The sequence below is a fragment of the Spermophilus citellus genome, assembly GCF_964194105.1.
Source record: "Spermophilus citellus genome assembly, chromosome: 15".
In the NCBI taxonomy this organism is placed as follows: Eukaryota; Metazoa; Chordata; class Mammalia; order Rodentia; family Sciuridae; genus Spermophilus; species Spermophilus citellus.
This window is the reverse complement of record NC_138195.1, coordinates 50,977,138-51,118,829: the sequence shown is the minus strand read 5'-3', so window position 1 is coordinate 51,118,829 and position 141,692 is coordinate 50,977,138. Positions and strand designations below refer to the sequence as shown.

The following is a 141,692-nucleotide window of genomic DNA, read 5'->3' as shown; positions in this document are numbered from 1 at the left end:
TACGCAGACAACGGATCCAATATCCTAAGAGAGAGTTTGGCACTGTGGTGGGGTGCTTGCCTGGTGTGCGTGCTCAAGGCCCTGGGTTCTCTCACCAGCATTGCCCCCCACCACCACCACAAAAAAGGGAAAGTTTAGTGGTTTTCAAAGGGAAGGAAAGAGGACTTATAGGTAAGAGTAACAGGCACTTCTAGAAACAGGCAAGCAGACAGTGACCACGAGACTGTTGCCGAAAGCCCAGTCCTTGTCCCCAGTGTCAATCCAATAATGAGGACATGGTTTTGAGAAAAAGGAAAAAGAAGATTTATTGCTTTGGTAGCAAGGGAGAAACACGGAGGACTCCTTTCCCAAAGGCTGTGATTCTGCCCTTCAGCAAGAACAGGGGACTTGTAGAGAGGTGATTCAAAGGCCAAATTCCACGTGTTCTGTTGGAGCCATAATTCACTTGTTAATTTGGGAGATAGTTATTTCTGAGATCGCCTAATACCCTCCCCAAAGTCTGGATTGCTTTGTTCCTATGGTGGGTGTGTACTCAAGGACAGATAAATCTGCCTAGGATGGGGAAGAAAGGTAATCCTGTTTCCCCTGAGATTAGGGAGAGGGAGAGATAAGGGAGGAGCAGGGAGAGAGGAAGAGAAAGAAACGTCTGTTTTAAAAATAAGTTGTAGCCAGGGGCACATCCCATCGGTTCAGAAGGCTGAGGCAGGAAGATCGCAAGTTCAAAGCCAGCCTCAGCAATTTAGCAAGGCACTAAGCAACTCAGACCCTACCTCTGAGTCTACAAAATAGGGCTGGGGATGTGGCTCAGGGGTCGAGTGCCCCTGAATTCAATCCCCAGTACAGTAAATAAGTAAATAAATGAGCTGCAGAAGCAGAGCTTCAAGGGTTATATTCAAAGCATAAAGTGGCCCACTGTATGAGATCTCCTTATACTGATCCAGGAAACCATCTGTCTGATAACAAATTACCTGAGACTGGGTAATTCATATAGAAGAGAAGTTTATTGGGGCTGGGGATGTGGCTCAAGTGGTAGCACGCTCGCCTGGCATGTGTGCGGCCTGGGTTCGAACCTCAGCACCACATACAAACAAAGATGTTGTGTCCACCGAAAACTAAAAAATAAATATTAAAAAATTCTCTCTCTCTCTCTCCCTCTCCTCTCTCTCTTAAAAAACAAACAAACATTCTTTAAAAAAAAAAAAAAAAGAAGTTTATTTGCCCCACAGTTCTGGAGGCTGGGTAGTCTAAGAGCATGACATGGGCATCTGCTCAGCATCTGATGAGGGCCTCGTTCTGCATCATATTATGGTGGAGACCATAGATGTGACAACAGAGCAAGCCTATAGCAGCCATGATCTCTTTTTTCCCTACCCTCATGACCTCATCTAACCTAATTCTCTCCAAAGGCCCACCTCCAAATGCCATTTACATACGAGTTTAGGGATTGAGTTTCTAACACATGAACTTTTGGGGGACACATTCAAACACTAGCACCATGATATATAGCATAGCCTTGAATTGGACCTTTTAGGATGCTGCCCTTTTCTCCTAGGAATGGAAGGTGTAGAAGCTTCTCTAGGGAAGGGGAAATGGATTGAAAGTCTCTGGACTCAACCTAGCCATTACTTCCCCTTTCCTATTCCTCTTTATCCTCCCTTCCTTCCCTGTCCATCCTCCACCAGACCCCTGCTCTCTGCGCCCCAGGGACTCCTGCTTAGAGGTGCTCCTGTTTGCAGAGGGAATTAGAGCCAGCAGACAAACCTGGCTTTACTTTTACCCCCCCCCATCCTCTCTCCCCAGCCCTGTTGGAAATATCCACATAAACAGCTCAGCCGACCCACCTGCACAGTTTCCCCAGACGCTCCACACCCAGACGGTGGTGCCTGAGTAAAGCTGCAGAGAAAGGGAAGGCATTAGGGGAGAATTAAGGTGAGGAAGTGACTCAGCCCAGCCTAAGCCTACAGGCATCTGGCTGAGTTCTCCGGAGGCACAGTTTCAGCTTTCAGGTTGGCCTGGGAGTGTTGCTCAACTGTGACTGTGTCACTGTGCACAGCAGGTGGGAGGGGAGCTCTGGCCTGGTTCCTGTCCCCACACCTGGTCTCCAGAGCCTCTCGGGTGGGCTGGTGGGGGTCCCCTTCCTTGGATTGTTCATGCCAATGTGTTTCATAGTCCTGGATTCTTTTCCCTTGTGTGGGGTGGAACCAGATTGGGGAGGTGACTCTAAACAGGAGATGACTTCGCCCCTGAGAGAAGCTGCTCACCCAAAGGATAGAGAATGCTGGGCCCTTAGGGCCCCCATGGTTTGGAACAAGCCTCTTGAGGCTCAGAAGAAAGTCAGTGTCCTTTAAAGAAACTATGTGACCTTGCAGTCAGACAATTAGGGCCTCACCAAGTTGCTTGACTTTGGACAAGATACAAGCCTCTCAGAGACTGTATCTTCTTCTTCTTCTTCTTTTTTTTTTTTTGTACCAAGGATTGAAAGAGGGGCTCTGACCACTGAGCCCCAGACCCAGCCCTAATGTGTGTTTTATTTAGAGACAGGGTCTCACTGAGTTGTTTAGCGCCTCACTGTTACTAAGGCTGGCTTTGAACTCAGGATCCTCCTGCCTCAGCCTCCTGAGCCAATGGGATTACAGGTGTGCAGCACCGCACCCAGAAGAGACTGTGTCTTCACTATACAAACTCTGCAAAACAAAACCACCTCAACTGTTGAATTTGTTCTCTAATTTGCTCCATAAACACTATAGGCCAGGATCTAGCCTCAGTTCAGAAAGTTTTTTTTTTTTTTTTTTTGGTACTGGTACCAGGAGCCCTTAACCACTGAGCCACATCCCTTTTTCATATTTTTATTTAGAGACAGGGTCTACACTGGGTTGCTTAGGGCCTCACTAAGCTGCTGAGGCTGGCTTTGAACTCGCGATCCTCCTGCCTCAGCCACCTGAATGACAGGTGTGTGCCGCCGTGCCTCGATAGAAAGAATTTTAAGGAGTAAGCCACCTCACCACCATTAAGAAGACAACACTCAGGCTGGGGCGGTGGCTCCGTGGTAGAGTGTCTTCCTAGCTTGCGTGAGGCACCGGGTTGGATCCTTAGCACCACATAAAAATAAATAAAATAAAAGTACTGTGTCCATCTACAACTAAAAATACATAAAAAAGAAGAAGAAGGAGGAGGAGGAGGAGGAGAAGGAGGAGGAGTGCAACTATGAAAACAAACAAAAAAACCCAGAGGATAACAAGCATTGGTGAGGATGTGAGAAAGTGGAACTCTTGTGCACTGTTGAAATGAAGGCGAGATGGGACAGCCATCATGGCCCACAGTACAGAGTTTCTTCAGAAAATGAGACACAGCCTGAGCATGTTTGGCAGCAATTCTACTTCCTAGTCAAAAGGTGGGAGCAGCCAGGGGTCCATCAGGGAGTGAAGGGAGAGCAATGGTGCTGTACACACGCGATGCAGGACTCTTCGCCTGAAGAAGGAAGGAAATTCCAACACATGCTACAACATGAATGAACCTCAAGGACATTGTGCTCAGTGAAACAGGTAATTCACAAAAAGACAAATACTACGTGATTCCATTTGTATGAGGTGCCTACGGTAGTCCAATCAGAGAAACAGGCCACAGAATGGAGGGTGCCAGTTAGAGAATTATTATTTAATGAGTACAACGGTTTCAGCTTTGCAAGATGAGAAGTGCTCTGGAGATCGGTGGCACAACAGTGTGAATGCATTTAATACTTCTGAACTGTTCACATAAAAATGGTGAAGACGATAAGTTTGATGTTATGTAAACTTAACCTCAAATTATGATGTATTATACATATTATATACAATAATAAGAGCTACAGTATAATTTACAATTTGTTTTTCTAAGAAAGAAAGACTGAGTTTCTTTCCCAACATAACCATATCCTCCTGGGCAGAAAGAAGGGACAGAGCCATGACATAACAACTGGACATAATGTGCATCCAGTGACAATTGGTTGAAGATTTATTGTAAATCAGAATGAACATAGTGTAGGAATTTAGTTGAGCAGCTTTTAGTTGAGCACAAGGCCACAAGGCTAAGATGTCATCTCTTCCCTCCCCCAAAAAATGGCTTCTCCCAGTATCACTTGCAGTTGATTGTGTCTGTGAGATGAGTTCTGGCTCCTGCAATATTAAGTGTCTTGTGTGACTTTCTGAAAGTGAATTCAAAGGAGAGGGGCAAGACTTTTTTTCCTTCTTCCTTCTCATTGGCTAGAATACGGATGAGATGGCTGGAGCTCAAGCAGCTCAAAGCACGTGCAGAGACAGTAGAATAGGATCAAAGGAACCTGCACCACAGAGCAGTATAGCAGCCTGGAGAGTCCACTTCTGACCTTCATTTATGGAGAGAGGAATCTACTTCTATCTTGTTTAATCAGCTGTTATTTGGGGATTTATGTCACTCATAGTAAAACATAAACTATATTATTGAGGAGCCAATAAACTTTAGGCTTACTTCCACTGTGGTCTCTCTGCACCATTTTTTTTTTGTGTGTGTGTGGTGCTGGGGGTCGAACCCAGGCCCTTGTGCATTCGAGGGAAGCACTCTACCAAGTGAGCTATATGCCCAGCCCTCTGCACCATTTTTTTATTTTTATTTTATTTTTAATTTTTTTTAAAGAGAGAGTGAGAGAGGAGAGAGAGTGAGAGAGAGAGAGAGAGAATTTTAAATATTTATTTATTTATTTTTTAGTTCTCGGCAGACACAACATCTTTGTTGGTATGTGGTGCTGAGGATCGAACCCGGGCTGCACACATGCGAGGCCAGCGCGGTACCGCTTGAGCCACATCCCCAGCCCTGCACCATTTTTTTAAATATTTATTTTTTAGTTTTAAGTGGACACAATATCTTTATTTTACATTTATGTGGTGCTGAGGATTGAACCCAGTGCCTCGTGCATGCTAGGTGAACTCTCTACCACTGAGCCACAATCCCAGCCCCTGCACCATTTTTTTTTTTAATCTTCAGCTTCCCCCAAACTCTCAGCCTGAAGAAACCCAGGGAGTTCAATTGGTGTTAGGAGCTGTTAAGAGAGACCACCCCAGTGCCACTGCAGAAGATGAACTCCAGATGCCAGTGCCTAGGTGCAGGCTCCACCCCTCCAGAAAACTGGAGCTACCTGGTACAGCTGGAAGCACATACCCCATGACCCAGCACTGCCATATATATATATATATATATTAGAGACCCAGGCATCAGGGGCCACCTACAGCAGCATTGTTAGGGATCGCTAAAGACTGGACACAGTCCAAAGAGCCATCAGCGCGAGAGCGGCTAAGTCAACGTTGGTGTGTTTACCTAGCAGATTGGACCGTGCATCAGTGAGACTGAATGAGCCTTCAGCACAAGCATCGACAGGCTCAAGGCCAAAAAAAATCAAGTTGCATAAAGGAAGCCACAGAAGGAAGGGTGCAGTCAGAGAAAATTCAAAACCAGGCAACGCTAGACAATGTTTTGTCTAGTGACACACATCCTCATGGCCAATCGATAAAGAGAAGCAAGAACACAGTTTTCTCTCCCACCAGAATCGGGATAGAGGTTGGAGGAGGGCGACAGAGGGCAACGGTGCTGTCCCCGGAGATTCTGATGTTCCGGAGGTGACTATTTCTTATCCCCAGTGGGTGATAACAGGGTGTGTGCTTTGGAACTATCCTTGAAGGGACACATGGACATTTCTGCTGTCTTCTGAATGTGAGGGGCAGGAAGGTAGGAAGGCCTGAGACATTGTGGTGACAGTGCAGAGGAGACAATGAATCTCTTTTTCCCTCTTTCTTCCCTGCCTGCGTGGATGACTCATCCCACCACCACTTAGCACTTTCTCCATTCTGCTTGAATTACTGCTAGCTGTTGACACGTCTGTCTCCTTCTGCCATTAATTTATTCATTCAGTAAGGACAAGTGTCAGCAGGAGGGAGGGGGCCCGCTAAAGGGAGCAAATCAATAAAGAAGAACTCTGTCTAGTGGGGGCAACAGAGAGGTCTGCAGCAACGTGGACTGGTGTGTTCTCACAGGCGTCAGCTGTGCAGCTGAAGAGAAAGTTCTTCCTGACACCCGCAGGGCTTCCTGTAGCTCTGTAGCCCTCCCAGCCTAGCGCAGCTGGGGCTTGGCCAGTGGTCCTTAGGTGCCATCACCAGAAGCTCCCTGAGCTCAGAATGCAAGTGGAAACTGCAGGCGTTGGCAAAGGTCCCTGGGAGAGGGCTTCTGAGGGTCCTGCTTCACCGTTTCCCAGACTCTGATAAGAGCCTATTTACAAATTCAGGTTCCCTAGTCTCCTGCAGATTGTCCTGGACCTGGCCAGTGGGTCTGAGCTAAAGCCCAGGAACCTGGAAGTCAAAGGCTCCCCTCCAGTGCCACATGTCTTCTATAGTGACACTTTGTGTCTTTTCCCAAGGTAAGCCGTATTTTACCATTAAGGAAGTGATGATGCCACTAGTGGGGGTTAGCAGGGCCTTGTCATTCCCAGGAAAGGGCTAGGCCTGCAGTAGAGAAAGCCTGTGTCCTTCTGGTGCCACTCTTGGGGGTCAATGGGTGTCTGAGGGACCAAAAATGAGCGAAGAATAGAAGAGAGAAAACCCAGCATCTTGCTTCCAACTTTGGAACACCCCCAAGATTCTCCTATGGGTGTTTGTGTTCATTTGGAAACATTCCAGGGGGGGGCGTTTAGAGCTCATTTCTGAACCTGGGTGGTTTTTGTTTTTTTGCAGTGCTGGAGATCAAACCCTGAGCTTTGAGTGTGCCAGGCAAGCACTCTATTATGGAGCTGGATTTATTTTTTAATTTTTTTTTTTAAAGATAGAGTGAGAGGGAGAGAGAGAGAGAGAGAGAGAGAGAGAGAGAGAGAGAGAGAGAGAGAGAGAGAATTTTAATATTTATTTTTTAGTTTTTTTGGCGGACACAACATCTTTGTTTGTATGTGGTGCTGAGGATCGAACCCGGGCCGCACGCATGCCAGGTGAGCGCGCTACCGCTTGAACCACATCCCCAGCCCCATGGAGCTGGATTTAAATCCCTGTTCTTCTCCTTGCTAGCTGTATGTCTTTGGGCACATCTATTGGCTTCTCTTTGACTCAGTTTTGCCATTTGTTCAATGGACGTGTTAATAAGGGTCAGAAGACTATTCTAAGGATTAAGAGTTTATACATTTAAATTTATTAAGATAGCGGGTGGGGGCTGGGGATGTGGCTCAAGTGATAACGCGCTCACCTGGCATGTGTGAGGCACTGGGTTCGATTTTCAGCACCACATAAAAATAAAATAAAGATATTGTGTCCACCTAAAACTAAAAAATAAATATTAAAAAAAAAAAAGATAGCGGATGGTGCAGGGTTACAAAGAGGTCAGCACTGGGCTTTGTATTCCCCTTTTGCTTTGGTCTGGCAGTGAGAAGGTGGGGCCAGTCTTGGGTGGAGCCGGCACCAGGGAAGAAGGGACTCTTCCAGAAGCAGCCAGACACCCTGAATTAAAGAGGCTCAGAGAGGCTGGGTGGGGCCCGCACTCCCTAAAACCAAGAAGGAAACCATCCCCATGGATGGTACGGCTCTGGGGCCGGGCCAGGACTGGCCTTTCCTGGTTGAGAAGCTCCCTTGGCTCCTGGGACCGCAGTCCTGAGCGCACTTCTGCTCTCTTTAGTTTCACCATAGATCTAAGCTGCAACTTGTGGGGTTCCTGAAAAGACTGCTTTCCTGGGAAGTTGGAGGGAGGAAACCTGAGACCACGGCTGGTTTCTTAGAGACCTCGAGGAGACTACCTTGGGTAAGTAAACATTTTTTTCAGCCTGGATGTCAGGCTCCTTCCTGGAAAAAATGAAGGATCTGGACTTGAGGCTATCCCCAGGAATGTACTGAACCACAGGGAAGTGTGTTACGTGGCTGCAACATCCATCAAAGGTGACCCAGGGTGTGGGCTGCAACCCTAGGCATTCTTTTCCTAAAAGACTTATGCCCAGGGTTATTCTCCCATTTCACAGATAAGACAGCCAGGCAGGTGGGAATGAGGGGAAGCTCCATAATAGAAAGGGGAATCTTCGGGCTGGGGATGTGGCTCAAGCAGTAGCGCGCTCGCCTGGCATGCGTGCGGCCCGGGTTCGATCCTCAGCACCACATACAAACAGGGATGTTGTGTCCGCCGAGAACTAAGAAATAAATATTAAAAATTCTCTCTCTCTCTCTCTCTCTCTCTCTCTCTCTCTCTCTCTCTCTCTCTCTCTCTCCCCTCTCTCACTCTCTCTTAAAAAAAAAAAAAGGGGAATCTTCAGGTGCATGATGTTGGGCAGCTGTTGGCACAGGAAGCTGGAGGTTGGCTAACTAGACTCAGGACACCTTATGTGATTGTTTAGGGTTGTTCCTAAATTTCAAGAGGGGGCAAAAACTAAGGAAATGGTCAGTTATTGATGAAGTTCTGGCCCTTTGCGGCCAGTTGCTACAGGCAATGTTGTTTGGCTTCCTGGACTGGTTGTTGTAGACAGTGGGTTGGCTTTCTGGTTTCTGGGTCAGAATCTTATTTTTACATATAGTTTGTTCATTGTCCACATGCACAATCTTTCAAGGGACTTCATGACCCTGCACCCAGGCAGCCACCTCGGGAATGGCCAGGTGTTGCTGTCTTACTGCTGCAAGAACACCTTGTGTCACTGTTTGCCTAAACATGACTTCCCAGATAGGAGCTTTCCCTCCAAGGAACGCCCCCCCCCTCTCCCCCATAAAGCTGCACAGGGTACATGGCTCCCAGCGGGAAGCCGACAGCCCTTGTTCATCTGGTAGCTTCCACACAAAGGAGGTTTGCTTGGAGGGTAGTCTTGCCCACCCCTGCAGGGAGCTCCGGAGGTGGCTGAGCCCATCACTTTCCAGCTTCATGATCCTGAGCAAGCTGACTGGCCTGTCTGAGCCTCAGTGTGGAGGCACTGTCGCTGCCTCATGGCGGAGGAGGGACGACTGAGGGGATGCCTGGGAAGGCTCTGGAAGCTTTGGGGCCCAGGTGTTTTTCTGATTTACCCAAACCAGAGTACCCAAGCTGCATGGGCCCTTCTAGCAAGCTGCTTCTGGCTTTGGAACACTCCTTAGCTCTAAGCATCTGCGGGGGGGGGGGGGGGGGGGGGGGGGGACATGGGCCCTTTGCATCTGATTTACATATGTCAGCACTGACAGACCAGTTGTTGATTTCTAGTTGTGCCCCAGGAGCTGTATTTATTTCCTTTGAAGGCAGGGGTAGCTGGGGGTGTAGAGTACTTGTCTAGCATACGGAAAATCCTGGGTTTCATCCTTCATACCGCAAAATAAGTAAATAAATACACATTTAAAAATCCATTGACGACGGGGGAAGATTTGATGCATTTTCTTTTTTTTTTTTTTTAGAATCTTAATATTTATTTTTTAGTTATCGGCAGACACAACAGCTTTGTTGGTATGTGGTGCTGAGGATCGAACCCGGGTCGCACGCATGCCAGGCGAGCGCGCTACCGCTTGAGCCACATCCCCAGCCCAATTTGATGCATTTTCAACAGCTTTTCTGGGACTTCCCAGCAACCGCCCGGTTAGAGATTTTTCTCCTTTGCAAGATGAGAGCCATGCACAGCTGGGAGGAGTAGAGTGCTGAGCCCTAGGACCCTCATCTGTGCGGTGGAGCCTGTCCTGGTGTCTCCTGCCTGCAGTGAGGAGTCACCGAGGCTGCAGGTGAGGCAGCTGTACGGTGCCTACCACACAGCGAGCACCCAAGAAAGGGTTCTGACTTGCTCTGTGGCCAGGGTCCTATTTACCCTGAAGACACTGATTCTCGCACTCCAGTCCTGGCCTAAACTGGAGAAGAGCAAATGTTGAGAGCCTCTGAGTGCAAATCACGAGCAAGCAGAACAGGGGATCTCATCCCTCCCAATTTAGTTTCTTTTTTTTTTTTTAAGTTGATGTTGGACACAATCCCTTTGTTTTATTTATTTATTTATGTGTGGTGCTGAGGATCGAACCCAGGGCTTTGCACATACTAGGCGAGTGCTCTGCCACCGAGCCACAACCCCAGTCCCCAATTCATTCTTTCAATTCATAGTTGTGAGCCCCTATCAGGCTAGATGCTGGGGTCACAGAGGTGAACCTGGTTTTCTGCGGAGCACATAGTCCATGGGAGGCCGTCGCTAAACACAGTCCCAAAAATAGATAAAATGCTATGAGTACCAGGAAGGCAAATGTCTGCTCCTGAGTCAGAGCAAGTGTGGCTCATTTGGGGGAAGCAGGACCTAAGTGGGTGTCTGTGGAAATTACCTCTATGTCTCTTGCCCACTTTCCCTCGATTTGGTTCTTTCAACCCTCAAGGTTTTTTTGTTGCTGTTATTGTTGTTTATTTATTTATTTTGTGTGTTGGGGGGATACTGGGAATTGAACCAAGGGTTGCTTAACCACTGAGCCTCATCCTCAGCCTTTTATTTATTTATTTTTTTAAAGAGAGAGTGAGAGAGGAGAGAGAGAGAGAGAGAGAGAGAGAGAGAGAGAGAGAGAGAGAAAGAGAATTTTTTAATATTTATTTTTTAGTTCTCGGCGGACACAACATCTTTGTTTGTATGTGGTGCTGAGGATCGAACCCGGGCCGCACGCATGCCAGGCGAGCGCGCTACCACTTGAGCCACATCCCCAGCCCCCTCAGCCTTTTAAATTAATTTATTTTATTTGAGAGAGGGCCTCCCTAAGTTGCAAGCATCTTGCTAAGTTTGTTGAGGCCAGCCTCGAGCTTGCAATCCTCCTGCCTCAGCCTCCCAAGTTGCTGGGATTAGCCACTGTACACTCAAGTATTTCTGAAGCATGTACTCCAGATTTCTACTAGCAGAGGCACTGTGAAGGATCGATAATGCAGAGGCTCATGACTTCCAGGTAGAGCACATCCCAGGAAAACTCACAAACCATGGATGGCAGTAGACAATGGCAGAAGGGGGAAGAAAAGCAATTTGAAGCAAAAGCACATTGGGACTTCTGAGGAGGGAAAGCAGGGACGGTGGGGGTTTCTCCTGGCCTGAAGGAATGAGAGAAGTCTGGGCAGGTGAAGAGGAGGCAGAGAAGTGGGCAAGAACAGGGAGAGGGGCACATCGTACAGCAGAGTGGGTCAGCTGCTGGAGCATGGCTGGAGTGATGGGAGATGGAGTCAGAGGACAGCCAGCCTCGGGCATCCATCTGGGGAGCTCCGCTTTGTCCTGAATGCAGTGGGGACCCTGTAAAGATTCTAGGGGAAATGAAAATAGTTCTCAAGGGGCCAATCCCACAGTGCACAGAGCATGGACACAAGGCCAGCTGGCCAGGAGGCTGTCTGCTTGACCCACTGGGTTTCCTGGAGAAAACTGAAGTCCAGCTCCGTTGTTAAAGGCAGGTTCTTTGGGGAAGATGTTATTACATACTGTCAGATCTCTTCCAAATGTGACTTCAAAGTGGTTTCTATAGGAGACACACCTTAGGAGTGTTTTAACAGGAAGGTGGGATAAGAGATGAGGAACTAGTCATGCATGATGGCGCATGCCTGTAATCCCAGCAGCTTGGGAGGCTGAGACAGGAGGATTGCGAGTTCAAAGCCACCCTCAGCAACTGTGAGGCGCTAAGCAACTCGGTGAGACCCTCTAAATAAAATACGAAATAGGGCTGGGATGTGGCTCAGTGTTTGAGTGCCCCTGAGTTCAACCCTTGGGAAAAAGAGAGAGAGAGAGAGAGAGAGAGAGAGAGAGAGAGAGAGAGAGAGAGAGGAAGAGAGAGAGAGAGAGAGATGAGGAGCTGGGGCATAGGCATGGCTGAGTTGCTGCAGGAAGTTTATATGTTGGGGTTAAAAACTGATGATGGTGACTTCAAAATGGAAAGCCTGGGCTCCAGGGGAGAAAGCAGTGAATTTGGGTGATAAACAGTAATTGACTTGGGTTTGGGGCATTTTCTCAGCAATTTGTTTGCAAAGTGAGGTTGGTAGACTTAGGGTTAGCCTAGCATGTGGCACACAGTAGCCCCTCAGTAAATAGTTATTTATGAAGTCATTAGTTAATCCTTCCTAAGAATTAATCTAAGGTTCTGCAATGCTTTGAATCTCTGATCCCAGAATCCTGCCTTGCTCCACGTACTCTGCAAGGGCAAGACGCATTACTAGTAATGGGCCTCTCCTAGATCCCCTTTTAAAGCCCTCTGAGCTGGGCCTGGGGTCGTGGCTCAGTAGTAGAGCGCTTGCCTAGCATCTGTTGAGACACTGGGTTCTATTCTCAGCACTACATATAAATAAAACAAGGGTCCACTGACAACTAAAAAAATATTAAAAAACAAATCCTCTGAGCCACTCCTGAACTAAGAACAAAATCAGTCTGGAAGGAAAACGTCTTCAATATTTGAGAAACTAATAAGAGCCAAGTTTAAGGTCATTTTTTTTCCTAACTTGTCTAGTTTATTTCATAGTCATAGTATTCCTAAAAAGTTGTGTGGATTTATGCATTTTTACAAGTAGAATTCCATTTTTAGCATCTTGGGGTAGTCATTCTTTTAAGGAAATTTTCAAAGAAACTCTTTTAAATGCCACCTCTCAGATGTTGGGCCACCTGTGATTTCCTGGGTTGCACAGAGCACCCATCCTAGGAAGGACTGCTTCTCCGGGCACACACACCCATGGCTGCATACCCTCACAAGCCTGAGTTTGCACTCAGAGCTGCCCACACTCACATGGAAATGGTCCCAGGCCTGTGCTGGATGCCCCTACATTCTTGCATATCCACTCTGGCGGGCAGACTTGCTGACTTCCCAAGGAGCCATACATGTGGAGCTGAGCTCCAGGAACTGTTTCTCCAGCAACAGCTGTTGCTCATTCATTGGAACATAAAATCCAGGGACTGGGGCCCCTGGGGCTTCAGCTCACTCAGTCTGCAGACAGGGCCCAGTGTCTAGGTGTCTTTACTTGAAAGCTTCACCTCCAGTCACTGGTGGAACAGCAGATTCTGCCTCAAATAATTACTCCAAAAGTCAGTCCTGGTGGAAGGGGAGGCTTCCATTCATCCAGGCAATGCACTGTGCTGAGTGTTTGTCAAGTGCAAGGAGCTATGGTTAGGTCTGTGGGGTGGAGCAATGAATAAATCAATGCCACTCCTGCCCCAGCAGAGCTCCTGTTCCGTCGGAAATTGTTAGTCATCTATTGCTGCCATAACAAAATTTCCAGTATATTATAGCACTGGAAATCAGAGGTGCAGGTGAGCTTGGCTGGTTTCTCTGCTCAGGGTCTCTTTCACAAGACTAAAAACAAGGAGATGGCTGGCTGAGATCTTATGGGAGGTGCTAGGAAGAATTCACTTCCAGGCTCATTCAGGTTGTTGACAGAATCCAATTCCTTGCAGCTCTAGGACGGAAGTCCCCATTTCTGACCGGTTGCAGCTGGCGACCACACTGAGCTCCTGGAGCCTCTCTGGTCCTTGCATCTGCACCCTCACATTTCACAGTCAGCAATGATTAATCAAACCCTTCTCATGCTTGGAATCTCTCTGCCATCCCCTTCTGCCCCCAGCCTGAGAAAAATGCTGTTTTTAAGAGCTCATGTGATTAGGTTGGACCCACCTGGGTAATCCAGGATACTCTCCGGATTTTAAGTCCATAATCTTAATCACATCTGCAAAGCCCCTTTAGCTATGGAACAAAACCTATTCACAGATCCCAGGAATTTAGGGCATGGGTGTCTATTCTGGGGGTGGGGATTCTGCCTACCACTGGGAGACAGAGAAGTAAATCAGTCAATGTAACAATACTAGTTGACAAATGTTAATAAGCGGGATATAGAAAGTTACAATGACAGCAAGTAGCAGGGACATCAAACCCTTTTGCCAGAAGGCTGGTAAGGCTCAGATGGCACCCCGCAGCAGGTTCACCTCTCAGTGGAAATGTGAAGAACTGCCTCTGAATGAGAAGGTTCAGGCTCCCAGGCAGGACTGTGCTTGCAGAAACTGGAAGGGCTGTGCCCTGGGGCCCACATTTGTCTTGCTGCCTGTCACATTGGTCTGGATTTCTGAGCAGGAACATCTTTAGTAGGATCTAGTAAGCTTTTGTGCAGGGTTAGGCAGGAAAGCGTGGGGCTCCTGGTGCCTAGCTTCCCAGAGGTGGCTTTATGTCACTTCTTTTGAGCTGCCCACCTTCCCAAATTCTTGTTTTTAAGCTGATATTTCGTGTGTGTGTGTGTGTGTGTGTGTGTGGTGTGTGTGTGTGTGTGTGTGTGTTGTTGTTGTTGTTGTTGTCGTCATTGTGCAGGGGAATGAACACAGGGCTGGACACCTGCAAAGTAGGTGACCACCACTGAGCTGCACCCCCAGACTGCTGATACTGGTGGTTTTTTTGTTTGTTTGTTTTATGTTGCAGCACTGAGAACTGAACCCAGGAATGCTTGACCACTCAGCTACATCCCTACATCCTCAACCTTCTTCTTCTTCTTCTTTTTTTTTTTCTTTTGAGAAAAGTTCTCACTAAGTTGCCAAGGCTAGCCTTCAACTTGCAATCTTCCTGCCTCAATCTCCTGAGTGGCTGGAATTATAGGTATGTGCACTATACCCAGCCCCTCAATGGATACTTTTTGTTGTTTATTTGGGGGTGGGTGGGTAGTGGGGATTGAACTCAGGGGCACTCCACAGAGCCACATCCCCAGCCCTATTTTCTATTTTATTTAGAGACAGGGTCTCACTGAGTTGCTTAGCACCTCGCTGTTGCTAAAGCTGGCTTTGAATTTGCAATCCTCCTGCCTCAGTCTCCTGAGCCGCTGGGATTATAGGCATGCGCCATCCGGCCCAGCCAATAGATAATTTTAAATTAATAGATGAATGAATGTATGAATGAACTAAAGAGTTTTGCACTGAAGCCCTCCTTCAAAGTGGTATTAGTCTTTTTAACAGGGTGAGATGTTTGTTCTAAGACATGGAACGTATTATTAACTTTGTGGTCTAAAGTGTTTGCTACCAACCAGTTGTATTATCCCTTTGTAGACCTGACCAAATCTTTTTGTCCCTGAAGTGTTCCAAGATAGACCTCCATGTTTAAGAAAAATATTTGTTAAAGTGGCTCCATCCCTTGTAGTTTCCCACTGTGCATGTGCTAGTCCTCTAGAACCAAGTATGTTAAACTGAAATAACTGGCTGGGGGACTCTCCATGGCTTGTTTTCCAAAGAAACGTATTTAGAGGAACAAAACTTATTCCTCCCTTAGGTGTGTTACAAAGCCATTCAAAAACTAAAGCAGATCTGGGCACGGTGGCACACGTCTGTCATCCCAGGCTCAGGAGGCTGAGACAGGAGAATCGCAAGTTCCAAGCCAGCATCAGCAAAGGTGAGGCCCTAAGCAACTCAGTGAGACCTCGTCTCTAAATAAAATACAAAATAGGGCTGGAGATGTGGCTCAGTGGTTGAATACTCCTGAGTTCACTCCCCCAGTAACAACAACAACAAAAATAGTTAACTCAGTAAGGCTTATGAATGGAAATAGGTAGTACTCAAGTCAACATTCTGCTTTATTTAGAGTAATAAATACATCGGTTGGGATTGTAGCTCAGTGGTAGAGCGCTTGCCTAGCATGTGTGACACACTGGGTTCGATTCTCAGCATCACATACAAATAAGTAAATAAAAAAATAAAGATGCATCAACAACTAAAAAATATTTTTAAAAAAGAGTAATAAATACAGATGAGTTAAAAAAAAAAAAAAACAACAACAGTGGTATCAGCCTGCAATTCCAGCTATTCTTTGAGTGAGGCAAGAGGAACTCACAAGTTCTGAGTCCAGCTTTGGCAATTTAGTGAGACCCTGTGTCCAAACAAAAACAAACAAACAAAGGGAGTGGAATGTAGCCCAGTGGTAAAGGGCCCCTGGGTTCAATCCCCAGTACAAAAAAAAAAAGTAAAATTTTTGAGCACCTATATCTGGTGCAGTGTTAAGGAGATGCAGCAGAGAATAAAGTCCAAGGGGCCTCTGAATTCACCATCTAAACGCGAGATAACTGGAATCTTTGAGCCAGAATCCAACCCGTTCATCCAGGAAACTGCAAACGTCTGTGCAAAACCTGTTGCTACACACTGCAGACTCGGTCTTCCTACAGAGATGCCAGAAGAAGCGGCAATTACCCTGGATGGAGCAGTACTGTGATACTATTGTCAACATCTCTATTTTTTGTGGGCATACTGGAATGGAACCAGGGGCAATTTACCACTGAGTTACATCCCCAGTTATTTTTATTTTTGAGACAGGGGATTGCTAAATTGTGGAGGCTAGCTGCTAACTTGCAATCCTCCTGCCTCAGCCTCCTGAGTTTCCGGGATTGTAAACGTGTGCCACTGCAAGTGGTTGGACATTTCTATTTTACACATGGCAAAACTGAGGCACAGAGAAGTCTATTTAACTTTATCCAGCTAGTAAGTCGCTAAGCAAACCTTTCATTCTGGCATTCTGACCAGCAGTAGAGGCCTGCATGAGTGCCATATTAGGGAATTCACATGCCCACCCCATGCCAGGAATTGTCAAGGGCTCCTTTAAGTGCTATTATTTAGGATTTCTTTTTTCCTTTGGGGAACCAGGAATTGAACTCAGGGACACTCAACCACTGAGCCGCATCCCCAGTCCTATTTTGTATTTTATTAGAGATAGGGTCTCACTGAGTTGCTTAGCACCTCGCTGTTGCTGAGGCTGGCTTTGAATTCATGATCCTCCTGCCTCAGCCTCCCAAGCCGCTGGGATTACAGGCATGTACCAAAGCACCCGGCATGTCAGTGCTATTATTTAATTCTCCTAAAACCCTACTGATGGGTGATGTTAGTTCCCAATTTAAAGATGCAGAAATATAGGCTCCAGAAAGGTAAGTCGCCACCCTGGGGACACTACCAGTCAGCGTCATGTAGAACTTCCCCTTTAGAGGAGGGAAGGGGCATGTGGACAGAAGAGGACTGGAGTCAGCCTCAGAGAGAAAGGAGCCAGAGAAAGGAGAGAGAGTGTGCCAGGAGGATGATCTAGAAGGGAAGATGTCTCATGGGATGGGGCTAGCGGGTGTATGAAGGAAAGGCCCCACGGGCCCCTGTGGGGAGCTGTGGTCCAAGCAGGATTCCAAAGTGCCAACCAGAGCACTGACATGGGAGTCCCTTCCTTCCTAAGGACAGGGGAGCAGAACAGGGAGGATCTTTGAGAAGGGGGAAGGAGGACTGGCAGAACACAGGTAGACGGCGAGGCAGGGAGTATGCAGGGATGGTCCAGAGCAAGGCAGGGCTCTGCTCAAGGAGGAGGGAGCCTCTTTTTCTAAGACCAGTGGGTAAATCTGTGGGGAAATACTCAGCAGTGGAAGGGTGAGGGATGGGGGCAATGTGTGAAGCGGGGATACCACCTTCTCCTTCACACTGCCATCCTGATGGGATATGCAGGAGCCTCCCAGAGCTGCCGTGATGAATGGCCACCGACTGGGGGACTCAAGACAAGCACTTCCTGGCTTATAGTCCTTGCAGTCAGAAATCTAAAAGCAAGGAGTGAACAAGATTGGTTTCTTCTGGAGTCTCTCAGGGAGCCTCTGCTCCAGGTCTCTCTCCTGGCTTCTAGGGGTCTCTCCAGTTTTCTTTTTGGCTTGTAGAAAATCTCTCTCCAGTCTCTGCCTCCTCCTTACCTGGCATGCTTCCCAGTGGATGTGCCTCTGTGCCTGAATTTTTGCTCTTCTTATAAGAACACCAGTCATTGAATAGGGTCCCACTCTAATCCAGTATGAGCTTGTTATTAAAATATAAAAATCATTAATATTGGGCTGGGAATGTGGCTCAAGCGGTAGCGCGCTCGTCTGGCATGCGTGCGGCCCGGGTTCGATCCTCAGCACCACATACCAACAAAGATGTTGTGTCCGCTGAGAACTAAGAAATAAATATTAAAAATTCTCTCTCTCTTTCTCTCTCCTCTCTCACTCTCTCTTTAAAAAAAAATCATTAATATTTTTATTCAAATGCAATGAACAAATTGACAATGAAATTAAGAAAAAAATATACAATAGTTTAAAAACAATAAAATACTAATGCAATGGAAGAAGTATAAAACTTGTCTCTGGAAAACTACAAAACATTGTTGAAAAATATTAAAAACACTCTTGGGTGCAGCAGTGCCCACCTATACTCCCAGTGACTCTGGAGGATAAGGCAGGAGGATTGCACGTTTGAGGCCAGCCTGAGCACCTCAGTAAGACCTTGTCTCAATATAAAAAAACATAAAAAGGACTGGAGATGTAGCTTAGTGATAAAGTGCCCTGGATTCAGCCCCCAGTACAAAAAAGAAACCTACTAAATAAATGCTCATGGATATAATATTGTTAAGATAGCAATAATCTCCAAATTCTTCTATAGAATCATTGCAAACCCTATCAGAATTACAGATGAGTTCTTTATAAAAACTAACAAGCTGATACTAAAATTCATATTGATTTTAAGAGACCAGATTAATGGTGGCAACCTAGAAGAAAAGAAAAAAAATAAAACCCATAACAAATTAGGAGGACTCTCACTTCCTGGTTTCAAAATTTGTTACAAAGCAACAGTAAACAAGATTGGTATTGATGAAAGGGATAGATACATAGCACAGTGACATAGAATGATCTCATTTAAACTTGATTACATCTGTAAAGACCCTATTTCCAGATAAGGTCACCGTCATAAGTACTAGCCCTTAGGACTTGAACATATCTTTTGGTGGTGGTGGGGACACAGTTCAACCCAATATTAAGTACAAAGGAGGTTGTGTATAGGAGGTACTCCAAAGAATATAAAAGTGTGGAACAGAAATAGGGCTAGGTAGAGTGCTTGCTTACCATATGCAACGTCCTGGGTTTGAGCCCCAACACTGAAACAAAAACCTACAGAAGTAAAGTCATATCAAGGTCATTAGTTAAAGCAATCCTAAAACTTAACCAAACAATCTCCCCCAGGGTTCATGTTTTGCATAAACCCCAAAGTTTGCTAAAAGTTAAGGATTTACAAAAAGAGTGTTCATCACTGCCCAGACACTGGGAGAAAGCGTCTATTCTTTGGAGTACCTCCTATACACAACATCCTTTGTGCCTAATACTGGGTTGAACTGTGTCCCCACCACCACCAAAAGATATGTTCAAGTCCTAAAGGTTAGTACCTATGAATGTGACCTTATCTGGAAGTAGGGTCTTTACAGATGTAATCAAGTTTAAATGAGGTCATTCTATGCCACTGGGCTTCCTCACTGCTTCTTGGGAAGGCTTCCAGGGAAGAAACACACATTCTCCTCACAGAGCTTCTGAGAGACCATGTCTCCTGTCCCCTCCTATTTCAAATACCCTTTGGATTTGGGACTTACAGTTGGTTCTAACCATAAACCAAATTAGTCTCCAACTTTTCCTCTTCTGCCGTCTCTACTTCTACCTTCCTCCTGTCATTTGGATTTCTATTCATCCAGCCAAGAACAAATGTTCCACATGTTCTCTGGAAAGTGGATATATTTTGGAAGTGTGGTTGCTATAAGGGAAGTGATGACCAGAAAGAGGAATGATGTCTTAGGGGCAGGAGAGGGAGTGAGGAGCTTGGGACCCTTGCGGGACTCTGGCACTACAGGCAGCTTCCACTCTCCTAAAACCTGTTCAGCAGTAGAAGCCCAGACTGGTTGAACAGGGAGGTATCTTTAAGTAGTTCCACTATATTGGAGTCCACGGTCAGTCACATTGGCCTTAAATAATTCATTGTATGGGGCTGGGGGTATAGCTCAGTTGGTAGAGTGCTTGCCTCCTGTGCACAAGGCCCTAGGTTCAATCCCCAGCACCTCCAAAAAAAAAAAAAAAATGTCAATGTAGCTATGGACCTCTATCCCAGAAAAAATACTAAAAGCTTCATTGACCTTCTTGTTTTTATTTAAGTTCAAGACTTAGAACCCCTGATCTAATTCTTTCCCCTTCCTCTGTCTCTTGAAGAGAGAACAGGTGAGCAAGGATAAAACTGATTTGCTCCCACATTGTGCAACTATTTAGAGAGGAGTGTAAGACTGAAGAACAAAGTCTTTTTTTTTTTTTTTTTTTTTTTTTTTTTTGGCACTTTACCTCTGAGCCACATCCCAGCTCTTTTTTTATTTTGAGATAGGGTCTCACTAAATCGCTTAGGGCCTGGGTGAGTGCTGAGGCTAATCTTGAACTCTGGATCTCATCTTCCTGCCTTAGCCTCCCTCAGTTGCTGGGATATGAGCCACCATGCTCAGCTCCTGAGGGGCAAATTCTGGTACTCTTGTCCTAAATCTTATGTAGAAGAGTTTGTTTCCATTAAACAAACATGACTTCTCCCATCAAAGAAGCAGAATATTTAAGAAGACTGTGCTTTTGCTGGGAAGAAAAGAAGCATGGGGACGAAAGTGATGGACAGTCAGTAGAAAAAGTCACCAGCCAGCAAATATTTGAAAATGGATTGTGTATTATAAGTAGACATTTGAGGTGGCTCTGGGGTGGCCCTCTACACCAGGAGTAGAGTAGGTGCGGTTACTTAGAGCAACCCTTTGGTATTCCAGCTTTGAAGGACCTTGGCATCAGTCAGGGGCATGGTGGTCTGTGATGGTTATAATGAAAGGCAGAAATTCTTGGTTTTAGAGCCTGGCTGTGGATTCTCTGGGGGTCAGAGGAAAAGAAGGTAGCTCATCATTTTACCTCCTCCTGAGAGGAAATGCAATTTGGGGGGATATCTAGAGGGAGAGCCCCTCTCCTACTATCAAGATCAGGGACTCCACAGCCAACCCTGACCACTCTTCCTCATCTAGCAACACAACCTTCCTCCTCCAGCATCCAAACCCCTTTACACTGTAGGACCAACTGGGTTCAGATGCAGAAGAGGGGAAGATAAACTATTAACAGAGTCTCAGTTGAGGGGCTTTTACTGGAAAATTTTCAATATAACAGCTCCGTGGAATGTGGAAATCTCACAGTTTCCAGGGAGGTCTTAAAATGAAGATGTCCAAGTTTCGGGGATGCCCTCTCCATTGGGTCCGAGCTTGATTTTGGAGTTCTTTATTTTGGAAACCCCGAATTGGGGCAGGATTTCTATGAAGGGGGTCTCCAATAGCTTGGGGGCTGGCCATGTGCCCGGCCTAACTCGGCGTCCCCGACTCGGGTTGCGCCTGGGCCTCGGGAGACCAGCAGAGCTAGCCCGCGCGGTGTCCTAGCCTCGAAGGCCGGCCGGGGGCGGGACCCCTCCTCTAGGTCCATCCCTTCGCTCGCCGCCGCCTCCAGAGGCCGGCCGGGGGAGGGGAGGGCCAGGAGGGGCGGGCCGGCGGCGGCGCGGGGCGCGGGCCATGGCGGCGCGGGCGGCGGCTGCGGGGCCCCGGTGAGCCGGGCCGGGCGCACGGGCTGAGGCGGTCACCGAGCGGGGCCGGAGCCGTCGGGGGCCCGGCGACTTTCCCCCGGAGTTGTAGTGTGTTGAGGGGCAGCGCAGGCGGGCCGTGCGCCGAGGCGAGGGGGAGGGGGCATGCCCGGCTGGAGCCGGGCCTCGGGGCGCGCCCCGGCCGCCGTCCCCACCTCCGCCTCCTCCTTCTCCTCCTCCGTCTCCTCCTCCTCCTCTTCTAGTCCCGCCGCCGCTGCAGCCAACATGGCTGCGCTCAGGAGCCCGGGAGGCGGCCGCTGCTGAGCCGCCCGCCGCCCCGGGCCCCAGCCCGCCCGGCACCGGCCCATGGCCCCAGCCGCCTCGCGGCTCCCGGCGCGCTAAGGCTGCCGCCCGGGCGCTCGCCTGCCTTGGGGAGCCTGGGCGCTGTCCGGCGGGGCGGGGCGGCGCGGCCCGCCACCATGGAGCCCCAGCGCCGGGAGCTGCTCGCCCAGTGTCAGCAGAGCCTGGCCCAGGCCATGACGGAGGTGGAAGCCGTGCTCGGACTGCTCGAGGCCGCGGGAGCGCTGAGCCCTGGCGAGCGGCGGCAGCTGGACGAGGAGGCGGGAGGCGCCAAGGCGGAGCTGCTGCTCAAGCTGCTCCTGGCCAAGGAGCGGGACCACTTCCAGGACCTGCGCGCGGCGCTGGAGAAGACGCAGCCTCACCTGCTGCCCATTCTCTACCTGAACGGCGTCGTCGGGCCGCCGCAGCCCGCCGAGGGCGCCGGTGAGTGTCAGACCCCCGCCGCGGCCTCTCGCCTCGACCTCTATTCCTTCCCTCGGCAGCTTGCCCAGGGGGATCTCGCTGGGGCCCCTGCGCTACACGGCGATTACCCCGAGTGACACCTTCTCTCCTTTAGCCCCTGCGGGGAGCGGGCGACGCCTGGACCCCGAATTCACACCTCCTTCTCCAGTCCCGCCGGTCTCTGTGAACAATGCTGCCCCTCCCCCAGGCCTTCTCCCTCCCAGGTGCCACGGCTGCAGGGCTGCAGGGTCCCCCGGAGGCCACCAGGTCCAGTCGCGGCGTCGGGGTTGAGGGGTGCCTTGGAGGGACGTTGGGTTTCTTTTCTATGACTCTTCACCGTCCGCTAGTCCTTTGGCAGCCTGTGCTAGCATGTAACCAGTGGCACAATCAAGAAGAAGGGAGCCTGAGCCAGGACCAGTGCAACTGCATTTTGGTCCCTGCCACCCGCTTTCAGGACTTCACTTTTTGACTCAGCTCCCTTCCCTCTGCCCGAAGTTCAATCTCAGCTCATCCAGACTTGTGGTTGATTTTGCACAAAGCCTGCCCAGGTTTCTTTGGAAACTGGGTCGGGAAAAGTTGGGGAAGTTGCATTGCAACATGGGAAAATCTTAGTAGTGGTTGTTGGAGCTCAGTTCTCTCCCGAGAGCACTGAGCTGCCTGCGGAGGAAGGCTGGTGGCTGGTACCCTTTGGAACCCCTTCTTTCTCTTGGAAGTGAATGATTTGTCAGTGTGCCTATAGGGAAGGGGTACTGCTGGGAGTCTGTGAGGAGTGCTAGTCTTGTTCTGGACGGATCAGGGAGTGTGGATGCCAGGAAGAAAGCATTGCACTGAGAAAGGAGCAGAACTAACATTTATTGTGCACCTATGGTTGTGGCAGGCACTCTGCTTTACCAAGTATTAATTGTTACCACCATGCGAATTAATTGTTACCACCAAGAATTAATTGTTACCACCATAGCTATTATTCCTGTTTCCCAGAGAGAAAAGTCTAGCTTGGACTGGCTGGAACGCTCAGAAAGTATTGAGCGCCACAAGTTTTGAATTATGATATATTGTTTTGTTTAACACATTCAGAGCCAGGGAACAGCAAGTACATCCTTTCTAAGTCTTGTCCTTAAGAGTTAGCTGATGTATAAAATAAAAATAAATGAAGACACATATGTAAAAGGAAAAAAGAAGTGAGCAGAGAGGGCTGAAAAACTGCCCTTAGCAACTTGTAGGGCAAAGGCTAAAGAGACCCATTTATGTGGCTGTTAAAAGCCTCAGTTATTAAGGGAGTGATTTTATAAGGTGTTCCTTGTAATAGCTCTCAACTACATGGGCCATCTCCATTCAGTTTTTATAGCTGAAGGAAACTGACAGAGAATCTAAACTGTCTGCCACATAGCAGAGCTTGTCTATCAGTACTCCTGTTGTCTCCACCTTGAGTGACCCACTCTCTTACACCTCTCTCCCTCAAAGCTGCATTCTGGGCAAATACAGTGCTTTCCTGGGATTGTGCTTTGGAAGATGCTAAGAAGGGGCTGTCGGATGTGGCCCTGAGGGTAGGAATGGGGGAAGGGTCTTATGGGGCAATTTTTTTTTTCTTTTTAATTACTTCTGTCTTTGTGAAGGAGGAAGTTTGTCCAAGATTATCTCCAGAAATCTTTCAGAGGCAGGAAGCACAGAAGTTGGAGTATGGACTCAAGTCTTCTTTGGGATGTGTGTGAATCAGTGCTAGCTTCGGTCTCTGGTCTAGGTAACCTAGTGGATGAATTGCTGTTAATTTGGATCCACCCTGACCAGGCCTCCTGGAGAAGGTGGGGCCTCAGGCAGAAGTTCTAGGAGCTAGTCCTGACCGCCAAGAAAGGGATAGAGTAGGGTTTGGATTTTATCCCCAAGGGCAGTGATTTCAGATCTATTTTCCCACAATGCAGAGTTCTGTGGCTTCACGAAATCCTTAGAAAAATAACTTTCAAGGGGAAGTTAAGTTCATTTTATTTAATACATTAGGAAAAAATTAGGATAGTGTTTGGAATGGTGAGATGTCACCTGAAGCCTCTTGGGGAAAGGAGTGACATGGTGAGTAAACAGTGGGGTGCTGGGGTCTTCCCAAGGAATGGATTGCTCCGAAGTAGTGTCCCCAAACTTTTTTTCTTTAGATCAGGGAGCCCTTCTTATGGGGCATTGCACAGTGTGTGAGAGGTGCTCTGGCTGAAGGGGTGGAGGCTTTGGTCTTACCCCTAAGGGGCCATGATCCGGGAATCCTAGCACTGAGCCCTGAGTGCTTCCACTACCCAGCGATTTCCCCTCCAAGGCTTTGCCAGTGAGTCGACCTCACTGTGCGGCCCAGTGGAGCCTGAGGGAGGAGCTGGTTGGCTTCCCTAGGACCCAAGCATCAAGCGGAAGCTGTTTTATCACCATCTCTTTACATTGGAAATGGTGCCATCACACATTTAGGAAGCTTTTGTAGCAGATTTCACAACTGAGTGGGCCTCTGGTGGAGAACGCCCATCCCCGGTGGGCACCTTGTGCGCTATGGGAGTCTGTGGTGCCAAGGCAAAGGGTGGCCAGCAGTCCAATTGTATGGGGCCTGAAACCTGAAGGACCTCGGAGTAGGGCACGGACTTAGTGTTCCTGGGCAGGTGGGCCAATCAAATCCACCTGGCAGCTCATGCTCACTTAGCTGACTCGCGGAGGCCTGGGGGTACAGAGGTGACTAAGAAATATACAGTGTTGGGTTTTGGGGGAAGAAGGGGCTCCAGTGCCAGGATTGGTAGTTGCAAGGCCGTTTAGCATTTTGTATCTTACTTTCCTATTCATTGATTCTCTGGCAACCCCAGGGCAAAGCATGGTGTCTTTGTGACTCTGGTATCCAGGGCCTTATCCCTTACTGAGGAAGAAGTCCCAGGGCTGGCTAGTGCCAGAGGTGAGGCTGAACTCCTTGCTCCTGACTTCTCGTCTGGGGCGGTTTTTTTCTGTTACCTGATCAGGCCTTCCCACTATAATTTTGGGACATTTCCTGTCATTGGAGAACTCTGGAATTCTGAAGAGTTTTCTTGTCCTTGACCATTGATTATAGGGAAAAAAAGAGAACACCTTGGTCTAGCTGCTGGGGTGGGGAGAAAACAGCTCTTGTCCTCTGAGATCTCCTGTTTTTTTTTTTTTTTTCCTCATTGTACCAGAATCTGGTGAATCTAATTTATACCTTCACAACAAAGAGAAAAAAGTACTTTCTCTTTGATGCAGTTATAAAATGAAGGTTTTCTCCCTTGAAGATCTCAACTTCCTGCCTCTGGGGTGAGCTGAGTGTCTTCAATCTGCAAGTTGGGACTGTGGGTGCTCTGCTGTCTGCCTCAGTTCCTGGAGGGCAGGTGTGTTGGGGGAGGATGGAGGCACTGGTCCTGTGCTTGGCCCTGGGCAGGGGTGTGTAATATCATTCCTTCAGCTTGCTGCCTTGTTGGGGGAGTGGGGGTACTTAGGAGAGTGACATCATAAGATGGACCTATTGAGTGATTCACAAACGCAAGCAAGATTACTTCTCTTTTTAAAACTATGTACTTCTGTGTCACACACTTATGGTCTGCTACCTGGGACACCGAGGCAAGAGGATTGCAGGTAGGAAGCCAGTCTGGGCAACTTAGTGAGGCCCTGTCTCAAAAAGTAAAAAGCGGGCTGGGGTTGTGGCTCAGTGGCAGAGCGCTTGCTTTGCACTCGCACATGTGAGGCACTGGGTTCGATCCTAAGCACCATCTAAAAATAAATAAAGATATTATGTCCAAAAAATAACTTAAAAAAAATCAAAAAGGCCTGGGGATGAAGCTCAGTGATCAAGTGTTCTAGTATGTGTGAGGCCCTGTATTCAGTCCCTGTATAATACTGCAAACCAAAAACAATATATGTGACACACTTTTTTTTTTTGGTACCAGGGATTGAACTCAGGGGCACTTGACCACTGAGCCACATCCCCAGCCCTATTTTGTATTTTATTAGAGACAGAGTCTCACTGAGTTTCTTAGCATGCTAAGGCTGGCTTTGAACTTGCCATCCTCCTGCCTCAGCCTCCCGAGCTGCTGGGATTACAGGTATGTGCCACTGTGCCTGGCTATGTGACATACTATCTGTAAATACTTTCATCTATCCTTAGTGACTCTAATTGCCACCTAAATGTGGAGGCCTTCCCAAATTGTTTTACACCAAGCTTCTCTTGGGAAGCAGAAGTGGCAGAAGTCGGTGGTCACCGCCTAAACTTCTCATCCATGTGCTCAGAGCTCCCACTTTCCTTGGTCCTCCTCCCTAGTTTCCTAGAGAAAGGCTGGCTTGCTTTCATCAGACTTCAGAGAATGGAAGCAGCAGTGTCTGAGGAAGGCTTTGTGCAGAGAATGGCACTTGAGTAGGGTGGAGGGGAGTGGAGCGCACAGGGGGAAACGGTAGGATGCCTGGGCCGCAGACACAGCAGAGCAGGGACTGGCATTGGCTGTGGCTGGAGGGAGATGGGGATGTTCAGTAACCAGTAGGGCTGTGCCACTAGGCTGAATGAGGTTTTTTTTTTGTTGTTGTTTGTTTGTTTTTTTTGGTACTGGGGATTTAGGAGCTCTTAATCACAGAGCCACATCCCCACCCTTTTTTATATTTTATTTAGAAACATGGTCTTGGGTCTTGCTGAGTTGCTGAGGCTGGCTTTGAATTTATAATCCTCCTGCCTCAGCCTCCGGAGCTGTTGGGATTACAGGCATGCACCACTGTGCATGGCTGAGTGAGAACTTTGGATGTTACTTGGATTTTAGGTGTGATAGAAGTTAGCCCTGGAAGACTTTTTTTTTTTTTTTTTTAAACGAATAAACCTGCCAGATTCTTTCAGCAGGACTAGTACAGATTGACAAGTGTGGATTATTTATTATTTAGTAGAGGTTACTTGGACCTTTTTTCTCTCCCCTGTTCCCTTTGGGTAGGAGCTACCCTCTATCCTGGAGGGTCATCAGGAGAAGAGGCAGAAAGTAAAAGCTCCAACCATTGTAATTTTTCTTTTCTTTTTTTTTTTTTTTTATATTGTATTATTTGGAGGAGGTGGCAGAGGAGCTTGAAAATCATCGTTGATAAGTGCTTTTAAGTGAAGGGAAGTTTTTTTTAATTTAAATATTTAATTTTTAGTTGTAGTTGGATACAATACCTTTATTTTATTTTTTTTATTTTTATGTGGTGCTGAGGATCGAACCCAGGGCCTCGCACGTGCTAGGTGAGCACTCTACCGCTGAGCCACAACCCCAGGCCCTGAAGGGAAGATTTTTATTTTTCTCTGTTAGTTCAGGATACCTTTATTGCAGATGATAAAAAAAAAAAAAAATAGCTCAAACTATTTTAGGCAGGAAAGAAATATTTATTGATTATTTGTAACACAATCATGCGATGCATAATGACATTACAGTCAATGACAGACCACATCACAATGGTGGTCCAGTAAAATCATATCACCTGGTGGTAGACATCTGATCTTGTGTAAGTACACTCTGTGATGTTTGCACAACAAAATTGCCCCAGATTTATTTCTCAGAACTTATCCCTGTCTTTAGGCAACATAAAATCTTGGAGTAGAGGAGGGCCAATTGACCCCCTAAATCCTTCAATCTTAACCATGGGGTTGGAATGTGTCCCCAGGCCTCTCTAGACTTTATGTTCACAGCACATGGTCAGAGAAGAAACTGAGCTCTATCCAATCAGCTGAGACAGAAGAATCTCAGGGAGGAATTCTGATTGGTCAATTAGAGCCACATGTCCACATGAGGCCAGTCATTGTGGCTGGGGCTGGAGAACTAAGATTGGCCCAGCTTTGGCTCCGGGCACAGCAGTGGAACCAACCAGTAGGGCAGGGTGATGGGATTGGTGGCCTATTCTAGTGCCACATGGCTTTTTAGAGGGTGTAGGAGGAGTTCTCCAGAGTAAGAGAAACCGTGTGTAGATACAGCCACTACATGTGGTGTCACCTTTGCATGATGAGACAGTTAGTAGACGAGGTCATTGCTGGAGAGGGATGGTGGTGGTCAGACCTTGAGCAAGAACTTTCTAAGTCTCTTGTGCCCTATAAAGTAATTAAAACAATAATTAGAGCTAGAGATAGAAAGGCCCAGGTAACCTCTACTGAACATGTGGAGTCCCAGTGTTAGGCAGCCAGGGCCAAATCATATCCCCCACAATGTCTGGTGCCCTAGAGGTTCCAGTCCTGCCCATCTACAGCCTGTCAATCCTGCCACTCCACTGCCCCTCTTGCCCACTCCTCAGGGTTTCTGGGGGAATGCAGTTTTCCCCCCAGGTGGGTCCCTCATCCTGTGCACAGCCAAGGTCTTTAGGGTGCCAGCCCTCCAATCCCTGCCCTCCTCTGTACCTACCACCTCTACGGGGCTTGTATCCTGTGAATCCTTTGGATCCAGCATAGTAGGCTCAGGAGTGAGGATGGACAAGAGACACAGAGGAACACAAGAAAGCTCAGAAAAAGATGTGCGAACACCACAGGCTGCCAAGCATCCCTCTTCCTCCCCTTCCATCAGAGATGGACTGGACCCTCCCCTCTGGTCTCACCGGTTCTGCTGTCCCATCAAGCTCCGGTTGCTGTGTCATACTGGGGGAAGTTATTCCACCCCCACCTCTACCCCACCTCACCCTGCTGTTCAGCCCCGACAGGCTGGGTTAAATGGGGAGAGGATTGCCACGGGCTAGCAAAGGCTGTCTTCTCACTGCTTGGCTGGATCTTATAGCTGGAGAAGTTAGCAGGGGAGCTTTGTTTTTGGAGATGGTGAAACCTGTGGGCCAAATGTTAAGGTCAAGTTTAAGTTCGGCAAAATGCCAATTTTATTATTTTTCCTTTTGTAGTACTCGTAACTGGGAGGTTTTGTTGAAATCTAATGATGGAACAAAACCTGTACCTTTCTGTAGTGTGGCAGACTTGTGTGGTTTGGTGACACGTACATTTCATAGAAAGCCCTTGGCTGGTGGCAGCGCCTGCAGGGCTTCTGGGAAGCAGAGTCTGTTCAGTTGATGAGCTTGGGCTGCCATTTTGGAACCTAATCTCTGCTCCTAATCTCTGGGATCTCAGATCCTACTCTCCTTCTCTGGCTCTTAGTGCATATAAAGCTATTTCACCTGGGGGTGGGGGTGCACGGGGAACACAGCAAACATCAACTGCTTCACGATGCTGTTTGGCCGCCTTTGGTAAGAAAAAGGAGGAGTACTTTGTTATCATGGTGAGTTGTGCTGCATCACAGTGGCAGCAGGAGGCTGGAAACCAGCCTTAGAGCCAGAAAACCAGGAACCCCTGGTACTTCTGAGGATTCTGTGGGAACACTTTGCAAACATGCCACCCAGTGGTCAAGGTTGCTCTTACTGTGGCTATGGGTCGCTAGAGCAGAATGTGCCCCTGCACCCTTGGGCCCTGGTGCTGGATGAGCTGTTTACTCGTAATGCTGAGGAAAGAGCCTGACCCAAGATCTGTGTTAAACAATTTTTTGTTGAGTGGGTGTCATCTGTGCATAGAGTGAATGGTGTGTCCCTCTGCAGACCCTCTGCAAATGCACATACAGATTCCTAAGGGATAACTTCACAGAGGCGGAAGGCTGTGGGAGAGGAGGAAGACTTGAGCGAATCCCAGATGCACACACAGATGTCACCACCCACAGTATGTCTTTGATGGAAGCAGGTGGTGTGACATTGGTGTCTGAAGTTCCCAAGGTCACCCATCAGGTACTGGCAGTGTGAGGCTGGCTGCCAAGAGCCATGTGGAGCACCCACATTGCCTGTTGTAGATTTGGAGAGTTCTTTTCTTTTTATACTTGGAATTTGAATGTCAGTTTGGTGTCCTCAAAAGAGCCCTGAGTGGTGATCTCCTGAGTGCAATGTCTTGATCTTGACTGAGCCTCTTAGCTTCTTGGGGCTTGGGGGTTTTTTTGTTTGTTGTTTTTTTGTTTGAGTTCAATAATAAAAACAGAAGAATAGAGTGTTGACTGGGAGGTTGCTAAGTCCTGTGGGGTTCTGAGTCCTTCCCAGGAAGCAGTTGGGTTGGACTAATTTTCTGTGGTCCCCTCCAACTCCACACTGAGGTTACTATTAATCTGATTTAACATTAGTGTCAATTGATTTTGGTTTTGGCTTTCTATTTCCTGAAAAAGTAAGCAGACTAGAAGAAATATTTTGTCTCAGGTTTTTGTTCCACTCCTCCCAATTACTTGTATGTTCCGCAGCCCTAGAGTGAGGAGGCCCTGTGTCCTTTCCTGCAGCCCTGGGAGATGTGAGCTTCAGAGAAGCAGTGTGGAGTAAGAGTGCGGAGCTGCAGCTTGGTCTGCATGGTAGGGATGCTGAGGGTGTTCAGCAGGGAATTTTAAATGGGATGGAACTAGAACTGGAGGGAAATTGATTTTTTTTTCTTTTTTGTACCATTTGCCCTGGTCAGATTGTATGTCAGTGAATTGTGTGTTTCTATTGATTTTTTTTTTTTTTTTTTTGAGGCAGAGATCTACAAAAACAGCTGCAGCAACATTTTAAAATACAGATATTTGGTGATTTGTCCCTTTAGACCCTTGTGGATAATTACTCTTTGTTGACCTTGACATTCATTTCATACCAAGGGGTCATAGCCTATTTGCTTTTTTTTCCCCCCAATTGTGGTAAGATTTATATAACATAAAATTTATCAATTGAACCATTGTTTGATTTTTTCATTGTGACAACATATATGTAATATGAAAATTCTGTTTCACCTATTTTTAAGTACACACTTCCATGCTATTAGGAATATTTGCAGTCGGGCACAGTGGTGCATGCCTGTAATCCCAGTGGCTCAGGAGGCTGAGAAAGGAAGATCACAAGTTCAAAGCCAACCTCAGCATCTTAGCAAGGCCCTAAGCAACTTAGCGAGACCCTGTCTCAAAATACTAAATAAAACTGGCTGGGGATGTGGATCAATGGTTAGACACCCCTGAGTTTAATCCCTGGTACAAAAAAAAAAAAAGAAAGAAAGAAAAAAGAATATACCCATCATTCTTGTGTAACTGCCATGCACTGCCGTGTATCTCTGGAAATTTTTGTCTTGCAAACTGAAACTCTGTAGCCATTAAACAATTAAACTCCTACTGCTTCCTCCCTTCAGCCCCAATCAACCACCTTGCTACTTTATGTCTCTATGAATTCCACTGCTTTAGATATGTTTTACAAGGGAAGTTGAGGCTGTGTTTATCTCTTGGTGAGTGGCTATCTCACTTGGCATAATGTCCTCTAGGTTCATCCATGTTGTATGTAGCACATGCTAGAATTTTGTGTCAAGGCCAAATCATGTTCCATGTATGTGTTCATCACATTTTGTTTCCCATTCACCGTTGATGGACACCTGAGTTGCATCTACCTTTTGTTATTGTGAATCAGGCTGTTCTGAACATGGATGTATACTGTTTTCACTTCTTTGGAGCATAGACCCAGAAGTGGAATTACTGGATTGTACGGTAATTCTCCATTCAATTTTTTTTAAGGACCCCTTCTGTTGTTTGCTTTTAGTTTATTTTTTGTGGTACTCAGAATTGAATACTAGGCAAATGCTTTACTGCTGACCCACACCCCCTCAGCCCTTGCTTTTAGTTTTTTTTCTGGTAGTGAGGATTGAACTCTGGGGCACTTAAGCACAGAGCCACATCCACACAGCCTTTTTATTTTTTATTTGGAGACAGGCTCTCACTGACTAGCTTAGGTCCTCACTAAGTTGCTGAGAACTCAAAGGGCTTTGAACTCATGATCCCCCTGCCTCAGCCTCCTGAGCGCAGGGATTACAGGCATGCGCCACCACACCAGCTCTCGCTTTTAGTTTCACTTAAGAAAATCCATACATCCACAGCACCTTGACCAGGGCGTGGGTGGAACCTTAATTCCAACATTTTCTTCCTTTTTTTTTTTTTTCCTTCTAAAACATGTGCTTGCTTATATTGTGTTCTCCCAGTAGGTTTTGGGAAGTCTCAGGACAGTTCCTTTGGACTTTATAGAAAGATTTCGATTTCAGCTGTCTTCTGTGTTTCCTTTGGTGAGGTTACCACCCAGTACCTGCAGCACACACGTCCGGCAGCCCAGGGCTGTTCACACTTTCCGCTGTGTTTCTAGTACTAGTGTCTTTGTCTCCAAAGGTCTTGAATCAGTTATTTCTGCTTTGTAGACATTCCTTTATCCCATTTGGACTTGGTTTGGTTTCTCATCTGGAACCCGGGGTAACAAGGCTATTGAGATTTTTCTTTTAAAAGGCCTAGATCAGCACTTCCCCAGGAAACCTGTTCTGAATGCTGGTTTGGTGGGACGGTAATGGTGCTGTCATTCTTTGACTGGGTTTTGTGGTCAAGGGCATTTGTGCAGTGCTGGATTAAGTAGTTCCGGTCTTCTTAGCTGTAGTCTTTTTGAAAGCACTCCTGAGCCACCGTGCTTTGGGACTTCACTAGAATGGTCCCAAGCTGATCTGACCACAGAGTCCTTTTCCATGAAAATCCTTTTGCGATGTTAGTGTTCAGACCCATGTACTTTTGAGAAACATTTTGCATTTCCCCCATTTCCCTCTCATTTGGAGCACCTAAACTTTAAGCTTCCCTGTTCTTTTAAGTTCTATTACCAGCTGAAATAGTCACATGTGGTTCTAGGGTGAGTAGACCTCATTTTTAGTTTCCCTGATTTGGGTCAACAAGAATGAAGTCTGATTTCTTCATCATTATTCTTTGGGATGGTGAAATCTCTTGTGGTCTTCTCTAAGACGGAGTGAGTAGGACTGGGCTTTAGGTCACTGTCGAGGCTTTGGGGACATGTTGGACGGATGTGTGGAGACCATCCTGGTGGTTTGGTTGCTATGGGTCTGGGACAGGTTAACTGAGGGGCATGTCTTTTCTGCACCCGAGGGAGGCAGTGGGCTGGGAAAGAGGGAAGATGGTCTCTGCCCTGAGGGTGTCATGTTGCTTCTGGGAGGTTGGATGGGTGACTTGGGTGGCCTGAACATTGTTGTGGGTTTGGAGCTTCGGAGCCAGGGCCTGGGACTAGAGACAACTGAGTATCATAAGCCCATCTAGAGATGCCCAGATTCTGGGGTTTAAATCTTGGCTCTTCTATCCCAAGCTTAATATCCTGGGCCTCCTTGTTCTTGGTATTGAAGAGGGGCTGGTGGGCCCCCTTCCCAGGATCTTGGTAAGGCTGGAGGTGAGTTATGGAGGCAGGGTCAGTCTGCTGTCGAGCCATCTGCCCTTGAGTAGAGAGACAGCCCTGGCCTGTGCGTGGAATCAGGAGGCAGCACAGGCACAGGCCATGCTTGGCATCACAGCGAGAGAAGCCTGTGCCTCTCTGGGCAGCTCAGAACACACTTTCACGAGGCTTGGGTCCTGGAGTTCCCAATTCAAGGAGGCATCACCATGCCCTGTGAGGAGTTCTGTTCCAAAAGGACCTTGGGAAGAGTTTTCAGAGGGCCTTCAAAGAATCTATTTCCAGATAGACTCGGGGCAGAGGAGGAGGCTTTGTGCCTCTTTGGCCCCAGAGAGCTGGATGTGAGCTGCCTTCTGGAAGACCCTGGGAGGAGAGTTGAGCTCAGCATAAGCTATTGCTTTCTCCCCTTTCTCTTCCTTCCTTTCAAATCTTTCCTAAGCCCTTCAAACATAGGTGACCATATTTAGTTTTCCTTGTGTCAAAATGTCTTTTCTCAGGTGGCTCTTTCCATCAGGATTGGAGCAAGGGCTGCCCACTGCATTTGGTTAGTGTCTTTGGAGGCTCCCCGGGCCTGGGCCTTTGGTTTTGGGAGGAACTCTTTTTGGTGCCATCTAGCCATGGAATGGATCCTTTACCAGGCACTGGCCTTCCCTGAATGTGTTCATATAGAGCCTGGGGGAGTAGAGGTGGTTATTTGGGGAAGGAACTGTGCTGTTCAACCCTGAGCTGTTTGGTCTCAGTTCCTCACAGGGTTGCTGTGGACAATGAATGACTTAATGTCCTTTATGACTTAATTAAAAAAAAAAAAAGCTATGGGATCCCTTTTGTTAAGTGGAAGGGGAAAGTCAGCTGTGTAAATAGACAAAAGAGGCACTGTAGCATGATCAGGGCTGGAGCTTGCCCCTTTTTTGTGGCCTATGTGAATCTCCTCCACAAGGTCCCCCAGCATCCTCCAGGGGTTCCCTGGAACACAGTTTGAAAACCGATGACCTGGCTGCTTTTGTTTATGATGCCCCCCATCCTGGGAAAGGGAAGAGTCCCCGGAAGGCCTCCCCATCCTATGTCTGAGCCCAACTGGGGGGGTGAGTCATAGCTGGTCCCAGAGTGCCATCGTTGACAGTGATGTTTTCACAGAGTGCTTTTGTCTCTGCCTGCTTCCTCTATTTACCTTTGTAGGTTTCTTTTGGGGATAAACCATGCTTTTAAAAATGACAGATGACCACAAGGTGGTTAATAAAAAAGCCAGTCTTTGCTACTCAAGACAGTGATGTGAGAGGGAGTAAAGTGAAACCCCATCAGATGATCAGTTTCTATGAGAAGTCGTTACCTTTAACACAAAAAACTTTTTTTTTTTTTTTTAATATTGTCATTGACCCTACCCTGCATTGTCCAAATGCTGTTAGCTGTTGATGCATAAACAGCCCTGCTCACATGTAGCCTGCAGTAGAGTCCCAGGCTGCCTGTGTGGGCCACAGCCCTGGTGACCAGCTCAAGCCAGGGTACATTCTCTCTGCCCTCAGGGTTTTTACAGCTGTGGTATCTGTCTCAAAGTCTGCTTGAGTTTACTGCTCTGAATGGTACCTGTCTGCACCTTAAGGTGGCCTGGGACCTTCAAATAGATTCACATTTTATATATATACACACACACACACACACACACACACACACACATACATATGTTATGTGCACATGCTGCGCGTGCACACGCACACGCACACGCACGCATGCACTCTCACATTTGTGGTGTTTCTGCTGCAGTGGAACCCGGGCTTATGTGTGCTGGGCAGGCACTCTACCTGATTGCTTTCCAAATGTGAAAATCTGCCCAGCCAATATTCAGTGATGAGATAGCAAAACAAATGGAAAGAAATTTTGTTCACATCTTTTAATGTAAAAGCCAGTAAATAGTTTAGGATACTTTAATTTAAAAAAAATAATATAAGGGGCTGGGGATGTGGCTCAACTGGTAGCGCGCTCGCCTGGAGTGCGTGCGGCCCGGGTTTGATCCTCAGCACCACATACCAACAAAGATGTTGTGTCCGCCGAGAACTAAAAAATAAATATTAAAAAAAAATAAAATTCTCTTCTCTCTCTCTCTCTCTCTCTCTCTCTCTCTCTCTCTCTCTCTCTCTCTCTCACACTCTCTCTCTATCTTAAAAAAAAAAAAAAAATAATATAAGGACCTTTTCGGTCCTTGGGCCGCCTTTGTTTTTCTCCCAGTCGCCTATCTTCTCCTCTGGCCAGGACACGTGCTTTTCCTATCTTTTTTCTCCTTTCTTACTTTTTTCTTTCTTTTTTCCTTCCTTCCTTCCTTCTTTTTCTTCTTTTGTGCTGTGAGGCCTTGCAAGTGCTCTACCACTGAGCTGTACCTCCAGCCCCTTCTGCTGTATTTTTCTTAAATGGCTGATGAGTACAGTGGCTGGAAAGGATCTTAGAGACTATTTTGCCCAAATCCTTATTTTATAAGTGAGAAGCAGCAAGGACACAAAGGGACTTGACCAGGATCTCAGTGGCCTGCTGCTGACAGAGCCGGACACAGAATCCAGCTCTCTTCCCAGGCTGGGAGCAAGTGGGAGGAGGCTCGGAGCCTGGGCTGGTTTTTCCTGATCTGGACCTGACTTAGCAGACATCAGACTTTACAGTGAGGATGGGCAGTTAACAGGGCATCCTAGTTCATGGAGCTGTGAGCTCTTTCTCCTGAGCGGTGAGTCCAGGTCTTTGGCATTTGCCTTCTATAGATGGGCAAACTAGGTGAGTTTTGGGAATCCTGCAGCTTTCCCAGGTCAGCGGCTGCTCAGAGGCTGGGCAAGCTCGGAGGCCTTGTCCGTTTCTTTGTAAAAGCTCAGTTGTTCTCTTCTCCAGGCTTGTGGAAGGGCAGGTTGAGATGTCTGTGCCCTCAGCCTGGACCACCCCAGCCTTTGTCCTCTCAGCACCCATTCATTCACTAGCCATGCTCTGAGCCCCTGTCACATGGCAGGACTTTTTGGATGCAAACATCAGACACGACATCTAAATTTAGTGCTGAGTCAGAGGATGGGTCTGACATTGGCAGGAAGGACCTCTGTGTTTCTTTTTGTGACACGGCAAAAACTTTGGGTGCCAACTCCTGTGACTTCTTAGTGCTTAGTCACAGGACAAAGTTCAAGCAGGAAAATGATGCCCTGAGCCTCTGGCCCCAGGAGAAAAAAAAAAAGCCTTTCATAAAGATAAGAGGATAAAGTCCCCATGGACATTGAGTTGGGGCCCTCCCTGATGGCCAATGTCAGGAGGAAATGGATCTAGGAAAAAGCAAGAAAGTAAACAAACCCAAACGTGCTGGACGTGGGTTCCTCCCCTGAACACAGCAGGATCCAGCAACCCAGAGTTCAGGGTCTGGGTGTGGGAATGTTCATCCTTCTTGTTTCTGATAGAAAATGGCAGGTGACCTTTATACATCTGGTCCTATTCCCCCACCCCTCAGCCCCCATTTTATGGGCCCAGGGAGAGGGAACAAAACAGGGATCAGCCGCTCTGGCTTTCCGTGGAAAGTTGTGAAATCTCATGCAACCTTGTTCTGTCCCCAGCCTCCCTCTTATCAAGGCTTCTCAGGAAAACCCATAGAATTGGTCACAGCATCGTCTTGCTCAGGATCCCATGGCTGTAGAGGAGAGCCCAGCCAGACTGAGACCCAGATTTCATCTGTCTGTCAGTCTGTTCCCCGTCAGTGCTCTGTACCCAGTTCTACCAAGTACTGAGCCTGCAGAGGTGCACTGGTGCCATCCATGGGCAGCACCACGGACCCACAGTGAGCGTGGATTTGTTCTTTTAGTTGGAATATTCATCCCATCATTCTCCAAGGTGTTCCTTTTGAATTGCTGTGCCTGTTCTGGAATTTTTAGAAATACTGGAAAGGATTCAGACTAGCTTATTGACTTCCAGCTTCTCACCTTCCATTCTGTGGTTGATAGCTCATGGCTAAGAGCCTTTGTGTGGAAAAATCTGTCAGGTTTTCTTGGAAGATCAATAAAAAGAAGATGGTTCCTGCTCCCCCTCTTTGCTGAGTCACCCCCCCCCCCCACACACACACACTGGAAAGTCCAAACTTGAATGAGCAGGTGTCCAGCAATACAGGTGAAACTGCCTGGACTTATGGGCACCTGAGGAGGGAGAGTGTTCTGGGACTTGGGCTGGATGCATGGCAGAGGGTGCTGGAGAGAGGAGGGAGGGAGGGAGGCTGGTGAGAGCAGGGCTCAGGGTATAGCCAGCTGTTACCCGAGTGTGGGAGGGAATCCTTTCTGGGAATAGAGGTCTATAGAGACTTAGGCGTCCAGTTGGTACATCTCCTCAGCCAGGGCTGGGGAGTGAGGCCAGGCTGCTGCTTCCGGTTGTCCTCTCTGGGGCTGGAGAGGGGATGAGGTTGACCATGGTCTTTGTCATGTGGAGGTGGACCCTGTGGCCAGGGCCATATGGGTAAGGATGGACAGCTGGCCTTCCTAGATCCCCGAGGGATCTGACCGCCTCTTTGTGAGCTCTTGGATGGTTTGGAATGCCGGCTTATCTCTAAGTTTCCAGTCTGAGAATGATAGCTGGGAAGTTTGGGCGTGAGAGTCGTGAGTCCTCTGGGGAGTTTGAGATGCATTCCCATGTGGTGACCTTTCCTCTGGGGAGGACGAAGGAATGATTGAGGAGTGAGGTGGCTGAGGGGAAGTGAGTGACTGCAACTCACCAACTGTGTCCTCACTGCCACCTCCTTCCTATAACCCGCCCAGGCCTTGGTGTCCTCATCTCTCACATGGGATCCATGATACCAGCTCCTTTCACAGCTGGCAGGAGGGCAGGTTGTTGCTGCAGGTAAATGGTCATGTGCTCCCAGTGGGTCACACGCTGGGCAGGAGGTGGGCAGGAGGCGGGCAGGAGGCAGGCGTTGTTATTGCCGGGGATCCTTTGTCAGTCATTTTTGTATTATTTTCTCACTTGGTCCTTACCTGGCTTCACAGGTGAGGAGGCAGATGGAGAAGGCCAGGATCCTTGGGAATAGTTTCGTAGAATGGTGAAGAGCCTAGATTTAACCAAGGTGCTAGTTCAAGGGCAAGCTGCTTTCATTCTGTGCCTCAATATTCTCTTCTATGAGGTGAGGATGATAATAGGACCTGCTATTGTGAAGATGAAAGGAGTTACTGTTTGTAGAGCGTTGAGAGCAGCACCTGGCACAGGTAAGCGCTAGGTAAGCCTAAGTTGTTATCTTTATTATTGTTCCCTTAGCCCCATGGGTAAGTTCCACTGTGGGGCGGGAGCCCAGCTGTGACGTGCAGGGGACACATACCATCATGCCAGACTTACAACAAGTGCCTTGTTCACCTTCTGCTTCCATGATCAACTAGATGATTGTTTGAGACACCTGTGTCCCCACTAGATACCCTCCTTGCCCACTGGTCCCACATTCAGGGTCTGGCCTACACACTAGTGTGGGTTTGCAGATTCTTGGTTCCCGGCCTGAGATGCGGTGAGCACAGAGATTGGGGGGAAGTGTCAGCAACCTGTCGAGCAGTTTGACCTTGTGGGGACTCACCTCACACGTGTTGACCACTTCAGATGTTGTCACCTCACACGATGAGTGGCATGAAATGTGCATCATGGGCATTGGTAGCAGGACCAGATGATGGCAAGTAAGAGAGTGGAGCTCTGTGCCCTTCCTGCCCACCCCAAACAGCCGGCCTCTGTGGGAGGAGCCTCAGCCAGTGAGAAGGGTTGGGATCCAGGGCAATTTGTGAGCCAGTGCGTGATGTCTGTGCCTCCAGCCCATGACCGCTGAAGGCGGGGTGGCTTCATGGCAGAGGCTTTTGTTAATGAGCAGTTGTTTCTATTTCATGCCCCTGAAGGTTCCAGGGCACCTGCCTTTCTCCGTTCCCCTAGCAGGCAGGGTTCAGGTAGGTTGGTAAGAGGCCATGCCGGAACACAGCCTTGGGCTCCAACCCTTTCGACCTCTGAGGCAGGCAGGAAGTAGAAAGCAGGATAAGGTCAATCGATGGTGGAGGTGGGGTGCAGAAACTCCCGCCTCTGCTGGTGCAGCTGTCCTGCAGCCTCTGGCAGGATTCCAGCAAAGCCCCGCCCTGGCAGCCCCTCTCCTGGGTGTCACTCCCTCCCAGTTCTCATGCAAGTCCCCAGGGAAAGGTCCAGGATGCTCTTCCTTCTGTATGTGATAGAGAGGAGGCGGCGCTGGCTGTCCATCCCAGGAGAGCAGATGTGTGCAGATGAGTGTGAGCCTGCAGTCTCCACAGTTACTGGTGAGACCCAGACGTGACAGGCAGTGTGATGCCTCTTGAGCACGCTCCTCTGAGAAAACGTAAGAAATGGAGAGAGATGAGCAAAGCAGTGCTGTGGTGTAAGTTACCAAATACCCACTTGGCAGAACCACAGAGATAGACATGAACAAATGGTTGCCCATGGGTGTGGGAAGGGAAGTGAGCATAAGAGAGAGAGAGAGAGAGAGAGAGAAGCTTTCCTATCCCACTGTTGTCTCTGATGCTAGGGCCTCAGCTGTGCCCCTTCACCCAGATTCTGGCACTGTGGATCTTGGCTGCGCTGGCATCCTCAGGCAGATCTCTGACCCCAAAATGGCCTTGGTAAAGAGTTATCCCTGTTGCCTGGCGTAGTGTTGCACATCTGTAATTCCAGCAGTTTGGGAGGCTAAAGCAGGAGGATTACATGTTTGAGGCCAGCCTCAGCAACTTAGTGAGGTCCTAAGCAACTTAGTGAGACCCTGTCTCAAAATAAAAATAAATAAAAATAAACGAATAAAAATTTTAAGGGGCTGTGGATGTGGCTCAAGCGGTAGCGCGCTCGCCTCGCATGCGTGCGGCCCGGGTTCGATCCTCAGCACCACATACCATCAAAGATGTTGTGTCCGCCGAGAACTAAAAAATAAATATTAAAAATTCTCTCTCTCTCTCTCTCTCTCTCTCTCTCTCTCTCTCTCTCTCTCCTCTCTCACTCTGTCTTTAAAAAAAAAATTTAAAATGGGGGGCCGAGGATGTGGCTCAGTGGTGGGTTCAATTCCTGATATCTGTCCCCCGACACCAAAAAAAAATTATCCCTGCTGCTACAGGTCCAGCTGAGTCACCTGGAGGAGGGGAGGGGCAACTGTGGTTTACAGGACAGTTGATGTAGTAGGAACTGGGTGCTTTTAATAATCACCTAGAAGATTTGTAGGAGCAAGAGGCGAACAAGCACTTGTTTCAAACGAGGGCATTTGGGTATGTGTCAGCAATGCTTGCGGAAACCCACATTCTCATCTTGCCCATACTAGAGAAGTATGCCTGGTTGTCCTTAAAGATTTTTAACTATAAAGATAGTGGCTCAATTTCATGTGTTTATTGAGGTTATGATACCATGTACTGCAAACCCCCTGTAAGACAAGGAGACAGGAGTTTTTTGGCTTCAGGCAGATAAAATCCTGCTTGGGATCAGGAGTAACTTTTTTTTTTAATTGGGGATTTGACCAGGGGTGCTTAAACACTGACCCACATCCCCAGCCCATTTTTAATTTTTAATTTTGAGACAGGGTCTCGCTAAGTTGCTAAGGCTGGCTTTGAACTTGCAACCCTCCTGTTTTAGCCTCCTGAGTCACTAGGATTATAGGTATTTGCCACTGTACCCACCTAAGAGGCATCTTTTTTTTAAAATTTTTTATTGGTTCTTTTTAATTATACAAAACATTAGGATTCATTTTGGCATAATTATAAAGGCATGGAATATAATTTGCTCAAATTCGGTCCCTAGTGTTTCCCTTCCTTTCTCCCTCCCCCTGTTCCCCTCCCTCTACTCTACTGATCTTTCTGCTATATATTTTATTTTATTTTTTTGATTAGTGCCTTGTGGATGTGCATAGTGGTGAGATTCACTGTGGTATATTCACATATATACATGAGAAAGTCAGGTCAGATTCATTCTACTGTAAAAAGGGATCATTTTCAATGAATGCATAGTGTTGCTCTGTCAAGATCTTATTTCACTAGTAGGATGAGGAAAGGGACCAGGGGGAGGGAGGAGGGGAACGAAAGGGGACTTCCTGGGGAATGATGTTGACTAAATTATATTGTTTATTTTTATTTATTTATTTATTCATTTTTGGTACCAAGGATTGAACTCGGGCACTCAACCGCTGAGCCACATCCTCAGCCCTATTTTGTATTTTATTTAGAGACAGAGTCTCACTGAGTTGCTTAGCACTTTGCCATTGCTGAGGCTGACCATGAACTCGAGATCTTCCTGTTTCAGCCTCCTGAGCTGCTGGGCTTACAGGTGTGAGCCACCGTGCCCAGCTATATTATTTATTGTACAAATATAAAACATTGAGTTCCACTATTATGTATAATAATAATGCACTAATCAAAAAAAAAAAAAAAGAAAAAGAAAAAAACTGACGTCACCAGTTTTCCTTGACTGGAGCAAGTGTGTTCCCCTCTTGCGTGTCATTAGTACTGAAGAAGTGTGTCTCCTGTGCTCAGATCTTCATTTCTTCAGAGTAAGTTCCAGGAAGTGGAGGTTCTGGACTGCAGGGTGTAGATTTTTTTTTTTTTTTTTTGTACTAGGGATTAAACTCAGGGACACTTAACCACATCCCCAGGTCACTCCCTCCCCCACACTTATTTTGTATTTTATTTAGAGACAGGGTCTTGCTAAGTTGCTTAGGGCCTTGCTAAGTCGTGATACTCCTGCCTCAGCCTCCCAAGTTGCTGGGATTATAGGTGTCCACCACTGAGCCTGGCAAGGGTGTGGCTGTTGATAGGAATTACCAGGCATTGACTCTGAGCCACCCCCAGGTTTCTCCAGGTGCAATCTCTGGCCCCCTCAGAACTACCTGGGAAGCTTCTGAAAGGTGAAAACTGAGCCACACCCAGGTTTCCTGAACCAACTTGGCGTGGGCTGGTCCCCAGGATGTGCTTTTACTCATTCCTCTCTGTATGTGGGTGTGTGTGTGTGTGCTGTGCCAGGGACGGAACCCAGGTCAGCTCTCTGCCAGTGAGTTACATCCCCAGCCCTCTGGGGTTTGCAAATGGTGTTTGGTATCTGCTCAGTGTCCTGGCCTGCCCGGGAAGGAAAGCAGCGCGAGAGCTGTGATGTGAACCTAGGTTGGGGACAGTTGGGTGAGGAGAGCATAACTCAGTGACCAAGTCCTGGGAGCTGCTTATCTCTGAGGTGGGAGTTGCAGAGTGGCTTTGGTGATTCCAAGTCCTCTCTAGCGTGAATGCACATGTATGTCACAAGGTGAGAAGGATCTCATGGTTGACTTTGGCGCTGGGCTGTGCTGCCCTGGGCTGGCCTGGAGTGGGAACTCTGGGAGAAGTGGGTCAGGACAGAGAGCTCGTCTTTCCTTCTCTTCCCAAGGGAACCTTGCTGGGGCTGACACATCACTGTCACTGGGTGCTTTTGGTCCAGGCTCCGAGGTCTTCCTGTCCAGGTTAGCAAAGAGGAGTTGCTTCTACCCCTTGATTGGTGTAGCCTGTGCCTAGGAATGTGCTCATCAGGTGTCCTGGCGCTAAGTCTCAGGAGGGCCTCCCAGCCAGTGTCAGGGGGATGAGGAGTCCCGAGGTCCCTGCTGTCACTGTGGCCCTGAGACATCACTGATGCTGCCTTGCCATGGCTATAACAGCAGTCTCCTTTGGAGGCCGAGGCTTTGCTGAGCAGATGTGCTGCCTCCTTAGACTGCTGCTGGTGTCCACCAGGCTTGCTCTGGTGTAGCCAGCCAAGGATGAGCTCTCAGCCAGGGTAACCTCCAGGGGACCACTCTAGACAGGCTGTTTAGTACTTGTCCACCCTGCCAACCCTCTGTTATGTGGTAAGTCTAGAAGGAAACACATTCGTTCACTTGTTCAAGCCAACACTCTGAGCTCCGGTGGCAGCAAGATGAATGATCCACACTAGGGAGCAGATTGCAGTGCAGCTGACATGGGGACTGGTCAGTCATCCTCTTATATAGGTGGGGACAGAGCACCTGGAAACAATTTCAAGGAAGGGAGTGATTTCTGTCTTATGGAGGAGATAGTTGGAGCAAGCATCAGTTTCAGGAAGGAGGTTGGCCACTTGAGAGCTGGGCTTTGAGGGCAGAGTGGAGCCTGCCAGGTGACGAGTAGGGACATTCCAGGCAGAGGTGCACATGTCTGAGGGTGCACAGCTGGCAGGAAGAAACTGGGAATCCTGGGTGACTGTGGGCCCTGGTGTGACTGGACAAGGCTTGGTCAGAGAGGGGCTGGAGTAGGTGACCCAGAGAAGGGCACAGGGGCTGGGCTGTACTATGGACCCAGCCTGGAGGCTTTGATGACCTGGCCTCCAAATCTGCTCCTGCCGTTTCTGAGCTGCATGGTGTAGACAGTTGCCTAATGTCTCAGAGCCTTGGCTTTCTTGCCTGTAAGATGCAGGAAGTGTGGCCCACTTCAGAGGGAGTTCTTAAATGATATCCCACTTGTAAAGTAGGTGGCAAAGAGCTTACATAGTACATGGTCAACGCTCAGTAAGTGTCTTTTCCCTTCCTTTATCTGCCTGTGTGAGGCTGTTGACTTTATCCTAATGAGCCCGAGGGAACCGTAAAAGCCGTTGTGGAGCATGGACTTGATAAGATGGTACCCCTTCGCTGTTGTGCTGTTTTTAAGACAACTGTGGTGTCTGTGGGGTCCCTTGGGGTATAGAGTGGTGGGGCTAGAGACACAGGTCAAGGCCAGGCTGGGGGAGAAGAGCCCTCCCGTCATGTTCTCCTGCTGTGTTCCTCACCTGCCCGCTCTGGTGGGCTGCGGGGAGGGCATGGCAGAACTGTGTCTGAAGGGGAGACCAGGTCTGGAGTGTGTTCCTGGAGAGTTGGCTTCTCTGGAGACAGCTTCTAGAACTGGACACTTGCTCAAGTAGGAGTCTGGCCATGAAGAAGTGGGATGAGTGTCAGGAGAGGGGCAGAAAGCTGGACCAGAGCCTGTGGACTCAGACTGTGCTGTGTCAACATTTAGTAGTCACTTACCGTGTGTGCCAGAGCTTGCGTGGACAGAACCTGTGATCCTCATGGCAACCCTCGATGAAAGTGTTGTTGTCCAGTTTCACCGATGTGGGGACTGAGGTGACTGAGGCATCGAGAGGTGAAGTCACTTGCTGAGTCCTAAGCTAATGAGTCAGGATCTTACCCTTGGCTGTTGCGATCCTGGGCGCATGTCCACTGGATTAGAGTGGGAAATTGGAGCAGCCTTCTGGGCTGTGAGATTTTGGAATTTGGGGACACCAGTTTCTACTGGCAGATCCAGTTGCCTTCTTTAAGGCAGAGGGTTGCAGCACTGAGTATTGGTCAGTGTTGGGACAATTGCCTTTGGATGATCTGAGCATCTGACAACCTCAAAACTTCCCAGTGGAACTCCCTCTCCTACCCCTTTCAAAATCCTGTGGGATGGAGTTGGGTTCCCCCCCCCCCCCCCAGGGGACTTGAACCCAGGGCCTCTCTTGTACTAGGCAAGTGTTCTATCACTGAACTATATATGTCCTCAATCTACCCCACTCCCCTGCCCTGCCCTGCCATACCCCCCCCCCCCCGCCCCTGCCCCTGCCCACCCCAGTACTGGGGATTGAACTTGCATGCTAAGCAAGGATTCTACACTGAGCTACATCCTTAGTTCTTTTCACTTTTCATCTTGAAAAATAAACAGGATCTGTTCAAGCTGTCCAGATTGGCCTTGAATTTGCAGCTTTCCTGCCTCAGCCTCCCTAGTAGCAGGGATTACAGGTGTGCACCACCTCACCCATTGGGAGAGTGTTTTTGAGCCCTTTGTGTAAGGTCGGGAATAACCTTACTGAACCTTAGATATTATTGCAGCTCCAACCTGGCTGACTACAGGGATTGGAAATTCATCCCTGCAGATGGGCATGAGTCTCAATTCAGGGGCAGCCTCACTCCGGGCTTGCTCCCGAGTCATCAGAGAGCCTCCTGTTGAGCAGTGGCAATGCGGGGGCAGTGCTGCCTGTCTTCCCTCGCCGGCCAGTCAGGATGCTCTTGTCTGCTGAGCTTGCCCAGTGCTCAGCCACGGCCAGTTGAAGACAGCTGTTTCTGGAGCTACAAATGTGCTCACCACTTCTGGGTCAGAGGAAGGTCCTAGGATTGCTGCTCTGTCTGTTCATGGGTCTCCATCCTCAGGTCTTTATGGCATTTGGTGACCCTACACAGAAAGCCCATCAACTTTCTCCACTTCCTTACCTCCCACCTGTGCCTCCCAGGCGTGCATAGGCCTATCAGGAGCCAGGTCTTAGAGGGACAGAGCTACCTCCTCAGGAGCACAGGGCAAGCCCTGGCCTGAAGGGACAGACCTGAGACTCAGCCTTGTGACTCACGTGCCCTTGGGAGCTGCTCCTATGCTGGTGCCAGGTGGTGTCATCTGGGGGTCGGATTAAAAGATAACTTCCTTGGCAGGAGAAAGCAGGCCTTTGCTGGCTCTCATCAGCAAGCCCAGGCCAGCTCTGCGCAGGACATCCCAGCCTCTGCTCCTTGGTGCCTCTCTGTCCTTTCCCTCCCCTCCTGTGCCCCCACATTCTGGAACCTGGTCAGGGCAGTCCCTCTTCAGGTGGTGCCACTATTTATATCTCCTTCCTCTTGTCACCAGCCTCTCCTCTGCAGAGAGTGTTTTAAATTCTATGGAGCAAATTGGGAGCATTTGCTTTCCTCTTCCTTCAAGTAAGACAAAGTCCCAGGAAACTAAGGGTTGAAGTCTGGTGTGGGGTGGAGCTGCAGAGAGGCAATCCAGGCCTTTGGGGAGGTTAGAGGAAGTGCAGGACTCTCTCTGCCCATGCCTGGTAGCCGGACAGCACTGAGATGGTGGAGGCTGTTTTGGTGCCAGGACAAAGGCACTTGTTTCAGCAAGAGCTGCTGCAAGGCCAGAGCTTCCTTGCAGCTGCTTTGGGTGGCCCTGCCTGGACTCTGAACGGGCAGTCAGGTCTTTGGAGGGTATCTAGGGGAGCCCACATGGCTGTACTATCCGTGTGCAGTGGAGAGGGAGGAGAAGGCCCTGCTTGGATGTTCTACCATCAACAGGTACCCAAAGGCAAGGGGACCAGAATATTTTGATAGAATATTTTATTAGTTGTTATTATTTTTTTATTTTTTTTTTAGTCGTAGTTGGACACAATACCTTTATTTTAATTATTTATTTTTATGTGGTGCTGAGGATCGAACCCAGCGCCTTGCATGTGCTAGGCAAATGCTCTGTCACTGAGCCACAACCACAGCTCCTTAGTTATTACTGTGGTACTGGGGATTGAACCTAGGGGCATTCTACCTCTGTGCTATGTTCCCAGTCCTTTTTTTTTTTTTTAATAATAACTTTATTTTATTTATTTATATGTGGTGCTGAGGATCGAACCCAGGGTCTCACATGTGCAAGGCAAGCGTTCTACATCTGAGCCACAACCCCAGTCCCTATTCCCAGTCCTTTTTATTATTTTTTTGAGACAGAGTCTTGTCAAGTTGCCCAGGCTGGCCTTGACCTTGCGATCCTCCTGCCTCAGCTTCCAGAGTCGCTGGGATTACAGGGTGTGCCACTAAACCTGGCTCGGATAGAACATCTTTTAAACTTCCTCCCTGTGTCTCTTACCTTTGAGAATAGGCCCTCATTTTGGGAATCATGTACTTTGGGTTTATTTTTTATTCTACCACTGTGAAATAAATGGCATACTAGCCGGGCATGGTGGTGTACTCCTATAATCCCAGTGGCTTGAGAAGGTGAGGCAGGGGGATCCAAGTTGGAGGCCAGTCTCAGCAATTTAGCAAGGTCCTAAGCAATTTAGTAAGACCCTGTCTCAAAATAAAAAATAAAACAGGCTGCGGATGTGGCTCAGTGCTTAAGTGCCCCTGGGTTCAATCCTCAGTTCCCTCCCAAAAAAGTACACTAGATTTTTCCTTAGGTATTGTTCTCTATGTATTTTCCTAAGCATTTGTTTGTTATCAGATTCTGTTATAATATTTCCCTTTTTTGGGTGTATCGTGCAATATTATATTACTCTCCTATTTTCGAATCCATAGTTAAATGGCAACAATAATTCTAAAGACTTATCGGGGCCGTGGGATTGTTTTACTTCAGACTTTTCTGTTTTAAACAGATTTTTAGCAGTGCCGTCTGTCCTCTTGGATGTTTGTTTTGGAGATGTTCAGACCCGCAGGAAGTGGGAAGGAAGGTGCAGCGTGCACTCCGTGGTTTTTGCGGGAGCTTGGCGCCTGCGTCAGTCGCCTTTTCTCTTTCTCACTCTCTCCGCGTGTCACACATGCAGTTGTTGTCCTGATCCATTTGGAAAGAAGTTGTTGCCCTCTGGACATGTCACCCCTAAGCCCTGAAGAATGCATTCCCATTGAAGCATGCATGACCAGGACTTGTTCCTGCATGAGTGACAAGTTGCCATTGTTTGGCCCAAGGAAGTCATCGTGGATTCAATTGTAACCTGTAGACTTTTTCTTTTTTTTTTTTTTTGGTGCTGAAGATTGAACCTAGGGTCTTGTACATGCTAGGCAAGCCAAACATGCCTTTTATAGGTTTTTATTTTTATTTTTTCTTAAATAGATGTTTGAATAAACATGTTTTGTTTGATTGTTATGCTGGTGTTACTATTTTTTTTTAAAAGCATGGAGTATAAAGTTGATCATCGGTGGCTTTGTGAGAACACGTTGTTATGATAGACACATAGGCATGCACTCTGTGGCCTCCCCCGGGCAGTCTTAGGATTCTTAAAACTTGGGAGGGGCTTTGGGGATCTGCTCTCCTTTCTTTTCAGAATTGTGGTCAGAACCGTTGAGACACTTTTCCAGTATCCTTGTGTTGAGGTTGGCTTGTGTGTTCTGAGTTTCTTTGGTTTATGAAATCTGACACTTTCAAGTCTGGACAATTTAAACTGTCCCGCTAAATTCTTTTAAGTGTTCAGGGCTCAAAAATACCGTTGCTGGGAGGGTTATAGGTCATTTGACATATAACAGAGAAAAACCAGTAGCATCTTCTACAAACGCAAACCTTCTCCTCTCCTCCCACTTTTGGTGTGGGGTTACTGTTCTCCTTGCCTCTGGATACCTTCAGAAGGGCTGGCCCTTTCAGGGCCAGTGTAGGACCAAAGAACCAGCTGGGGAGGAGGAAGGAGAGAGTGTGTGTAGTGGGAGGGGGGTGGTGGTGGAGGAAGAGCTGGCCAGCCCCCAGAGGCCAGTGCAGGTCTGTGTGGGGTCAGGCCTGCTGGCTGGGTCTGCTGTGGGCAGCGCTGGGAGGAGCTTGGAATGAGCCTTGTGGGCCTCAGAGAGGCTGGCGTTAGTCCATCTATGTGACTGGCTCACCACTTCCCTGAACCCAGGCCCGGGTCTCAAAGGGCTATATTGAGAACCCAAGGGACGAGGTGGAAGGAGTGCTCTGGAAGTAGAGGAGGAGTGTGGTCCTGCCCTCCTGCCCACCAGCTGGAGCTGGTGAGTGCCTCATCCCCAGGAAGCCACAGCTGGTGCAAGACTCCTGGGATGGGCCAGGGCCTGTGTGGGGAAGGGGTGGTGACAGGTAGGGAAAGGTCCCTAGGGAGGAAGAAGCTCTGGCCAGCAGGGGGCCTCCTTGGAGGTCACATGGGAATCTTTCTGGTCGGGCAGGAGAAAAGGTACTGGAATTGAGAGAGCAGGAGAGGTCATGCTGCCTTGGGCTGGAGAACTCCCTGTTCCAAAGGCCCCTCCCCCAAAAGGAATCTGCAGTGAGAGGGCTGCTTGGAGGAAAGGGTTACTTGGGATTCTAAGTTGTTCTTTTTGTCACATCTCAAACAAACTAACTTTATTCATTGCTGATAATAGAATATGCATATTCATGTAGAAAATTCATTTAATGAAGAAAAAAAGCACACATAGTCCCAGAGGCAACCCTATTATGTAGTGTGGGCGGGGAAATGGGGCTTCTTATCTTTATACCAGGCATGGTGCTAAGTGTTATCTTGTTTTAGCCTCTTTACCATGAGCCCTGGGAGATTCATCATGCCTGTGTTAGAAGTGGGGAAGGTTAGGCACTGAGTGGTTAAGGAATATGCCTTGTGTCACACAGCTGGTGGCCATGTGAGCTGGGTCTCGCAGCCAGGCAGTCAGGCTGCAGAGGTCAACCTCAGCGCCTCTAGGCTCCTCAGCACCCTTGCAGATACTGCCCTGCTGCCGTCGCTTCTGCATGTGTGTTCATGGCCACACACCAGAGCCTGGGATCCAGATCCATGTAGGTAAGGGGACCCTGGACCACCAAGGCAGCATATGTGGCGGGTCTGGCGGTTCTGTACCATCTTCTGTATGAGGCCTTCTGTGGCCTGGGGTTTAGGAACTGAGGTTATGAGCACTCGCTCTGGTTTCCTGAGGGATGGAGGGGTCAGCTCATCTGTGGGGAGGACCCAAGATGGCCACTTTGGGGGAAGATAGGACAGTGGGGAGTAGTGGTCTCAGTCTGAGGGAAGGGGTTCAGTCTGGCCCCTCCCCACATCCCCTGTTAGTTATATTTCCTCCAGGGAAAATTAGAAAGCAGGTGACACAGTCTGCAGACTCCAGGCTGCAGGGCATGGTCACTTTTTGCTTCTTTGTGCTGGGCCATCTGAACTTCCTTGGATTTCTAATCCTGCCCCAACGTCTAGGAAACTCCACAGGTGATGCTTCCCTGTGGCCTCCAAGAAATGGCTGTGGACAGCAGGTGTTGCTGCTCAGCGGGACACGGGTGCTGCTGTCTGGGAGGCAGGGACTCCTGGGCCTCTTTGCTGTGCCCTGGGTTTTAGCAGTAGATAGCACCTGGGTTTCCAGGGGCACTCAAAGCAGTCCCTGCTGATGGCCTCTAGGGACCTGCTTTCCCATGAGTAAAGTGAGGCCAACCGTTTCTGTTCTCACCACTTAACCAGATTCTGGAGGAATGGATGAGCTGGTGGGTAAAAGAGATGGAGCAGCATCTCTGGGGATCCCTGAGGGACCACCTTTGCTCTCCAATAATGCCAACGAAGTGGCCTGTTAGATCTGCAGTGTACATACTCATTTCGTTTTCTCTTTTTTTCTGGTTCTGATACTAGCAACTAAGGCTCAGAGACATGCAGCCCAGTTGGCCACATACCATGTCAGAGGCAGGGCTGCAGCAGGTCTGGTCTGCCCGTGCGTCCTGGCCCTGTACCACACAGCATCCCAGTTTTGCTCATCCTGAAGTTGGTGTTCCTTCACCCAGTTCAGCACCTGTGGTGTTTAGTCACAGAGGAAAGCAGGAAGCCATGGCTTTGGGTCCAGCTTTGTTCACCCTTGGCTGAGTGGCTGCCATTCTGAGCTTCATTTATTCATCAACCCTCTACTTTCATCATTTATTTTTGGGTGCTGGGGATCAAGCTCAGGGCCTCATGCATGCTAAGCACATGTTCTGTCAGTGAGCTATACCTCTGGCCTCTGTTTTTAATTAATTCATTTTTTAAAAAGTGGCAAATAAAAAAAAACATGTTGTTTTGAGGTACAGCAGCCCTTTGCTGCGTACCGCTGATTGCATGGACCTGCGAGAGGCACTGTGGCCATAGAGCTGAGTAAGGAAACACCTGGTACCTAGGAACTGGAGTGGGTGGCAGCTTGCCCACAGTTGCAGGGACATGTGGGATCTGAGAGTAGAGGGAGGTAGTGGCTGACCCTGACGGAGCCTTGGTTTCCCCATCTGTCCGATGCATGCATTAGACCACTTGATCTCTGGATCCTCTCTATCCTGTGTTCTGTGACTCTCCATGGTAACAGTGTTCCATTGAAGGTGGGAACATGTCTAAAATCAGCCCAAATTTTGTGTTGAAAGTGCTTCCAAGTCACGTGAAGGAGGAGCCTGTTGCGTCCTCTGTGTTTGTCTTTTCACGAGCAGTTCCTCGTTCTGTGATGGGCCAACTACATTTGTTCTGCATGGCGAGGGAATGTTTTCCCACAAGTTTGCTTGGCTTATGGTTTTGGGCTGGTGCCAGCGGGCTGCTTATGGGTCACAGGGTAGGAAGAGATTGAGGGCACGTGTCAGATATGCTGCTACAACCAGAGCCAGGGCTGGGTGTGATTTCATCCACTGGGGTGTCCCCAGAAAGCTCTTGCCGTCCCTGGTTCCTTGTCTGGCCTATGAGTGTGTCTGTCTGGAACTTGTGGGCACCACTGATACATATTAGAGGGCAGGACGAAGTGGTCACTGTGGGCCCATGTCATAGTGGGCCTGTATCATGCAGAAAAGGAGGGGCCTGGCATGGTGACGGCCGCACAAGAAGATTCCCTCCTTCTGGACCCCATGCAGAAGATGATAGCCAGCAAGGGGCAGAGGCAGGATGCCCGAGCCGACTTTCCTGCATACTGGAGCTTTGTGAAATGAACTGTCCACAAAGCAGCTGTCAGCCACCCAGGGTTTGGGACCTCAAGGAGGTGCTGCGCTTCCATGGGGTCCAGGTGCCCTCATGGTGTCTTGTGTAGCAGGACTGGAGGGCTGGAGGGACTGTGGGTTTGGGGAATAGCCTGAGCTGCATTGTTGCCCTCCACCCTTGTGTGTGTGTGTGTGTGTGTGTGTGTGTGTGTGTATGTGTACAGAGGTGAGCACATTGGCTTATGCACAACTTCCCGAGGTGGCAGCTGCTCACAGACTTGGAGGCTCACTTCCTTTCCTTCTTCCTGAGTCCCACCATGTCACAAGTTCTGCTGTGGGACATAGACATAAACCACTGCCTCATTCCTGGTGGAGTTCTCAGCAGGACTGGATCCTCAGTTTGCAATTCCAGAGCCAAATGGAAATATGGGCTTCTTGCTCATGGTGGATTTCAGGACAGCAACAGCAGAGTGTGAGGCCATGGTGGGGCCTCTTGAGACTACAGAAGTCACTTGCCCCTGAAGCTGGGTTGGTCCCCAAGTGTAGGTGAAGTCAGGACTGGTAGAGGTCAGCTGGATAGTGGAGCAGACGCTTGGAGAAGTCCCATCTGAGCAGGGCCTAGAAGGCTGGCCCAGGTGTTGGTAGAGGTGGTGGTGCTGGGAACGGAGAGCAAGGTGAGGACTCCTGAGCTTGGGCGGTGGCGGGGATGAGCAAGTGGCCCCTTACCCTGGTTGGAGGCCTGGGTTGTAGAAGGCAGCCCTGGGAAGGTTTGAGTGCCTTTATGAAGTCACTCTTCAGTCTGCAGCTGGAGGGAAGAGCAGGGGCTCTGGGAAGCTCAGAGATGGCACAGAGCTGGGCTCTGCAAAGTGCTGTCTGGAGGGGGCGCCTGCAGGTGTCCAGTAGCTGAGAACGACCATGCTGGACCTCCCTGAAGAATGGTTGTTCGTCTCATCCTGAGCCATGGTGGATGAGGAAGTGGAGGTGCAGAGAGGCGCCACACACCCAGCTCATGTTGGTGGGTGGCAGAACTGGGACCCTAGAGACCCAAGGTGAATTGGGAGGGGGGAGAAATAGTTGACATGGGAGGGGTGCTGCCAGATGGTGACGGTGGAGAGGAGGGTGTGGAGGTAGGACAGGTGGACGTTGGAGCTGGTGGGTCAGTAGTCAGGAGTTCCACCAGCTGAAGACATTCTGTGGTCCTGGTGGGTGGTCACTGTCCCTCAGTGTGAGAAGCTGCCTGCTCTCATTGGTGTGTAGCCTGCCAGCTGCCCATCGCTTCTTTGGCCCCCTTCTGCCTCTGAGTCTCCCCTTTACCTTAGCATCACCCTTTGGGCAGATAGACTGTGTATCTCTGTGTCTCCCAGACTATTTTTTTTCCCCTTCTCCTCCTTCTTTTTGTGGCTCTTGGTTCCTTCCTACTGCCACATCTGCTGTGGCTTTATGCTGAGTCGGGTGGCTCAGGTGTGGTTAGGACAGTTGGGATAATGGAACTGCTTCCAGTGTGGGGAGGCGGCCTGCACCCCGCTAAGGGGTCCTAGTTCCTTCCCATGGAGGGTGTGAGCCACTGGAGGAAAATTAAAGTCTAGAATAAGTAATGAAGAACAAAATACACAGAATCAGAAAAAAATAGTTTTAAAGGAAGCTTGGGGCACCTGATAGGCCCATCCCACACACGAGCTGGAGCTAGACAACTAGAAAATAGCTCCTGTGGTTTATTTAAGGGGGAACATCAAAGGCAGGGACAAGGTTTCATGGGTGGACTCTTGGTTCGTGATGTCTCGCAGTCCACAGGTTGATTGGCCTCTTGGCAGGTTACACCCATCTCAGAGAGGTTGAGTGGCTGGGGGTTGTAGCAGGTCACCCCATCTCCGGTGCTGTGTGGGACCTTTGGCAGAGCTGGGTGGGCGTTCACGTGTATTTGGGCGCTCACATGTATGTGTATATAGACTTAGCAGATACCAGACTTTCCCACTCAGTGGGCTTCCATGCTGAGCTGGTCCACACATAGTCCACGGATGGCCCTCGACAGGAGACCTTGGGCTTTTTAGGATGCTCATCATCTCTGGTCCCGCCCCAGTTCCTACCCCATCATCATGCCTACTGGAACCATGTCCCGGCATATTTCAAACAACCCATAGGATGACTATGCCCCCATCCTAAGACCTGCCCAGGTTACTCATGTGGCAAGTTCTAGAGGCTTGTTCTTCTGCCCCTCTGGTGTTGGGGGGTGTTCGTGTGCAGAGGCAGGGACAGAGGTGGAGGTGGCCTGTAACGGACTCCTGCTGCCCTCTTCTTGGGTCTAGAAGCAGAATCCTGCCCAGTTTGCAGCGTGGCAGGTGACCTGTGGGAGCTCGGTAACTCAGCATCACCACGCTCATTATCTGTTGAGGTCACAGTGTGCCCCGGTCACCACCCGTCCACAGGACCACAGTCCTGGACTGGGCTGACTGGTTCCGCCACTGTTCTGGGCACTCGTGGGAAACAAGTGGCCTTTGTGGTGAGTGTGGTCGGAGGGTGCTGTCAGCCCTGGGCGAGGTGGCCGGCACACATGGCAGCCAGCTTGGAGCTGGGGACCTGGAACAGATGCCATTTTTCTTGAAGATGGGGGCACATTTTCTGCTGTTTTTCTAATGACTCTGATGGATGCATCATTGGTTCTTGTGCTGGGCTCAGGCCTTGGGAGGGTGTGTGTGTGGGCTGTAGACCTTCTTCATGGCCATGTGTTTACCTGGACCCCTTGAGACGCAAACAGAGAAGAAGTGAAGCTTTTGAAGACTTAAATGTCGCCATTTGGGGAGTTCTTCCTCAGTTTTCTTAAAGGGGTCTCTCTATTGTGCCCCACAACCCCCAGCACCTCACACATGACAAAAGGCCAGTGTGGCATAGGTTTATCATGTGAAGCTTGAGAAGAAGTTCTTTTTCTTTCTTTTTTTTTTTTTTTTCCGGCAGCACTGGGGATTGAATCCCGCGCCTGGCGCACGCTGGGCAAGTTAAGTACCCTACCACTGAGCTCCACTCCCAGCTTGGGAGGATGTTATTTATTAATGGGTTGAACGGTCCTCACAGATGTCCTTGCCTCTGAATTCCATTTGCTTGACACGCAGTGATGGTGTGGCAGTAGATGAGGGCACATTGCTATCTGTCTTTGGAGACTATTTTAGGAGGCCCCAATGAATGAATGATCTTAGAATGAAAATGTACTTTAAAATGGTTCCAGAAGGTCAGTGTCATTAACTATGTCCAAAAGCTCTGCCTGATGAATATTAGCAATATTTTAAACCCCCTCCCTGTTCACATGGGACTTCTGCTGTCCTCCACCAGATTTTTGCATGTTCTTTTGCACCATTTCCTCCTCCAGGACCTCCAGGGCATCTAACACAGAGGTTCTGGGGGAGCAGGGGGAGGGGAGCGCACTGTTCCCCCGCCACACACACACCGGACCCTCAGGTTGGGGAGCTGAGGAGCAGGTTCTTGCTGCATTTTGCTTCCTTGCAGTTCACTGGGCCCTTCCTGCCCTCTGCATTGGCTCTGTTCTGGTGCTCCCGACGCTCCTCCCCACCGTCCTGTCTCATCTTTGATGTAGTCACCAGGGACACAGAGCTCTCGGAAAATGAAAGAACAAGTTGTAGACTGAGAATGTTTGCCTCTGAGGAAAACACATGCTGGCACAACATCCCGACCGGTTCCATTTAAACCAAGGAGTCGGGAGCCCAGCAGGCCCCAGGAAAGATGAAAATTAGCACCTTGTCGGACTCGTGCTGATGGTCGCTCAGTGTCTGGGCCCCATCTGCCACTAGAGATCTGCATTTTTCAGATGAAAATTGCTGGCTGGCCAGGGGCGGCTGCTGTTGCACATGCGTCGCAGGTCGCTGTGAAGTTTGTTTTTCTGCTCCTCGAGGTCTCCTCTTTGTTTTTCTGAGATGTGATGAAATGGAATATGCTTTTAAAAATAGACATTTTCTAGAGATGGCCTGGCTGGAGTTACTGGCCGCAGCAGCCTTACTTCTGCCCCAGGAGTCCCTTATCTCATCTCCACTGATGGGACATTGACAAGGGCAGCTTGTGGTTTTTTTTTTTCTTCATAGCAGTCATTCTAAATATTTTCCTTTTGATCACTTGTTTTTTTGCATACAAGTTGAAGATCAATAGTCTCTTAACTGCATTAGCTTCTTTTCCCTCATCGATGACCGCCCTCCCCCATTACCAATGCAATACAGTGCTTATTAAAAGGAAAAGAGTCTAGAACTATGCACCTAGAAAGCCTGGGTTCCCCTTAAGTATCTGCTGGGGGCTTGTGGCTGGGAGAGAAGGCAAGTGGCCTCAGCCAGCGCTCATCTAGGCGGGAGCCCACTGGCAGCTTAGTGGGAGGGAAAAGGCAGGGGAGAGAGGGTTTAGGACACAGAGGCAGCTCAGCAGTTGTGAAGGGTACAGGGCTTGGAGGCAGGTGCACCTGGTCATTCCCCATCTAGCTGAAGGACTTGGTCTAGTTCTTTAACCCCGAGAACCTCTGCATTCTTATCTGAAAGATAGGGCTAGCAGCTAATAGCAGTACCTCCCACACGAGTTTCAAGTAAGATAATGTCTGCAAATGACGATTTTCATGGCTGTTTCGTGGTTGATGTTTATTGGAAGAAGCTCACGGGGCCCAGGTGACTGAGCACTGGGCAGGTGGTCTTAACTATTGGCTTGCTAGGGTTGCCGTAACTGCACTGCAGAATGGGTGCCTTTCTGACACACATCTTCTGTCTCACAGTTGTGGAGACTGGAAGTGCACGATCTAGCTGGAGGCAAGGTTGACATCTCCAGAGGTCTCTCTCGTTGGCTTGTAGGCAGTGTTCTTCTCCCTGGGTCTCTGATGAATGACCTTCCCTCTGTCTTAATCTCCTTTCTTTTTTTTATTTATTTATTTTTATTTATTTTTTTATTGGTTGTTCACAACATTACAAAGCTCTTGACATATCATATTTCATACATTAGATTGAAGTGGGTTATGAACCCCCAATTTTATCCCAAATGCAGATTGCAGAATCACGTCGATTACACATCCACAATTTTACATAATGCCCTATTAGTAATTGTTGTATTCTGCTACCTTTCCTATCCCCTACTATCCCCCCTCCCCTCCCCTCCCATCTTCTCTCTCTACCCCATCTACTGTAATTCATTTCTCTCCTTGTTTATTTTCCCATTCCCCTCACAACCTCTTATATGTAATTTTGTATAGCAATGAGGGTCTCCCTTCATTTCCATGCAATTTCCCTTTTCTCTCCCTTTCCCTCCCATCTCATGTCTCTGTTTAATGTTAATCTTTTCTTCCTGCTCTTCCTCCCTGCTCTATTCATAGTTGCTCTCATTATATCAAAGAAGACATTTGGTATTTATTTTTTAGGGATTGGCTAGCTTCACTAAGCATAATCTGCTCTAGTGCCATCCATTTCCCTGCAAATTCTATGATTTTGTCATTTTTTATTGCTGCATAGTACTCCATTGTGTATAGATGCCACATTTTTTTTTATCCATTCATCTATTGAAGGGCATCTGGGTTGGTTCCACAGTCTAGCTATTGTGAATTGTGCTGCTATGAACATCGATGTGGCAGTATCCCTGTAGCATGCTCTTTCAAGGTCTTCAGGGAATAGTCCGAGAAGGGCAATAGCAGGGTCAAATGGTGGTTCCATTCCCAGCTTTCCCAGGAATCTCCAAACTGCTTTCCAAATTGGCCGCACCAATTTGCAGTCCCACCAGCAATGTACAAGAGTACCCTTTTCTCCACATCCTCGCCAGCACTTGTTGTTGTTTGACTTCATAATGGCTGCCAATCTTACTGGTTAATCTCCTTTCTTTACAAGGACACCAGGCATGTGGGGCTAGGGCCCATCATATCAGCCTCATTTTAGTTTCATCACATCTTTAGACTCTCTCCAAATACATTTGTATTCTGAAGTACTGGGGATGAGGGCTTCAACATAAAAGTTTGTGGGGACTCATTTCAGCCTGTGACAGTCACTGTTACTATTCTTACATGGTTCTGTGGACATGAGGGCCCTGAGGGTGGTTTGGGGTCCTGAGCACTTCTAGATAGGGTCAGTGTTAGGATTCAGGAAGCCCTGAGCTGCACATGCAGGCCCTATGGGAATCCCAGACTGACCCACTCACCAGCGTCACCAACCAGCATCTTAAAAATCTGGATTGCTGGAGGTGCTGACCAGTCTCAGGGGAGGAAGAGGTCCTGGAACCCGGCATTTCTGGGTGCTCATAGAGTAGGTGCTTTTCTTGGAGGTGCCAGCAGGCTGCAAGCTAGCCCCCCTCCCCCCACTTCATCTCCACGTCCTGCCCATCAGAGTCATAGGTTGGCTTGAGTTTAACTTCTGTCACTGACCCCAGCTCAACATGGGACCTGGATTCACTTGCCCCCCTCTGGACATCTGTAGAAGGTCAAGGCTGGGTGCCGTCCGGGCCCCCTAGGGACAGAAAGGCTGAAGTCAGCCTGGAAACCCGATCTATCCCAGACTCTGAAAATCTCTACCCGCGTTTGTCTTGCACAGGGGCTGGGGACCAGGTGCCGTGATGCAAGTTTGGGGCCCTAGTCCCTAGGGAGCAGACTGGGCCTGTTTGCCGTAAGGGTTTCCGTAAGGGTTACCACAGGTGGCCAGTGGGCCAGGAGCCCTGGAGCACTTTGGTTTCATTTGCTGTGCTCTGTGGTTGCACATGTGGATTTTGTTTTTTTTTTCCCTCCTTATACAAAATAAGGAAATTTTTTCTCTTGTTACTCAAGATCGACATTTTCTTCTGAGGGCTACCCAAGTGTGAAAGAACCCACATCCTTTTGTGCATTTGAAATGCTTCTCTGGTCTCCTTCCCCATTTCCTGTGGTTGAGTTGTGGCAATCTGAAGACATTGTGTGAACAGATTTTGCCCAGGATCGGGGGAGCTCAATTGAGGGAAGAGTGACTGGGGCCTGTTTTCTGAGCATTGGAGGGTAAGACTGGCCGTGCACTCCAGGTAGATGTGAGCACTTGGCTTCACTGAAATAATAGCTGTAAAGCTGGAATTTGCTTTGGGGTTTCAGGGAGAAGGCTGCTCGAGATGTGTGCCTTGATTTGATGGGTTAGGGGGTGGCTGGCACAGGCAGCCGCCCCTGCTTGCGTGTGTGGGGGTAGTGGGCCTGTAGCTCAGGTCAGACGTGGCGTGTAGCAGAGGAGAATCTTGGTACTTGTGTAGATCTCTGCAATGAGCATACGCAGCTGTCCTTTTTGCACAACCTCATGAAATGTCCCTGCAGTTTCAGGAATGGACTCTTTCCACCAAGGATCACTGTTACAAAATGGTGACAGACCCTTCTGCGTGGTGTCCGTCACCTTATCTGAGAGGATCTTGGATTAGAAGACCTTCTGATGGGCCAGACTCTTCTTAGACTCTATTTCTCAGGGCCTCAAAAAGGGAATCCATGGAAATCCTTTGATTTTTTTTTTTTTTCCCCCCTGAGGACCCCTTCAGTCTCAGTCAGTTGAAGATTTTAGAGAAACAGATCAGAACTTAAGGTTTAATTCCAATTACCAATTAGTTAAAGTAAACCTCCCCAGTGCCGTCCACCAGGAAATCCTATTTCTGGAGGTGGACCAGCTGTGGACCACCCTGTTCAGGGATCCTGCCGCTTTCCCTGTCTTGACCATGTCAGACTGCACAGGGATTTTCTTTGGTTCAGTCTGAGCCTCAGCCACCCATTGTTTCTCTGAACTGAGTTTTCTTAAGCTCTTTGCCTCTCTTAATGGTGTCATCTTCCCAGACACTCCACCCAAATCCCCCAGCACCCATGTCTGTCCACTCTCCCCCTGCCCCATTTTCCTCACCTCCTATCTCTCTGCACAGGCTCCTGTGCCCCCTCCCAACTGGACCCCATGACCAGTGGTTCAGGGGGACTTTTGCGAGAACACCCTGAGAGCTCTCCTTGCTCTCCGGCCTCCCTCTTCCCCTCTTCCCCGCTTTCCTGCTCACAGTTGCTGGAGACAGCGCCCTGGAGCTCATCCCTGCCCGCTTCTGTCCTTGATCACAAATCTTGGGCATTCTAGAATTTCAGGGCTGGGCATCGGGAACTTTTGCCTGTAGGAACCAGAGAGAGTGTACAATTGTGTGGTTTGGACCACTCGAGGCCCCAAGAGTTGGGCCAAGTGGAACGGACGGAGATGCAGGGGAAGCTCCCGTATTTTGATTTATTTTCCTGGTGTGTGTGTGTGTGTGTGTGTGTGTAGTGTTTTTGTTTTGAGTTTTAAATAAGAGTAGAAGAAAGGGGATGGAGCTCCTGGAAGAGAAGCAGCTAGTGGTAAAGAGGACGGGGAGGAAGGAGACGGGGCCACCGGAGCAGGGGAGACGTGTCATTTGTAAGCAGTTCCTTGGTAGTTACAGAGCACTTGTGGCATCTGGCAGTCCCTTTGCTCAGCTCAGCCACTTGTGCCATACAGACTGTGTAAAGACCTTGAGCCCCAGTGCACGGATGAGGAAACTGAGGCTCAGAAAAAGTATCTGCCCTATGGGGTGGCCAAACCAGGGAGCGCCCGGGTACACGCAGCACCGACACCCCCCCCCCCCCCCCCCCCCCCCCCCCCCGCTTTCCACTGTACCAGCACTGGGAGCTTCCCGTCCCCGTGGCCCTGGTCTTGGTGAGTTCAGACTCTGCGGGCATATCTTGGTGGGCAGGGGGTTCTCCAGGAGTGCAGAGCCCGGGCTGCTGCTCCTGGGGCCTGGGCTGCCAGGTGGGCAGTGATTCTCAAGGCACTTCACAAAGCAGATGAGGAGGGTGATGGCGAAGGCGTTGAAGGGGGGAGGAGGCGGAAACAGCACTGGTTTGCTGATGAGGATGAGCCATTTCCTTGGTGATTGCTCTCGGTGGCCTTTGAGGATGGAATGTCCCTGACCTGTCAGCCTGGGTGTCATATCCACCTTCCTGATCACACTGCAGGGCTTAAGCTGTCCCAGAGCTGTCATTTCCTTGGCTGACTCCTCAGCTTACCTTGAACTGGGATTAGTGGAGCATGGCCATTTGGGGGGATGACGTGGCCTGAAGGGGACAGTGCGGGGAGGGACACTGTTCGAAGTACTTTTGCATTTGGTATAAGCAACAGAATCACCAACAGGTTCTGGAAACTTCAACGGCTCATTTGATTTCCTGCTGCCTTCTAAAGACCTAGGATAGGGATATGTCTTTAGATTGTTCTAGCCATCATACTGGTCTTTCCAAGGGGGACCTGGAGAAGTCAGTGACTGGAGGAGAGACAGGTCAGAGAGGCCAGGACCCAAGGACGAGACTGGTCCTGAGGCACACAGGTGACTGGAACCATCTCTCTCACGGTGGCTTCTCTTCCTGCCCACTGTTGGGAAGGGCTAGGTGCTGTAGGGTGAGTGCTGGACACATCTCCTCAGGCTCAGTGACTTCACAGACCTTCAGATGCCTCTTGTGCCCTGAGCATTGTCACTGGGCCAGGAGATGGCTGCTCACATGGTCTGCTGTCCACCGGGACAAGGATCTGGTGAGTTCTGATTTTTCTGATCTTCTTGGAAACAAAGCAGGAGTTCCGGGTCCATGGATGAGAGTTGTGTTTGGAACAAGACCTACTGCTTGCTAGTTTTGTGGCGTTCAGTGGGTCCTGTGGCCTCTCTGGGCCTCCTTGAAGATGAGCTGGTCACAGTCTGTCTCGTAGGGCTCCTAGTTTATACACATGCATGCAGTCATGTGTATAAAGAGTACCTTTCCTGCCACCAGCACCCTGCCCACTTACCTGCTGACAACAGCCAGGGTGTAGTAGGACATTCAGGAAGGACCCCAGCGTGTGAGGGTTCTGAACCCTGTTCCCCGACACCCTTCCACTCTTTTACATATGTCCACGTGATACCCAGGGAGGCTCCAGGAGGACAGCCCCAGAAGGGTGGGGGCAAGAGGCATGCCCACTCTTGGGGAGTCAGTTGGGGAGCCCTGAGTGGGGCCAGCAGCCCTGCTCTAAGGCTTGTCACCCACAGGGGGAGACACTGCTTCTCACATGCTTATCCACCATCCTCCAGGGCCAGCTCTGGGCCCCTTCCTTCCTGCAGTCTTCCCTGACTGCTCCCCGCTGTGGAGCCCGGTTGCAGCAGTGCGTGTAGGGGTTGGGGGACCGGCTCTGAAGGAGACTGCCTGGGGTTCTGTGGTAGGGGCCCTACCATGAGCTCAAACAAGTGGCTTAAATTTTGTAACCTTAGTTTTCTCCTCTGTAAAAGGGACCTAAGGACAACCTCAGGATTATTATGGGAGTTAACTGAGGCAGTGCATGCAAGGTGCTTAGCACAGTCCCAGCACTTAAGTGCTCAGTACCTATTAGCTGCTGTTACTGTTATTAGAGAGTGCCATACAGTCTGGCAGTTTGCCTCTGTGGCCTGTGACCTCATCACTGTGTCAGGGCTTTCAATTTAGGTAATCTAGGAATCAAGAAAGTCAGGGTGGGAAGGGCCTTCTGCAGGACTGGTTTGCCATAATCACAATGACTAACACCCAAGAAGACACTGGTAGTGCCAGGTGCTGTTTTAGGCACTTTTTCATATACTAAATTGGCCCCCATAGCAGCTCCATGAGGTTAGTGTTCCTATCATCCCATTTTATAGGTGGGCATATGGAGGCACAGAGAGACTCAGCTACTTGCTTGAGGGCACACAGCTGGTAAGGGACAGAGCTGGGAGTTGAACTCAGGCAGGCTGATCTGTGCTAGTTATTCTGTGTTCTAGTCATTCACATGTCATTGGGCCTTGAGGTCCAGAGAGGGGAATGACCCACCCCCACCCCCACCCCCCACCCCCCACCCCCACCCCGGTCTCACAGCTGGTAAGCAACCTTGGGGCTTCTGAACCTCTGGCTCGTCTCCTTCAAAACCTGGCCCAGGGCCACGCAGGACATGTGGGGGGCGTGAGGGACATGCGCTAGTCAGCTTGTGGGCTGCGGCTCCTTAGGTGTGAGCTGGAGAGGCAGCAGCAGGGTGGGCCCGGTGAGCCACCTTCATCCTGCTGGCCCGGACCTCCTGTAGGTGGGGGACCCTGTGCTGGCTCAGAGGTGGAGCGAGTCCGGCTGTGGCAGGAATTACAGGGTGATGAAGGTTCCAGGTGAACCGAGGGGTGCCCAAGGGACACTCTCATCCCTGCTGGGCCTGGCGGGCTGCCCCGCCTGGGAGCCTGGGAGCCTGGGGTGTTCCCTTATCGCTAGGGTGATTTTACTGGAAGTTCTTTTGAAGTGGGCTTAGTGACCCAGTGGGGCTGAGTCACAGAGTAAACAGAATAAGCAGGGCCTGGGCTCCGAGGGACGCAGACAATGCCCGGGGCCGGGTCAGCCCCACAGGGCCACCAGGCCGGTTCCCTTCCAAGGCTTCCGCCTCCCCCAGGGCTTCAGAGGAGGCTTGGTTTGATGGGCTGTGGGCCATGTGCCCTGGGGGCCCCTTAGCTGTGCAGAGTCTCAGGCCCCTTCCAAACCTGCCCTTCCTCCAGGTCCCCTGGCAATCGCTGTGACAGTGAAGAGTCCCCCATGTGTGACCTCTGTCCCACACATCCAGACAGCTAGCCTGCAGCTCCTGTCTTCTGGAACTGTTTCCACCTGACTCCACTTTCTCTGGGAGGCATGTGGGAGTTGGGGGGAGCACCCTGCAGCCCTGCGGGGTGGGGGGGTAAGTGGGGGAGCCAGGCTGATCCTGCGGTCCTCAGTGGCTTGGGCCTTTCTGTGAGGTGGACCCTCTTTGGGGGCCCAACATGACACTGGGCTGTTCCAGGTTTCAGGGTGGGTAAGGAGGTGGAGGTGACTTAGGGGGTCCAGAGGAATTGTCACCCTTCCTAGGATTGGGTCAAGTCAGAGCGAGGGGCCAGGCAGGGCATCCTTGAGTGCCTGGCTGCGAAGGGACTTCTGGTGACCTCTGAATCTGATTGTGAAACCCTAGAGGTCGGTGACGCCCAACATCCACCCCTCAGCCCCACGGAAGTGAAGCCACTGGCTTTGAAAGGACATCCGTGACTGGGGGGAGGGGGGGCGAGGGGGAGAGTCTCTCCTTTTGCTTTTTTCCCAGACGGTTCTGACCACACAGGCCTAAGACAGCAGCTGCAGAGACAAAGCATTACCAAGACAATGTCATCTCTGGGCCTTTCCCCCTTTGTGACGTCCAAGGCTCTGGGAACATTGTGATAACTGGACCCTGTCCAATGTTAATCACGACCCCCACTGGCCCCAGGGAACCCTGCCAGCTGCCTGGGGTGGGGTGATGCCCAGAGATGCAGATAAAGATGTCATGCTGCCCCAGGTCAGGCCCCAGAGCTCCGTCGGGCTTTGGGGACAGGGAAGAGGAACAGAATGTATTGGTTGGCCCGTGGACTCCCCCAGCTAGGGAGGGCTAGGGAGGGAGGTGGGTGGAGAGAAGAAAGGGCGCCTGCCAAGTTTAATTAACAGTGGAAACTCGCCATGGGGAGGAGAGAGACGATCTGAAGAGGAGGGCGGCTTACTGGAAGATGGGGCACTGCCGGTGCCAGTAACGAGAAAGGAGCAAAGCATTCCGTTCCCCGCAGTGCGTGGACCAGGGCTCTGGCCGCCTGCGTCCCAGGCAGGGCTGAGCTGAGACGGAGGTTCCGGGAGGTGTGAGTGGGAGAGTTTATTTGTACCTGCTTTCCTGAGTAGGCATCTTTGAAAACAACCCACCAAGGTGCCAGCCAGCCTTCCTTGCCCCCACAGAGAGCAAGGAGATTTAAAAGATGACAGTTGAGGTTGGAAAGTAGACATGGTGTTTGACTCTTATTCCTTGTTGGTGACTGTGGGTGGCCTGGAGTGTGTTGAGCTTATCGTATGGAAAGAGAGATGGTTCGAAAAATGTGTGAATCTCCTTGTTTAATTGAGAGCAAAAACGTAGAGGTGTTAAATGCAAGGTAAATTGAATAGCATGGAAAACCAGGTGTGGTGGCCAGCACCTGTAATCCCAGCAACTTGGGAGGGTGAGACAGGAGGATTGCAAGGTGGAGGCCAGCCTCAGCTTAGCCAAACCCTGTCTCAAAATTAAAATGAAAAGGGCTGAGGATATAGCTCAGTGGTAGAGCACCCAGGGTTCAATCCCCAGAATTGCAAACAAAAACAAAGCTAAAAAACCCGTTTAATAGTGGTGTGTGTTGGGCTTGGAATACAGAAGGCTGAATGTGGCTTATTCGCTTTTAATAGGGCCATTTAGTGGGTAATTTTAGGGTGGATGGGGTACTTTGGTTCCATCTCCCTTCACGTGAGGTGCCGTGGCCCTTAGGACACCTGTTCCAGGTGAGTGCTGGCCCTGTGCCTTCCCTCCTGACCTTCCATCCCGAGGCCGCCCAGCATGCAGACAGTTCACCCTTGTTCCCATCTCTGCTCCATAGACCATGCAGAGCACGCTTAATCCCTCTGACAGCACTGTAGGAAGGCGGGGAACCTTCCCGTTCCCTGCAGTCCATCCATGCTAAACCCTCAGGTTCTTCAGAGATTCACAGAAAGCTTGATAACGAGGCGGTTGTCCTTCCTGGCCACTGGCCTTGCCATTCCTAAAGTCCCTTCTCTTCTGGATTTCTCTTCCCCTTCATCTCTTCCTGACGGGCATGCTTGTGAGCTCACTGGCATCCCTCTATATAAGATTGTCTCTCTGCCCTTCATATATGGTCCTCATCCTCCACCCAAGGTATCCCTGTCCCCTGGGGGTCTCTCCTGTCCACAGCCTCAGAGCCTCTTCCTCTGGGGAGCCTCCTGCCTTCCTTTCCTATTTGACCCATCCCTTCACCCCTTTCCCATCTGAGGGAAGAGAACTCCTTAAATCTGGCCTTGCTTTTCTGCTTCTGGAGCCTGAGATCTCGTTAGTTCTTGCAGCCTTCTGACCCAGAGTCCTGGGACTTGTTGCATTAAGCCTTTCCTGCAAAATCCCACCTCTGGCTTCCCCGCCCTGCCCAGTCGGTACCCTTCTTCATTGTGTGGTTCTTTGGTTCTGAGAACAAGACATCCTATTCCTCCCATGATATTGTTTCGGGGGACCTGCATCTCTGTCCCTTGGACTTTTTGTGACTCCCAGTCTTGTCTCCCGGTAGCCCCGGTTTGCCCTCTTTTTAAATTTTGCATTAGCTGCGGCCTTGAAGAGTAAAGCTCACTCTTTGTTTGTACTACTCAGTGGGAATGGGATAGGACAGGGCATTATGAACCGTGGGACTGAACCTGTCCAGCGTACAGACTGGGGAACAGAGTCCAGAAGACGGAAGCAGTTCACTCCGTACCACCAGCCTCTGGTTCAGGGCCGGCTCAGAAACTGAGGTAATCCAGAGGTTTTTCCTGATGCCAGTCAGGTCATATCGGGTTTTGAAAATACTGGAATTGAAACCAAACCACCTGGAATGAACAACAGCAAAACAAAAAACTACCCAAAGCATGCACTGATCTTTGGCTCTGTGATAGTGTGATTGCTCATAATGTTTTGAGTGATTTCTTTTTTTGTTTCTGGTGCTGGAGATTTGACCCAGGTCTCACGCATGCTAAGTGCATGCTCTGCCACTGAGCTGTGCTGCCAGTGAGCAACTTTTATTAAGAGGCAGACACTGACTAAATCAGGACTGAGCTTGCATCCAGTGAGGACATACGAGCAGGACAGTCAGGGAAAGAGTAGAGTTGGCTGGTGCTGAGTGCATGCTGCTGCCCTCTGCACGGAAGCCAGCCATGTTGACAAAGCTCTGGAGGAAAGCCCCCAACCCACTGTGACTAGTGTGCTCCCCGTCTAAGTTTTCCCCCAGGTGTCCCAACAAGAGGCCAGCCGAATGACTCCAGTTCCCCGTGCCCACCAGTTTCTGGAGCAGACACATGGGGGGTAAGGTGAGGCAGAAGGCTGGCTGGAAGCCCCCCAGTCCAGCTCCTGCCGGCCGCACCTCTGCCCGTTCTCAACTGCAGGTTCACAGGCCCTGGATTGGCGCTGGCTCCTGGCCTCATGTTGACTGCTGGTGGGCTTCTCTGCCAGTGCTTGGGGAATGGACAAGTGGCCCCTTTGGAGTAGTAACAAATGGTCTCCCTTCTGTCCCTAGGCTCCACCTACAGTGTCCTGTCCATCATGCCCTCGGACTCAGAGAGCAGCAGCTCCCTCAGCAGTGTGGGTGAGTACCCCTGCCCGTGCCCTCCTTCCTGCAGGATGGCAGGTGGGTCAGGGCTTTGCGTGTGAGCGGGACAGCCCTGAAAGGTTCCTGGCAGGGGAAGCTGGCAGACCATTCGTGGGATCATCTGTGTTGATGCTGTTCACAGTCTCTCTTGGCAGCAAAAATCCACCCTGGTTCTAGGAGGGGTGGGTGTGGGGGTGTTTTGCCTTTTCATTTTGATGGGGCATCTGCTTTCTCCGTGAGCCAGTCCGCACCTGTCACATACTTGAAGGCCTCATAGTACTTTTGTGACCACTCTCTGTGAGACTGACCCTTGTGGGGGCTTCCCTCTGTAAGAAGGGCAGAGTGCCCCGAGGACAGGAACAGCCAATCCATGCTTAACTGGATATTTCCCTGAGCCTGGGTTCCCGAAGTCTGCAAGTGAGGCCGGCCCTCCTTCAGTTCTCCAGGGACGTACCAGCAGGAAGGTTGTAGGGCACCCACAGTCTTGCAGCACCTCAGGCCCGTTCCCTGTGCTGAGCCCTGGGATGGTCTCTGGTGTCCCCTCTGTGACAATTGTACCCATGTAGTGCCAAGTCCTGAGGTTTTGAGCTGGAAGGTCATCTGGGGCAGGTGTTTTACTTTCCCACTCTAGGGAGATGGGAAAACGAATCCCCGGGGAGTTGCATGCCTGAGATTCCAGAAGTGGCCGGGGTGATGTCCCATTGTCAGTGCACATCCTCAACTTCTCTCCTGGGCCTGGGGTGGACATGTGATCGAGGGCAGATGTGGTCCCTTGGCTCCTGGATCTTGGGGGGGGGGCAGTGACTATTGGGGTACAGGAGGTGAGTGCTGAGAGGGGCCGACAGGTACCAGCATCAGTCTGGTCTGCATGAGTTCGCCAGGGCTGACATAAGAAAGCACCTCAGACCAGGTGCTTCAACAACAGGAACGCCGCCATCTCACAGTTCTGGGGAACAGAAAGAAGTCTAGGATCAAAGTGTTGGCAGGTCATCTCTCTGAAGGTGCTGGGAAGCATCTGTTCCAGGCCCTTCCCCAGCTCCTGGTGGCTCGCCCTTGATCTTCAGTGTGTTGACTTTGGATGCATTGTCCTCATCTGTGTGTGTGTGTGTGTGTGTGTGTGCGCGTGCGTGTGTCTGAACATATCCCCTTCTATTTTTTTTTTTTTTTGCAAGGAAGGAATTGATTGCATTTTTATTTTTTTTCAAGGTGACATAGTTTTTTTTTATTTTTTTATTTTTTATTTATTTTTTTATTGGTTGTTCACAACATTACAAAGCTCTTGACATATCATATTTCATACATTAGATTGAAGTGGGTTATGAACTCCCAATTTTACCCCAAATGCAGATTGCAGAATCACATTGGTTACACATCCACAATTTTACATAATGCCCTTTTAGTAATTGTTGTATTCTGCTACCTTTCCTATCCCCTACTATCCCCCCTCCCCTCCCCTCCCATCTTCTCTCTCTACCCCATCTACTGTAATTCATTTCTCTCCTTGTTTATTTTCCCATTCCCCTCACAACCTCTTATATGTAATTTTGTATAGCAATGAGGGTCTCCCTTCATTTCCATGCAATTTCCCTTTTCTCTCCCTTTCCCTTCCATCTCATGTCTCTGTTTAATGTTACTCTTTTCTTCCTACTCTTCCTCCCTGCTCTGTTCATAGTTGCTCTCATTATATCAAAGAAGACATTTGGTATTTGTTTTTTAGGGATTGGCTAGCTTCACTAAGCATAATCTGCTCTAGTGCCATCCATTTCCCTGCAAATTCTATGATTTTGTCATTTCTGATTGCTGCATAGTACTCCATTGTGTATAGATGCCACATTTTTTTTTTTATCCATTCATCTATTGAAGGGCATCTGGGTTGGTTCCACAGTCTAGCTATTGTGAATTGTGCTGCTATGAACATCGATGTGGCAGTATCCCTGTAGCATGCTCTTTCAAGGTCTTCAGGGAATAGTCCAAGAAGGGCAATAGCAGGGTCAAATGGTGGTTCCATTCCCAGCTTTCCCAGGAATCTCCAAACTGCTTTCCAAATTGGCCGCACCAATTTGCAGTCCCACCAGCAATGTACAAGTGTACCCTTTTCTCCACATCCTCGCCAGCACTTGTTGTTGTTTGACTTCATAGTGGCTGCCAATCTTACTGGAGTGAGATAGTATCTTAGGGTGGTTTTGATTTGCATTTCTCTGACTGCAAGAGATGGTGAGCATTTTTTCATGTACTTGTTGATTGATTGTATATCCTCCTCTGAGAAGTGTCTGTTCAGGTCCTTGGCCCATTTGTTGATTGGGTTATTTGTTATCTTATTGTCTAATTTTTTGAGTTCTTTGTATACTCTGGATATTAGGGCTCTATCTGAAGTGTGAGGAGTAAAAATTTGTTCCCAGGATGTAGGCTCCCTATTTACCTCTCTTATTGTTTCTCTTGCTGAGAAAAAAACTTTTAAGTTTAATTAAGTCCCATTTGTTGATTCTTGTTATTAACTCTTGTGCTATGGGTATCCTATTAAGGAATTTGGAGCCCGACCCCACAATATGTAGATCGGAGCCAACTTTTTCTTCTATCAGACGCAGAGTCTCTGATTTGATATCAAGCTCCTTGATCCATTTTGAGTTAACTTTTGTGCATGGCGAGAGAAAGGGATTCAGTTTCATTTTGTTGCATATGGATTTCCAGTTTTCCCAACACCATTTGTTGAAGATGCTATCCTTCCTCCATTGCATGCTTTTAGCCCCTTTATCAAATATAAGATAGTTGTAACTTTGTGGATTAGTCTCTGTGTCCTCTATTCTATACCATTGGTCCACTCGCCTGTTTTGGTACCAGTACCATGCTGTTTTTGTCACTATTGCTCTGTAATATAGTTTGAAATCTGGTATCGCTATACCGCCTGATTCACACTTCCTGCTTAGAATTGCTTTTGCTATTCTGGGTCTTTTATTTTTCCATATGAATTTCATGATTGCTTTATCTATTTCTACAAGAAATGCCGTTGGGATTTTGATTGGCATCGTATTAAACCTATAGAGAACTTTTGGTAATATCGCCATTTTGATGATGTTAGTTCTGCCTATCCATGAACAGGGTATATTTTTCCATCTTCTAAGATCTTCTTCTACTTCTCTCTTTAGGGTTCTGTAGTTTTCATTGTATAAATCTTTCACCTCTTTTGTTAGGTTGATTCCCAAGTATTTTATTTTTTTTGAGGATATTGTGAATGGAGTGTTTTTCCTCATTTCCGTTTCAGAAGTTTTGTCGCTGATATACAGAAATGCCTTTGATTTATGTGTGTTGATTTTATATCCTGCCACTTTGCTGAATTCATTTATTAGTTCTAGTAGTTTCTTTGTAGACCCTTTTGGGTCTTCTAGGTATAGAATCATGTCATCTGCAAATAGTGATAATTTAAGTTCTTCTTTTCCAATTTTTATGCCTTTAATTTCTTTTGTCTGTCTAATTGCTCTGGCCAGTGTTTCGAAAACTATATTGAATAGAAGTGGTGATAGAGGGCATCCCTGTCTTGTTCCGGATTTTAGAGGGAATGCCTTCAACTTTTGTCCATTCAGAATGATGCTAGCCTGAGGCTTAGCATAGATAGCTTTTACAATGTCAAGGTAAGTTCCTGTTATCCCTAGTTTTTCTAATGTTTTGAACATAAAGGGATGCTGTACTTTGTCAAATGCTTTTTCTGCATCAATCGAGATGATCATATGGTTCTTATCTTTAAGTCTATTGATGTGGTGAATAACATTTATTGATTTCCGTATGTTGAACCATCCTTGCATCCCAGGGATGAATCCTACTTGATCATGGTGCACAATTTTTTTGATGTGTTTTTGTATTCGATTCGCCAGAATTTTATTGAGGATTTTTGCGCCTAGGTTCATTAGAGATATTGGTCTGTAGTTTTCTTTCTTTGAGGTGTCTTTGTCTGGTTTCGGAATCAGGGTGATGTTGGCCTCATAGAATGAATTTGGAAGAGCTCCCTCTTTTTCTATTTCCTGAAATAACTTGAAAAGTATTGGTATTAATTCTTCTTTAAAGGTTTTGTAAAACTCCGCTGTATACCCATCCGGTCCTGGGCTTTTCTTGGTTGGTAGTCTTTTGATGGCTTCTTCAATTTCCTCCATTGATATTGGTCTGTTCAAATTGTGTGTATCCTCCTGACTCAGTCTGGGCAAATCATATGACTTAAGAAATTTATCGATGTCTTCACTATCTTCTATTTTATTGGAATATAGGTTTTCAAAATAATTTCTAATTGTCTTCTGTATTTCTGTAGCATCTGTTGTGATATTGCCTTTTTCATCCCGTATGTTAGTAATTTGAGTTCTCTCTCTTCTTCTCTTCGTTAGCATGGCTAAAGGTCTGTCGATCTTATTTATTTTTTCGAAGAACCAACTTTTAGTTTTGTTAATTTTTTCAATAGTTTCTTTTGTTTCAATTTCATTGATTTCCGCTCTGATTTTAATTATTTCTTGCCTTCTGCTACATTTGCTGTTGTTTTGCTCTTCCTTTTCTAGGGCTTTGAGATGAAGTGTGAGCTCATTTATTTGTTGGTTTTTTTCTTTTTTTGAGGAATGACCACCAGGCGATGAATTTTCCTCTTAAAACTGCTTTCATTGTGTCCCATAGATTCTGATATGTTGTGTCTGTATTTTCATTTATCTCTTTGAATTTTTTGATTTCCTCCTTTATGTCTTCTGTAACCCATTGATCATTCAGTAACATATTGTTCATTTTCCATGTGATGTAGGATTTTTCCTTCCTTCTTTTATCATTGATTTCCAGTTTCATTCCATTATGATCAGATAAAATGCATGGTATTATCTCCACCCCTTTATATTTACTGAGGGTTGCCCTATGGCATAATATATGGTCTATTTTTGAGAAGGATCCATGTGCTGCTGAGAAAAAAGTATATCCATTTGATGATGGTTGATATATTCTATATATGTCAGTTAAGTCTAGGTTATTGATTGTGATATTGAGTTCTATAGTTTCTTTATTCAACTTTTGTTTGTAGGATCTGTCCAATGGTGAGAGAGGTGTGTTGAAGTCACCCATAATTATTGTGTTGTGGTCTGTTTTATTCTTGAACTTGAGGAGAATTTGTTTTATGAATGTCGCAGCACCATTATTTGGTGCATAAATATTGATAATTGTTATGTCTTGTTGGTGAATGGTTCCTTTTAACAGTATATAATGACCTTCTTTATCCCTTTTGATTAACTTAGTCTTGAAGTCGATTTTATTCGATATGACGATGGCCACCCCTGCTTGCTTATGAGGACCGTGTGCGTGGTATATTTTTTCCCATCCTTTCACCTTCAGCCTGTGTATGTCTTTTCCAATCAGGTGTGTCTCCTGGAGGCAGCATATTGTTGGATTTGTTTTTTTAATCCATGATACCAGCCTATGTCGCTTTATTGGAGAGTTTAAGCCATTAACATTCAGAGTTACTATTGATATATGGTTTGTACTTCCATCCATGTTTGATTGTTTATCCTTTTTTTAAAAAAAATTAGTTTGTTTCTCCATGATTATCTTTCCCCTCGCCCTCTGTCTTTACTGAGGCACTTCCCACTGATGGTTTTGGTTATTGTTTTTCATTTCTTCCTCGTGTAGTGTTTTGCTCAAAATGCTTTGCAATGCTGGTTTTCTGGCTGCAAATTCTTTTAACTTTTGTTTATCATGAAAGATTTTTATTTCGTTGTCATACCTGAAGCTTAATTTTGCTGGATACAGAATGTTTGGTTGGCATCCATTGTCTTTCTGTGTTTGAAATACATTGTTCCATGACCTTCTTGCTTTCAGTGTCTGTGATGAAAAATCCGTTGTTAACCTTATTGGTTTACCCCTGAATGTAATCTGTCTCCTTTCTCTTGTAGCTTTTAATATTTTCTCTTTGTTCTGTATATTGGATATCTTCATAACAATGTGTCTTGGCGTTGGTCTACTGTGATTTTGTGTGCTCAGTGTCCTGTATGCATCTTCAATTTGTATATCTGTTTCCTTTTTTATTTCTGGAAAGTTTTCTGTAATTATTTCATTCAGCAGGTTACTCATTCCCTTTGTTTGAATCTCTGTACCTTCTTCTATCCCGATGACTCGTAAGTTTGGTTTTTTTATGTTATCCCATAACTCTTGGATGTTTTTCTCGTGATTTTTTACCAGCCTTTCTGAGTTGGCTAGACTCTTTTCAAGATGATATATTTTGTCTTCATTATCTGACATTCTGGCTTCTACTTGCTCCACTCTGTTAGTGATACTCTCAATTGAGTTTTTAATTTAGTTTATCGTTTCCTTCATTTCTAGAATTATTGTTTGATTATTTTTTATAATCTCTATCTCCTGATAAAGATGCTTAAGTTCTTCTTTTATCTGTTTATGTAATTCATTCTCAATGTGTTCTTTCGCTGCTTGAATTTGCTGTCTTGTATCCTCTTTAAGGTTCCATTCCATCTGTCTAAGGTGTTCCTTGAGTTCTTTATATGACCACTTTTCTGATGACTCTAGGTCCTTCTGAATATTTAGGCTGTCCTGCATTGTTTGTACTCCTTTTCTTCCTTGCTTTTTGAAGCTGCTCATGTTACTTCTTGCTCTGTTTGACTGATGAGTTACTGTTTACTCCTATAAATTTATTTGATGCTTGGGAGGAAAGGTATTAGAAGGGAAGGGAAGAAGTCACTAAAGAGAATGAGAGTAAGCAGGTAGAATTCAAGGAAGGGGGGATAAGAAAAATGAAAAGACAAAAGAAGAAAAAAATAGGAAAGAAAAAAGAAAAAAATTTAAAAAAATAATAATAATTAAAAAAATTTAAAATTAAAATTAGAAGAAAAAAATTTAAAAAAAATTGTAAAAAAATTAAAAAAACAAGAAAGAAAAAAGAAAATGAAAGAAAAACCCAAATGAAAAAAAAGAGAAAAGCAAAAAAGAAAAAAAAACTAATAAATGCAGTCTTAGAGTTTGATTAACTTCTCTTCCAGTAGGTGGCGCTGTGCCCACCAGGTCAAGTTTCTCCTGTCAATACGCGGGAACCAATCACTGTGCAGCAGCTCCTCCCAGACTGGGCGAGTCTCCAATCCTGAGTGTCTAGGGCCTCCTCTTGTGTCTAGTCACTTCCCACTTTTCCTCTAGCCAGGCCCCTCTCACCACAATACTGGCTACATGCCAGGTCTGCTGCTCCCTGGAGCCCTGTTTTCACGAACGACTGGGCACACTCTTTCAGTTTTCCATTCCCTCAGACCCTAAGTTTGTAGAGCTTGGGGCTGAGAATCCTCAGCGAATTTTTCTTGCCCTCCAGTAGCCACTCCCCCGGTAGCTGGTGCAAGAGACCTCAGCTGTCAGCCCTGGTGGGAGCGGTAGTTCCGCGCCGCGGGTCCCGCGCCACCTCTGATTCCCTCGGGCTGGCTGTAGCACTCACGGGAGAGCTGGGAGGGGCCCTTACGGGAGAGCTGGGAGGGGCCCTTAAGGTTTCCCCGATGTGTGGAGAGGGAAGGCTAGGAGATTACACACCTGTAGCCGCAGGTTTCAATGAAGTTATCTCCTCTGCTGCAGTCTCCACATATCCCCTTCTAATAAAGACACTTGCCCTATTGGTTTAAGGCTCACCTAGCTCCAATGTGACCTCATTTTAACTTGCTTATCTGTAAAAGACCCTGTTTCCAAATAGGGTAATTTGCTGGATTAGTGCTTACATATCTTTCGGGGGTTGTGGCTCAGTGGTAGAGCTCTTGTCTACCATGTTGAGGCACTGGGTTCGATTTTCAGTACCACATATAAAAAACAAATAAAGGTCCATCAACAACTAACAAAATATTTTACAAAAGCTTTTGGGGGCCATAATTTAACCTATAAATGTCTGTCTAGGGCTCAGGGAGGTCTCTGTGGGGACCAGAACCCAGAGCTCCCCACAGTCTCGCACCGCAGGCTGATGACCATCCTTGAAGATGTTGGTGCACGTGGTTGGGGAGGTAGGGAGGTGCGGGGTGTAGCATGTGGAAGTCCCAGTCTCTCCTCTTGTCCTGGCTAATTGGGAGCATTTGTCAACTATCTAACCTAGCTGGGCCTCATTTCTTCACCTGTAAGGTGGGGAGCTTGCTATGGCTCCCATCTGTGGGGTGGTGGCAGTGGTTAAATTAATGCCTGAGATGTCCTGTTTGGCTGCTCCTGTGTGGGTGGGCATGACTGTGAGCTCAGGAACCGGCTTTTCTGGGTGCTCCTGTGGTGTTTTCAGCCCATAGTCTTGGGCTGGTAGGTCCTCCGTGGGTAATTTCCCCTTAAGACTGATGAGCAGGTGAGGGGTAGGCATGCCCAGAAGGGACATCAGGTGTGTCCAGAGGAAGCCTCACCTGTTGGAGTCAGGTAAGGTACTGTGAAGCAGGTGATTCAGAGCCCTCGCCAGCCCCACCTCCAGAGCTGCTGGGAGCAGGAGTGAGACCAGTCTCATGGGAGAAAGGGGAGGGAAGGCTTCAGAAGCTGTGAGTAGAGCTGCTTCCAGGAGCAGAGCTACTCCTGGGAAACTCTGGCCCCCAGCCCACTTCCTGAGAACGCTCTGACCCAGAGGCTGGCCTGCAGCACGGGAATCCTGCCTGTTGTGGTGGTGGCTTTTAAGTAAAGAGCACTCGGGGGTCCTAGACCAGATGGCTGACACTACCACCTGAAACCCCGGCTGGTGCCAGGCACAGGGCTTGAGGAGCCTGTGCTGTCGGACTCCCTGGCACTCCTTGAAGGAACAAGCCCTGGCTCTTGTCCGGGGGGACTCTTGGTTTGCACAAGCAGTCATCCTCCAAGGATCGGCAGGAGGGGGTGAGTAGGACCGCATGGAGGGGCGAAGCTGTGCGGTCTTCCCTCTGCACATGCTGGGGTGAGTTGGCCTCCCTGATCCTATGAGAGGGCTGCCGTGAGCTCATGTGACCTCCCCGAGGTCTCCGAGGGTTAGACGAGGCACCAGGTGGAGGTACCTACCATGCTGACCATAAAGCGCCACGGATCCGTCTTTTCCAGGACATCTGAATAGAGTGCTTTCCCCAAGAGGGACGGACTGCAGTTTTCCTAGAGATGGATTTGGACTTTGTCAGAGGTGGTGGTGATGTCTGTCCTTAGTAGGCACATAGGCACGAGGGTCTGGGGACAGGTGGTGAGGGCGCGGTGTGGGCTGGGCAGCATCACGTCTAGCTCGGCCGTGAGCCAGGGGCCCCCTCCAAGCTGGCACTCCAAGACTGGTGAGGGCAGGTCCAGCAGAGGTGGGGGACTGCTGTGGAAGCTGAGCCAAGTGTTCTGCTGTAGTGGGGAGGACAGGGACGTGGCCTTGGGGCAGCTGCCCAGCTCCTTGGGAGCTTTGCTGGGTTCCAAGTGTGTCTTCCTCCTCAAGTCTTTGTTCAGGGCTCAGAGATGTCTGTCCTGCCCTTTGTGCCTTGCCCAGGGCTGGGGGATAGCTGGCATTTCTAGATCAGGCGGAGCCACAGAGGTTCCTCCTGGAGGTGTCAAAGCTGGTTGGGGAGAGGGTGGGTGTCCCCAGCCAAGGCCAGACAGCTTGGCCTCAGCTGTCTGTGCTTGGTGTTCTCTCCTGTGAAGGGGGACGCTCAGGAGCCAGCCCGTGGGGCTGTGAGTAGCCATGACCTCAGAAGAGTGCCAGCACCTCCTGAGTACTGTCCAAGTGCAAGTTCACTCGTGTAACTGCCCACAGGCACCACTGGGAAGGCGCCATCCCCGCCGCCCCTCCTCACCGACCGGCAGGCGAATGAGAAGGTGGAGAACCTGTCCATTCAGCTGAGGCTGATGACCCGCGAGAGGAATGAGCTGCGCAAACGCCTGGCCTTTGCGACCCACGGGACGACCTTTGATAAGAGGTATTAATTGCGCCTGCCCAGCCTCACGGGCAGGGGTTAAGGTGCTGACGTCAGTGCTGTCCCCTCTCGCACTTACCCTTAGCTCCCAGGGTCCAGGCTGCAAGGCCAGAGTGTCCAAACCCCTCATCTCTAAGTGCTCCCCAGAGGCAGAACCTGGAGGCTGTGGCAGGGGAGGGGGCAGTCAGGCTTGTCCTGCTTCCTCCAGATAAAAAACAGGCTGTAGCCTGAGTCACACAGCATAGAGATGGAGAAGGCGGTGTGTGGTGTGTCCCCATCAGGCATTTGGAGTGCTTATCTGAGAGGTGGGCTGTGTGTGTGTGTGTGTGTGTGTGTGTGTGTGTGTGTGTACACGTACCTGCTTTGTCTCCTAGAAGACCCCAGCCTGCCTCGTTGCTGAATGGAATATTCTGTGGTTTGTGAATACATTAACTGTTCTCTGCCACCTGTGTCTTAGGAAGGGTACAGTCCACTTGGTGTCTTTGTTATTTTGAAGGAGATCTTAGCTTTTTGGGTTGGGATTCAGAGGTACATACTAGAGCCTCTGAGTGGGACACAGAGAGTCTATGTACCTGCATGATCCAGGAGGACTTCCTGATGGAGGAGGGACAGAGAGCCATTTATCCTTTAGCTCCCATGCTGGTGGGCGTCTTAGGGCAGAGAATTGGTGTGAACAGTTTGATTTAACTTCTTCCTATTACGAAAGGGTCTGTGCTTCTGGTATACGTTAGGGCTGCAAAGCCTGATTCTTTTTTTTTTTTTTTTTTTTTAATGTTTGTTTTTAGTTGTAGTTGGACACAATACCTTTATTTATTTTTATGTGGTTTTGAGGATCAAACCCAGGGCCTTACACATGCTAGGCGAGTGCTCTGCTGCTGAGCCACAACCCCAGATCCGCAAAGCCTGATTCTTGAAGTGGTTTTTAGGAGGATATGCTCCTTAGGTAGACGGCACAAAGACAAGATGAGAGAAACGTGGACATCCTAACCCGAGTGGGTACACTGTGGCCCCAGGGCCAAATGCAGTCACTTGTTTCACAATTAAAGTCTCACTAGAACACAGCCATGCTATTTGTTTACATATTGTCCACAACTGCTTTTGTGCTAGAAGGCAGAGTCTAGTGGTTATAACCGGTACTCTGTAGCCCACAAAGCACAAAGAATTCGCTATCTGGCCTTTTTGAAAAATTGTTGCTGATTTCTCTCTAGGGAAGGGATTCTCAAACTTAACCAGGCACAGAATTTCCCTGGAGGGCTGGTTAAAGCACACTATGCTAGTTAACCTTCCCTCTCTCTGGAGCATGTGATTCTGGAGGTCTATGACTGGTTCTGAAAATTTGCGTTTCTGACAAGTTCCCGGGTGATACCAGGGCTGTAAATCTGGGAGGCCCATTTTGAGAACCAGTGTTCTTGGTCAATGTTCTCAACCTTGATTGCACGTTGGAACCCCCAGGGGAATTTAAAAAGAAATTGGGGGCTGGGGATGTGGCTCAAGCGGTAGCACGCTCGCCTGGCCTGCGTGCGGCCCGGGTTCGATCCTCAGCACCACATACCAACAAAGATGTTGTGTCCGCCGAAAAGTGAAAAATAAATATTAAAAAAAAAAAAAAAAAAAGAAATTGGGGCCAGGGTGTATGTCTCCATGGTATAGCACTTGCCTGGCATGTGTGAGGCTCTGGGTTCAACTCCTAGCATTGGGGGAAGAAAAAATTCCAACGTCTGGGTCCTACCTCCAGAGATGCTGACGTAACAGGTTTTGTCATTGTTGTTTTGATCTGTACCCAAGATCGAGAATCACTGTTCTGAAGACAGGAGAAACTTCATCATAGGTTGCTGGTAGACCCAGACTCTCAGAACCTCCTAGAAAGCAAGGCAGCCACTTCTAGGCTCTCCAAGAGAGAGAGGTTCAGGCAGTCAAGGCTACTCTCATCTGAGGGATCCTGCTTCTGGTGATCTGGGGAGCTGGGATAGCTGAGTTTAACAAGCACTAGGGAGGTGGGGGGCGCTGGCCCCAGGTCAATGTGACTCTTGGGGCCTGTGTTCACGGGCCGTTTACTTTGGGGCCAGGCCCTACCACAGACTGAATCCTGACTACGAGAGGCTGAAGATCCAGTGTGTGCGGGCCATGTCGGACCTGCAGAGTCTCCAGAACCAGCACACCAATGCCTTGAAGAGGTGTGAGGAGGTGGCCAAGGAGACCGACTTCTACCAGTAAGTGTGCCCGCGCGGCAGAACACCCGCAGAACAGCTGCTTTCTGCCCTTCTTTATCTCTGGACCTGTGCCAGGGGCTCTGGTTGTATTCCTGCCTCTGCAAGAGGAATTGTGCCTTTGGGTTTCCATTTTCCTAAGTGTAGAGGGAGAATGTTAACCCTTCCCATCATCGGTTGCCAGCTGCAGAGCAATGTGAACGTGAGGCTGGGGGGTCGGGCAGATCTCTGGGACTCTGTCCAGGGGCCTTCCTGCACCTTGTACCTGTGGGACAGGCATCTCTCCTTGGGTCTTCTGGCCTCCTTGTAGGGTATTTGCCTTCTGATGTTTTCTGAGGTCCCAGTACCTGTAGGAACCAGGTCCGTGCCAGGTGGGGGCTTGTGTCCTTTCCCTGTGATACATGAGCCCGTTTTCATGACAGGTTTTAAAAAAGTGGTTTGAGTCTTTTTGGAATTTGGATGTTCACAGGCTTTGGCCCAGGGTTCCTCCCACTGTCTTATCATTCAAGAGTAATTTGCCAACTTTCTGGCCTGTGTCTTGAGTGCTGCTGGCCCTGCTGCCGGGGGCTCCTGTCTGAGATCTTTACTGAGGACTTGGGTGCTGGAGGGGCTGGCAATGCCTGGAGATGGGGTGCTAGAGTCTGGTTGGGACTCACTGTGTGTGGGTGGGGGTTCAGCACACTCCACAGCTGGCTCCTAAGTGACCAGACTCAGCTGAAGGATGATGTGGACATGCTGAGGCGGGAGAACGGGCAGCTGCTGCGGGAGCGGAACCTACTGCAGCAGTCCTGGGAAGACATGAAGCGGCTCCATGAGGAGGACCAGAAGGAGATCGGAGACCTCCGGGCGCAGCAGCAGCAGGTAGGGCTGGGCGGCTGGGGGCGGACTAAGTCAGCCATCCCCCTGTCCTCCCACCTACCCACCCACCGATTCATCCAGTTTTTCATTCGCATGATCATTCAGCAAATACTTCTGGGATGTCTGCCGTGTGGGAGACTCCGGGATGTTTGTGAACACTTGGCCCTCGCTCTCCCGGAAGCTGCATCCCAGGAGGGAGACCAGTGTTAACCACACATATTGCATAGTGTTGTGAATGTTGCAGGGGCTACCGAGGAGGGCGGACAGTTTGGAATGCCACACAAGGGGGCAGGTAGCAGAGGCAAATGACTGAGTCCGAGCTTTGGGAATCTGTAGCTTATTTCCTAGTGTGGATCTTGTCAGATTGTAGATGCAAAGAAGTTTGGAAATGTTAGAGCCCTGTGCAAGTGAGCAGGGGAGCAGTCCTCACTTTGGCTTTTGGGTGGGAGTGTGGTCTCGTGCTCTTGATGCTCCCTGCATTCCTAGATGGTCTTTTCTTTGGCCTCGGCCAGCCTGTGGTTCACATGGACAGAGGTATGAGCAGTGGCCGAGTCAGAGCACTGGCTTCTGTGAGTGACATAGGCCGAGTTCTTCCCTCCTGTGCCTTGCAATCTAGAATAGCTCCACTGCTCAGGGACATGGAAAGGGCTTGTACAGTCTCTGTCTGAGGATGGTGGGGGACTTGGTGTTGGGAGAAATTTCCAAGGAGAGATGGTTCCTCTAAGCACTGTGGTAATCTGACCAAGGAAAGCATGACTCCCCAGCAGAGAGCATTTCCGGGAGTCTTGGGTAAGCTGGTGTAACAACCAAAACTTTTCTGTTCATTTAGCATAATGTTACCTTTATTGCTTTCTTTTCATTTACAATTAAGAATTTTTAAATGCAAAACTGCTATAAAGTTGTAGACAATTTGGAAGTCTAACACGGGGTTCCCCCCACTGCCTTATCATTCAAGAGTAATTTGCCAACTTTCTGCCTCATCACACCCAGATGCACTCCTGTATTTCTTAAAACAAGGATATTCTCCCATACCACAGAAATGCAAACATTAATGTTGACGCACGATTGCCATCCAGTTTGTCAGACCCCATGGGGCTTTGCCAGTCTCAAGAATGTCTTTTAAAGGAAAAGGATCCAGTTAGAATAAAGCATTGCCCATAGCGGTCACATCTCTTTGCTCTCCTTCCATTCGGAACAGTTTCTCAGACCTTTCTAGACCTTCATGACCTTGATGCTATTAAAGGCTGGTTATTTCATAGGATGCCTCTCAACTTGGATCTGTCTGATCCTCGTGATTTGATTCAGTCTCTGCCTTTTTAATGGGAATACCCAAGAGAGGATGATGTGGGCTTCTCATTGCATTCTCTTGATGGGGACTTAGTTTGTTTAGACCTGCCACTGATGGCGTTCTCTTAGATTAAGTTGGCATCTCTTCCAGGCTTCTCCACGGCAGAGGGCTTTCTTTTGTTCTTCCTTCCCTTCCTCCCTTCTTTCTAGTGTCTCTGTTTCCTTTGACATGGACCTCAGTATATTTCACTTAGTGGATTATAATCCATTGTGGCTAGGGGTAGCTTCTAAAAGCTGCTTCTCAGGCTGGGGATGTAGTTCAGGGGTAGGGCGCTTGCTTAGCATGTGTGAGATCCTAGGTTTGATCCCCAGTACGCTACACATGCACACACACACACTTAAAATTTAAATTAAATAAACAAATAAAAAGAAAAGCTTGCTTCTCCATTCTTTCAATATGCCCCCTCGTTCTTTTAGTAGTTTCTTGGTCTGTGCAAAAGAGGTATTCCAGGCTCATTTTACAGTTTCCCTGCCTGGACCCTGGTACCGGTCATTTATTCCTCCAGGGAGTTCTTATTCCTTTTAATGGAGAATAGTATTAGGAAGCAAGATGTGAGAGCTGGGGATGCTTGTAGCTATTGGAGTATCACTGCTCCAGACCCTAGGGTCTTCCCTACCTCTTACAGAGGACAGAGGTAGGGAAGACCCAAGTTCCCACACAGTTCACATCTATATTTCTGTATCTAGATATGTATTTTTAAGAACTAGGAGTCAGACACAGTGGTTGCTTCCCTGAAATCCCAGCAACTCAAGAGGTTGAAGCAGGAGGATCACAAATTGCCTGTGCAACTTAGTGAGACCCTGTCTCAAAAAAGGGCCGGGGTTGTAGCTGAGCTGCAGAACACTCCTCATTCAATCACCAGTACCACAAACAACAACAAAAACATGAGTTCTTACCGACACTTCCACTTTTGTCATCCATGTTCTTTCTAGTTTTCTTCCTTTCAGTTTTGTAACTCCCTGTTAAAACAACACTGGGAAACCTGATTCCTATTATTCTTTGTGTGTGTGCGCGTGCATGCTTGCGTGTTTGTGCATGTGTGCTGGAGATTGAACCCAAGGGCACTTAACCACTGAGCCACATCCCCAGCCCTTTTTATTTTTTATTTTGAGACAGGGTATTGCTAAATTGCTTAGAGCCTTGCTGAGTTGCTGAGGCTGGCCTTGAACCTTGTGATCCTCCTGTCTTAGCCTCCCGAGCCCCTGGGATTACAGGCATGTGCCACCATGCCTGGCTGGTTCCTGAGCACTCTGGCACTGAGCCACAACTCCAGCCCATAGTTCCTATTATTCTTCTTTTACTTACATGATCAGTCCCCCTTTATGAACCCACCACCCATCCCCTCTGCAGTCTTCCCCATACCAATTTCTTTTTGCCCTTCATAGGTCCTCATACCCGACACTTTCCTCCCACCAGTACATGACTCAACAAGAAGCCCCCACCCCAGCCCCTGATAGCAGGCATCCCTCCCCTCTCCCTCCTTGCTTCCTGTATCACTAATGGCTTTAAGGTTAAATCATTCAGAAAGAAAAAAGGACATGGTTTTCTTTTCATTTTTATTTTTTCAATTTTTGCAAGATTAATATGTATTTTGCAACAACAACAACAACAACAACAACAAAAAACAAAACAATCAGTACAGGAATTTAAAAAAAAAAGTAGGCTTCCTTAGTCTCATTTTGCAGAAATCACTATGGTGAGTGTGCTGCCAGGGTGAAGTAGAGATTTTTAACTGTACCTGTAGAGCCCTTTTGTATCTTATTAATTTATTTCACAAAATGAATCATATAGTACATTTTGTTGCTAACTTTTTTTTTTTTTTTTTGCTTAATACATCATGTTTGTCATTTTGTCTTAGTACAGATTCTACTTCATTGTTTTGCAAAGCTCTGAGTTACATAAAAGCACTGGAATTGATTTAACCATTCACCTATTGGCTGACCCTTGGGCTATTTCAGGATTTTCCATTATGAATTCTATTCAACAGAAAAATTTGCTTCCATCATTTATTTTCTTTTTCTGGTATTTACTGAGGTCGTTGGTGGCGTACCCAGGGCAGAATCAGTCAGGGACATGAGAGAGATGTACTTGGAGCCGTTGGTAGTCTTTTTCATGAGTTCTGGATTGAGGGAATTGGTTATGTTGGTCCAGCCTAGAACCTGGGCAGGGATATCTACCTGTAAGCCTGCCTGTGGGAGTCTTGGTGATGGAAAAAAAATTCCTGAAGGGGAAATAAATGTAGGCTAGGGCAGCAGGAGTCCACCCCGGGGCCAAGAGCCATGCAGATCCTGGGAGACTCCACTGCCTCCACCTGTGGTGTGGCCTCAGAGAGGGGACTGCAGGAGTCCATCGTCGTCCCTGTCCGTTTAGGATTCAGGAGGTGCGTGGAGGGTGCTTTTGGAGCATTGCTGTAAGGGTGAAATGAGACAGACACGAAGGAGAGAGCCTGCTCCAGTTCTAGTCTGTACCACCTGAATCTCCACCCTCCTCAGGAGACCGCCCTCCTGGATGTCCACAGAGCTTCCCAAACTTTCAGGTGTTTTTTAGAGGCAAAAAACATTCACCTCCAAAGAAATCCTTTTGAGTGTTCTGAGGCATATGAAGAGGGAGTTAGTTATGGTGGTGAATCAAGGTACCCAAGCGACCGAACAGCCAGCTGAAGACTCAGGGTCTTTCCTGCCTGGGTGATGACTGCCCACCAGAGAGGTGGGTGGCCCTTCCTTGTCTTCACCTGTACCCTGCTCCGTTCCCTCACCTATTGCCTGCTGGTTTTCTTTACCTTCTCTTCCAGTTTAAACTTGGCTCAGTTAACCTTTGCCTTGGGGCTTAGTTTGGATTCACTCTTGAGACATTCATAATTGCAAATGTGTTTGTGGCTCTTAATCCAGGGGAAGTTCCGTGGCCATGCTAGGATATGTGAGAGTGGGACTTTCTCAGTGCAGCAGAGCTGGTCTCGTGTGATGTCTGGAGACAGAATGATACCACATATCCTAACTGGCACCGCATACCTGTGCATTAAACACTCAACAGGTTGCCCTCGTTATTGTTATTATTCTGGACTTGCCTAGTCTGGATTAAAATCTGCCTCATTGAGAATGTGGAGAAGTTGGAACCTTTGTACATTACTGGCAGGAATGTCAAATGGTATAGTCACTGTGAAAATGGTGTAGCAATTCCTCAAAAAAACAAGTTACCACATGATCCATTCCTAAGTGTGTGCCCAAGAGAACTGAACATATAGTCCACACAGAAACCAGGATGTTTGTAGAGCAGCATTGTTCAGCAGCCCCAAAGTGAAAACAGCCCAAATGGCCACCCACAAATGAATGAATAAGTGAAATGTGGTGTATCTCCTCAATGGAATATTATTTAGCATAAAAATAATATATGTGATAATGTGGGTGAACCTTGAAAACATGCCAAATGTTATTAATGTTATTCTGTTACTGAAACCAATATCTGAGATAATCAGCTCGTTTGGAGGCAAGGTTTATTTCTGCTCAGGAGGTTTTGGTCCACAGTTGCTTGGCCCCATTGCTTTTGGGCTTGTGGCAAAGCAGTACATTGTGGTGGGAGCACAGGGTGAAAGACATGGCTCATGCCACCGCAGCCAGGAAGCAGAGAGGGAGGAGGGGCTGGGTTCCTAATGTCCCCTTGAGGTCATGTCCCCGTGACCTTACATCCTCCTCTCAGGCCCCACCTTCCAATGGTTCCACCACCTCTCAGTGGCACCACAGCCTGGAGACGAACCCTTTTAATAACAAATGGGCCTTTGGGGGACATTTCAGATCCAAAGGACAGTAGCAATGAAAGGAACCAGTCCCAAAGTACCACGTGTTGTGATTTCAGGCATAGGGGACGTCCAGCACAGGGAAGTCCATAGAGGTGGGAGATTTGTGATTGTCTTGGGACGGGATGGGGGAGGAGGATGGGGAGTGAATGCCGATGGGACAGGTTTCTTTGGGGATGGTGGAAATGCTCTGGAATTAGTGGAAACTTTGCAGATTCATATCCCTGGGCACATAGGATGGCTGTTGAGTTGTAGCCCTAAAAAATGTGTGTGATAATGTAAAAGACAAAGAAGGCTGAGTAGTTCCCACCTTCTCTTTAAAAATAATGTTTTCTTTTAATTTTTGTTTCCCATTCTCTGGCTTCCTAAGCACCAACATGCTTTTTTTTTTTTTTTTAACCAGGGATTAAACTCACGTGTGCTTAAACACTAAGCCGCATCCTGAGCCCTATTTTATATTTTATCAGACACAGGGTCTCACGGAGTTGCTTAGGGCCTTGCTAAGTTACTGAGGCTGACTTTGAACTCGGGATCCTCCTCCTTGGGATAACCTCCCGAGTTGCTGGGATTATAGGTGTGTGCCACCGCACCCGGCTTCAACAAGCTTTTTACTTACATTCAGAGTGCAGTCATCCCTTCCCCATCCCTCTCCTCTCTTCCCCTTTCATACTCACCCAACAACTGTTGTGGGAGGGTTTTTCTCCCCACCCCACATTCCATTTCCTGCAATCCTTTAGTTTCCTCTAACGGTGGCCCTTGGTGGCAGGGTGTGCGTGGGTAGGTCTCTGGATGAGTCCTAGGTGTTGAGTTCCTCCATGTCATCCAGATTGACAATCTTCAGCAAGTGCCACCTGCAGGCCCCACTAGGAGAGGAGGCTTGGGAGGGAAGGATGGGGTTTGTGAGCTGTCAGGCTCTGGAGTAGGTGCCTGGCTTTGGAGTTACCAGGTGGAGGGTAGGCCAGCGGCAGAGGAAGCAGGGGACAGAGATGGCCTCAGTTTGCTCCCCACTGGGCCTGAGGGCAAAGGTTGGCCTCCCTGGACAAGGCTGGTTTTGTTGCCTGGTTCCTCCTACGCCTTGTAAACTTGAAGAGGCCCTTGCAGGGTAAATGGTGCTATTTGACTTGCATGTTTGCTTGAGGGATTTGAGGGGCCTCCTAGTCCTCTGCATGATTTATCTCGGAGGAAATGAGGCAGCCCTGGGCCAGGGCCTGGGCCTGGGCCCGGGCCCCTCTCCCACTTGAGAGCAGCAGACAGGTGCTTTGTTCTGTGTGTGTGTGTGCGAGGGGAGGGGCCTGTTCATCTGTTAGAATGCGCCATCTTGGATTCTTCTCGGCTTCCTCAGGCATGCCCAGGAGATCCTGGGTGGAGGGTGACAGGCCCTGGCTGGCAAAGCAAAGTGGAGGATGATTTTGTATCATTCTTTCTTTACTAAAATGATGCATATTCTTTGATTAAAAAGGAAAAAGAAGAAATAACCTTCAAACAATAATAAAGGTACTTCCCTCACCTCAGTCTTACTCTAGAAACGACCAACCTCTATGTGAGCCCCTTTGGAAATATCCTTGTAGACATTAGTTTTTTTTGTTTGTTGTTTTTTCGTGTTTTAACACATATATAAAGTTTTATTTCCTGAAAATTACCTTTAAAATTGTTTTGTTTTAACCTTATAATGTATCATGGATTTTCTTAAATTTTCTGGGACTTTGAACAACCAACAGTGCATTTCTGTTTTGTTGTCAGTAATGTCTGACCCCTGTTCTGCGTTGTGTATGACGCATTTTGATTTTCAAGACTTTTTCCCTATTAAAAATAGTTTTTAAGAGGTCACACATACTTTTTTTTTTTTTTTTAATATTGGGGATCAAATCGAGGGTCTCCCACATGTTAGACAACTGCTTCACCACTGAGCTACACCTCCAGCCCTTTTTATTTTTTGAGACAAGGTCTTGTTAAGTTGCCCAGGCTGGCTTCAACTCGCAATCCTCCTATCTTGGTCTCCCATTCAGCTGGATTACAGGTCACACATACGTCTATCTTTATGCTCTTTAGTATTTAGGTTTTCAATATGATTCTTAGTAATTCTAAAATTCCTGAGTTCAAGGCAATGCACATTTTCCTTTTCATAGGTCCTGCTGATTTATTTGGGAAACTTATAAGGTCTCAAGAGTTTCCTCTCTCTTCTTCCTCCTTTCTCTACCTTTAAAATGTACTTATTTTTTTGCCGGGTGTGGTGGTCCACATCTGTAATCCCAGAGACTTGGGAGGCTAAGGCAAGAAGATGGCAAGTTCAACAAAAAAATTTAAAGGCAACTTTCAGGAAATAAAACTTTATATGTGTGTTAAAACATGAAAAAACAACAAACAACAAAATAAAAATAAAATAAAAACAAAAAGGGCTGGGGGAGTAAGTCAGTGGTAGTAAGTCCTCAAGTTCAATCTTCAGTACTGCAAATAAATAAAAATAAAAGGTCTGGAGATGTAGCTCCGTGGTAAAGCACCTAAAAGTTCAGCACCAAAATAAATAAACAGACAAACAAGCTAAAGCCAGACATGGTGGTGCATGCCTGTAATCCCATCAGCTCAGGTGCCTGAGCCAGGAGGACCACAAATTCAAAGCCAGCCTCAGCAATTTAGCAAGGCCCTAGGCAATTCAGTGAGACCCTGTCTCAAAAAATAAAAAAGGACTGGAGATGTAGCTCAGTGGTAAGCACCCCCCGGGTTCAATCCTTGTACCAAAAATAAAAAATAAATAGGCTAAAAAATAAAATGTTCTTTTCTCTTTCCTAATTAATTCACGAAAGTTGACTTTCCTTTTCAAGTATCCCAGGTGTTCTCTTCCATCAGCTCTAGCTGGGGAGCTAGACATTTGACTGGAGCTGTGTGTGCAATCTGTGCACATGCATGCCTGTGTGGGTGTGTGTGTGGAACTGTTTACTAAGAACATAAAGAAAAAAGACTTTGAAAAGGAAAAATTGTAGACTAATTGGACTGTTTTTCACTTCTTCTGAGTCAACTGTGGCCACCATCTCCCATGTTTCTTCCGAGGCCGGGTAGGACAGCCCAGGCATGATTCTGAGCTCTGCTTGTGAGAGAAGTTGAGGAACGTTTGTGGGGAGGTGGTGTCTGTGAGCCTCCTTGAATGTCTGGCTGCTGTGCTGTGGGAGGGAGGAGTCTCTGTGACTCCTGGGCGGCAGTGAGAGTCAGAGGTAGAGGGGCTCAGAGAGGTGGAGTTCCGCTCAGAGTATGCAGGACGTCCTCACGCAGACTTTACACCTGTGCAGTGCACTGAGGTGTGGGGGTGATGGTGGTGGAAACGGGCCAGGGCCTGATGGCTCCCTGGAGGTCTCTTCGGACCCTAGGATCCCTCCACATTGCCAGGTTAAGTATCAGGAAGGATTCCTGGTTCTGCTCTGGGATTTCCCTGACCTGCCTGTCTCACCAGGAATGTGTGGCACATCCTGACTGCCCTGAATTGTCTCTGGGTTGTCATGAGCTCCTCAAGGGGAGCCATTTTCCTGCCCTGGTTCTAGACTCCATGGCCTACTCTGCCTGGGAAAGCTGGCTCCTGCTGAGCTCAGAAGGAGGCCTCTGCTCTGCCTCCTGTCAGCCACCTTAAAAATTAGTTTTTTACTGAAGCTTGGTACAACTGTAGGAAGGCATCGGGCTGTCCACCCAAGGCTGCCACCTGGTGGGACACTCCGACAATGGCAGCAGGTTCTTTGTTCTGCAGTAAACCAGACTCCCTCCCAGCCAGTGAGGGTCTTTACCTGGCTTAGGGGCTGTGTAGAGCGTAAAGCATCTGAAGTTGGTTTTTAGCCGGCATTTTTGAGGTATTGTCCACAAATCAGGGCAACCCCGTGTAGAGACCGACCTTTTCAGACGTGGATGGGAGGCCTTGGTGATTGAGCAGATGTCTGGAGAGCTCTCCCTCCACCCTGAGTGACTTAGGTAGCCCCCGTTTTCTCAACTCTTAGTGGAGGGCACTGTCAGGTGAGGCCCTTGGTGTCCTCCTGATCACACTGTCTGCACCGGGACAGATTCCGGGCACATTGTCTGGTGCTTTGGGCCCAGTTCTCGTTGCTCAGGTGATTGATAGAAAAGGATAATGATATATCTTCATCTCACACCACACCCAGAAATATATTCCAAGTAGTTTAAAGATTTAAATGGGAGAAATAAAACTTGTCTAGAAAACTTTTTAGAAATAACACCAGAAGAATCCCTGTATGACTTCAAGGTAGGAAGAATTTGTTAAAAGACCAACGCACAAAACTATTAGATCTTGGCATATTAAAATGTGTAACTGGGACACAACAAAAGACCCTGCCAGCCAACTTAAAACATATGTTGGAGACATTTGTATTACAGATAAATAGAAAAGGGTTAGTGCCTGGAATTTGAAAATAGCTCCAGAGACAGGAGAGGGTGAGAGAGGTAAAGAGAGGGAGGGAACGAAGCCAGGAGTCAAAGGATAGGAACATACAATTCATAGGAAAAATACATAATCCATAAACATAAAGAAAGTTGCTCCAAGTCCAAGCTATAAGTTTTAAAATGAGAGCATGTTTTTGTTTATGAGATTGGCAGTACTTTAAAAAACCTCACCATTTGACAGTAGCCAAGAGTGGCAGGACAAACCAAGTGTCTACTGGGGAATGAATGGGTAAACAAAATGTGGTGTTTCAGGATATACAGTGAAATATTATTGAGGAAGAAGAAGGCAGTCCAACCCATGTTCCAACGTGAGTGAGCCTTGAGGACATTACACTGCATGAAATAAGCCAGCCGCAAAAAGACAAAATACTGTCTGATCCCACAGATGGGAGGCATCTGAAGTGGTCAGCTTCACAGAGACAAAGTGGAGTGGTGGTTGCTCGGGGCTGGGAAGGGGGACCATGGAGTTGTTTAATGGGTACTGAGTTTCAGTTTTGCAAGATGGGAAAAGTCCTGGAGATTGGTTGCACAACCGAGTGAATGTACGTAAAACTGCTGAACTGCACACTTAGAAATGCTTCACATGGGCAAGAGGGTCAGTTTTATGTTGTTGTGTTTTGCCACCAATAACATAAAAAGAAAAAAATCTGAATGTACTGTACCTTGGCAAGGGTGTGCTGGTGTTGGTCACTCTCAGAGCTTCTCCCACAGCTGGTGGGGGGTGTAAATTGGCATAGCCAGAGCAATTTGGTGCTGTCCAGTAAGTGTAGAAAATCCATATCCCGAGACTTAGCCACTCTGCTCCTAGAGAAAGGAGATGTGTGTGCAACCCTGTTTTTTGGGGATACTAGGCATTGAACTCAGGGACACTTGACCACTGAGCCCCATCCCTAGCCCTATCTTGTACTAATTCAGAGACAGGGTCTCACTGAGTTGCTTAGTGCCTCACTTTTGCTGAGGCTGGCTTTGAACTCACAATCCTCCTGCCTCAGTCTCCTGAGCTGCTGGGATTACAAGTGTTCTCCACTGTACCCAGCCTGAGGACAGTATTATTACTATTAGCAAATATGTGGAGACCATGGGGCTGGGGATGTGGCTCAAGCGGTAGCGCGCTCGCCTGGCATGCTTGCAGCCCGGGTTCGATCCTCAGCACCACATACAAACAAAGATGTTGTGTCCCCCGAAAACTAAAAAAAATAAATATTAAAAAATTCTCTCTCTCTCTCTCTCTTTAAAAAAAAATATGTGGAGACCATGTGACCATCTCTGGGTCAGAAGGAGGAGTGGGACATATTCACACAGTGAAGTGCTACTTGCATCTGCTTGACCAAATCTCAAAAGCAGCAGTGAATAAAAAGCACCTCCGGGGGCTGGGGATATACCTCAGTTGGTAGAGTGCTTGCCTCGCATGCACAAGGCCCTGGGTTCAATCCCCAGCACCACAAAAAAAAAAAAAAAAAAAAAAAAAAACAGAAATCATGCAAAAAATCACCTCCAGTGGCATAGAGAGGCTCCTGCCTTGGTGGTAGTGTCACATTGTGCATGAAGGTGATCAGCACTAGACTGGGTGGTGGTGGTGAGTCCTTCTGGAGGGGATGGGATAAATGGGAAACTGGGTAAGAGGGGTGTGCTGGGAGCTTTAGCAACCTCTGTAATGGTCTACTTCTCTGTAAACAGTTTGGGGCACGGTACTATATTAAGATTAAACAGTTGGGTATATAACATTTGTTACATTGTTAGCTATCCTCTTCTCTATGTGTGGAAGAGGACAGTGTGGGGCTCAGCACCTGGTTTTCCAGCCCGTGTCTTGATTTGTATTCCACTTTTGCCACAGCGAAACTTTTTAATAGAACATTGGAGGTCTTAACTGTTGTGGAACCTGCTTGCCACTTTAAAAAAAATATTTTTTTAGTTGTATTTGGACACAATACTTTATTTATTTACTTTTTTGTAGTGCTGAGTCTCGAACCCAGGGCCTCGCATGAACTAGGCAAGCGCTCTACCACAGAGCCACAACCCCAGCCCCTCACCTGCCACTTTTTAAAATGAGTTTTGTGTTTTGGCGACCTCGTAAGACTTCCTTTGAAGGGAAGAGTTCTACTTAAAAAATAAATAAAGACAAGCAAGGCACAAGAATGAGCTGGTGCCTGAGCGGGACTTCGCCTCTGACTGGCTGCGGTCCCAGGGTCTGATCCTAGGTCTTAGGGGAGTGAGCTCCTTTCCTGTCTCGGTGATTCTGATTTTTAAATCACATCTGCTTTTCTGTTTCGAGGTACTTGTGTTTTTGAGGCCGACTCTGCCTCTGGAGGAATATTCCATGCTCTCAGGTCCCAGTTCTCTGGGCTGCAAAGATCTTGTGATAACGCAGCCCACGCGCAGTGAGCCAGGTGATCCCAGGCCGCTGAGCTGCAGGCACTAAGCAAGCTTTTCCGGTTCTCTCCTGTCATTTGAGATATAAGGAAACTGAAACCCTCAAGTTGGTGACTCACCAAGGGCTCAGGTCCCCTGAGGATTTCAGCAGAAGTCGGCAGGCCCCCCTCACAGCTTCTTAACTCATCTCCCCCTGCCTTTGAATAGCATCCCAAGTGAACTTTAGCTTCTGTAATTCAGAGTAGGGTGCTTCAGAATTCTCCATGGTTTCCTGTTTCTTTCAGGCCATGATCCTCATTGTGGGCTCTTTTCCAAGGCTCTGTGAACTGGGTGGCTACAGCTATACTACCCATTCCTTTTTTGCTGTTCTTAGCACACATTTGCTGGTTCTGCCCCAGGGCCTTTGTATCTACTCTCCCAGCTGCCAGGTGTGCTCTTGGCCGCTCTTCATTTTGTGTCCAGACAGATGTCACCCTTTTAGAGAGGCATCCCCAGGCCTTAGCCTTCCACTCTGCTGCTCAGTCTCTTCAGCCTGTTATCCTATTTTATTTTTATTTTATTTGATATCCCTTCTCATGCTCTGAGGTCAATTGATTTGATCTGTGTGCCTGTATCCTCCTCCTATTAGGATCAGAGGTCCAGGGAGCACAGTCTCTTTCCACCCTGCCTGGTGTCACCAGCACTTAGAACAATACTAGACACTTTAGGTGTTGTTTTCAGGAGTCCCCAGCACCACCTCTGGATTCTGCGATGTGCTGGGAGAACTCAAAAGGTCCAGTGTGTAATCCGTGGTGGTAAAAATTCACAACCGTGGGACATAAAGCCAAATCGGCAAAGGGAGGAAGAGCTACGTGGGGCAAAGTCCGGAGGCAGCCAGGTGCAGGTTTCCAAGAGTCCTCCCCAGGGCAGTCACACTGGACACACCCGACCCCTCCAGCACAGAGTCATGACAGCCCACGTCCAGTGGGGCCTCTGGGGCCATCTGCTGGACACCTAGTACCTGGGCTTTTCACTGGGGGCTGATCACCAGGATGCCCACTGCCTCGCATGTAACAAGATTCCAGACTCCCAGAGAAAGTAGCACAAGCCACACAGCTTGTGTAGTCTGGGCACCACAGGCCACTCTTATCACTTAGGAGACGATTTATATCAGCGTTGAGAGATGTTGCAGGTGTGGGTTCCCGGACGCACCCAGCAAGGAGTCAGCCTTGCTGTGAGCCTGTCCAAGGAGGAGTGTCTCCATGCTGTGAGCCTGTCCAAGGCGGAGCGTCTCGGCTCTGCCACGTTAACTTTTCTCTGCATGACAATAAATATTTGAGAATGAGCAAATCTGGATGAATCAGCCCAGTGCGGCTGCAGGGCACGTAGGACCAGACACCTCGGGGACTCGGAGTCCCCGTCCCACGCCTTCTCACCAGGGAGGAGATCTGCCCTGTCCACCCCGCCCCCCCGCCTCTTGTGAGCATAACTCCCTGTGGCCAGGTGCTGAAGCACAACGGGTCATCAGAGATCCTCAACAAGCTGTACGACACGGCCATGGACAAGCTGGAGGGGGTCAAAAAGGACTATGATGCCCTGCGGAAGCGGTACAGCGAGAAGGTCGCCATCCACAACTCAGACCTGAGCCGCCTGGAGCAGCTGGGCGAGGAGAACCAGCGCCTGCTGAAGCAGACGGAGATGCTGACCCAGCAGAGGGACACTGCCATCCAGCTGCAGCACCAGTGCGCCCTGTCCCTGAGGAGGTAGGACCCTGGCAGAGCGGTAGGGAGGAGAGCGGCCTAAGAACCAGATGCGTCTTCTCTGTCAGGCTCCCAGGCGCAGCCCCGGGAAGGCGGTGCAGGCTGTAGTGCTTGTCAATCAACAGGTATTTCTGTCTGGGAAACTTTTTTTTTTTTTTTTTGACACTTAATGTGTCTCGGGAGTTGTATCTTCTTTCTCCCACCTGAGCAACCCAGTGTGTTCTGAGCATTCTGTCTCTTAGGTCTCCCCACAACCCTCTCCTCCTGTCAGTTTTCAGGGCACCGTGTCTCCTATAATTTTCATTTTCTATTAAGGAATATCATCTTCAGAGATGTGATCCCCTCCCTCTGACGGTGTTGCTTTAAGCGCGATCCTGTAGAACACGAGCTCTCGGGAGCATCTCTTGAAAGGTGTTCTCTGGGTATAAATAGGTTGGGGAATTGCTGGATTGAGCCCAGATGGATTTCCCTGCTGCAGGACTTGCCAGAGCTTTGATTTGTCCCAGAGAGGACCAAGATGTAGAGGCCTTCAGGAATCCACATAGGTGGTTTGTGATGGAGCCCCTTGCAGGATTACTGTTCTCTAAGAACACATTTTGGGACATGCTACTTTAGAGCAGCAACTCTGACTCTCGGGCTGCCCGCATAGAAGGTGCAACCTGGCCTAGGCGGACCAAGCTAACCTCGTGACTTTGGTCCCTTGCTCACAGTGCCAGGCCGTACCATCCCTGTCTGTAAAATGAGGAGGTTGGAGCAAATCATCATTAAGGCTTTTCCATGTCCTCTGTTGAGATTCTGACATTGCGGGAATATGCAGTTATTTCTAGTAGAGCAGGGGGTGCGTTGTCCTCAGTTCCACTTCTGGCATTTGTAAAAATTCCAGGCCCACAGCACTGGTGCTCTGTGACCATTCTCCCTTGGGGTGCAGAGAATGACCTCACCCCAAACTTCATGCTTGACTGTTCACAGTGGAGCTGGCGAGCTGGCGGGAGGTAGCAGAGCAGCCAGACAGCTGACTGGGCAGGTGCCGCCCCTCCCACATCCCGCTGCCTTCCTCCCCCAGGTTCGAGGCCATTCACCATGAGCTGAACAAGGCCACGGCCCAGAACAAGGACCTGCAGTGGGAGATGGAGCTGCTCCAGTCAGAGCTGACGGAGCTGAGGACCACGCAGGTCAAAACTGCGAAGGAGTCCGAGAAGTACAAGGAGGAGCGGGACGCGGTGTACAGCGAGTATAAGCTCATCATGAGCGAGCGTGACCAGGTCATCTCTGAGCTGGACAAGCTGCAGACCGAGGTGGAGCTGGCCGAGTCCAAGCTCAAGAGCAGCACATCTGAGAAGAAGGCGGCCAGCGAGGAGATGGAGGCGCTGCGGCAGGTAGGCTATTCCTCAGCAAGAGGCGGGGCTGGCTGGACAGGCTTCTGAGTGACAGTAGAGAGTTCTCACTGGAGGCCTAAGTGCTGGCAGGTCACTGCTGGGCTCAGGCTCAGTGTTCAGCTCTAGTGGGATACGGCGGGGTGGGTCCAATGGGAAGGGAGGTCCAACCACAGTCCTAGATATCCTGGGAGAAATCAGATGACACTCTAGGTGCTGTCACATCCAAAGCCATCCTTTAAGCTCAGATCAGTTTTGTGCTGAAAGTCAGAGATATCTCAGACTTGCTCATTATGAAGCAAATCCCAAGTCCAAGTTCCTTTTTTTTTTTTTTTTAAATGTAGTTGGATACAATCCTTTTATTTATTTAGTTTTATGTGGTGCTGAGGATCAAACCCAGGGCCCTGCATGTGCTAGGTGAGTGTTCTACTGCTGAGCCACAACCCCAGCCCCCAAGTCCAAGTTCTTAGAACCATAGATCTGTTGGCCTTATGGGTCAGAGGAACATCCTTTGGGCACTTCTTCTTCTTCTTCTTTTTTTTTAAGTTCTGGATGGACCTTTATTTTATTCATTTATTTGTATATGGTGTTGAGAATCTAACTCAGGGCCTCATGCATGCAAAGTACATGCTCTCCCCCTGAGCCGCAGTCCCAGTCCTCCTCTGGGCACTTCTGACCAACACTGCTCTTCACAAGGTTGCCCCAGGCCCCTGCTGAGATGTGCTAGTAGGCTGAGCCTGGCCCCCTTCTAAAGCCCCCTGGGGGTGGTTCCTCTGGGGTTGGGGGACTGGAGTGTTCAGTGGCACTGAGACAAGGTCACTCAACTCATCTCTGAGTGATTTCTGTGGATTCTTCACAATCTTCCTACCAGGCCACCTCCATCCCCACTGCCACCTTAGCACTGACGCTTCTCCCCTGAGCTCCCCTACTCTGCTGGGGTGAGGACAGCATGGGAGATTCTCTTTGCATTGTGTGAGTCAGTGTGGCTCGGAGTGATCTGGCCTGGTTATAACAGATCGTGCCCCGCCACTGCCCCCTGGTCTTCATTACTGTCCTGTTTAGGACCAGGGTGAATGCTGTGACACTGTTTTACGAATGGGCCAAATAACAGCAGTTTCATACAAGGGGACTGGGACCTGTGCAGACCATTAAGGTGAGAGCCAATGTGAAGAGGAGTATTTACTTGTATTATTTATTGATTTTTGTGCTGGGGATGGAAGCCAGGGCCTTGTGCATGCTAGGCCAGCGCTCTACCACGGAGCCACACTCTCAGCCCCTACTTTGACATGGAGCCACACTCTCAGCCCCTACTTTGACATTATGACATTTGACATTATGAGAAGGAATTTTAGGTTGATAATAAGATAATACACCAGAGCTCAGTAAGTGTCCTAGGTGAGGGCTCCTTTTCACATCCTGGTGTCTGAGCACTTAATCTTGAGTGAAATGTTGATATCAGATTAGAAAAACAAAATGGTACAGAAGAAAACTCTGAAAAGACCTAGTCAGTCACCAGACTAGAAGGTCACAGAAGGTTGTTTATACACAACCTGTAATAGGACCCAGAGCCCACGTGGATGGGTTTTTGAGATCATCGGAGTGACCTGTGAAGACCGTGGACATCAGGGCTGGGGATGTGGCTCAAGTGGTAGCGCGCTCGCCTGGCATGCGTGCGGCCCGGGTTCGATCCTCAGCACCACATAACAACAAAGATGTTGTGTCTGCCGAGAACTGAAAATAAATATTAAAAAAAAATCTCTCTCTCTCTCTCTCTCCTCTCTCTCTCTCCCTCTAAAAAAAAAAAAAAAAAGGCCGTGGACATCTAGGAGCATGGGGAAGTAGAGCACTCAACCCCCCTCCCCCGGCACTCAGGTGTGCCCTTCAGCCCAGCGCCTGCCCTGCACAGGGGGTGTTGGCTGGGCCTCAAGCCTGCCTGTCAGCTGAGACAGGAACCCTTTCCAGGCATTGTTCCGAGTCAGTGGGCAGGAGGTGACCAGAACCCCCTCCCCCACCCGAGGCTTCCAGAGCTGAAAGCCCCAGTGCCCTCTCCTGCTGCTGCTGTGGTTCCATGTATAGTACTGCTCCCTGCCACCCAGGGGAGGCCAGGTCTGTGGCCCCGGCTATCCCGGCTTGGGGTCAGACCTCACCCTCCTCAGGAGCCCAGCTGGTCTAGCTCTTGGGTTGCAGGAGGTCTTGATTCTGCCCAGCCAGGGAGTGGTGCTTTCTGGACTTGTGCTTTTCTCCACTCTGTTCCCCTCTCTCTGTGCCTCCCTGTTCGTTGTCCATGACCTGAGAGGCCTCTGTTCTGTCCACTTCCCAGAGTGGGTACATCCTCAGGGGCTACTGTCATTACAAGGTCTCTCTCCCTGCCATCAGCTGGCCTGGCCTAGTGAAGGCCATTGCTTTTAGGAGGATGGAGGAAGAAGTTCCCCCAGGTTCTAATTCCCCCCGAGCCCCACTAATAGAACATTGCCTCATAGAAGGCCAGCACAGCCACTCTGGCTCACAGTGGCTTTCTGCCCCTGTAGCCCTCCTAATGCAGTTGCATATCCACCCACAAGTCCAGTTTGAGGAGCTGAGTTTGGCTGTGGAGGCTGAGCAGCGTGAAGAGGCTGCAGACAGTTGGGCAGAGGGCTCTGACGGCAGGGGCTGCCAGAATAGAAGCCAGTTGCCCACCTGGGAGCGTCTGTTGAAAGCCACCACACCTGCATCCCATCTTCTCTCTGGGACCTGGGAGTGGGCTCTGCCATCTCTTCTCCAAGTGCACCAAAGCCAGGCAGGAAGAAGTCATAGGCAGTGTGTATGAGGACTGAGGTCTGATGTGGGGGGCACAGAGTGGACTGAAAGTCCACTCTCCACTGTGGCGGGACCTGGGGCAGGTCATCGCCAGGATCCTGGGCTTCGTCATTAGCACCATCAAGGAATTGGGCAAAGATTACTCCAGTCTCTTCCTTCAAATTCCTCTGTCCTTTTAAAGATATCTCATTACTCCCCACCCCCACTCTAAAACTCTTAAAGAAACTGGGGGGAATTCATTTTGGAGAAAAACAGTGCCAAGGAGCCCGTGGAGAGGAGTGGGGGGAGAGGGCAGGAGCCGCTCCATTCCCCAGCATGGGCTTTTCTGTGTGTTTCCACCTCTGTCTCTGGGTTGAGATTATCATCCAGCGCAAAATGGAAAAGCCTTTCAGAAAATCAAATATAAACATGTTTCATATTTAAAACCACGCATGTGTATATTACCCAACATTCAACACAATGTAGATTTTTAAAAAACGTGATCATTAAATGTATTATTTATTATATCAAATTATTGATAGAATTAGTACAAATAGTCTTTAATTTTTTCAAAGTTATTTTTGTGCTCGATGCAGCATAAAAATAGGGGAAGAACCGAAACTAAAATAATTAGCATCCATCTTGGGCAACAGAAGTTCTGAGCAAAGCATGCCACCGTGTCACTCTTGGGTTACAAAACACTTTTTGTCCAAATTTCCCCCTGGTTCCTGCTGACTGTACTTGAGCAACGAAGGTTAGTTATGAGCCTATTCCAGGCTTATGACTGGTTTCCATGGTCTCCTTCCCCACTGAGCCTCCTGGTGAGAACTAACCTTAGCAACTTAGACCCTGTCTCAAAATAAAATGAAAAAGTAGAGATGTAGTTGTGGTAGAACACCCCTGGGTTCCATCCCAAGTACTGCAAAAAGACAAAAAAACCCAAAAACTTAGATGCACATTATTCACAAGCAAAAATTCTGGAGTATTTTCATTTTTTATAAAAACTCAGTGTGTGCGTTATAGACACTAGTACTGCAGACATGGGGGGCAGGTGGGAGGAGAAGTTATGACCAATCCTTCACTGCCTCACAGCATCACATTTTGTCCCCAAAGCTCCCTTTTTCTAAGTTTATTATTTAATTGGTACATTATAGTTAGACATAAAAATGGAATTCATTGTGACATTAGATATAATGGTGGCCTATTAGATATAAACCACGGAAGTAGCAGGACGAGCTCTGGCAAAGCACTCATGGAGACATTCCACCCAGGCTGACGAGGCCATAGCTGGGTACGGCCTGGGGTTAGGTGCAGACTGGTGTGAGACTGTGAGAGTCTGGGTTGACCCTCGCCTAGTGCCACTTGTGGTCTGACCATGTTTGTCAGTGTGCCGTGGAGGGGTCCTGTGTAGGAGGGGGTGTGCTAGATTTAGTGTTCCCTCCACGCAGCTCTCTAGAGGAGTAGCCCCACCCCTGCATTGGGAGGAAGGGGGCTTCCACTCCAGGAGTCTCAGCAGCACCCCACCACCACCCCCTGCCTGTCTCTCGCCCTCAGATCAAAGACACGGTGACAATGGATGCTGGGAGAGCCAACAAGGAGGTGGAGATCCTTCGAAAGCAGTGCAAGGCTCTGTGCCAGGAGCTGAAGGAAGCCCTGCAGGAGGCCGATGTGGCCAAGTGCCGCCGGGACTGGGCCTTCCAGGAGCGGGACAAGATTGTGGCGGAGCGCGACAGCATCCGGTATGGGTACCTTGGGCCAGGCGTGAGCTTACGTTTCCCCAGGTCACATTAAGGTCTGTTGGGAGGGTCAGAATTGGACACTGTATGTCCAGGTAGGGTGGCAGGGACCTGGGCTCCTCCCTCTCACCCCTGGCTGACGTTCAGACCTCACCTCTTGGCTTTGGAGTTTTGCACTGTGTCTCTCCTTCCTGTTTAACTTCACCCCAGACATCCTGAGTGTGTGCGTGTCCAGGTGAGACCCCTGAGAAGTGGCACAGGGCTGGCCACTTTGAGGGCTTCTCATGACAGTAGCACATTGGGAAATACATTCTTTCAGCATATTTACTAGGTGCCAACTGTATGCAGGATTGTAGATCCCTTGAACATAAAGACCTTGAGAGAGGTTCCCAGGTGCATATGATGTTCTTGACATGTTGAGCAGCTTGGATGGGGGGCAGCGGGGGATGCATGGATGTTATGTCTGGGGCCTCAGCCAGGGCTGTTCTCGGCACAGGAGCTCTCCTGAGAAAGTGTGGCATTCAGGCTAGAACTTGGAGCTTGAATGGGGCTTTTCAGGTGATGAGGAGGATGGCACTGGGAAGAGAGGTCATTGAGGGGTTTCTGGAAGATCCCCTGAGGCTGTTTGGGTAGAGACCTATGGCCCTGGGGGCTGGTCAGAGGCCCCACCAGTGGAGAGGAGCGAGGTGCTCTCCGGGGCATGGAGGGAGTGCTGAGGCCTAGTGGGTCTTCCTGTCTGCTCCTTTTCTGACCTGAGCTGCAGGTTTCTCCAGCATACAGTTCTGAACTGGGCTCTGATCAAGACAGGGAAGGTTTGACTCTGTGGAGAGGTGAGGACCAGCCCCCGGGACACATCCAGTGCTGGAGATGGCAAAGAGCACAGCCATCTTCTGCTCCCTGATGCGTCATGTGTCCCCACCTCCCTGGATGGCTGATACAAGCTATGGTCTCCTTTTGCAGAGTCCCACTGAGCTCACACGTCGCACTTGGACAAAGCTCAGGGTGGCCAAGATGTGTGAGGATCAGGTTCTGGCTGAGTGGGCTCCCAGCCTAGGTATAGGGTTGGGGTGCGTCTAGAAAGCCCTGCGTGCAGGTGGCTAAGGGATGTGAGGTGAGTGCTGAAGAGGGGGCCTTCCAGGCATCTGGGGTGCTTCACTGCAGAGGAGAGCCACTCCCCTCCCCCAAGCCTGAATTAGAATAAGTGAGACGTGCAGACGGTGGTTCTTAACCTCAGGCTCACCGAGAGTGGAGCAGAAGGAGTAGAGGTCACTAGGAACCTGGTGACTGTGGGGTTTCCAAGCACTCCTTCTGGGGGTGAGGCATGTGCCTGCAGGTGTTTGGGAAGGGGCCTGCCGGGCTGTTTGCTACTGACATAAGCCCTTCCTCCGTCCCCCTGCCCCTCAAGGTCACCTTGCCCTCTGCCTTCCCTGCCAGGACACTGTGTGACAACCTGCGGCGGGAACGGGACCGGGCAGTGAGTGAGCTGGCTGAGGCCCTGCGCAGCCTGGATGACACTCGGAAACAGAAGAACGACGTCAGCCGGGAGCTTAAGGAGCTCAAGTAGGCTTGGGTGGGCATGTACTGTGACCATGACATCCCTGCTCCCTGCAGAGCACTGAACCCAGAGCACACTGGGCTTGTCCCTGTGTGTAGGCCTTGCATCCGTCCCTTCACCTTGCCTCACTTTGTCATTCTGTGAAATGGTCCAGGTCAGTTCCGTCCCCCTGTTAGCAGTAAGACTTCTTAGACCAGCACAAAAGACAGCCGCAGTCTGTGATAAGCCCGTGGGGGTGGAACAGGTTGTTCTGCTTGTGTTCTGTGGATGCCATTCCTAAGACTATTTGGGATGTCAGGCACTCTCTCCTTGGTCACAATACCTCCCAGAGCATCATCTAAACACTTGGGACCACTAGCAGAGGACTGACAATACCAAGTTCAGAGTTTAAAAATTGAAATTGGCGGAGTCCAGTAACCACAATGCGGTCTAGAACCAGACTCTTGTCTGGTGTGCCGTCATGGAGACAGATGGAACAGTGTGCCGAGCTCTCGGTGCACAGTGTTGGCTGCACTGGCCTGGAAAGAGGACTGGAGGCTGAGAAGCCTTCTAGAATTTGCCAGGGGGAGCCCAGCTGAGCCATCCATATAGACGTGGGAGCCTGCAGGACACAAGAGCAGTTCACACAGATGCCAGGAGCCCAGTGGGTATCATGGATAAATTGGAAAGGTAGCCTGGGCCCAGATTTTAGAAAGAAGGGCATCACATGTAAGTCATTAGGGGGTTGACGGGTTTCTGAGTCTTTTTTTTTTTCCATTCTCTTTGCTAGGTCTTCTTAAGAGCTAAAGTTTAAATTTTTGATGGACTAATTTATTTATTTAAAAAAAAAAACCTCATAATGATTTATGTCTAAGACCTTTCACATAGTCCTAGAGAACTCAAAGATATTCTCTTGTTTTCCTTATAAAAGTTTTATAGTTTCATGTTATGTATTTGAATTTGTGGTATGTTTCGAGTTTGTGTGGAGGGAAGGGCTTTAGTTGACGTTCCTTGTTTTCCATGGTGTCCTGCTGTCCGGCATCATTGACCCAGGACTGTCTTTTTTTTAACCTTAATTTACTTTTTTGTGGTGCTGAAGATCAAACCCAGTTTCTCACATCTGCTAGGCAAGTGCTCTACCACTGAGCCACACCCCCAGTCCCCGGGATTGTCCTCTTGTTGATTACATCTGCACCTTGGTATTTGTGTGGTGCCATTTCCAGGTCCCTTGTTCTGTTCCATTGATCTGCGTGTCTGTCTCTCTGCGGTATCACATAGTCTTCATCATAGTTGGTTTTCAGTAAGTCTTAGGACCAGGTAGAGTGACTCCTCCCCCTTGATTGTCCCATTTTCAAAATGGTCAGCTCTTCTCATTCCTTTTCGTGTACATTTGGGAATAATTTTGTCTGTATTTAAAAAAAAGTCTCAATGGCATTTTGACCTGAACTGTTTTAAGACTCTCGATAAATTTGGGGAGAATCTGTCTTTTTACAAAAGCCCCTGTGAAAGCCCTCTGATAACCTAGGAAGCCTTGGCTGGCCCTCCAGTCATGGTGGAAGCTGGCCTAGAGTACAAGAAAGGAGCCCCGAGGGGCTTTCATGAATGGCAACCTTGGCGTGGAGTTGTGATGCCAGGGGATGTTTTTGCTTTCCAAAGGGCCATCGCCATAGTTCTCTCTGTTCGCAGGGAGCAGATGGAATCCCAGTTGGAAAAGGAGGCCCGATTCCGGCAGCTGATGGCCCACAGCTCCCACGACTCAGCCATCGATACAGATTCCATGGAGTGGGAAACAGAAGTCGTCGAGTTTGAAAGGGAGACGGTGAGCTGCCTTGGATGGCTTTTCTCCCCGTGCATGACATGAAGACCAGGGATGGCCCTCTGGCAGTGTCTCCGTTTCACTGCTACCATTTCAGAGGACCAGCTTTTTAAAAATTTTTAATTTATTTTTGTTTAGTTGTAGATGGACACAATATCTTTATTTATTTTTATGTGGTGCTGAGGATCCAACCCAGTGCCTCACACATGCTAGGCAAGCGCTCTACCACTGAGCCCCAGCCCCAGCCCAAGGACCAGCTTTTTCCTCTGGGGTGGAAGTCCATCCTTTCTTGCAGTGGTCCAAGATGGGCTGTAGCAGATGGTGTCCCCTGCCTCACAGTGTGCTGCATAGCACAGCAGAGGGAGGAATGGAGCGCAGGGGAGGTGCTGGCGGGGATGTGTGTCTGTAAGGGCCAGAGCGGGCAGGTCGCAGCTCCTCCCAGCCTTCCATTCTGGGGACTGAGTGAGTGTGGCTTGGGGGCTTAGGAGCCAAATGTTTCTGCTCACTGCTTGGTAAAGTGTGCTGCTGCTGTCCCGACAGGAGGAGGTTGACTTGAAGGCACTTGGGTTTGACATGGCAGAAGGTGTGAATGAGCCTTGTTTCCCAGGGGACTGTGGCATATTTGTCACGAAAGTGGACAAAGGAAGCATTGCTGATGGCCGCTTAAGGTAAGAGTTAAGGATGTCTTGGTCTAATGCAGAGGACTCGGAGAGTCGGGTAGTGCTGGGATGAATGGATCCCAGCATCTGGGGATTCAGAGTCTCTCTGAGGCCTCAGGCTCAACTGCTAAGATTGGTTTAAAAGGAGACACTGTGTCTCTCAGTTGTCTCTGAATCTGGTTTTTCTCTAGTTACCAAGGGTTGTCTTTTGGCAGAGGGCTCAGGTGGGATGTGTTGAAGCCGAGGACTTGTGCCACGTTCTCATTCCATGAGTTGTATTTACTAAGTACTGGTTTAAGCACTTTATATAAATGAGTTGATTAATCTTTGCAGTCCTGTAAAGTCAGTGCAATTGTTGGTCCTATTTTATAGATGGGGACACTTGACACACAGCACAGCTAGGTCCCCCAGCTAGTAAGCGGCAGAGCCAGGATTTGAGCTCAGGTTGTCTAGCTCCAGCCTCTGTAAACTTAACCACCGTATGCTCCAGGGAGAGGAGCTCTTTCTGAATGTGAACGCAGGGCAACTGCTTTTTTTTTTGGCATTTGACCCCTGAATGGGAGTGGTGGGGTGACCCAAAGGGCCCAGGATCCTTGTGATTGCCAGTCGGGCTGTGTCTCTCCTCAGGGTTAACGACTGGCTGCTGAGAATCAACGATGTGGACCTCATCAACAAGGACAAGAAGCAGGCCATCAAGGCCCTCCTCAATGGAGAGGGGGCCATCAACATGGTCGTGCGGCGGAGGAAGTCCCTGGGTGGGAAGGTGGTCACACCCCTGCACATAAACCTCAGTGGACAGAAAGGTAGGGAGCCTGCAGGGGTGGCAGGTGCCCTTTCTGGCTGGCAGGGCTTGCGTGTTTGCAGAAGCACATCATTCTCAGGCATGAGTTGTTGATGCCATTTAAATGCAGCCTGTGTGCTTTCCTGGCAGGGGGTTGTCTGGGTCTCCGGTGTCTGATTCACCAGACTGGGTGTGACTGAGCCCCCTTATGGGTGTGACCAGGTGGGGGTACTGGGCTGGACAGTGTACAGTCTGCTGACCTCCCCTTTTATAGATGGGGTGGGGCCAGGTGCTGTGGCACACGCCTATAATCCCAGCAGATTGGGAGGCTGAGGCAGGAGGATCATAAGTTCAAAGCCAGCCATAGGCACTCAGCAACTCTGTGAGACTCTGTCTCAAACTAAAATACAAAGTAGGGCTGGGGATGTAGCTCAGTGATTGAGTGCCCCTGGGTTCAATCCCCGGTACCTCAAAAAAAAAAAAAAAAATGGGGTGGGGCAGCCAGAACAGGGTTGCCCACTATCATCCTGTGGCTTGCAGACAGCGGCATCAGTCTGGAGAGTGGAGTGTATGCTGCTGCTGTGGTACCTGGAAGCCCTGCTGCCAAAGAAGGGTCCCTCGCCGTGGGAGACAGGATTGTGGCGGTGAGTTTCAAGTACGGAGCCAGGCTGTCTGCTGCTCCCATATGGCTGGGTTACGTATGAGAGGTTTGAGCAAGAAGTCACGAGCAGGGTTTTCATACGTCCCTTGTTCTTGGGCATTGCACCATGTTAACATTCAAAAAGTAATTATTCCCCCCAACAGTGTCAAAATACTACTGCAGTAAACACTAGAAAATTATGAAATACAGAAAATGCCTTGGAAGGAAATAACAAACGTTTGTATTGCTACCACATAGAGATAATATTTGCTTTTTTCCCCCTCCTTCCTGTGGTACTGGAGATTGAACCCAGGGGCACTTAACCACTGAGCTATATCCCTACCCTTTTTTATTTTTTATTTTCAAAATAAGTTGGACATGCTGGCCTTGAACTTGCAATCCTCCTGCCTCAACCTCTCCTTCTCAGAAGGGGTTATATATAGTTCATTCACCATTCCAAGACTTTTGGACTTTGAAATAGTTACAAGTTACCAAGAGAATACAGGGAAGTCTGACCTGCCCCTCACCCGGCTCCCCCTCCATCAAAGCCAGCAAGCTGACTGTGGTGCAGCAGGTGTGCGTGGTTTGTGATTTTTCTGATAGATCGTTTTGTGTAACCACTGCCACAGTCAGATGCGGACCAGGGGTCACCACCACAGAGGCCTCCCTCCTGTCACCCCTTTACAGTCAGGCCCCCCTCTGCCCCAGTATCCCTTTCTTCTGGCACCTGATTTGTTCTTCATTATGATTTTGTCATTTTGAGACTGTCGTATAAATGGAACCCTATAGTGGGTGACTTTGGGGTGGCTTTTTTTCACTCAGCATCAAGCCTGTGAGGACCATCGGGGGTTGCATGTGCCAACAGTTTGTTCCTTGTCATTGCTGAGCAATGACATTGTTCCACAGTTTAACCATCTACTGTCACACGTGTACTTTGAGGAAAGGTTTGAGTGTATCTGAGGGATGTGGACAGACTCGAGACGGGTCTCGGGCTGTTGATCTCCTCTCAACAGTGGCAGTGCCTCATTGCCTGTGGTGCTTTCTGGCTTACCTGACCTTGCATGGCTTTGGTCTCAACATGCTTGTTTGTCAGCTATTTCATACCCGAAGGATGAAGCTGGGATGTTCCACGCTGCTGATCTGGGCATCCCAGGGTCCGATGTTTCCCTGGGGTCTCTGGTGTTCTGGTCCCAGGAGGAAGGCCCCTTCCCATGGAATGCTGTGAAGGCTTGGGTTTCATTTGCTCAGAAGCCCCTTACTGACTCTGGGCCTCCCTGAGGAGGGGCTTTCACTCCTTCACCCACTCCTGACTTTGGTACCTTGCACAACCAGGCCTGCTGTCCTCCATGGGTGGTATGTGGCTGAGCCTCTGTCCTGGCAGCCCTGAGAAGAGGGCTGAGGCTTCCCTGCCAGTGGATCTGAACAGCTCTCTGTTTGGCCCTAGATCAATGGCATCGCACTGGACAACAAGTCCCTGAATGAATGTGAATCTCTGTTGCGCAGTTGCCAGGACTCCTTAACCCTCTCCCTCCTGAAGGTAAGGACCCTGCAGCCAGCTCTGCTCTCACCACTGAGGCGGTGGCCAGAGCCTCAGCTCCAACTCCAGCCTACTGCTCAGCGTCGTGGGGATCCTTGAAAAAAAGGCACCAATGTACAAAATGCAGAGTGTGCACAAGGCCTGGCTGGGTCCTGGCTGTATCCTGGTTGAAAAGCAACAACAACAAAAAACAGCTGCAAAGATCGTTTTGGGGACAGTGGGTACAGCTGAATCTGAACTGGATAATTGGATGACAATAGAAAATTATTACTTAGGTCTGATGACGACATTGGAGTTATATATGGGGAATTAGTTTATTTGAGGAGGTACAAGCTAAAGTTGTTAGTGAAATGTTAAGCTACAGCTTAACTTTTCCAGTGATCTGCAATATCACTATAAACAGACATTCAAGACAGCTTGGTAAAATCTTATGGAGTCCAGTTGGTGGGTATTCATTATACTTTCCTGTCAATTTTTCTACTTAGCTAAAAAGACAAATCAAAGAAAGTTAGAAAAAAATAGGCCCATCCATTTCATTAAGAGTAGTTTTTTAAACTACTCAGTTATTATCAAGTTAATTGACTCTTGGGGCAGCTGTTTGAGGTTGATGTAGTCTCATGTTTTTCCTGAACCAAGCCCCACCACCTCCCTACCCTCCACCCCAGGCTGTCCCTGATATTGGCATCTGTGTTAGTTGGTACTCTTGTTCCCATTGAGGGGCCAGTGTTGATGCATTAGTGAACTTAAGTGCACAGTTTACCTGAGGATTCATTTTTTCCCCAACCTTGGTGTGGTATGGGAGATTGAGCCCTGGTCATTGTACATGATAGACAGACGTTCTGCTGCTGAGCTCCCTCCCAGCCTGAGGGTTCACTCTGATGCTGTATATCCTGTGGCTTTTGACAAACATATCCTTATGTGTATGCACCATGACAGTGTCATGTAGGATAGCTTCATGGCCCTGTAAATTCCTGTGCTCTGCCCGGTCATCTCTCCCTTCTCAGGCCTCTGACATCCACTGATCCTTGCACTGCCTGCAGACTCTTGCCCTTCCCAGAAGGTCATATGGAGTCATGCCGCAGTCAGCCTTTCCCCATGGCCTTCTCCACTTAGTAATGTGCATTAGGTTCCTTCATGTCTTTCCGTGGCTTGACAGCTCGTGTCCTTTTAGTGATGATCAATATACCATCACCTGCATTTTCCGTGAGAGATTTTTAGTGTTTAGACTGATCAAAGAAAGTGCTCAAAGTCGTGGGGATCCTATAAAGATCACAGAACTTTATAGTTCTGTGCATTTGAAGTGGCGGAGGCTGCGAGGAGACTTCACCATCAGGGGCCGTGTGCATGCACGTGCGTTCGCCTGCATGTGCCTGTTGGTCCCTTTTGGGTGGGGGGTAGCCCAGCCTGCTCTGCTGTGGGGACGATTATCAGCGGCAACTCCAGGCCCTGCTGCCTCTTTTTTTCACCCCTCTGCAACCCTACTTAGGTGTTCCCTCAGAGCTCCTCGTGGAGCGGCCAGAACATCTTTGAAAACATCAAGGACTCTGATAAGATGCTGAGTCTTCGGACCCATGGCCTGGAGGCCCAGGCTCATCACAAGCGGAACTTGATGCAGCACCACAGCTCCACGCAGACGGAGCTCTTCTGTGCTGGGCTGGAAGACAGGAAGGAGCCGGGGCCTCCCGGAGGCAGCACCTCCTTTCTACACAAACCGTTCCCTGGGGGCCCCTTTTCAGTCTCCCCGCAGACCTGTCCTAGCACCTCCGAGCGCAGCCTGAGCTCCTTCCACTCCGATGCCTCTGGGGAACGTGGCTACGGGCTGGTGGACATGCGGAGCAGGCGGCCCCTGCTGCCCTTTGAGACCGAGGTGGGCCCCTGTGGGGTGGTGGAAGCCCCTCTGGACAAGGTGGATGCTGAGGGCTCCAACAGCGGTGGGACCTGGCCCAAGGCCGTGCTCGGCTCCACAGCAGGGCCGGAGAAGCTCTCCGTTTACAAGAAGCCAAAGCAAAGAAAGTCTATCTTTGACCCAAACACTTTTAAACGTCCCCAGACGCCCCCCAAAATAGACTATTTGCTCCCAGGCCCTGGGCCTATTCACTCCCCCCAGCCCTCCAAGAGGATGGGGCCTCTGACACCCCCAAAGCCCCCCAGGGGAATTGACTCCATCAAGTTCCAGCACAGACTGGAAACCAGTTCTGAGTCAGAGGCCACACTGGTGGGCAGCTCTCCATCTACCAGCCCACCAAGTGCCCCGCCCCCGGACACTGACCTCGGAGAACCCATGCATGCATCACCCCCTCGCAAGGCCAGGGTCCGCATCGCCTCCAGCTACTACCCCGAAGGGGATGGGGACTCCTCCTACCTGCCAGCCAAGAAGTCCTGTGACGAGGACCTCACTTCCCAGAAGGCAGATGAGCTGGGGCAGAAGCGCCGCCGGCCAAAGTCTGCGCCTAGTTTTCGGCCCAAGCTTGCTCCGGTAGTGATTCCTGCTCAATTCCTGGAGGTAGAGCTCAGCCCTGGGTCGGGGGAGTTGGCCATGGGAATCCTGCAGAGTGGCCCTGCACTGGCGTCCCCACTTGTGCTAGGCTGGCTTTTTCACTGTTAACTTGTGTGTATGTCGGGGAGTGGGCTGGGGTGGAGGGAAGCACAGAGGACATTTGCTTAGACATAGCATTTGATATGCTTTTTCAATAAGAAGCCTTTGAACTTGTACCACAAAGTCAAGTGACACAAACTTGCACTTGAAGGGTTTGAAGACATGAGTGGCATGTGAGACTATTTACAGGCAGCAGGGTGGTCTGATCATGTGTGCTGTAGTTGTTTCTAGAAGGGAGCGATTGCCGGGAGCCAAGACCCTCTGAGGCACCAGTGTATGCTGAGGCATGCAGTTGGGAGCCGGGTGCGTGCCCACCTGCTCACCTTCCACCCCCAGAGGCTGTTTCTTGGAAAGGGTAGAGTCTTCCTTTGCAGTTGTCTTCAGAAGGGCTTGTGAAGGAAGCTGTGTGAGGCAACGTGAGTGGGCGGTGACTTCTGCCCTACTGCTCACCTCCTCTGCTGGAGTAGAAGGAGCTCATGCGTGAGGGACAGAAGTTGGCTTGCACATAGACCCACTATCTCCAGAAAATACTCCTTGTCTTTGATTCTACAGGAGCAGAAGTGCATCCCAGCTAGTGGAGAGCTCTCCCCCGAGGTGCAGGAGTGGTCCCCTTACTCACCAGGGCATTCCAGCCGGCATGGGAACCCCCCGCTCTACCCCAACAGGCCATCCGTGGGTGAGTGGGTTGGACAGGGGCTGGGAAAAGGGTCAGCTGTGTGGTCTCCAGGGAGAGGGGAGGCACATATTTCATGGCTGTCATGGGTCTTCAACCCCGAGGCCCAGAGAAACAGGAATTGCTGCCCTGTCCAGACTGGTTGATCATCCATGTCATATTTTAGTTTGTCAGAACTAACCTTTTTGTCCCCATGGCAGCCTGGGCAATGGTGCAAGAGGGATCTCCCTTTTCAGGTGGGGAAAGTCCAATAGCCAAAGCCAGTTAGCAAATTGGTGGTTAAAACTCTTATTTCCCTATAATAGAGTTTTTTTCCCAAAAAGACTGTGGCCACCACCCTGGTGTACAGGAGAGGGTGTAGGCAAGTCCAGGGCTATCTGGGCAGGTGCTTTGGGGGCCACTGTTCTCATCCAGCCCATTTCTAGGAACTGTTCCCCGGAGCATGACCCCCAGCACTGCTGTGAGCTCCATCCTGCGGAACCCCATCTACACTGTGCGCAGCCACAGGGTTGGCCCCTGCAGCTCTCCACCTGTGCCCCGAGATGCTGGCCCCCAGGGCTTGCCTCCCAGGTATGCAAAGGTACCCTACCCTTTCCTGTGCCACAGGTGCAGAGAGGCTGTGGGCAGAGAAGCTTCGTTGGCTAGCTGGGAAGAGCCTGGGTGGAGCTCCTCTGTGAGTTCACCAGCGTGGATTCTCAACAGGTGATAGTGACAGCAGCTCATGTCCTGGTTGCCATGCTCAGACCTTCAGCCACACCCTCTTCCCTCAAGGCTTCTGAGCTAAATACTTTTATATTGTCTCTGCTGTAGGGATGAGAGCTTTTAAAAGTGAATGGGGCAAAACTGCATTCAGGGATGATTTCTATATTTCATTATTAGAAAACTTCCTTGGATTGTGTAGAGCACTGATGAATCTCATTTATTAAATGAGAAACCTAACATAAAAAAAGATGAACTCTAGATAGGGCAGAGGGGTGGGAGGGGAAGGGAGGGGCATGGGGTTAGCAATGATGGTGGAATGTGATGGACATTATTATCCAAAGTACATGTACCAAGGCACGAATTGGTGTGAGTATACTTTGTACAACCAGAGATATTAAAAATGGTGCTCTGTATGTGTAATATGAATTGTAATACATTCCACTGTCATATATAAATAAAAAAATAATTAAATAAATAAAATAAAAACTTTAAAAAAAGGAAGGAATAAAAACTAAAATAAATAATTAAATAAATTAGCAAACTCAAGTTGTCAAAAAGTGGGTAGGCTGACTCAAGATCACTCTTACAAATTTTTATTGAGCACTTTTTATGTTCCAAGAACTAGACTAGTTCTGAGGGGAGACCGTGGTGGACCACAGAGATGAGCTTCCTACTCATGGGGTGCTTTTGTTCAAGTGTGGGAGGCAAATAAACATGTACAGGGTACTTTGAAGTGGTGCCGAGTGGCTCTGAAGACAGTAAGACAGGGTGACAGGCTGGGCTATGACTGAGAAGACAGTGGCCACTAAGCTGCACAAACTGGGGTGGGGCATCCAGACAGAAGTGCCATTGATGCTGAGGCTGAAATCCTGGGAGCTTGGCAGGCAGGCAGTGAGTCAGGAGGAGACCCCAGGTTGGCCAGCACAAACCTATAGGACCTACAGCCATAATAAAGAGTTGGATTTTCTTTTCCCTAGCCCCTCAACATTCCGCCCCCTTCAGTCCCAGGGATTGAGCCCAGGGCCTTGTGCAGGCTAGAAATGCTCTACCACTGAGCTACACCCCCAGGTCTTTATTTTTTATTTTGAGACATGGTCTCACTGAGCTGCCCAGGCTGCCCTCAAACTTGTGATCTTCCCACCTCAGCGTCCCAAGTAACTGGGGTCCCAGACAGCCATTGCAGCCTGGCTTAGAGTTGGGGTTTTACTCTGAGTATGGCGGAGACCACAGGAGGGCTTTAAGCAGGAAGGTGGCATCTCTGTACATTGTGGGAACCTGACCGCAGGGAGCCGGGCTCTCCTCTGCCACCAGCCCTCTGCTTTCCTAGTTGCACTGTTCAGAGTGACTCATGCAGTACCTCTCCAAGGTCCTGGGGCCCATGCGGCCTCTCCCTGTCCTCCTCCTGGGCCCACCTGGGTTGCAGAGCCTGTTTTCCTTGTAGCAGACCCTTCCTCCCAGTGAGCCCAATCTATCCCTGCTGTTGACCTGGATATGACTCTGGCTTGCCCTGTGTCTGTGGCCCTCTTAGATGCCACCTCTGAGAAGTGGTGGGGCAGGCTGCTGTCCTGGGCCTGTGGTGAGGGAGGCCTAGGCCGTCACAGTTTATCCCTGGTGGCCACCTCTGGTCCTGATTCTCACAAACCCTCCCCTCTGGTTCTCTCCCAGTGTCCAGCACCAGGGCCGCCTGAGCCTGGACCTGAGCCACAGGGCCAGCAGTGACTATGCTGAGATGAGAGCCTCCCACGGGTCCAACTCGCTGCCCTCCAGCGCCCGCCTCGGTAATTACTGCTTGGACCCTGGGCTGCAGTGGGCACCTGCATCCTAATGCCCAGATCTCGTGGTGGGCTGCCCGCAGGAGCTCCTCTCTCTCCTGGGGCCAAGCACAGCTCCTTCCTTGGAGGGCCGATGACTTTCATACCCACGCTGCTCCCGGAGCTATGCTCTTTGCCCGCAGCCTGTGGCCCCTCGGATCCTTGCTTCCTCTCCCTGAACTTGTTGGCTATCCTGGGGTGTTTGTATGGCTGCTCACTCAGGGTCACCTAGAGGAGAGGCTTATATGGCCTTGTAAGGAGACCCTGGGGAAATCTTGGTTGTCGGGGAGAGGAGACCGAGCAGCTGCCTGTATCTCGTGGGTCACCATGAGTGGTGCTCCTGTTCTGGAGACAGACTCCAGGCCTGCCCACTTCTGCCAATACTAGAGTCCAAGTGTCTGTTTCTTGCAACTGCTCCACATCCAGGCTCCCTCAGAGCTGCATGGCAGGCCCAGCTTTGCATGCTACCATCCTGACTGCCAGGCCATGGGAGGGATCAGGGGTGGTGTTTAATCACAAGGCCTGATGTCCCATCTTCTTTTGGAACAGGGTCTTCCAGTAACTTGCAGTTCAAGGCAGAACGCATTAAGATCCCATTAACGCCGAGGTACCCTCGGTCTGTCATGGGCTCTGACAGAGGTAGGCACTTGTGGGCATGCCCCTCCCACTGCTCATCCCGCTGCCTCCTTTTGTCCCTGCCTGGGTTCCCCGGGTGCAGATTGTAGTTTGCAAGTCCTTTCAGTCAGTGGGTAAAGGTGTCCTGAGCCCAGGCGGGGCCTGATGCTGGGGGGTGGCAGGCAGCTGTAGCCCAGCGTCCAGACCCTGCGGTTGATGTGGGGCCCCGTGTCCTCGCACCTCTCCTCTCTTGACAGGTTCGTTGTCACATTCCGAATGCAGCACCCCTCCACAATCGCCCCTCAACATTGACACCCTGTCCACTTGTAGCCAGTTCCAGACCTCCGCCTCCACATTGCCCAGGATTGCTGTCAACCCTGCATCCCTCGGGGAGCGGAGGAAGGACAGGTGAGTGTGCATGGGCATCCGAGGCCTGAGCCAACCACTGGATGGCGCATCTGGACCACTAGCCAGGGCTTGGGTGTGGGACGGGGCTTGCTCCTGGAAGCGGGGAAGGGGGGGGGTTGGAGAATAGTGCTTTGATTTGAAATGGGACTCAGCCAATCTACTTTAGGTCACCTAGCACCCGTGCACCTTGTTCCAGCAAGTCACTAGTATTTTTTGTGGGGCACTTATGTAGGAACTGTGGCCAGCCTGGCCCCAGCGGGAGGGGTTGCATGTGTCACATGCAACCAAGTAACCCGTCAGCACCCTGTCGTGCACAAGAGCCAGGGACTGCTCCCCCTGAGGGAAAAAATTGTGTAATTAAAGATAAGATTGAACACATGTGTCCTGGCTGAGCAGCAGCTTATTAATTAAACATCATCCCTTTTTCCTGATTTTGAAGTTCACTGTCATAGACTTATTATAGAAACTTGGGAGTTAGTTAGAAAAGTAGAAAGAAGAAAAAAGTTACATGTAGTCTCAGAAATTCACTTGTTACACACACACACACATTTTTAATATATGTTTTATTATTTGTCATTTTATATACATAATCATGTCTCCTCTAGTTATTATTATTTTTTTACTCTCCTTTGGTGGCACAAGGGATCGAACCCAGGGCCTTGCTCATGCTAGGCGAGTACTTTGCCACTGAGCTACATCCCCAACCCTGACCTTATATTCTAAGTGATTTAGAGCCTTATAAGTATAATTTATTGGGCTGGTGATGTGGCTCAAGCGGTAGCACGCTCGCCTGGCATGCGTGTGGCCCAGGTTTGATCCTCAGCACCACATACAAAAACAAAGATGTTGTGTCTGCCGAAAACTAAAAAAATAAATATTAAAATCTCTCGTGCTCGCTCTCTCTCTCTCTCTTAAAAAAAGAAAAGAAAAGAATTACTGAGTTGCATATCAAGAGTTAAACATTAAAAAAGAAAGATAAGTATAATTCATTAACATGTTTTACAAAGCAGCATTGTTGTTCTAAGAAAGCTCGTGTGTAGAGTATAAGATTTCAGTCATTCAGAAGATTAAGAAATAAAGATCACCTCAGATCACCACACTCACTCCTGGGCAAGGCCCTCTGCAGAAATCTGCATAGGTACAAACGTAAACATGCACGTGGGCTCCGTGTGGCATTGTCCCATCTGCTTTTGCACTCCACAGTGGTCCCTACTTCTTTGGGTGTCAGTCACCCCTGATTCGGAGAATCATTTACAGTGGCTTTTATATGAGCAGGTTACCTGCTCCTTTGTGGGGAAACATGTTTGGGTGGAGGTGGAGCAGAGGACTGGGCAGTCATGGTGAGGAACCAGCAGCTGTAAACAGAAGCCAGCTGTGCAGTGCCTGTGGGCTGGCACAAGAAGGCAGCCTCGGCCCACCCTGGTTCCTGCCCCACTGTGTGGGTGGCGTTAGGGCGGCTGCCGGCTACAGGTTCTCACTGCTCTAAACCACTTCCATTCTTACCCACTTTATAATTCTTCCCTTGACCTGCCAACTGCACCTGACCTGGCATTCTAGTACTTGTTGAGTTGTACAAGTGACTGGTGCAGGCCAGGTCAGGTGCAGTTGGCAGGTCAAGGGAAGAATTATAAAGTGGGTAAGTTTGGAAGGTGGGGGTGAGCAAAGAATTGTAAGCATTTTAATTTCTTTGTCTTTTTTTTTTTAAGGTGCTGGGGATTGAACCCAGGGCCTTGTGCATGCAAGGCAAGCACTCTACCCACTGAGCTATAGCCCCAGCCCAGCATTTTAATTTCTGCTATTCTAAGACGGCCTGACCCTGAGCAGCAGGACCCAGGCTGAGGCCTGCTGGGGTGGTGGGCTGCTGGAGCTCTGTGGCAGGGGTGCTGGTTCAAGTGCCCCACTCCCAACTCATTTGTTGCCACACAGATCTGTCCATGGGCTTTAGAGGGGACCCAAGGGTGGGCATCAGACCACCCTTCTCTTGGTTTTTGGCCTCACTTTCTTTTTCGTGTCCCAGAGGAAGAAGGCCCAGGGCTGGTGAAGCTCGGGCCGTGGGGTGAGGGGGGGGGGCTTTGTGTCGCTCGCTGTCTGTTTTCTGTAGTCGTAGGCTTCTGAGTCGTCTTCTTTCTGAGTGTCCCTTCTCTCCTTTCCAACTTTGGTGCCATCCAGATGTCTCTTCCGCCACAGATCTCTTCTGAGGCTGCCTGTGGCCGCCAGGCCCAGGTCCTCCTCGCTGAGGAGTCTGAGGTTGGCCCAACACGAGGCTCCCCTGAGCCCCTGCCTCCTGGTGCCCTTCGGCAGCAGGTGCATGGTCCCAGCCTTGCTCTCTGCCTCCCTCTCCCTCCTTCTCCATGGCTTGGGTTTGCAGCAGCTTAATTTCCATGATCAGTTTGCGTCACCCCCATGTAACCAGTACACACAAAGACTGACGTTTTATGTCATCTCCTCCTGGCGTGAACGTCATCCCAGGAGCCATCTCTTTTCCTGGAGGGGGGTGGTCATGAGGATTCCTCCCTCAAGGGTTGGAAATTGCATGCTGTGAGGCAGCTTCTCTCATAAATGAAGCTTTTCTCATAAAATGAAGAGATGTGAGTTTTCTCCCACGTGCATTTTGGTGTTCCTAGTTCCCATGGACCATTCTCTGTGTCTCTGGGGCTGGGTGTTTCCTTGTCCATTTGGGTGTGCTGTGTTGTATCGCATGAAGTTTTGGGAATGTGTATCCCTTGTCATATCGAAGCTGGTTCATCGTGTCCCCATCCAGCCATGTCATCGCAGCAGCACCCGGCTCCAGGGCCCTCTCTGTACACCTGAGCGCATGCCTGATCTGCCTCCCCCAGCCTGTCCTTTGTGTCTGAGTCCTCGACACCTTTGGCTCTTTTCCCAGGCCTTATGTGGAGGAACCACGCCATGTGAAGGTACAGAAGGGCTCAGAGCCTTTGGGCATCTCCATTGTGAGTGGAGAGAAGGGCGGCATCTACGTCTCCAAAGTGACCACCGGCAGCATTGCCCACCAGGCTGGCCTTGAGTATGGGGACCAGTTACTTGAGGTAGGAGGGAGTGGCCCTTCTTCTCTTCTCCCCCACCCCTGATAAAGCAGTGCTTGAAGTCCATGTCCACAGCTCCCGCCCCATCCCTGAGCCCACCCTGGGTGTCTCTCCAGTTCAATGGCATTAACCTGCGGAGTGCCACAGAGCAGCAGGCCCGGCTCATCATAGGGCAGCAGTGTGATACCATCACCATCCTGGCCCAGTACAACCCACATATGCACCAGCTTGGCAGCCACTCCCGCTCCAGGTGAGTGCTGGGGGCCAAGAGGTGGGTGTGATGGTGTGCTGCTCACCATGGGGAGGCCTGGGGTGTCCACAGCGAATGCTGGGGTTTCTGTTGCTGGTCAGGGGAGTTGACTAGCCTTGGGCTTTGGGAAAAAGGCACACATTGAGAGTATCCCTCCTCCTGAAATGGGGTGTGGGAATAGGTGGCGGGAGGCCCATTGCCCGGTAGGGCCCTATGATAACTAGTAACCGAGGCTCTGGAGCAGGCTTCACACACAGTGCTTGGCTCTGTCCATGAGCGGGTGTCAGATGTCTGCTCTATGTGCCCCTGTGCTGAGGGTCACAGGGAAGAAGATAGGAGGGGCAGTGTGTCCTGCAGGGTCCTACTCCATAGCTCAGAGAGACAGGATGCAGAAGCCAGGAAAAGGGACAGTGACCTCATGTGTCCCCTAAGCTGGATGCCTTTGGAGAGGATTCCTGAGCTGAGGACAGGAGGTCCTGTGGAGCAGGTGACACAGTCCAAGGCCTGATGAATCTGCCTTTCCAGGGCTCAGCGCTGTGTGACCTGTTCCCTATTTGCAGTGCAAACCCAGTCATCCCTGGTGGGGGCATGGCCCTGGGTGGTGTGTGCCACATGTTCTGTGCTTTTCCTTACTCCTCTTGTCTTCCCTTCCTAGCTCCCACCTGGACCCTGCCGGTGCCCATGCCACTCTTCAGGGCAGTGGTAGCACCACCCCAGAGCACCCCTCTGTCATTGATCCGCTCATGGAGCAGGACGAGGGTCCTGGCACACCCCCAGCCAAGCAGAGCACCAGCTGCTCCAGGTCAGCACATGCATGCTGTGGGCTTGTCCTCTGTCCACCTAGCCCGAGTGGGATGGAACACATCCCTTAGGGGTGTGGGTGCCAGGCAGCTGATCTCAGACTGTGCTGCTGGCCACATATCCAGGTGTCCAGGGTGAAAGGGGGAGACACTTTTCCTTTTTCCTTCTTCTCTTCTTTCTTTCTTTCCCTCTTTCTCTTGTTTTCTCACTGACTCATTTGTTGCCCTCCCTCTTCTCTCTCTCTCTCTCTCTCTTTCTCTCTCTCTCTCTCTCTCTAAATACCTCTATTTTAATTATTTATTTATTTTTATTGGTGCTGAGGATGGAACCCAGTGCCTCACACGTGTTGGGCAAGTGCTCTGCCACTGAGTGACAGCCCCAGCCCCTCTCATTCACTCATTTTCTGATCTTTCTCGAGACACAATCCCATAGTCATCACCCAGCCAGGCCCTAGGTTTCTGGCCATCAGCAGCGGCATTGTTCCCAAGGAAGTGACAGGCCAGGGCCCAGATATGTGCAGCCACACCAGCCATGTGGCAAGGAGAAATGAATGCTAGGTGCAGATAGATGTTCAGGGTGAGCAGGAGGAGGGAGCAGCATCAGGAGGAGGCAGGAGCCCTCATGAGAGCTGCTTGCCCCTCAGCCTGGTCTGGGCCTGGAGGAGCCTAGAGAGGGCCCCCTTTTCCAGCAAAGCCTCGGCATCACACAGAATGAGGCCAGCTCCGTATTCTTCACTGTGTCCCCTTGGAACTCACCTGCAGCAAAATTGTCATCATAGGCTGGTTTCCCTCCTGGGATTCCCTTCATCAGTCCCCACTACTGCTCACGCTCCCTCCACTCGGTTTCTCTGCTAGCCTATTTCCAGCTGCCCTCACTGGTTCTAAATTCTCCTTGACAAGGTCTCTTTGCCAGTCGGTGCAGGTCCTGGTCTGCAGAAGCTGCTTGGGAGACATCGCTAAGTGAGCCGCTGTGCTCTGGTCCATCTTTAGGCAGGACTGAGGCAGGAGAGCAAGGGCAGGTGGGCGATGCCTCCCAAGGCGTGAAAGCGATGGCTGTATCTGGAAGCAGAGGCCTCGGCTTTACCTCTGTCCCCAACTGTCTTTGTGACCTAAGCCATGTTTTTACCCTCACTGCACCTCAGCCTCCTGCCATGTGCCCTGCATCAGTAGAACTAGAGCCTGTGGCAAGGGCCTCTGGGGAACCTGGGCTCTGAGACCCGTAAAGCAAGCAGAAAGAGCTGGGGCTCTAGCCACTTATTTTCCTGTCCTCCTCCCGCCTTGCGCATGATTGAGAAACTCCCTTTTCCTTCCTAAAAGGATCATGGGAGATGCCAACAAGAAGACCCCGGAACCACGCATTGTCTTCATCAAGAAGTCTCAACTGGACCTTGGGGTGCATTTGTGTGGTGGGAACCTGCACGGGGTGTTTGTGGCCGAAGTAGAGGATGACAGTCCTGCCAGGGGTCCCGATGGCCTGGTGCCAGGGGACCTGATCCTCGAGGTGAGTACTCTTGAGTGGGCTAGGCCACTGTCCCTGTGGCAGGGCTGGTGCCATCTCAGGTGGCACAGAGGACAGAGGACAGAGGAGCACACCCCTCACCTGGTGACCTGACGGGGCTGATTATTCATCTTTGCGAACCTGCGATGCTGCCACACCCCTCAGGGGTGTCACTGCCATGAGGCAGGCCACCAAAAGAAGGAGAGGGCTTGGTCCTGGCTCTGGCATTGAAAGGAAATGCGTCTCTTGCCAGCAGCAAGTCTCTGATTAGGGAGGTTGCCATCTTCTCAATGGCACTCCTGTGTCCCCGGGGGATGGCTCACAGATGGTAAAGGTAGTTTCATAAGCAAGAGGCAGGGCCATGTTGGGGAAAGCCTTCCTTGAGGGTTTTTCTTGGGAGAAGCTGTAGAGGGCAGAGCAGGGGGACCAGGAAGTGTGTGCAGATCTCAGGCTCTGGGAGGACCATAAGGACCCGGCCCTCCCTGCACAGGGGAGGTGGGCAGTCTCACATCAGGGATTGAATCTCCACATTGGTGGGTACCAGGACTGCATACTGGCCATTGCCCTTCTGACCCCGGCTTCTGTGTCCCTGGACAGTATGGCAACCTGGATGTGCGCAATAAGACGGTGGAGGAAGTCTACGTGGAGATGCTGAAGCCCAAAGACAGTGTCCGCCTGAAGGTGCAGTACCGCCCAGAGGAGTTCACCAGGATCAAGGGCCTGCCTGGTGACAGCTTCTACATCAGGTACCAGCAGCTGGGGATTCAGGGATAGGCAGGGGCTCTCAGTGGAGACTGCTCCTGGTGAATGGTTGCCTCTCTGCTCTGTGCCCAAGGCTGGGGCTGTGATTGGCATACTTGTGCCTAGGTAGAATTCTTTTGAGTTAGAAAAATGCTTGAGAACCTAAGGAAACATTTGAGCTCCCTTTTTTAGGGTTAGGGGGCCTAGGGAATTTGGAGGCTGTAGAGCCCCATTTTCCTTGTATCTGCTCCTGACCGAGATGTGCAGAGTGTGTGGGCTTCAGGTGTCTATGGTGCCCTTAAGTACCATGTGGTACATGGCACGTGGGGAGGGCGTCGAGCGTTTTCTGTGAGTGGTCAGAGCTTTCTTTGCATTTCCTACAATCTGAGACCATAGGAAGGATGAGAAGCTGATGAGTTCCGCTTCTTGTCCTGAGGGCGGGAGAGCGTGTGTCTCCAGAGGTTTCTGTCTGGGGGAACCAGGGGCCTTGACTCCTGGGAAGGAAGCGGATGGGAAAGGCCCATTTGGAAGAGGAAGATCCAGCCTGTTCCTGGGCTAGAAGCTCCCTCAGTGATAGGGAGGATGCCAAGGTGTCCTGCCTGGGAGCCAGCCCAGAATGGGATCCTGCTCCTGACAGAGTTGGGGGCAAAGCAGAGCAACGGCCTTCAGAGTCTGGTGCACCCCTGGCCACTGGCCGCATCCTGATGGAACTCCCTCCGTCCCTTGCTCCAGGGCCCTGTATGACCGGCTGGCCGAGGTGGAGCATGAGCTGAGCTTTAGGAAGGACGACATTCTCTACGTGGACGACACCTTGCCCCAGGGCACATTCGGGTCCTGGATGGCGTGGCAGCTGGATGAGAACGCCCAGAAGATCCAGCGTGGGCAGATTCCCAGCAAATACGTGTGAGTGTCTCTCCCTGGGTGGGGCCGTAGGGTCCACATTCACAGAGCTGTCCCACAGGGCGAGGCTGGGCTTGAGCTCCCGGAGGACTGGTTCTGTTGCTCATGACAGCTTCTGGGCTATCTCTGTTGCCAATGTCGCATGTTCAAAAAGCAGGTGGTGTCATAAGTCAGAGTGCAGAAGCTGAGTGGCCAGTCAGAGGTCTCACTATTTTTGGTGTGTGTGGTGCTGGGGATTGAACCCAAGGCCTTGTGTATGCAAGGTGAGCACTCTACCAACTGAGCCATGTCCCCAGCCCCCGGCATCACTATTTTTAAAACAGATTTATGGAGCTATAATTCACATATCCTACAACTCCCCAAGTACACAATTCAGTGGTGTTCAGTGTGTTCACCGATATTCACAGTCAACTGGAGAATATTTTCATCATCTCAGAAAGAAGCTCCATACCCATTTGTCTTATTATGTTTGTTTCCTGTTGCTGTAACTAACCAAGGCTGGATAATTTATAAAGAAAAGAGGTTTTTAGCTTTCAGTTCTGGAAGCTGAAAGTGTAAGATTAGGGTGCCCCATTAGTTCTGTCTCCGGAGAGTTTCCGCTGGGCTGTATTACAGTGTGGTAGGGAAACACAAGGGACCAGCCTTGTATATAAGGAGGAGAGGTCACATGGCAAGATAGGAAGGAGGGGGTCAGGGGCTAGGCTTGGCCTTTTGATAATAACCCATTCTTACAGGAACTAACTGAGGTCCCATGAGAACTATCTTAATCTCTCCAAGGGTAGAGCCCCAAGTGATCTAACCACCTTCCACTAACCCGCACCTCTTTTTTGGGGGTGAGGTGGAGGAGGTTAGTACTACGGATAGAACCCAAGGGTGCTGTACAACTGAACTGCAGTCTCAGCACCCCCCCTTTAATCTTTTTTTTTTTTTGCTGGCGTGGATGCATTTTTATTTATTTTCTCTACATTTTTTTTTGTTGTCGCATTACAGCTGCACATAGGGATGGATAGTCCTTCATACTGGCACTTGTACACAGTGTAACAATGTAATTTGGCCAGTTATCACTCCCCAGCCCTTCCCCCTCCCTCCCTGCCTTTCCGACCTCCCTTTGATTTTCAAGAGATCTGCCCCTACCTCTCTTTTCCTTTTTCCTCTCTAGCATCCTCATATGAGAGAAAACATGACCCTTGACCTGAGTTTGGCTTATTTCACTTAACACAATGGTCTCCAGTTCTACCCATTTTCTGAAAAAGGACATAATTTTATTTTTCTGTATGGTTGAATAAAACTCTCGTGTCAGTACATTTTCTTTATCCGTTCCTTTGTATGTCAGTGGACACCCAGACTAGCCCCTTTTATTTTTGTGACAGGGTCTTGCTAAGTTACTGGCCTTGAACTTGGTGATCCTCCCGCCCTAGCTTCCTGGTCACTGGGTTACAGGGGTGTGGCCCCACACCCCCACCTCTTAAAGGTTCCTCCACCTCCACATGGTCACACTGGGGACATGGCCCTTTGGGGGACACACTCAAACCACGGCACACGGCATCCCTTTGTCCTCCCCTCTTCTTCTGGCCCTCAGCCCTAAGCAGCCACTGATCGACAGTTGGACAAGTTTCCCTGTCGGGGACTTGGAGGGGCTGGGACCACATGGTGCGTGACCTTTTGTGTCTGGCTTGCACCCTTCACGCTGCAGCCTGCAGCCTGTGGCCCTGTGCTGGTCAATTCCCAGGCAGGAAGCCTAACTTGTAGGGACAGCAGGTGAAGCCCGCCCCAGCCGCTCCTCTGACACTGAGGTGAGCGCACCCTGGTGGCCATCTCTCTGCTCTGAGAGCCCGTCCAGGCACCACAGTGGTAACCAAGGTGCCTGGTGGTGTGGGGAGGCCTGGCTTCCCTTGCTGGGAGGTGGGCCAGGGTCTGTCTCCGTGGCCCTCCCCAGCATTGCCACTCCCTGTGACTGCAGGATGGACCAAGAATTCTCCAGGAGGCTCAGCATGTCCGAGGTCAAAGACGACAGTAGCGCCGCCAAGACGCTGTCAGCAGCCGCTCGCCGGTCCTTCTTTCGAAGGAAGCACAAGCACAAACGCAGTGGGTCCAAAGACGGGAAAGACCTCCTGGCCTTGGACACCTTCTCCAACGACTCCCTCCCACTCTTTGAAGGCAAGTCACCTAGTGCAGTTTGCTGAAGCTTCACAACTGGGACTTTAGACGCAATAGAGGTCCCCTTGGCTTTTAAATTTTTTCAGCTTTACTTACTACTTATAAGCTGTGTGTGTGTGTGTGTGTGTGTGTTTTAATGCACATGGCAGTCTGCCTTTTCAATGTGACACGTGTACCACAGAGTACACATACATTTCCAGAAAAGCGAACAGGATGAGTGTTCATAATGAGCACATCTGCAATATTCTTGGGTTTTGTTTGCTTGTTTTGCGTACTGGGGACGGGGTGCTCTATTACTGAGCCGTGTCTCCAGCCCTTTTTATTTTATTTTGAGACAAGAATCTGGCTTAGTTGCCGAAGCTGGCCTCGAACTTGCAATCCTCTTGCCTCAGCCTCCCGAGTAGCAGGGATTATGGTTTTGCACCACTGTGCCTTGTGCCTTTATTATTTAATCAGGGTGTTGAATCTGTGATTAAAATGTAGTTTGTCCAACACATTTTATATTTCCTTGTCTTTCCCTTCTTGCTTTTTTTTTTTTTTTTGGATCACTTATTTTTATTATTCTGTTCCTACCACATCTCTTGTTCTTAGTTACTGGTTTTCATTTAGTTACTGGTTTTTATCTTGTGGGGGCTTCCATAGCCCTCATAGCATGCTTCTTTGACTTGCTGCTAACATAAGGCATTGCTGTGACCACTGCCCTAGTGACACTGGGCCCTCTAACTCCGTTTACCACCTTCCCAACTTTTGCATTGTTACCATTTTAATTCCGTGTGTTTCAAACCCAAGCCAGCATTATGGGTTTGCAGAACAGCCACCTGTTGTGCCCTTTCCCCACCCTCGTTCCTTCCTGCACTTCTGAGCTTCCTTCTGGTTCTGTTTTCTTTCTGAACAATTCCCTTGAGCATGCCTTGTAGTGCAGGTTTGTGGGTGATGCATTCTCTCCCACCATATAAGGCACCCTAGGTGGAAGACAGTGTTGTCTCAAAATGTCTATGTTACATTGTTTTCATGAATACTCTTTGGATACGGAAATTTATGACTGGTGTTCACAGTTGTCCCTGGGTATCTGTGGGCGGTTGGTTCTATGCCCCTCTGCAGATAAAATATTCAGAGACCCAAGTCCTTTTATAGAAAGTGACACAGTATTTGCATATAACCTGCCCACATGCTCCTGTCCACTAAAAGTCATCTCTGGTATTTATAGTATGTAGTCAGTGTAAATATGATGTCAGTTGCTGTTAGATTATATTGCTCTGGGAATAATGACAAAAGTCTGTATGTGTTCAGCATAGATGTGATTTTTCCCCAGAATCTTTTCAGTCTGTAGTGTAATCCATGCACACAGAACCCAGGGATACAAGGACTGACGATTGAAGCACTTTAAAGTTGTCCTTCACCGTCTGTGGCTCTTACTGCATATTCGGTTCCTCTGGCTGCCATACAAATTGCCACAAATCATGTGATTTCAAACAACACGCATTTGTTCTCTCATTGATTCTGGAGGCCAGAAATCCAAAATCAGCATCCTGGACTGAAATCCAGCCGTCAGGAGGGCCGCTGACATCCCTCCAAGGATGGAGCAGAGCCTCAGTTCTGACCTCTTCTAGCTCCTGGTGGCCGCCAGCATTTTTCTGCTTGAGGCCACATCACCACCATCTTCAAACCTCTCTGTCATCTGTTTTCACATTAGTTTCTCCTCCATGCATGTCTGACCCAAACTCGCTCTACCTCTCAGGACACACCTGATGGCTTGCTTGTAGGGCCCACCCTGCGGATCCAGGAAAAGCCCTTCCTCTTTGAGAGCCTTACCTCCTGTTATAGAAGGCAGCAGTCACACGTTCTGGGGGCTAGGAAGCCGATTCTGGGGGGCACTTTGGGGGCTGCCACCTGGTGTTCCTGGGGAGGGTGGGCTTTCTCTTGGTTTTGTGCAGAAGGTAACGCGCTCCCCCGGCTCCTGGCTGTTCTAGCGTCTTGGGTTTCTCAGCAGTCACACTGTGGTGTCTGCCCGTGGGCAGTTTCCTTGGTGGCGTATCCTGCTCACGTGCTTCTTAACACTTTTTAGATCTGTAGCTTGACGTTGTGGATAAGTTCTGCCGTTGTTTGAGACTGTTTCTGGGCTCCTCTCGCCTTTCTTGTACCTTAGTTCTTGGATGGGCCTTGGGATGCCTCTGTCCCCTGCACTCTGTGCCCCTCTACTTTCCATCTGTTTTTCTCTCTGTGCTTTAGCCACCCTGGATATTTTTCTGGGGCCTTTTCCCTAGGCATTATCCCCCTTTTCTGTCATATCCAGTGTGTTCTTAGTTTCAGAAACTGCCAGTGTGTCTCTTGTCTTTTTGCTTGGAATCCTGGACATTGTTGATTGAAATGTCAGAACTTCTAAGAATGTCCGAGCCCTGAAGCTAAGAATGTCCGAGCCCTGAATGATATTCCTGTCTTCTGGAGAGGGCTGGACCCCTGCTCCAGAGCTGGCACTGGTGGCAGCTCACCTGGTCCAGGCAGGAGCTAAGATGGCTTCAGACTGGCAGCAGCTTTTGTGCAGTTTGCTTCACCCTGGTTCGGGGTTTCTGGGTCATCTGAGCGCCTGAGCCGTTGCACAGGGCCCCTCCTCCTTTGGGCACCAGCCTTTCCCTTCAGTACCACAGGACTGCAGGGACTCTGCGGTTCATGGCTTCTTAGACCTGTTGCCTCTTGCTCCTCGCAGCTTAAGAATTTGCCAGATGGTTTTCATGGAAAACTGCTGATATCAGACTCAGTTCTGTACCTCTTCCCTTCCCTCTGGAACTGTGGCTTCTCAGTTCTGGTTGCCTGAGCTGTCCTAAGCTCCATATTGTTCTCACCAGTCTTAGAGAGTTCTAAAAACTGCCCGAGTCCCCAGCCTCTTGGTAGCAGCCCTCTACCTGGGTTGGAAGCAGGTTCATATGGGGGCTCTTCAAAAGGAATAGAGGTCAGCATGAATTAGCACCAGCACGCTGTAGAAACTACCTAGGGAGAGGAGGAATTGCAAAGCATTTACAGTGTCATATCTTTTTTGTTGAACACATGTACACACACACATACATACACACACACACATTTTCTAGATTTTTCCCAAACATATAGCAATCCCCTTACAAGAATAATACACGGAAGGGTAAACTTCCGCTCACATTAGTGGTGGCCTCTGAGGAGGGGGCTGGGGATGGGCAACAGGAGGGTGCTGGCTTCATCTGTGAAGGTTTAATCTTTAAAAGAGAAGTTGCATGGGGGTTCCAGGGCAGTGAATGTGGCCACCAAGTCCTCCCCATGCTTTTCAAACAGCAGATCGGCTGGCCGGCAACAGCTTCCCAGGAAGCCGGGTGCACGTGGATGATCGTCTATTTTAGAACACCCTGTGCTGGGGTGCAGTGAGGGCAGGCAGCCTTGTCCCTTCTTCCTGAGTGCTTCCCACAGGGTTGCTGCTCCTGTCACAGCACCAGGTCCCTGCTCCCCTGTTTCCTCGTCACAGCCTGTTCTGCAGAGCTACTCAGGTTCTTCCCACCCAGCCACCCCCTCCTCATCCCCCACCTCTCCTCCGCCCTCTCCTTGGCTCAGCTCAGCATGCTGTCCTCGAGGGCCTGCCCTGTGGTCTCCAATCCTCCCATCCGGCCTCAGTGCTGCCGCACCACACTGCTCCCTGGGCCCTCTGCTGTCTTGCCTGGAATCAGGCAGCTCTGGCCCTGGTGTCTGGTGCTGCCATCTCATGGCCCTGGTCAGACTCTGAGCTCTTGAATGGCAGGGATTTGTACCTCCTGCGTCTTGAGATGCCAGCACATGGCGTACTCCAGGTAGATGCCAAGGAGCACTGTGCTCGCTGGTTCTGGACAGTCTCTTCCTGCAAGGATTTTCTTGTGCTTGTGGGGGAGGGGAAGCTCACTTCATGTATCAGCTGGGATACTGGTTTGACTGCTTTGAACCCAAATAGCAGTGGTTTAGCCAGACAGGGCTGCATTTTCTCTGCTCATTTCTCTGCCATGTGCAGGTTCAGCCGAAGGGTGGTCTGTCTTGAGAACCATCTTAGGACCCAGGTCCCTTCAGCTACATGGCTCTGTCATTTTTGTTGTCCCCCTCTCCCCGTTTTTAATTGGAGCATTATAGTTGTACGTATGATGGGATTTGTTACTACATATTCGTACATGCACACGACCGACAGTATCACTCCCTAGCACTTCCCTCCTTCCTCCCTGCCTCCCATTCCTGGTTCCTTTCCTCTACTCATCTCCCTTTGATTTTCATGAGATACCTGCCCCCACTCCCCACCCCCCCCTTTTTTCCTATCTTCTGCAAATGAGAGAAAACCTATAACCGTTGACCTCAGTTTGACTAATTTCATTTAACACCATTGTCTAGTTCCATCCATTTTCCTGCAAATGACATCTTTATGGCTGAACACAGTTCCACTGTGTATATACATTTTATCTATTCATCTATTGATGGACACCCAGGCTGGTTCCATAGTTTAGCTATTGGGAATTGTGCCGCTGTAAACATGGGTGTGTGTGTATCACTGTAGTATGACAACTTTATTTCTTTAGGCTAAATACCAACGAGTGGTTATAGCTGGGTCATGTGTGGTTCCATGCCTAGTCCGTTGAGGCTTCTCCATACTGATTTCCAAAGTTGTTGTATTAATTCACAATCCCACCAACAGTGTAAAAAATTCCTTTTTTCCACATTCTCTCCAGCATTTATTATCTGCATTCTTGATGACTGCCATTCTGACTGGTGTGAGATGAGGCTTGTCATTTTAAGGATTGTCCCTATCTGCATGGTCAGAGCTGGTTCACAGCATCCTCCCATTCTGCCCCATGGGCCGGGGCCTAGGGTGCCTCTCTGTCACCCACTGGTACATCTGGGTCAGAGTCATAGCTGCTGGGTCAGGGAGCACAGGAGATCTGGCAGGTGCAGCAGGCCTGGGGCACATGAGGAAGCGCTGCGATGGTCGGCACCCACGGCCCAGGAGGGAGGGTGTGTTTGGGTTTCAAGAGGGACTGTGCCCTCGTGTGCCTGGGCTGTGGGACTGCTGGCACTAAAGCTGGGGAAGTCCCAGGAAAACCAGACAGGTGTGCCACCCTCCCTGGCTCTGCATGTGTGAAGGGGGTGGGCCTACCCGGGGTCAGTGTGTAGGGTGCCCAGTCCTACCCCTGCCCTCTGTTCCATACTGGGCTGTGACACTGCCGTGCTCTCTCCCTCAGATTCAGTGAGTCTGGCCTATCAGCGGGTCCAGAAGGTGGACTGCACCTCTCTGAGGCCTGTCCTGATTCTGGGGCCTCTGCTGGATGTGGTGAAGGAAATGCTGATAAATGAAGCTCCTGGCAAGTTCTGCAGATGCCCACTGGGTAAGGGGCTGCCCTTGGAGCCCACTCACTGGGTTGTGTCTGTCCTTGTCCACCTGCCAACCCCCTGCTTACTCAGGACCTGCCTGTGGCCTCCCAGAGAGGACAGCATTAGGGGCACCTAGGGTGGCTGTGCCGTGTTCATCCTCGCTCCGTCAGGGCTCTGCAGGCCCTGGGCACCCTGACCTCTATGCCTGTGCCTTGCAGAGGTGATGAAGGCCTCCCAGCAGGCCATTGAGCGGGGCGTTAAAGACTGCCTGTTTGTCGACTACAAGCGGAGGAGCGGCCATTTTGATGTGACCACGGTGGCTTCAATAAAGGAGATCACAGAAAAGGTACCTGTGGCCTGAGCCCGAGGGCTGAGTGCCTGTGGGAGCCCCGGGGTGTGTGCTCCTGTGGCATGACTAGCACACAAGTTTCCCGGTGGTGTCATGAGAGGGGGTCTGAGAAGAGCCCGGGACTGTGGGGGAAGTCCTCTCGCGGGGTATCCTAGGACAGGGACCCTGAAAGCAGACTCTGAACTCCTCCGCAGTTTTTAGGGACAGGGAGCAACATTCTGTCAGGTCCCTGCCCCCAAGAAGGGACCTGACAGCAGGATCTGACAGGATCTGATGCTTCTGATGTCCTGGGGTTTATGCACTGGGCAGTAAGAGGAGGGGGCAGCTATAGGGTGTGTTGGCAAAGCAGCCACCCAGGAGTCTCGGGGGACCTGTGGGATGTATTCCAGTCACAGCCACACAAATGTGCATGTGCCCATTCCCCTAGTCTGGCAGAGTGTCTGTGGGGCTGGGATGGGTTGGGGCTGTAGGAAGGTCCCTACATCAAGGCAGAGACAGGACAGGAAGTTTGGAGTTGGGCTGGCCAGCCACTCAGCCCTGTTCCGGGCTGTGACAGCTATCAGAACTGCCCGTGTGGGGAGACGTTCCTGGGTGAGGTCTCCCTGCGGGTCTTCTGTGTGGCCCTCCGAGAGACTGGCTCTGCTGCCTCTTTCGCATCTCCGTTGTGAGGGAGGGTAGAGGTGGATGAGGCGGTGGGGGTTGTTGGGGGAGTGGCGCCCCCTTGGTGTCAGAAGAGCAGCGCGGAAGGTGTCTGCTGAAGACTGGCCCCTGCCTGCCCTCCACACTCGGTCTGCACCCACCCCACAGAACCGACACTGCCTCCTGGACGTCGCCCCCCACGCCATCGAGCGCCTGCACCACATGCACATCTACCCTATCGTCATCTTCATCCACTACAAGAGTGCCAAGCACATCAAGTAGGTGCCCGGCCCCTGTGGCTCAGCCAGGGTCCACGCCAGCTGTGGCTCTGGCCACCTGGCCAGTTCCTGAGCATGGCCATCTCTGTATGCATTGCCTCCCTCCTCCCGTCCTCCCCCTTTCCTCTCAGTGTGCAATGGGGGGCTGGGGCTGGGTCTGCCCAGTCCTGCTCACGACTGGCCCTCCACGCCTGGCCTCCCTGTGCTGTGTGCTCCCGCATGTGCCCGGTGCCCTCTGGCTGCCTGTGCACGTGCCGGGTGCCCACCTTCCCCGGGGACCTGCTCTGTGGTGGAGCACCCTGCCTTCGCCCCTGCCTTGCTGGAGCCCCTGCTGCCCTGGACAAAGACGAACGCCCTGGGGAGACTTGAGGCTCAGCCTGGTTGCCCGACTGTCCCAACAGGGAGCAGAGAGACCCCATCTACCTGAGGGACAAGGTGACACAGAGGCATTCCAAAGAGCAGTTTGAGACAGCTCAGAAGATTGAACAGGAGTACAGCAGGTACTTCACAGGTAGGTGACCAGCTTGGATGGGGGGATGGACACGGGCTTCCACAGCCAGCCTGGTCTGAACAGGTGGCAGTCCCCCTCCTGGACAGGTGAGGTGTTGGGGTGCAGTCACAGGCAGAGCCCGGCTTTCCCCAGGGAGGAGCGCTCAGCCCCCTGGCTGGCCTCAGGTCATAGTCTGTCCTCGTCTGCCCCAGTGCTTGCAGCAAGGCCGCCGTGCCGCACAGCTGCAGTGTCCCGGGCACTTGGGAAGCCTGAGAGGCCCCCAGTGGTGCATGTGGCCTCTGTCCCCCACCCCTCCAGGGGAGGCCAGTTTTGCCGTGGGATTTGGTGAGGAAAAGATGTGCTCTTACCATCTCTGCTTTGTAAAGTCAGCCATGTCCGCAGAAGCAGGGCTCCCGCTCCCCTGCTGCCGTCTCACCTTCTGCATTTCAGCCGCTGGGGTAGAATCAGCCACTGCATGGGGTTAGCATGAGGCCAGAGAGAGGAGGGGTCAGGGATTTAACTGTGTCGTGCAACGTTGTCATCTGGTACGGAGCTTCCTGTAGGGCAAGTCCAGGACCCAGTGTGGTCTTGTCTGTGTGCACACGCACTGTGCACACATGCAATTTTAATTTGCACTTCACCACCGCCCAGTGCTTTAGTCAAATAGGTAAATGACTCCTAGAAAAATGAAATATGAAAACGCTACAACTTAAAAAAAAAATCCCTATTTTTTTTTAATTGCATTCAACAGACATAAAGTCAAACCGTCCCATTCCCAGAGCATTCTAAATGCTGTCACTTTCTGAGTGCTCCTCGTCACATCCAGGGGGTGGGGGGAGGGGGCTTTGCCAACTATGCTGTTCTGTGGAGCACACTGGGAGCAGCCCTAGCCTGGTGTCAGTGGTCCCCCGGCTCCGCACCTCACCTCTGCTGGGACTCTTCTCCAGGCCACAGACGCCTGGTTCCTTAGACCTCTCCTTGTTTTCTGTAGAGTACTTCAGTACTTCTGCCAAAGGGGTATTGCCACATGTCCCCCACGCTGCTTCCCATGTGCTGCATCACCCCTCGGTAGTGGGGCAGACACTTTATTTGGGAGTGGTCACCTCCTCGGGAGCAGTTGCTTTTCCTTCTCTTGCCCAGTTTCTGGCAGAGGGAGGAGAGTTGCGGGGTGGGGTGGGACAGGAGCCCTGCCTTGCTTAATAAAGTCGGGCACGCAGTGGAGAGGGCACACTGTTTTCATTGACCTCAAAGCGGTGTTTCCTTGGAGCTGAATGGCCTGTGTGTGTTTGGGGGGGCTCTTCTGCAGGGGTCGTCCAGGGAGGAGCCCTGTCGAGCATTTGCACTCAGATCTTGGCAACCGTCAATCAAGAACAAAGTAAAGTCCTGTGGATCCCCGCCTGCCCGCTCTAGGGGAGGTGGGCACCAGGAGGCGACTGGACCGGCCCGCTGGTGTGGAGACCGGCTCGCTCTTCTCCAGCAACTGAAAACAGAGATGGGCCTGTTTATGAACATGCAGGGGAAGGATCCAGAACCAGGACTCCAGAAGCCCCTCCTTTGTAGACAGAGGGGGTCAGCGGCTCGGATCTGGGCCCAGGCTGGCAGACTGCTCCTCTCACATGTGCTTTAAGACAAAACGAAGCAGAAAACGCAAAAGACTTGATAGAGGGGTACAACACCACCTTCCTATAGCCAGCCAATCAGTGATGCTGCACAGAGAGCCTTTCAGATCACAAGTTTACAAGCCTTTTCTAAGTATCTGGTGGTTATGTTTACGTGGACGCCCCATGCTGCTGGTGCCCACCCCACCCCTTCCGCCCCCTGTTGCTTTTGTTCCCCAAATGACCCTGGAACCTCACGGGGTTGGGGGGTGGGGTGGGCTGCCCCGCCTCAGGAGGTTCTTGTCAGTGGGACCAGAGCTTCGGCAGACTCCCTGCTCCTCAGAGGCGGTACCTCTCCTGAAAGGACTTCGTCACTTCAGGTGCTCAGACTGCTGGAGATGGCAGAACCAGTCCCTGGGTGGGGTCAACTCGCCGTCGCTGCGTTTTCCTCCCACGCCCGGGAGGGCAGCTTGGGCATCCTCACAAACTCGCCTCTTGGCCTTTCCCTCCTGTTTCTCCACCCCCCAAGCGCTCATCGGTCTCCTGACTCTTCTCCAGCTGTATTTGTTATTTAAACATTCTGTCTGGTCCATCATGTCCCCGTTGGGTCTCAGCTGCAGGGCTAGGTCCTAGGCAGGGTGTCAAGCAAGGGTGGACGCGTGCCATGGCTCCCCTCGAGGTTCTGAGAGCCCCGACGGCCTTTTTCAGCTTCGTGGAGCAGGGTAGGTGCATCCGAAAACATTCACGTTTCAGATGTTTGAATGAGAGCTTGTAGGGGGAGTTTAATGGTTAGCGTAGCCACTATTGAATATCTAAAAAGAAAACCTGCGACCTTGTTCATCTTGGTCCCAGGGCTCACAGCACGGGCCTGACTTTGGCCTTTGTCGGGTTATTTTGGGCTCAGTTGGGCTTCTCTCGTTTTCTTTCCTTTGCACTTCCCATGCCGGGCGAGTCTGGCTGAAGATTTGATGTGGTTCTTCCTTAAACAGTGTGTCCTGTTAATAGGTACTATACCGGGCTCCGCGTAAGTGTTGTTGGGGGTAGGACCTATATTTTAATACTGTTCCTAACATTTCATTTTAATAGCAAGGTGTCTTTGATTTGATTTGATTCTTTGTAATTCTAGAAACTAGATTGTAGTTTAGTCATTACTGACATCTTTTTTTTTAAAAAAAGGGATATATTTTCTTGCACAGCTGTTCAAAAGAGAAACAAGTCTCAGTCCTCAGTGCTGTCCTTTGTTTTCCAGGTACAAGTTTTCTAGCTCAGACAACTGAGAAAAAGTGTAGACCATTCTCGAGGCATTGCTTGCACGCTGTTTTTCTACGTTGCAGGCAGATCGGGCTGTGATGGGCGGTGTGCAGGCGGGTACGGATCTGACAGCCTGGGATGTTCTGTACTAAAATGTTACTTTGTATCAAAAAGTTTTAGTACAACAAAATAAAGGTCAATTTCAGTAATGCCTGGTGTGTAGATCCCTGAATCCCTGCTTCCCACCTTCCCCAGGTGCACCCTGCATTCCTCCTGTGCAGCATGTGGCTGGACTGGCCGATGCGGGAGGTCCTTTCCTGCTCCTGTGGGCAGAGGTCCCTTTTACCTACTGCCATCACACCCTCTCTGACTCCCTTCTTCCCTTCCCATCTGACTGTCCCGTGTGTTTTGCGGGGTGCTGGCTGCAGTGGGGCCACTCGAAGGCGTGGGCCGAACCATGAGTAGCAAAGAGGCGTGAGCCAAGCCCTCAGGGGGTCCCTGAATGTTCTGAGGCCTCGGGTGGGAGGGTCCCCCTACCTGGCGTGGAACCATGTGGGACCTCAGAACATCACATTGTTGCATCACCCAGTACTGTAGGGCCCCTGTCATGGCCTGCTTGGGCTTCAACTCCATGTTCAGGATGGTGGGAAAGGGGAAGGTGTGGCCTGTGGCTGCCAGAGCTCAGGTACAGCTAAAATACCAGAGAGCCCCTCAGAGAAGAAGGCTGCCATAGGGTGTGTGTGTGTGGGGGGGGGGGTATGGATGTGTGGTGGGGAATAGGCATGCCTAGGGCCATGTGACCTGACCCATAGCATTTTGGAGTTTGGCATTAGTTTTTAAAGGCAGTCTAGAACAGGGAACATAGTACGGAAAGTATCTTAAATCTGTTTACTGTTGAGCCAGACACAGGTCCTGCTTTGCACTGCCCAGCTGGGGTTGAGGGATAAGGGAAGACCCAGCCCTGCAGCTGCAGGAAATGGAAGGTCTTTTTGCTGGCGTTCTACAGGAAGAGCACTCACCTGGCCTCCATGCTGATGTAGTATTCTGAGCCTGAAGAGAGGAGGCTGGAGGAAGGGACACTTGGTCTTCAGTGGTCCAGGGAAGGGAGGGGAAGAGTGTGTCACAGATGTCACCAAGAGGAAGGCAACTGTTGTTTCCACAGAGGATCAGGAGAAGTCTGTGGCCTTCCTGCCAACCCGCAGTGCTGTGAGGCAGCAGTGCCCTGGGGGTCATGACTGAATGGAACCCAAAGACAAAAGGGCCGCCCTGCCCTGGAATCTTTTGTGTACTGTGTCCTGCTGTGGGATAGGCTCCGATCTTTGTAGGGCACCTCCTGTGTGCCAGACACTATGCATGGTGGACATTTACGTGCAGTATACATTTTCTCAGGATTAAAATGCTTTATTTTATGTTTTTTAATGGTACTTTGTGGCATTTTTTAAAAATTCGAATTAAAAAGAATTTTGAAGTTATCTAAATATGGCCAAAGGTTGTCATTTTGAAACCAAAGAACATTCTATTTTAATATGCTGAGCCAGACCTGCAAAACTAGACTTAAATAAGAGGGCTTGTGCCACAACATATACTGTATTCCAGATGAAATAACTGCTGTCATTATTTTCTTGCATTGGATGCATTCTTAGAAAAAGCATGGCTGTAACCTAGTTTTATCTCCCTGTGTTTTGCCATGAGTTGTATTTAGAAATTTTTTTTTTAGTTGTTGAAGGACCTTTATTTTATTTATGTATTCATGTGGTGCTGAGAATCGAACCCAGTGCCTCACACATGCCAGGCAAGTGTGCTACCGCTGAGCCACAGCCCCAGCCCCTAGATATTTTTTAAAAATATATATTTTTAGTTGTAGGGAACACAATGTCTATTTATTTTTATGTGCTGCCAAGGATTGAACCCAGTGCCTCACACTTGCTAGGTGAGCACCCTGCCACTGAGCCACAACCCCAGCCCCGTATTTAGATATTTTATAGCATTTCATCCTGCATTAGAAAATATGTTTAGCTATAATTTCTAATTAAATAGTTTGAAACTGAAGGTCCCAGGGGCAGATTTCTCCAGATGCCAATAACAGTGACAGAGATATCTGTACACAGTGTGAAAGAGCCCGTCTTCCATTTTATCTGATCCTGCTGATCTTGAGATGGAAACATGGTGTTACACCTCAATAAAATGTCTGTAGGTGCTCTTGGGCACTCAATGCATGTCCTACTTCCGGAGGGCATATATCTGCTAGGGAGGAAATATAAGGAGATCTGCATCTCCTGGAGATTTTCTTTCTAGCGTCTCCAAAAGCATTTTAAGGAGGACTTGGGCGTACCAACACAGCCTTGAAGATGGAATAGCTGGAGTCAGACTTGGCATTTCTTGGCATAAAGTCTGAGGAAGGATTTGGTGGTCAGACTCCAATTTTGCCACATAGTGAACCAGGAGGAGGTGAGCCATCAAACACTTGGAACTACAGTTTACTTACATAAAAGTCCGGGAGTTGGGAAGGGTTAACAGCCTTGAGAAAGTGCTTAAAGTCAGGGTGTGGTTGGAAATGAAAAGGGAAAGGGAACAGCATGTGGTAACCTTCACATTAATATTGTCCCCTTTCTGGAATAATCCACATCTTCCCTGCCATTTAAAAAAAAATTTCCTGCAATGTCCACAACAATAAGCCCCCCCACACACACACACCCCATCATCATATAGTCTGTGCACACTTGTGGGTGACACTCTGGTCCTAGTCATGAGAGAGAGAGAGAGCACTGATCCATGCATTTAGTGGCATGGAGTGTTTCTGTAAAGGCCACACGGGTGCCTTTCTTTGCCATCTTTGCTTCCAGATCCTGAAGGAACTGTTTTCCTCTCATCAGATACAGAGTGCCACTCATGCCCAGCCACAGTGAAGCCAAAATGACATCATTCTGTGGTCCAGAGAACTGTCCTTGTGATACCGCTGTTGACCGGTGACGAGTCCTTGCTTCCCCGATGTTGAAGAATAACACCAAAGAAGCACACCGAGGCAAGGTCAGAGTAGAAATTAGAAGTTTATTAAAGGACAGCAGAAAAGACTTCTCCCGGAGGAAGAAGGGGACCCAAGAGGTGGAATCCGTGGAAGTGCGGGTTGTTTCCCCTTCTTATAGTTTTGGTGATGGAATGTGGGTTGAAAGGCCCGAGGGGTGGGACACTTCTTTGTGATGGGCTATCTTTAAGTTTGCTGGGGGCTGTTCATTAACACTTCTTTGAGGTGGACTTTGGCCTAGGGCCTTTTCGGGACTTCATTAACATTCCATGAGTTGTCCTGTGTTTTCCCTGAGTCATTCCCAGCATGGCCTCCATTTTAGATTTCACTCGGTATTAGACCCGATTTACCTAACTACACTGACTACCTAACTTTAAATCTGGCTTCACTTGGTGGTCACACTTATTATGAGATGGAAAGCAGTCCTTGTCACTTAGCATCTGAAGGACCACACGTGACCTGTGAGTTTTGAAGGGCCCCCAAAGAGTTCAGAGGTCTGCTGAAAATGTTGGCGTGGTTCCTGCAGTGGTGACGGATTTATTCTGGGTCTTGACAGTTGTAATTAGATTAAAAGCTCAGTCTCTCCAAGCCGGAAAAGGCACTCAAGGCATATCCTGCTTCTGGAGGGTGTTTATCGGCTGGGCAAGAAATTGTTTTACAGTCATTCCCTGCACAAGTCCTTCTAGAGGTGGACACCCAAGGACAGGTTGGGGAGCAGCTGAGAGTCCCTGCTGATCTCAATGGCAAAGTGAAAGCTACTGGTTGTTCCCAAGCTACCTGTTATGGTCTCCATTCTTCTTGACAGGAGGATTGCTGGTTATCAGTTCTTCTCCTCTGTTCATTGAGTTAATCGTCACCAATAACAGCAGCATTCTTTCATTCCTTACAGTTGTGCTTCTTCCTGTTTCCTTTAACCTGCGGCTAATTATTTTCACTGCCATGCTGCCCTTTGTGCTTCCTGTGATGTCACCGCCCCCGCCCTTCTGAGTTCTGAGGACTCCTACACCCTGGCTCTTATCCTTATTCACAGCAGAGTCTTTGGTTTCCATGGTAGGCTTCAAGTGAGGGTGTTTCTCTAGAGATTCTTTAACCTGTGCATTTGCTGTATTTTGCCCTCCATGGTCTGCAGCTCCTGATAAAAGCCCAAGACTCTCAGACGTACTTACAATCCCAAGGCGATTCTTCCTCTTCTTCTTCTACTAACCGTAACTTCTTCTACTAATTGGATATCACGTTACTCTTTATTATTTCTCCACCAACATAATTCAAATTGCCATAATTTGTTCATTCTCATGAAGCACTTTCCATAGTACCAATACCATTTTCTTTTCCAATTGCTGGCTCTATTGCTCCTTCCTGTTTTTTTTCCAATAGTTTTCCACAACTGAATAAAATGTATGGGTTTTTGTGGGGGGCGGGGGCACACTATTGGGGATTGATCCCAGGGCCACCTAACCATTGAGCTGCTGGATTGTAGGCATGCATCACCATACTTTTGGGACGTTTTCTGAAGGAGCAGCTGCAGCAGCCTGTAATGCTGGACTGAAAGACCCCAGCCCCATAACCTAAGGCTTGATTATAAAAAGTAGAAAGTATGTAGTAAACAGGTGAGCTCACCACATGACCTGTTAGAAAGGGCACCCTGACCACATCACAGGACATGCTTGAGCAGACTGGGATCATAAGCGGGAATAGGGAGGAAACACAATGTAAACCTGTAAGATTGATGAGTTTTTCGGGAACCTATAGTGAAAAACAAGTTTATCATAGTGAAAAACAAGTTTACCCTTTAAGTGACGTGTATGCTGGATTCAAAAACACCTGTTACTGTGCTAGGTGGAAAACAACTCCTTTTTCCCTATAAAAGATCTGTACCCCAAAGCCCGGTGTGCCAGTTCACCAAAGCTTCGGCTGAGGTTTTGCTGTGCACCCGCAGGCGCCTGTGTATTAATAAACTTGCCTCTTGCTTTTGCAGCCAGTGTGACGCTAGTTCTTTTGGACGGGGGATTTGAGGGTCCGGGGGTCTTTCAGGACGTCACCCTCCCAGATGTGTGCAGGGATCTGGCAAGTCTCAGACACGGAGCTCATCACTAAGCAGGGCAGGCCGATGCTCCCGCAGGGGCTAGAGATGTGCAGAATGCTGAAGACCCAGCTCACGGGCCTGAGCCCACTCTGAAGCTCTCCCCGCTGCTACAAGAAAGAGTTTTAATTGGTAAAACTATACACTGTAGTTGTTTTTGTTGTGGCATATTCAAGCATGCACACAACTGAGTTTGATTGGTTTCCCCAGTGCCTCCTCTTGCCCTTCTGCCCTCCACCCCCTTGCTCTCCTTCAATGACTCTACTTGTATCCCCGCTATTTTCCTAAGAACCCCCCTTTTCCTTTTTTCTCTCTACCTTCTGCATATGAGAGAAAGCATAGGACTCTTGACTTTCTGTGTTCCCGTAGCTGGGACCGAGTTCCTGACAACCTCCTTGGCATTGTGTTGGATCCAATGGAGAAGATAATTGCCAAAGCTGATCAGGTTCAAAGAGTTTGATTAAAGCCTTTAGGACGTCCATCTGCAAACCGGAACTGACCTACTCAGTAAGGTCATCACTGTGCCACCTTTCCAGCTCCCAGGGAAGAAACTGGCCGAGCAAATCAAGGCGGTGGCTGCATGTACCCAATGGCAAAAGCCAGCACAGCTAAAGGATGCTCAGAGCAATACATGCATGCAACAATTGCAGCGCCCCCCCCCCCTCCACCGAGGTGCAGCCAACGTGCAACCAATCTTGGCTGTAGTGGAAAAGGTTAAGGTTCTCAAAAACCTTTCCCTGTTGCCAAGCACCAACAACCCCCTGCCCCCACAGGGATTCAAACCTCAGGGGAGGTTTCCCAGCCATTCCACGCAGTTAGTTAGTGGAGCAAGAAACAGCTCATTCTTGCACGTTGATTTCAAAGCCCCAGAAAGGACAGCAGGAGCTACAGTCATGATAACCATGCTTGAAACTGCTTCAGTATTCACATGCGGGCCCCGGCATGGAGATGTGCCCCCCACTCCAAGGTACACTCAGTGGCCTCTAACTGATTGGCATAGTCGATATGACAACTGAACCAATCTGCAGGACAGAATGTAGGAGTGAGAAGAGTCAGAGCCCCGCCCCCATCCCCCCCAAGTTGAGAGGAGCGCAGGTCCCCACATCAGCAAACCTACCCAGCTCTGGGAAGTAGCTACAGAAAAGGCTTCTCAGCATGCATAGCCTCATCCCCTGCATCACCTCAGATGGCCCCTAAGACCAGGTGGGGCCTGTCTTCTCTTTTGCATGAAAGGACACACATCCCTGATGGGTTGGGGAGAGGAGTGAATAATGGATTTCAGGATTCCAGTGGGTGGGGCTGAAAAGCCTCCTTGGCTTAGAAGACCTCTCTCTGGAAGTATTTGGTGATCAGATGGTTTAAGAGTTTTTTTGTTTTTGTTTAAATGCTTAAAAGCAAACCCTTGTCTTTCTGAGTTCCAGTATCGAGACTCATCTACAATTGTTGATTTAAGTGTGTCTGACTGCATTTTTGACCAAGACCCTCCCAGCTCACAGGAAGTCTCTTTTCCCAGCCAAGCAACTCACTACACTACACTAGGTGACTTTCACATGCACTATCCTTGACATTTCTCATGGTTTCCTCATTTCAATGGTGTTTATACTTTTTAAATTATAAAATTAAAATTATTTTAATGGGATCAATGTAATTAACTACAAATCTAATGAAAAGCGGTCCAACCTTTATTTTAAAACCACAGCACATTCTGTTTTGATAGATTGGGTTGAAAATGAAAAAAAAAATGTCGTTTCAATGCACCATAGACACACATATTAACACAAATTCTGGATGAAAAAAAAATGAGACCATTTTATTGTAAATATAGGTGCCTGGGCAAAATGTCCAGACAGTATAAGTTGAAAAGCCAGAGTTCATGGTCACTGACCCTGTGAGGGATCTGGCCATTACCACCTTAACTGTGGTTGCTCAGCATCAGTGACACTTGTAGACCACCCAAAGGAGAACAGGCAGAAGCTCTCCCTGGATTGCTGCATCCAGGAGTCAGCTACTGTCACTTGCCTCTGGCAGGAACTAAAGGTAGGCGGGGGGTGGGTTAGGGTGTGTGTGTGGGAAGCTCCCTGATGGGAAGGGGACTCTTCAGGTGTGCCTGAATGAGCAGGGGCTGCAGGCATGGGAAAGCTGTAGGTGGACTAAATATGTACAAGGCGACCCTATGGGGCTGGTTAGGGGAATAGATGTAGCTTCTCTGGTTGGTCCTATCAAACTGGAAGGAGGGGCAAAAGCTAGGGACGCTGTCAGTCATTGATCAAGTCCTGGCCACTGGGTCCAAATCGCTGCAGCGGTTGTCTGATTTCCTGGATGGGTTGCTGCAGGTCGTGGGTCAGAGTTCAGTTTTTGTCTGTGGGCTGACCATTGTCTATTAGTATACTCTAGACCTCATAATCCACCAACTGAATAGATTCAACACAAAGAAGTGCACAGTTTCACCTGTGAAGTCTCGTTGCCAAAAATGTTTTGCCCCATCTCAAGATTAAGTCCAACAACCAGTTCACAGGAAGTTTGGAGAACAAAGAAACAAACCAGCAAATCTGAAATGAGGGCTATTCCTGATCTCTTCAGTACTCTAAAGGTGTGGGGAACGAGGTAGATGGGGGACTGTCAGATTGAAAGTCTTCAGATGCTTATTTAACCATATACCAGAAAAATAGTTTATCTGGGAGAAAATTAAAAGAACTGAATCTGGATCCAAGTTCTCTGCCATCAGGGAATCACACTTTACATTAGGGTGTTAATGGTTAATGGCATTGTGCAGGGCGACATGTCATGGCAGTGAGAACTCGACTCTTCAGAGATGAGGTGTCCAGTGTCATTTCCTCTGAAATGGTTCAGTTTTTTTTTTTTTAAGCTATTGGTGCAATATGGCAAAGGGTAGTGGGTTTAGACTTAGGTGGTGAGGAAATAAGTTTTCATTCCCCAAAGCAGGCTGGCCTACATGCTTATTATAGTAATGCATAGGAAGGAGACCGTGCCTCCATCCCCTGTCCTAGTTAATTCAAGTAGACACAGTTCTATGTCCATGCATGCATTCACAGGCTGGCCTTCTGCCCTCTATTTCCCCTTAACATAATCCTAATCCACCTGCTTGATTTTTCTCCACCAACACCTTGGAGATTTTCCCACATCAAAACATACGGCTCTGTCTCCTTTTTATGGCCACACACATAGAGAACTTGTTTGTGGGAATTTACTACCACTTGTTTAATACAGATGACTTGCTTTTTCATTTCATATAGTCTGTGAGCTGTGAAAAGCATTACGTAATGCTCTCCTCAAAGAAACAGTGAAGGCAGCATTCAAGGAAATAGGCTGCAGGCTCGCCCAGAGACAGAGCCAAGTAGGAGAGAACCAGGCTTTGAAGCCAAGTCCGTGTTGTCCCAGAGCCCTGGGACCTTTCTCTTATACCCCATGGGCAAACCAGGCCTCATAAAACTGATGCTTCTCAGAAAGTGATTTGTGCCCTAGTGTATAACTCAGGGCGAAGGTGGTGGGGGGCACGTCCTCGGGAGTCAAACACCTCCTCCACTGCTTCACCTCTGCTGCCAGTGGTCGGGTCACTTTAAACACTGAATTGTCTGACTTTTCATTTCCTTTTTTTCCATACACGGGGCCACCGTTTCCATACAACCAGTAAGATGATGTCTTTGAAGGAGGAAGAAGCAGCAGGAACCATTGCTGGGAAAGTCTAATATCTCCGTCACTGCCATTCATAGAGAATGCGTCCCACACAACTCCCTGCCCTTTTACTGATTTAAGTTCCCCACCAAAGCATCTGGTAGAGTCATATGTCTTCCCTCATTGCAAGGGACTCAAAAGAAAAATGGGAGTGTCTAGCTCAGGAAGGCAGGGCCTACTATCAGCAGTTTCTCACATGCAGGAAAGCTATTCAGAAGATGCTGGGCAGCTTCAAACACAACAGGAGTAGGACAGGGACCTAATAGGACAATAACTAGTTAGCACAGGATCGATAGCCTGTAATGGCGTGAGGTCATTTTCTAATGTTGTTTTGAAAAATGTTCCACAGAGCCGAAAATCTCAAAACACATTAGAAAAAGAGATTTACAAAACCACATATCTAGGAGAGTCTCAAGTTTTAGAAGGTCGCTTGCCAGGAAGCCCAACATAGGCATCTACTTGGGTCCTCCATGAAGCAGATGCCAACATGGGAAGAGACACACAAGTTGTTTCTTGGGGAAATGGCTGTGAATCAAGCGGGGATGGAGCAGGGCAGGCA

General features: G+C 49.3%; 1 protein-coding gene and 1 long non-coding RNA gene across 3 annotated transcripts; one reads left to right on the top strand and one right to left on the bottom strand.

Moving 5' to 3' along the window:
- Window positions 1-21,155: 21,155 nt before the first annotated feature.
- On the top strand, window positions 21,156-132,909 carry DLG5 (discs large MAGUK scaffold protein 5). Of its 2 annotated transcripts, none has more exons than XM_081267355.1 (32): window positions 21,156-22,084; window positions 66,664-66,732; window positions 76,439-76,601; window positions 78,665-78,808; window positions 79,483-79,666; window positions 93,088-93,347; window positions 94,408-94,720; window positions 99,047-99,231; window positions 100,663-100,788; window positions 102,449-102,581; window positions 103,119-103,246; window positions 103,865-104,040; window positions 104,559-104,662; window positions 106,103-106,195; window positions 107,682-108,671; window positions 109,344-109,467; window positions 109,890-110,034; window positions 111,832-111,944; window positions 112,527-112,616; window positions 112,850-113,000; window positions 115,885-116,047; window positions 116,161-116,294; window positions 116,950-117,096; window positions 118,412-118,595; window positions 119,190-119,338; window positions 120,066-120,236; window positions 122,194-122,390; window positions 127,604-127,747; window positions 127,952-128,079; window positions 128,890-128,999; window positions 129,401-129,510; window positions 130,796-132,909. In XM_081267355.1, the coding sequence occupies exons 1-32, from the start codon at window positions 21,781-21,783 to the stop codon at window positions 130,897-130,899; spliced, it is 5,736 nt and encodes a 1,911-aa protein (XP_081123481.1). In that variant the 5' UTR covers window positions 21,156-21,780; the 3' UTR covers window positions 130,900-132,909. The 2 variants fall into 2 exon arrangements, with proteins under 2 accessions (XP_081123481.1, XP_081123480.1); XM_081267354.1 differs by having other exon boundaries at window positions 21,158-22,084; window positions 107,682-108,698; window positions 130,796-132,907.
- Window positions 90,632-93,046, bottom strand: LOC308633939. The gene is made up of 2 exons (XR_014018916.1): window positions 92,858-93,046; window positions 90,632-92,824 (listed from the first exon to the last, which is right to left on the bottom strand). It is a non-coding gene; the product is annotated as an uncharacterized lncRNA (long non-coding RNA).
- Window positions 132,910-141,692: the final 8,783 nt, after the last annotated feature.

Excerpts from the sequence above, each read along its gene's own strand:
- DLG5 (XM_081267354.1), top strand. The coding sequence starts at position 21,781 with ATGGAGCCCCAGCGCCGGGAGCTGCTCGCCCAGTGTCAGCAGAGCCTG. Across the intron at positions 66,733-76,438 it reads CAGCTCCCTCAGCAGTGTGG|GCACCACTGGGAAGGCGCCA; the intron begins GTGAGTACCCCT and ends AACTGCCCACAG. Across the intron at positions 108,699-109,343 it reads TTCCTGCTCAATTCCTGGAG|GAGCAGAAGTGCATCCCAGC; the intron begins GTAGAGCTCAGC and ends TTGATTCTACAG.